This window comes from Mesocricetus auratus, unplaced genomic scaffold (assembly GCF_017639785.1).
Source record: "Mesocricetus auratus isolate SY011 unplaced genomic scaffold, BCM_Maur_2.0 Super-Scaffold_100014, whole genome shotgun sequence".
NCBI classification, from domain to species: Eukaryota; Metazoa; Chordata; class Mammalia; order Rodentia; family Cricetidae; genus Mesocricetus; species Mesocricetus auratus.
Window position 1 is genome coordinate 73010527 of NW_024429197.1, and position 144179 is coordinate 73154705.

Below are 144179 nucleotides of genomic sequence, written 5' to 3' on the forward strand. Positions count from 1 at the left end.
ATCTCTGCGTGCTGTTCCTTTCATGGAAGCAGAGAAACAAACGCATGCCTGTGTGCGTGTGGTTATGTGGGTCATATGTGCGGGTGTGTATCCACAGAGGCATATTGTACATGCAAGTGTGCATGTATGTGGTGACAGATGATGAAAACCTGAGCTGTGAAATCTTGGCACTATGAGCATTTTTTTCAAACTGGGAAAGGGAGGATGTCCTGGCCATTGTACGTGGACAAGGGCAAGTCCATCTCTGTGTTCCAATTGGTAGTGGCACCTCTATCCACTCCTACTTGTTACAGCCTAAAGCATGTCCATTTCTGAATTCTCCTTGTGAGTGAGACAAAATTGTAGGCAGTTATGAATCCCCAAAGTGGAGCAAATCAGAGCACCTTCCCACTGAAGATAAGGGGGAAAAATTCAGGACACTGTAGAACAAGGTAAGTCTCCAACTCCTTATACTATTTTAGATATGACTCAAAATCTGAGCAGGGGGCAAACAACGTAGTTTCTAGAATTTCATCACTGGAGAAATGGAGGCAATAAGATTGTACACATGTCACATGTTTGAGGACAACCAGCCTTACCTACCAAATTCCAGGCTAATCTGGGATATAGATAAACATGTCTGTTTCAAGAAACCTGAGTGACTTTCAATTGTGGGTCACATGGCAGTTGTTGAGGAAGAGAAAATCTAGGAGGAATTATGGCAGAGGTCTTCAGCAACTGTGTCCTAATTCCACAGCAGAAAGCACCACGTACTTACCTCCATTTCATACATGGAAACTGGGACTCAGCAAGTGGACATTTTTGTCCAGGACATACAGCTGATAAATCCCTGAACTTTGACTTAGATCCAGATTTTGGACCTGGGAAGAGGGCTTTTCAGGTAAGTGATTTTGTTGTGCAAGTATGAGGACCTGAATTCAAGTCCACAGGAACCCACATAAAGAATTGGGCATGGCTAGAACCACCTGTAACCCCAGTGCTGTGAATGGCAGGGATGGTCTTGTGACCACCATCATAGCTTCAGGTTCAATGAGAGAACCTGATTAAAGAGAATAAGGTCGAGAGATGATAGAGGAGGCCATCTACTATTCTCCTCCCGCCTCTGTGCATGTACACACACACACACACACACACACACACACACACACACACCACAAATAACCTGCATGATAAATAAAATCCAAATAAATATAAATCCTGATCTTCATGATTTAAATGGCAGAACTCTGAACCACTGGGTCCTCTTAATCTATTACTTTGGTGCCTGTAAACAGCACTATAAAAATATTGATGCCTCTGATTTCAGCTGAGTATGTATGTATCAAGAACATCTTCATCTAAGATCATCCTCAGTTGAAATGACTGGGTTTGAGTATACAAATCAGGCTTTCTAAGGACTCATGTAGACAGAATTAACCCATACTTATGAATCAACTTGTTATAGCACAAAATCAGTTCCTGGAGGTGTGACACATACTGGCTGGCTAGAAAGAACATGTTTTAATAAATGTGTCTCTGGTGAGTTAAGCTTCCCAAGCATGGGAGTTGAAGAAGAGCTGCCAGCCATTTGATTCACCACCAATGGCTTGTATTTTGGACAGCTCTGGGTTCTAATCTACAGTCTACTTTCTGTATAATCTACCACTTTTCCTGTTGTGTAAGTCTTCAAAGGCAATTTATAGCTAAAGTCTCAGTTAACTCCTCAGCAAATTGCAGATTAAAATTTCTGATTTTTAAAATGGTTTGGATTAACTAAAACTACATCTTGGGTATTAACATAGGCTATTCCATGATGTCTTGGCTTTTTTCTCTTAGATACTTTTCTCACTGCTGTTACCAAATGCCTGATAAGACTCACATGAAGAAAGGATTTATTGTGGTTCACAGTTCTAGGGGACACAGCCCATCATGGCAAGGAAAACATGGCAGCAGGAAGATGTGGATAATCACATAATATCTGCAGTCAGAAAGCAGAGCACAAGGAAAGTGGACCCAGTATCAAGACCTCAGCTCCATCCCCAGTGACCCAACTTCTCCAGCTAGAGCCCACTTCAAGCCCCCTACCCACTGGGGACCAGATAAGTGTTCAGACACATGAACCTGTGTGAGATATTCTACACTCAAACCACAACACTCTTCCAATTGAATCCATCATTCTGCAATCACATATGTATTTAAGTATACATGTGTTTCATAATTGTTTCCCTCGTGAGTCAAAGTTCTGTGAATGAGAGACCTTGTCTCCTTTATTGTTCTAATATCTCCTCTGCCTCTCAGCTCAGTTAAAATATGTTCAGTGGACATTTTAAAAAAGTGTTTTTATAATCTCTTTTTCTGTATTCCCACCTAATACAGTGAGATTCCAAATAATAAACCATTTAAAAAATGGAAAAATTAGATTCTTTCTGCCCCTATGATCCTCTCATAGACGCTTATGAACATCTTAGCTCTTATATCTATCACATTGTTTTGTAATTACTGTTTCTATGACAATAAAATCCTTCGGAGATTAATGGCTCACTTTCTAATCCCTATAATTTTATTCCATTACCTGTACTCAGGGTGTGATACATGTCTGAGTCCAATAAGTGTTTGTAGAATAAAAAACAGTGATGCCTTAGGGGATATCTGTCCACTAAGTTAGAACTCAGACAAAAGTACCTTTCTCATATCTCACAACTCATAAATTCTAACTACTGACAATATATATAATATTTCCAGGGTGGTTGTTTTTATTTATTTAAATTAGAAACAATCTTATTTTACATATCAATCCCAGTTCCCTGCCCATCGTCCCAAGTCCCCATTGAGCACCCCATCCCATACCCCATCTACTCCCCAGGGAGGGTACGACCTTCCATGAGGGCTCATCAAAGTCTGTCACATTATTTGGGGCAGGACCTAGGCCCTTTCCCATGTATCTAGGCTGTGAGAGTATCCCTCCATGGGGGAATGAGCTCTCCAAATCCATTCATGCACTAGGGATAAATACTGGCTCCACTACCAGAGGCCCCATAGATTGCCCAGGCCACCTAACTGACACCCATGTTCAGGGGGCCTGGTTTGGTCCTATGCTGGTTCCCCAGCTGTTTGACCGGGGTCCATGAGCTCCCACTTGCTCAAGTCAGCTGTTTCTGCGTGTCTCCCCAGAGTGGCCTTGAACCCTTTGCTCATCACTCCTCTTTCTCTACAACTGGATTCCAGCAGTTCAGCTCAGTGCTTAGCTGTAGATCTCTACAGGGTGATTTTTTAAGAGGCGCGAGATGCTTCACATTCTAGTTAAAGCTTCTTGGATCTTTGAAAACTTAAAGAATGAGGCTGGGGAGATGGCTCAGTGGTTAAGAGCGGTGGCTGCTCTTCCAGAGGACCCTGATTCAATTTCCAGCACCCACGCTGTAACTCACAACTATTTGTAACACTAGCCACATGTTATCCAATGCCCTTTTCAGGCTGATGCTCTCTTGTGGCCTCCCAGGGTGTGAGACATGCATGTGGTGCACACACATACATGCAGGCAAAGCATTCATACACATTAAATAAATTCTCAGAAAAGTATGTTTGAAAGGGGCTTATTAGAACAGTGCTCCTATTGGCCAAAAGTAAATCCCAGCTGCTTGTATTGGATTGCTTGGAGCAGATGGTGGTAAAGCCCTTAAGAGCCTTTGTGACAAATTCCTCTTCTGCTGATCTTGACATCATTTGGAAAGGGGAACTCTGGTACACAAAGGAAATGGTAGTAAATGAAGTCCAAAACAGAAAGCTTAGGGTCTGGAAAACTCAGTACACCTGTGGGTATGACATCCCTGACCAATGGGAACATCTCTGAAAACAGGAAAAGTGAATGCTTCATCTGTCACTGTTCTCCACAGGAGGGAAGAAGGAAACTAACCATTGTTGCAGCTGCTGTAGCCGTGTTCCACATGGAGCCCTGTCACGGGTTCATTCTGACACGAAGGGCAAGATGGATCTAGCATCTTTGCTTCTGTTCACCATGCCATTTTCTTCTGAGTTTTCTCCTAAGTGAAGCATAGTAAGTTTACTTTCACTTGTGTGATGAGTTTTCCCCTTTGCCCACTAGTTTATTCATGAATCTTAGGTGTTCCAGGACATTTGGGAACCATTTTCTGTCTTCTTCTGCCCTTGCCATATCAGGAATCCTCATTTCCTGGGCTGTAAGTCTAGAATTCAGCAGTTCTGTTCCCTCCATGCCCAGCTATGATGTTAGGATTCTGGCAAGACCCGGGAACTCCCCTTATACGCAATCTCAGGATGCATAACCCTACAGCTCAAAATTGTGGCAGCTAAAATACCCTGGAGTGTAAACGCACCTCTTGTTGAGAAATGCTCTTAAAGATAAATTCACAAGGAAAGAGATTGTGTCTGTCACGCCTGCAGCTATGTCCTCACCATCTACTAAGAACTGTGTGGTCCCTCTGTGTGTACAGACTGAAGACACAATTAAGTGAAAGAATTAATCAATAAAAGTAGTATTGTGTCCTCTCTCAGCTTCCCTCTCTGAGAGACAGAGTTGTAACTAATAAGATGAAGACATAGACAATATTTAGGAAACCATAAGAAAGGGACTCCTACACAAAATGAGCTTTAGGTCCTCATCACACAGTATGGTTATTCTTTTTGGTCAAGTAACCTCCCTTCCTCAGGTCTCCATTTTATATAATAAAGATATTTATCCATAAATTTGCTACAAAGATTAAATTATAATAATAAAACCAGCACATGATAAATAACTAAGAGCTTAGTGTTAGAAGTGGTAAAGAAAAACTGCTTTCCCCTTTTGAGGATACCTTTCTAAAGCCACTATCTTCACATTCTCCTTAGTTTTGGGTTTAAGGACGTTGCACCTTTCCCCGTGCTCCATGTTCATCTCTCTGGCTTCCTAGAGCCTATGCCTGTCCTTTAATACTCAATACGACCTTGTAGAACACCCTTGATTGGTGTACTATTAGAGTCTTTGCATCATTATAAAAAGATACAGCTGACACAAACTATTAATGAAGCAAAGAGAGATTTATCTTCGTTCATACTTCCAGAGGTTCACGTCCAAGACTAGATTATCTCTTTGGGTTGGACATACACCAAAGTGGAGAAGAAAAGGTGCAAGAAAAGAACCCATCATCTATGGCTATCAGAACAGTGTTAGGTGGGGTACCGCGCTGGCTTTTGAGAAGACTACCATGACAAGAATGGCAGTGGGCAAAGTCTCAAAATGTAGTTAAATTCCAAGTGTGGAATTTAACTTTATCACAGATTTGTTGAGATAGCTCAGAATGCACTAGGTGTAACTATGTCCTTATGGGTCACATATGGCTGTTCAAGGGTAATTTCATATGAGTTACTTATTAGACTGATTGTCAGTTAGGCCATAGCTTACAAAAGAACCAAGTGCTTCCAGTTGCTTCAAAAGCAGTCATTTACTACTGACTTCAGAATTTTATACCAGGCTCTTAGCGGGTCTTGCCTGGCAATGTTTTTCCACTTAACTGAGCCCCTGATGGAATTCACTTCAAAGCCATCCCCCTTCAGTTGTTCTTACCATGCAGCTGTCTCACTGATTCATCCTGGCCCCCATCCCTGCCTGTCCATAGGGATTATCAAGGCTTTGCTGTAATGTCCTTATAAAGTGTTTCCACGAAGTGAAGCTTCTATCATCAGCCTCAGTGAGTCATCTTTCTATACCCACTTCAGAGCACTCCCGTGTACCATTCATCCATCAAGTCAAGTCCAGTCCTGGCCTAGACACGTGTTCCTGGGGATCCAGAAAGTCTTCAGACTCCCTGAATGGAGGGTGCTCTACAAGATGCAAAGCTGATCCCCAGCTACCATAGCCACACACATCTGCTGAGTTTGCTGATCGCAGAGGAAATCGGAGAGAAACTGAAGAGAAAGAGCAGGCCTGTAGGCTCTTTTCAGAAGTACTAAGGGAACAGGAGCCTGACATGGTTCCACTGGCTTTGCTCAAACCCCTTCTGATGTTTTCCCTGTCTATGTAAGGGCAGCCAGATGTGTGAGAAGTTCTGAAGCAATTCAATAGTCCACTTTGTACACTTGCATGACTAGATCTAGACTAGGTCCTATCCCCAGGTGGGATGCTGAGTCAGGATAAGCAGACATGGATGCAGGCCACAGCTGTCCCAGTGTGTGGGACAGGCAGGCAAGTCTCTATGGCTCACTTTATCTCTGGCTTGCGCATAATCATCTCCTAGCTCTTCCGTTTGACAAGGCATGCTGTAGATGGACCCTTACAGTTATTGATGAGCATCCACCCTGATAAAGCCTGACACGTATTAGAGCCAGACTGTCCCTGACATGATAAGGATGATGTGTATGGTCCAGACTTCATCTTCTGTCCTGGTCTGAATCACTCAACACTGGAAACCTCCCACATCAACAGCAAAATTTGTCTGACTGAGGATGAAGTTTGCAGCTCCCAGGCAACATTTCTATTCTCTGTCCCCTGGACCACCCCATGAAAATAACTTAAGGAAGATTCAATAAGAGAGTATTTAGGAAGACACGGGTGTAGATTTATATCATGGAACCACATGCATGTAGAAATGTCATGTCAAATTTCAAAGGAGATTGATAACTATCATTCAATGATAATCTCGGACAATCAAAAAATGACCAAAGCCCTGCTGTGCAGAGGACAGAAATAACTCCTCAGAGATTCTGACCTTAGATTCATCTCTATTAGTGTTCTATCAAATTATCCCAGAAGTTAGTAAATTAAAGCTGAAGAAATGTATTCCCTCGCAGCTATGAATGGCAGAAACACAGAGAGAATTTAAGTAATGAACTTAAAATTACTAAAATCTTTCTGGAGATTCCACAGAGAATTTCTCATCTCTTTGAGCTTCTGGTGGCCACTGGCATGACCTGTCTTGTTGCCACGATGCTCTGTAATCTACGTACCCTTGCCATATTGCACTCTTATCCCACGCAGTCGATACCAACCCATTTGCCTTCACTTCCTCTAGGTGGTACACTCGCAGTAACATCCAGGGCAATTCTCCCATCTCAAGGTCATTCCCTTCTCTACAGCCACAAAATGCCCTTTGTCATACAAGGTAAGCACTTGGATAAAGTCTTTAACCCCATGGCCTGAATGCCTCTCTTTTGGTCCCATCTCCCAACACTGCCTTAGTGCAATCAAATTTCCATGTGAATTTGGTGGCAGGAGTGAAGAAACCATATCTAGACAGTAGATAGATAGGAGGTACAGGTAAGGATTGTTTAGTCAGAATAGAGGTCCAGCCTAGGATTTTTTCCATAAAGAAGAGCAATGAGTCACATAGCTTTCTTTCTTTCTTCTCTTCTTTCTTTCTTTTTTTCCTTTCTTTCTCTTTTTAGAGACAGGGTTCTTCTGTATAACAGTCCTAGCTTCCCTGGAACTCACTTTGTAGACCAGACTAGGCTCAATCTCACTGAGATCCCTGCCTCTGCCTCCCGAGTTCTGGGATTAAAGGCATGTGCACCATCGACCAGTGAGTCATATAGCTGTATGAGGCTAGTGCACCAACCCCCAAGTTCTGCTGAGGTATCTTCTATCTCTGAGTTGGCTGAAATTAGCTCACTCTGATGGGGGATTCATCCTATTTGAGAAACGGAATTGCTTTCTTAGAATGCAGTGAAGGAACACTAATATTCTTCAACATGTGATGTTGGAGGGCAGGCAAAGGGAGTTCTACTTTTTTGAAGGCAATTAATAATATTCATTCCAAACATTAATCTCGCAGAACAACATTGAACATCCCTGCAGGAAAGTATTCATTTTTGTAAGCTCTTGCCTCTGGTACATTGTATGAATGAGCACGAGCCCAGGACAGGAGGAGAGAAGATTATTAGATGCAATCAATTCATGTATGCAGACTAATTCCCTGATATCTAGCAGCCAACAGTACCAGAACGCAACAAGAAACGGCGTAAGTATTTGACAAAGTGTTGTTCCTTAAACGTTGAGATAATGTCAAGAAGTCATTTCTGTTCATTTGCATCCAAGGTATTCAGGAAAGATGATTAACTCACCCTAGGTCCTCTTCTTATTCAAACATAGTGATTGAATTAAGATTAGAATCAAGATCATGATAGATAGCAATTCAATGTCAGAATTATCACAGTCACTTCACTGCCTCATGTTGTTACAGAAGCCAAAGCAACTTATCCCTCAAGGCTGCCTCATGTCATTATATCCCCATTCTCAGATTCCATAATCACTCAGCATAATCCACTTGAGTCTAAGAATGTCATTTTTGCCAATGGGTAATTATCAATGAACATAACCAAAACCACACCACATCCCTTTCTGTATGGAACACAGAACTCAGGTCTTCTGGGTTGACTTTGGCCAACACTGGTCTGTTAAAATCTCACTCTGACTCTTGGCACTCAAAATAAAATATTTGTCTTAAAGTGTGATCAAGATAGTACCATGGGGCTTCAACTCCCTTCTCCCCACTGCTAATCCTTGAGAGCTCAGAAATTTTTCAGATAAAAGACTGTACTCACATTTTCATACCACACAGCTAAGCCAGATGGTGCCTCGCATGATTTTCACAGGAGGGCAAGAGGTTGAAACATCATTCGTCATCAACATCAAGAGCTCAGCATAGGGCAGCAGTCTGCAGAGAATTTTCTCTCTTGCTCCTTTATATGATCTTCATACCTACCCTGAGAGGTACTCAGGGTTTGAGTTTTTATCTGGGTCTCACTAAAACTGAAAGTGAACTTGAGAACGGAACAATTTTTTTCCTGAAATGATTTACCTTATAAATATTTGAGCTGAATGAAACCAAATACTGACTGTTCCAGCCTTATGTCTTTACCATATTTGCTATCATGAAGCCAGCCAATTGGTGTGCCAGTCTTTTTTGTGGAAGCATGAATGGACTTCCTGCGGTTTGGGCATGTGCAGTATGAAAAATGCTGCCTGCCTTCAAGGAGCTGTCACTGAATGGTTGAGAAAAGGGAGAAGGAAATCAGTGATAATATTCCAGGCTATAATCATCAAGGAATTAATTTAAAGAATGACTTTGTGAGCCAGGCATTGGTGGTGCACGCCTTCACTTCCAGCACTCAGGAGGCAGAGACAGACAGGTGATCAAGGCCGCCCTAGTCTACACAGTTCCAGGACAACCTCCAAAGCAATACACAAAGACCCTGTCTTGAAAAAAATCAGCAAAAAAAGAAGAATGAATAAATGATTTTGTTGTTTGCCTCCAAAATATGTGCTATTTTGAAAAAGAATGACATTCAAAATTATTAATCAATGTCAGGGTATAGGCATTGGCCATAAACAAATGCTAGCTATAAACAGTTCTGCCAGTAAACAGACATGAAGACACAGTGCCAGCCATCAGTTGGCCATGACCTAGTTAGAGCAAGGAGGCAAGGGAGACTCAGGGTGCAATGTACTAACAATGAAAAATGGCAGAATAAATGAGCACAGAGGAGAAGTCACTCTGTCTGGAGGTGAGGACTCTGGAAACATTCTCAGAAAAAAACATCATGAAATTAAACTTGAAAATATAATTTATCATGAGGGTAAACATGGCTTCCCTTAGCAAACTGGATGGGCAAATGTGTTCAGGCTTCTAAAATATTTCCTTAAATTTCAACTTTTATTTAAGCTCCTAATGTCCTTAGCAAGTCCCCATTTGATAGCAAGATGCAGAGAGCTAGCAATTGGAAAGGACATGTCCAAAGTCACACAGTCAACCAACCACCCCTGGAACTTGAACTCAACACCAAAGTTCTTTTTATGCAGTTTCAACCACATAACTGACTTGGTTAATTGTGTGCCTGACTTATCCCGTTGTGCCAGGCAAGCTCCCTTCTGTCTTGTTTTACATTCAGTAACATCTTTGAGGTTTGGGGGTTTTCTTTTTCACTGATTCGTAGTGGTTTTATTATATGTGAAAGTGAGAAGAGGTGAAAAAGAGTAGTCAACAAAGAGGGTTGGACATGATGGGAAAAGTTCACTCTCAGCAATGACTCTAACTGACTGACACTGTGTCGGATCTAAGTTATTTCTAATCGTTTGGGAAGACTTCTGGCCACTGTACTGTCACATGGGACTTTGAAATGAGTTCTGGCATGCTAAATGAACCCCAAGATGAAGAGGATGAAGACAGGGGCAGCAGAGGACAACTGAATCTGAATCATCAGATTCAGAAGCCAGAGATGCTGACAGGAAGTGATCACTTGATCTCCTCAAGAAAGCTAAAGATGTGGTACATTTACACAATGGAGTGTTACTCAACAGAAGAAAACAAGGAAATCTTGAAATTCTCAGGCAAATGGATGGAACTGGAAGAAAACATCCTGAGCGAGAAAACCCAGTCACAGAAAGGCAAGCAGAGACTATACTCACTCATATATGGATATTAGACATAGAGCAAAGGATTATCAGCTTACAATCCACACCACCAGAAAAACTAGGAAACAATGAGGACCCCAAGAGAAGAATGCATGATCCCATGTAGAAGGGGAGGGGGACAAGAACCCCTGAGCAAATTAGGAGGGGTAGGAAAGTGGGAAGGAGAAAGGGGTAGAAGGGGAAGGGGGAGAGAGAGAGAAGGGGAGGGGGGGAGAAGAACAGGAGGACTGAGACAGAGGAGGAATAAAGGAGGTCAGGAAAGGAGATGCCTTGATAGAGAGAGCCAACATAGGTTTGGAGAGAGGTCTGGCACAGGGGAAATGTTAGGGGATCCACAGGGATGACCCCAACTAAGAATCTAGGCAGTGGTGTAGAGGCTGCCTTTGATGCCCTTCCCGTATAATGAGATTGATGATTACCTTGATTCCCACTCCTTATGCCTTCATTCAGTAGCTGATGGAAGCAGAAAACAGGCACCCACAGCTAACACTGAGCCATACTGCTGGAATCCAGTTGTGGAGAAGGAGGAAGTATGAGCAAAGGAGCCAAGACACCTGCAGAAAGAGTTGACCTGACCTAGTGAGAGCATGGAGACCCTATTCATAAAGCTGGGGAACCAGCTTTGGACCAAATCAAGCCCTCTGAATGTGGGTGCCAGCTAGGAGGCTAGGGCAGTCTATGGGGCCTCTAACAGTGGAGTCAGTGTTCATCCCTAGAGAACAAATGGACTTTGGGAGCCCATTCCCTATGGAGGGATACTATTGCATCCCAGATACAGGAAGGAGGGCATGAACCTTCCTCCAAATGATGTGAAGGATTTGATTGTTCCCTGTGGAGGGCCTCACTATCCCTAGGGAGTGGGTGAGGGGGGGTTGGGGAGGGTTGGTGGGGAGCATGGGAGGATAGGAGGGCAAGGGAATGGGAGGATTGATATGTAAATAAGTGTTTCTCAAATTAAAAAAAAAGAAAACTAGTCCTGGCCAATATTCTACTCACTGTCTAGCTCATCTGGGAAAAAGTGTACTACATGTAATAGACCATTAAGAAAATGAGAATGATCTCACCTAGGGCAATTCTCTATACTCTGGCCTCCAACCACAGCCTCCACCAGCAACTCATGAATGAGAAGAGCAAACAAGCAAGAACAAGGTCAGTCCTTGGCAGGAACTGATGTGTGGAGGTGGTGTTTACAAGCCTTCATTTTGCTCTCTCACATTGGAAAAAAAAAGCTCACAGTACTGAGAAGGATATACCCATGCAAGATCAGATGCCAAAAGCCATGGTGCACTTGCCAAATGTGAAGATGAGTGGCTATTAATTTATATGAGCACCCTCTGCCTTAATGTCCAGTAGATTTCAGAGGCTAAGTTCTGATGGCAATGACTATCTGCATGGGCAGCAGCCATACTGGCCTATGGCTAGTCATTTCTCCTTGATGAGGCCTGACAGGGCATGTTCTTCTGTATGATGTGAATATATGTTTCTCTTATTGATTTATGAATAAATGCCTATTGACTCACTGAGCAGGAAGTACAGGCAGGGCTACCAGACTAGGATAATTCTGGAAAGAGGATAAGGAGAGGAGTGGCCAGAAAGACACAATGTAGCCACAGAAGGAGTAACATGCTATAGCATTACAGGTAAGCCACAACCTCATGGCAAAATATAGTTTAATAGAAATCTGTTAATAATTAAGTGAGAGCTATCCAATAAGACACTTGAGCCATCAACCAACAGTTTATAATTAATGTAAGTCTCTGTGTGTTTATTTCAGACTAAACAGCTGCAGGACTGGATGGAACAGAAATGCCATCATCAGAGGCCCCCTTCCTCATCAGGGCAATGAATGTGTTGGACGTTATAATCCAGTGCTCCCTTAAGTTCTGTTTCTATCCCTTAGGATAGAAAAAGAAAAAAAAAGACTAATTCTAGAACACAGAATGGCAAATATTCATATCCATTACATCATAAATTCAATATTGCATCATATATTCATCATATGTGCCTGAGCTCTTACAATGTTCAAACATGTTTACTAGGCACAGAGACAAACAGTCCTCATCGCAGGCCCATAGAAAGCCTGGGATCCAGGAGGAAAAATTAGACATACACATGTAAAACTACATCATGTGGAATTGATGAATACACTACCAGACCTGAGTGATGTTCATGGAAGCATTTCTGTTGTTGTTTGTTTTCTTTTGTCTGTTTGTCTTTAGAAAATTTACTAGTTGGTTTTGTCAACTTGACATAAACCTAGACATATCTGAAAATCTTGAGGCAAAGCTTCCCTGAGATTGGCCTATAGGTAAATATTTGATATGTTCTATTGATGATTCATGTGGGAGGACCCGTCCCACAGCAGGCGGTGCCCGTCCTGAGCTGTTGGTACAGTGTATTAGTGTGACCTAAGAATAGTAATAAAATGAACCCTTTTAGCCATGGTGTTTTATCAGAGTATCTAAGACAGGCATAATCTCACTAAATAGCCTAAACTTGCATGCCTGGAACTTGCTATGTAGACCAGGCTGGCCTTTAACTCACAGAGGTTTATGAGTTTCTGCCTCCTGATTGGGAAAATTCTTCTGTATATATGTTTCTCTTCTTGGTTAATGAATAAGACACTGATTGGCTGATTGGCCTGGCAAGAAGTGACATGGCTGGGCAGAATCAGAATATAAGCAGGGACAAACAGGAAATCATTCTCTTCTCTTTTCTGCTGAGATGCTGAGCTAGCCGCCATCATGAAGCAAGCAAAGGAGATGCAGGTCTGGTAAGCCAAGACCACATGGAAATACATGGATTAGTAGTCATGGGTTAATAATTAAGTCAGAGATAGCCAATAAGAAACCATAGATAACGGCCAGCAGTTTCACAATTAATATAGTGTCCGTGTGTTTATTTGGGATTGAGGAAACTGCAGGACCTAGCCAGGCCAAGAGAAAACCTCACATTACAGCCTTCTGAATGCTGGACCAAAGGGATGAGACAACACACCTGTCTTGGAAACATTTTTAATAAATAAGTCTGTATAGGAAACTTCAAAGTGAAATTGAGTCAGAACGAGATGACAAATGGTTGCAAAGATAGACATGAGCAGATTTAGTAAAGTTCAGCACAAGCAAAGCTCATGTCTTAGAGAGCACATGATCCATAGTCCCATGTCAAAGGCTGCAAAAGGAGTTAGATGCCCATTAATGGCCATGAAGAAGCCCTGAATAGCAAATGTAGCAGTTAGTTACCAAAGGGAGTAGACAGCCTATGTTGTGAGAGAAAATCCTCACTAACTAATCTTCTTATGGGAAATTAATATCCACAATATATGAAAATATTAAACACACACACACACACACACACACACACACACACACACACACAACAATTTCAATCAACAAATGAGCAAAAGAGCCAAACAGATAGTTTCCAAAAGAAGTAGCAGTAATTGGGACTGCTTAGTGTCCTTCACCACCAGGGAAACAAACAGCCAAACTGCTCTGAGAATCCCTCTGACCTCAGTCAGAATGACTGTCTCAAGAAAACAAACCCCAACAGACACTGGCAAGGGTGGGAAGGTGAATTCGATTGTCCAGTGTGGGGGGGGAGGTCCTCCAGAAACTGAAACTAGGACTGCACGTGAGCCATGTGACATGTAGTACAAAACATCAGATTCAGTTTACTGTGGAGACACTAAATACTAGAATAGCCACACTGATCATGGAACTATTTACAATCCATCAAGTGTCATCAACAGAGGAGAGGGTACAGAAGAGGTAGTAGGTATGCCCAGTGGTGTTTTATTCAGTTGTAAAGAATACAGCTATGTCATTTGTAGGAAAATGGATGGGACTGGAGATCACCATGCTAAGTGCAACATATAAATTAGGAGAGAAAAAAACAAGTAAACGGGGGATATCATAGATATTGGAGGTCAAGGATAGGAAAGGCATAGAGGACTGAATATCAACGCATATTATATGTAAGACAGAAACAGTACAACAAACACATTACTTGTATAATTACCATATGCAAATAAAAATGATTCAAGGGGACAGAAGAAGACCTAACTTGGGTGGTCTTCCTCCCTTCAATGCCAAGGTGTAGCTAGAATGAAGATGATTCATACTTTTTTGGAGAAAATTCATTTTGTTGGTGGTGAAAGGGCTTCTCATTTCTTTTTGATGTTAGGGTTTTTGTTAGGTGGGTTCTGTTTATTTGTTTTTGAGAAGAGGTCTCATTCCGTAGCCCGGGCTGGTCTCAGACTCATGGTGATCCTTCTGCTTGAACTTCTCAAATCCCCAAATTACTAAAGAGTGAGCTTCCACACACAGCTGAAAATGTGTTTTGCAAGTAGACCACACTAAATATGTGTGTGTGGTGTCAGGATGCACCTCTGTGACAGATGAAGGTTATGTTCTTATGTGTCAAAGTTGCTGGCTGTTTCCCTCCTCAGAATGAGCCTGGTCACATTTGGTTTTGCTTTCCTGTGATTGGTTAAATAATTTGTCGTAACTGTGAACCAATGATTGATTATAGAACACTAAGAGTAGTGGGGGGCATGGATCATTCTGAAAGGAACCCTATTAATCACCTAGTTTTGTTTTGGTTTTGGTTATTTTTTTGGCAGACTCTCTCAACTTGTATAAATACCTTGTTCAAATATATGTAATTAATTACAAATAAATTGAGTATATATTATGTGTAAACATAGCCCATAGGGCACATGGCATAATACACTTCCAATACTTTATTTGCTGAGGAGATGTAGTTTGGTCCACTTAGGAGAGTCCAGGGGCATGGAAGCATCACTGCTAGTGGAATACAGGCTCTTGCCACTGAAACATGTTTTGGCTAAACTACAGGATGAAAAACTCCCCAAACAACCAGCATTTGAATCAGTCAAAATGGCTTAAAAGTTCAAATGAGTTCAAAAGTTCAAATGTTTTATGACATGATGATTTATGGGCTTTCTTGCTGTCTGGGGTAGGGGATGAGGGGTCACTTAAGCAGAAAGTCCTAGAATCCTGGAGTCAGTGCTAAGTTTGCCTTTTTCTGCTGGGCAAATTGAGATCAACTGTTGTGATAAAGGCTGAAGGGTGGTATCAGCCAGTGTTAAAGGTAAGTGGATGGCTGAAACCTCCATTACCAGTCATTAATTAAAATATCAGAAGTCTCATATAAATTACAGAACGAAGAGATTCATTCACCATAGTTCCCCATGGCAGTGGTGTCTGTACTAACGTGTGACAGTCTCCTATTTAAGTATCATCATTCACTATTTCTGGTTAGTAGTGTGTCATGGAGCCAAGAGTTGATAATCCTCCTCAGGCAGAGACCACGGATGGTGTTAAACCACTTCTCTAAACTGTGTGAGCGCTGTCCCAAACAAACCCAGACATACCGCCCATGAGGTTGACTGCTCCTTCTCTCTCTCTCAAATGCCCCCATGTGCCCTGTGGATACTCTAGCTTTCTAAACATCAAACCGATTGGTGACTCAGTAACTATCTTTGACTTTAAATACGAAGTTGTTATCTTTTGAAAAGTATTACTGATTAATTTTTAAAGAAAGAAGTCTGGATTGAGCATCTATGGGCACTGGGAGCTCAGGAGCCACCCCAAGTAGAAGGCACTTAGTACTGGGCATGAACATTACCAAAAGTGGCTCCTTCAGGAAACTAGGATGGGGATAATGATGCCTCCAGGCAGCTGGGCATGGCTGGCTCACTTCAGAAAAAGGCCCCTCTTCTAAACTTCCAGCATGGTCCCCACCTGCTGAGAACTGGATCTTTGGTTATCTCCATGGGGCCAAGAGAAACCTGAACTGCCTACAGCCCTCTATCTCCTCTTTCCAGGAACTGGGTTCAGCCCAGGGGCTTTCTCTGGGGTGCCACCCCGCAGCTGCTGCCCAGAGCCCAAGGGAACCCAGGTCGGGTTTCCAGCTTGCCAGAGGCCAGGAGTGGAGCCAGGATCCGGTTCCCTCTCCCTCAGCTCCAGAGGCTTCTGTTTCACAATTAGAATACTTGTTTGTGGAGTAATACAGAAAATCACACTTCGCTAACAGCTAGTCTGCGGGGGTGGAGGGAACTGGAATTCCTCCTTTTTTTTGTTGTTGTTGCTCACATTAAATTGTATGCAAATGGTCCCTTAGCTGGCTGGGTGCCTGGAGTGAGTGCGTCTTTCATGAGCTAACCCTGTTCCGCTGGGAGGGCTGTTCCTTTAACTCGCAAACTGAAGGAAAAAAAAGTGGGAAAGGATGTCTGGAGGCGTCCCATTACAGAGGAAGGAGCTCCCTATATAAGCCAGCCAAAGCTGGCTGCTCTGGTCACAGCCTGCCTACTGTCACAAGTCTCTCCCGGACAGAAACACACTCCAGCCTCTGGTGGGCACAAAGACCGTGACGGGGGAGACGCTAGGGACTACGCCTGTGGGAACTCGCCAGAGGCTCAGCCTAGGTAATTCACCGAGCCTGAGCACCCAGCGACCTAGATTTCCTGGACCTGGAAAAGGTGAGTCTGTTGATTTCATCATCCAGAGTCTTTCTGGTGTACCCTTGGCGTTCCTGGTACCCAGTAAATTATGAGTTTGTAATTACAAAACTTATTTTATTTCTACTCTCGGTGAAAGAGTGTTTCGGGGTGTGTGATCTGATGCACCCCGATTAGTCCCAGTTTGCCCTCCTCTTGCCTTTAGTGTTGTTCTGTCAATCGTCACCACTCAGAGGAACTTTTGGCAAAGTTTTTGTCTCTGCCTTTCTTTGAAGGAAGAGTAAGACTTTTTTCTCTTAACCCTTTACCTGGTTGATTCACACCTGTGGATGTTTCCCCTGTTGAGCGCTAGAGAAGCAGTGTTTGGAAGCGGTGTTCATTCACAGCCTGGGTGGAAGGATAGAGGATTGTGATTAGGAGGAACCCAGTTGTATATCGCAAGGGTCCCAGCATTCGACAGTTTTCAGCCACCCCCGCCCCAATGTGGTCCTCAGGATGCACTCTGTGGAAAGGTAAACGTTGGGATGCCAGAGTTCTAGGCATGGATGAGCAGCCCACAGGCTGCAAGGCAAGACTGGTGGGTAAGCCTGGGGGTTCTTGGAACAGCGCCCCAATCTCTGGTGAAAAGCTTCTGATTCACCGACCTCAGGTGGGGCCTCTGCGTGTCTAGAAGTTTGGGGGCTATCCAAATCCCATATTGCTCCCAGATCAGGTTCTCTCTTCATATATCACAGCCGAACCGCCGCCCCCCCCTCCCCCGTTAACATCTTACCTAGGTAGGGGAAGCCACCTTCCCTGGCAAACTTTGAAAAGAACATAGAGATTCTTTCGATGCCATCTGTGCTACAGGGAAGTTAGGAGGTCCGATTTTGTCCCCAGAAGTGACTTGGGCATCCCCACTAGTGCCACCAACAATACTTAAGCTCCAGAAAGATATGTAACTTCTGTAGACCTTAGTTTCCACTTCGCTAAATTGGGGCAACAGTAGCCCTTATAATGTGGAGCAAATGAGGAACAAAAAGAGAAAATGAGTAACTGGGCAATCTCTGCCATCACCCTGGAACAGAACAACATTCCAGTTTCTGCTTGCCCCCACCCTCTAGTCTTTGTATTTCTATCTTGCACAATCTGAGGGTGCCTGCTGGCCTGGCAGGTATTTTAGAAGCTAGAGGTTTCCTTGGCACCACTAGGAGCAAAGGTGGCAGCCTGGGGCTGGATATGAAAGTGGAGTTTTGGCACCCTCAGGCTCAAGCGCTGGGTAATGGAGTGCTGTGTGCCTGGTGAGTCTTCGGGAATTCTTTGCATCGGAGGGCAAGATGGACAGGGCATTCTCTTTAAGGATGAATGCCTCCTTTTCATGTTTCTGTGGACCTTTTTTCTATGCGTTTTAGAGCTTTCCCATATGTACCTTAGAAATGAAAGCTGCTCTCCACGCCAGCACCTTGTCCTGAGACAGAACAAGCCACACTGGGACTGGGGAGCGGTTTTCTCAGTCTAAATAAACTGATGGAAAGTGTTCCTGTTATATGAGCCGAGCCCTTTGCGGGGCATGGGGGGCAGCATGCCTTGGCCTTGAGCATTCCAAGAAAGTGACCACATCTGGGGAAAGGAGGGCAGAGTGTGAACAGGAGAGAGAACTAAGAGGGGTGTTCCCGAGGTCTCTGGTCACACATCCCTTGTTTTGCTCAGAACACCCAGCTTTATGTTCCTGTCCCCTAAACTCCAGCAGTATGGGAGTAAGGGCAGTTCCCCAAATGAAACAATCGATAGGAATTTTAGAAGCATAAGGAAACCCGGTTATTTTAATCAGTGTCAGTGATAGCCATTGTCAGCACACTGTTAGCCCAGTGTTTAAACTATAGGCTCTGAATGCCTCCCTGGGCATCATGGCACCAAAAGACCACAGCATATCCCCGAAACATGGGTATATTTATGAGAGAAAGAGAATGAGAGTGCAGAGGGATTGGGTCTTAGAACTCAAGTGATGGGGCCAGAATCTAAGACCATGTGTGCCTCAGCTGTGTTCCTAGGTCAGCTTCTTACATAGCCCTCAGAAGGAAAGCACTTCCTTTCTGACTAAACGTGCTTCTCTAGTGAGACTGTGGCCACCCATAAATACAGCAATAGCCTGATCATATAACCAAAATAGGGTTTGGAAAGGGTATTCAAGCTGTCAGAATGAAAAGCACACACCTCCCCCCAACCCAAATCCTACCCTTTCTAATGCTCACAATGAACTAAAACCACCTCTTGGTCTCTCTGTGTTTCCATGAACTTACAAACTAGAATTTCTGATGGAAAAAAATATCCCTAACTTGGACAAAGCACAAAGGCTCCTCCGTACTGAGGCTATTTCAGTCTGAAAAGTAGAACTTGAGCTACAAATATTTAGTTGGCTCTCAATATACAGTTCCTCTTTGACAATCAAACACAGACACAAAATAACATCTAGCATGACACATGTGTGATGGGGAAGACTGTCTATGGAGTCACAACTAATTTTCTAATACTGCAAATTATGAATTTGCAGCTCCCTTTAACGGAAGGCTATATTAAGGCTCAAGGAAACGGAGTGACTCAGCTCAGGTCTTTCCATAGAAGAGTCAGGACTGGCTGCAAACCCGCACTGTCTAAGTGAAACCCCGCTGCTTTGTCTCTTGTGCCACACTGCCTTCTGACGTCAGGCTTGGCTAACCAAGTGCAGAACCCTACATGGTGTCCTTTGGGGGAAGGCCAAAAAAGTACAGAAGACTCCAGCTGGCATCGCTGCCTCTTGATTTCACAGAGGAGCCCGGCTGCTATCGCTTTTCATGGTGCACAGAAAGGTTAGCTGGTGGTGGTACAACTCACTGCCTAGAAACAGAAACACTCACATTTCAGCTAAGAGACAGAGAGAGGGGAGGGGAGGGGGGAGAGATAGCATTCATGTCATTTCCAGTGACTTGCAGGTCAGAAAAGTCAGCACACACTTTCCCAGGATGTCGAAGTAGGACCTTCGAATGGTAGAACAGAACAGAGCCAAATCTAAATCTTCTAAGGTGTAGCTCTGCTGAATACCTGTTTTGAAAGGGGATACAGGGGAGAAAAAAATGGGGCTATGTCTCTAAGTAATGAATCCCAGGGCACTGAGGGAGTAGTTAAAGGCTTCAAGCTACAGCTTCTGCCAAACTCTCAGAGAGGAAGGTTCAGATTCAAACACCTTTCACTCTGGGAAGATAGTTGGGAATCCCCTTGAATCCTATCCCAGACCAGTTTGAACACCTTCAACATGTGGGAAACATTAGCTAAAGGCCCCTTTCCAAGAAGGAAACCCCCTTAAAGTATAGTAAGACTAGCCTCCTGCAAACTCTTATTCTTTCCAACACAGAACGCATTGGTGGCTTTGCCTACTAAAAAAATCTGCACACCTCGTGGAGGATAGACCACTGCATAGTGACCTGATTCTAGCCCTGGTGGCCAGACTTTTGTTTAGTTATTCCGCTAAATCTAATATACTCTTTGTTCTATTTCCTTCCCCTCTGCCACATATATTTCCCAGACATTAAGAGCCACCTAGAGTTCGGTGCTCACATTGCCATCTTTAACCCTCCACTATGGAACAAAAGCAAAATGCCCACAGTGAAAATAGGTTGTGAATGGAAAATCCTTTCCATGTGTATTTTCACTCTATTTGTGAGTGGAATTTTTAAACATTGTTTCATTCCAAGTCATCTCAGATGTTTGAAATTTCCTCAAGTTCACAAGTCCTGAAATGTGGGCACTATAACTCAAATAGTTTTGGGTGGTCCTTTAACCTTTCTTGAACAGAATGCCCAGAGACAATGGTGTTTCATGAGACTAGCAAGTAGATAGTTTGCTCCCGAATCAGTCAAGGGTCACCTCTTATCCTAAAGGAGGGGAGGTGGCTTCTGCTAACGCTCTAAGAATATCACAAATGTCCTCAATGGGGGCAGATGAAGGATAATTGGGAAACCAGCTATATTAGTTACTTTGTTCATCATCACAGAAACAAATATCTGTCAGGAAGAAACTTGGGAGGGAAGGGTTTATTTGGCTTACAATTTGCAGAGACACAGTCCTTCGTGGCAGGGAAGACACGGTGGCGTAAGTTGGGGTTGACTGGTCACACTGAGTCCATGCTCAGGAAGTAGAAAGTGATCAAAGCTGATGCTCAACCAGCTTTCCCCTTTGTATGAAGTCCACAAACCCCAGTCCATGGATGCTGCCACTCTCACGTAGGGTAGGTCTCCCCACCTCATTTAACCTAATCTAGTTTGTTTCTAGACCAGTTTTCAAATTCTATCAAGTGGATGATCAAAATTAGCCAGTGTACTAAATGTTGCCATGTAGTCTACCAATACTGTGCCATTTTACCATTGCCCATTATTTTCAATTTCATTGTTATCCCTCTATTCAAATAGTAGAGACCTGGGCCAAATCATTTTAATTAGCTTACTCAATACCACGCAGATAGATGATAGGGAGATAACTGACCTTAACCCAAGCTCAGTTCAAAGTCTCTAGAAGATGATAATGACCATTAGGGTAAGCAAGCTATGCCAGGCACCATGCCTCTGCTCATCCTGTCTTAGGGAGTTCATTATCTCCCGAGTCTATGTGCCTTTCTCAGCCATCAGACCCTCAGAATGTAATGTCTATGCTGTCCCCTGCTATTACCAACAAAACAGGGTTTGGCTTCTAAAGATGTGGTGTGCAGCTCCTTCACAAGTCTGTTTCATGACTTACCAAGTTTCCCCGTGAGTAGGACAGACCCTCACAACATGACATACTCACAAATTGATATATTTATGAAATACTTCTATGCACATCGACTACATGAGTTCCCAGCATGTGAATAAAAATTTGCAGGAAGGTAAACTGAGGCCTTAGTTTCTTTCATAAGAAAGAAAGTAAAGGCATTCAGAGCTCCTTCCCAGTGTTTCCCTCCCTGTGCTACATGGATTCTAAGGAATGAATCCAAGTTTCCAGATAACAAAAACTGTTTAGAGACAACGGGCTATTTTCTAGACTAATATTTACATTTTAAGATTTATTTTATTTTTAATTATGTATGTGTGTGTCTCTGTCAGGGTAGATGCATGAGAGGACAGTTTCCCTTGGAGGTCAGAAGAGGGTGTCAGATCCCTAGAGCTGGAGTTACAGGCATTTGTTACCATTCTGGGCACTGAACTCAGCCCCTCTGAAGGAGCAGCATAAGCTTCTCTACAGCTTCATATTCACATTTTTACAAAAGTAGCTAGGTAAAACAGACAGTGCCTCGGTTGGTGAGTGAGTTATGGATGAGGGACCTTAGACAAATCTGTAGATAATGTGCAATGCAAGAGCCAAATATTATCACCCAGCACTTGATGGGTTAAAAAATGGAGGAGGCTCATGGCTGTGGGAAAGAGCATTAGTTTATTCAAAAATGTTAAGACTACAGATACAAGGTGGAGGAACACTGGATAAAAAGTACAGAGTTAGGGGAGCCTGGAAAGTCATGCAATATGACACCATTGCATGTCACCTACAGAAGCAACATATTGTTTGTAACCAGAAGGAGACATCTCAGAGCTCCACTAGACCATCTGCCAGCAGAGACCCTTGCAAACACTAAGTGTAAGCACCACTATGTGAAATGATAATATTTTAAAAATAGACACATGTACATTGGGTAATAAAGTCACCTATGGAAGTGGAAGTCTGGTGTGTTTAACTACAGAAGGTGCTTTGACACAGGAGAGGTAGTCTGTTTGCTGGAGAGGACAGGAAGTCAGAGCAGCCCCAGGAGTGGGCAGGGGCATCGTGAATAACCCCGTGTCACTGACAATCATACAGCAGTAGTGGGATGCAGAAATGCTAAAGAACAGTACTCTTGCAAACAGTTTGCTTTTGCTAGAATTTACAGGATGCCCAAGCTGAAGAGGCTAATTGATGGGCACTTTGAAACCCAGGAGTGTACGGTTCGTGTCAATAGATACCTGAGGTAATTCAGACTATGCCATGGAGAAATGGAGAGGTGAGTCAAAGGGTCACATTCAACCTTGTCTCAAGTAAAGCCCCTCCCCATTTATTTGTGTGTATATGAAACTTCCACATGAGACACTATTTGGTTAAGGTGCAAAAGAAATAAAAGAAGAAGAAGAAGAAGAAGAAGAAGAAGAAGAAGAAGAAGAAGAAGAAGAAGAAGAAGAAGAAGAAGAAGAAGAAGAAGAAGAAGAAGAAGAAGAAGAAGAAGAAGAGAGTGGGAGAGAGAGAGGAGGGGAATGTTTGTACAAATCGCTGGCCTACTTTAACATCTTATTGTAAAGATGGTGAAACTGATACATGGAAAAGAGAGAGATTTTCCTAAGATGCCATGCCAGGTGGCAGTGGGTCAGGGAAGAATCTTGGGTCTTCTCACTCTGCTTTTAGAATCCAGGAACAATATAAAACCCTGTGGTTTATCACAGTCTCTTACAAAAGAAAAATGAACTGTCTTATACTCTAAGCTCACATGTGTGGAGTGAGCAAATTTAAAACATACTCATTTAAAATATCAGTAATTACATTATGGTTTCTGTAGCTCTAGAATCAGAGCACAGATGAACTGAGCCGAGATATCTACATTCAGTCTTCATTGCTGGTGGCCTGGGTTTGGGTCATATCTTAAGGCTTTACTAGGGAACAGTCATCTTCCAAGCTGTATTTGTTGGCCGGACTCTATTTCTTGGGAGATTCTAGACTGAAGGCTGAAGTTCCAGGCTGTCTTAATTCCTTCCCATATGGAGCATTTCAACAAAGTCATTTATCTCAACCAAGCCAAAGAAAAGAAGGAGAAAAAGAAGGAGAAGAGGAAGAGGAATAGAGAACGTGATCTTTTTTAAATGTAGATGATTGTCTGCTTATACATTCAGTTTCATCTAAAAGAAAAATTGATAGTCTGGACCATAAAGGCAGTATCAGCGCAGTCACTTTTGACTGCTACAGCCTCTAACAATCCAGTGTCACCATTCCCTGCATCTTATCATAGATGACAAATTCACTCATCCCACCTGCATTTCTATTAATGGGTAATAAGTAATTGTGGCAAACACTAAGGTGAACTGTATATTAATTTTCCAGCCATTAATTATCATAGATCATTTAAGTATCACTAATTTCCTTCAAATGTCACCCAAGCTAGTATTTTACATGACAGTATTAGTCAAAGTTCTCTAAAAGGACAGAACTGATTAAAAATCAAAAAGATATTTGTTATATTGACTCACGGGATGTGGGCTGAGTGGCCCAACAATGACTATCTCATGCTAGAGAGGCTGAGAATCCAGTAGTTGTTGAGTTCATCAGACTGAATATCACAGCAGTCCCATCTGGGACTGAAGGCCTGGAGGATTCCTGGAGAACTTGTGGGTCTCAGTCTGTGTTGGAATCCCAGAGTAGCTGTTTCTACCACTGGTAAAGGAATGTGTAAGCAGCAGGGTCGATGGACGAGCCAGGAAGAGTCAGGACAAGCAGGCAAAAGCCAAGTCTTCTCCAATGACCTTTCACGTGAACTGACACCAAAAGGCGACACCCAGATTTAAGGTGGGTCTTCCTCAAATCATTACAAGTCTACCCCTAGTTAAACGGACACCCAACCAAGTCTCTTTATGATATGCTTAAATTCCAAATGAAGAATTGGAAAACATTCAATTGGAAAAGAGGTTATAATTCTGTCAAACATGATGTAACTACATGTAAATATGCTATCCCACCTCACCCCACCCACCACCCAGAATAGGTGGCAAAAGTCTCTTGAAGAATGCTTACTCTTTTACTGTCTCATAACTTAAAGACATTCTCTGTCATGATGTTCTGAAATAGTGAACCAAGATGAACTGTTCCCCCCTAAAGTTGTTTCTGTTGGGGAATTTTATCAAATCAATGAAAAAGTAATGTATATAAGCCAAGCACTTCACTGCCCTTCCCTGTACCCCCATCAGCAACCTCAATACTCAATTATCAGCATCTTATAAATGGGCCATTGCAACAGATTCTTACCTGGGTCCCATCACCCAAACTTTCTCAATCTGTATCACAATTTAGGATTATAGAGATCAGAATATCTATGGCCAAATATTCCCAAGTAGTTATTTTCTACAAAGAAAATTAACACCACCTAGTTGACATTCAAGGTTTTCCTATGATCCAGATCTTTGGCCTCCAAACAGGTTCTATGCCTCTGCCATCACCATGCTTTTCACACCCAGCTTTGATACTGATTTCTTTCTTGCAAGTTTATTCCCTCTGACACAGAATGGCATTCTCTATATTTTATACATAATCCATCTTTTCTCTTCAATTGTTTGTTGAAGTACCTCCTCCTCCGGGTACATAGATGCTCCTCTCCTGTCTCCTTTGCAAATCTGACAGCTTCCACCATTCCCTGCATAAAACTGTCATTGTTATCCAACAGACCAACCCTTCCCACAAGGCAGTTCCTAAGAGGGTATTTTTACCTGGCTCACCTGAAACTCAGCATCACTCAAATTTAACCTTAAATACCCAATAAAAGCCCTTTTCCCTAAGACTCAAACATCCCATTTCACTTGATACTTGTTTAGAAAAACTAGAGTTAGAAGTTATTTACACAGTTCATCCTCTGGGCTCACAACTACACAGAGTGATAACATACCTTATGCCTACAGGAAGTCATGCCAGTCCTGGCACAGAAAACCATGTCAGGACCCAGACTTCAAGAACTGTCTTTACTTTCAAAGCTGATCCCCAAAATAACTGCCATCATTACTTGGGATTTGGAAAAACCTGTACTAAGGACAGAGGACATCTGTCCAGGGATTTAGACTGAGTACGGATCAGTCAACAACTAGCTGGAGGAATGTATGTTCTTGAAAGAGGTGAAGACAAGGATTTCTTTATCTTTAGACATGGAAAAACATCAGAACCCATGGGAAGGAATGATTAGAGTGTGGTTTTAACATCTGAAGGCTCTGGGTTCAAGATACTTGTGATCAAAATACTTGTTGTACAACAACACCTATTTTAGAAGATCATGGAAGTTATTAAATGACATTGTTCATTATATTGCTTATCAAAGAAACTGGCATGTGACATAGATGGTAATAGTCATGGAGGTTGACACCTGTTTTTGAGACAGTTCTTGGTGCTAAGACCACTCCGGTAAGCAGTTCTCAAATTGTGTTCTGTGAAATGATCTTTATGATGGTCACTTCAAAAGTATTCTGTGGCCAGTAAGTTTGGTAAACACTTGACAACATCCTGGAAATTAAAGGCTAGTGTAGTCATTTTATCTGTAGTGATAAAGACTGATGATACTGTAGCAAAAACAATAAAGCAATATCCTATATTTCATTATAAAGTGTCCTATTCTATGTGGTCTTCTACGACAAAATTTTGTGTACTAGGTAGTGTGAAAACAACAGAAATCCACTTTTCTGGAGACTTGGAAATCTTAAGAACAAAGCGCCAGTAGATTCCGTGTCTTGGAAATGCCCACATCCTGGTTCATAGATTAAGATTTACCGCTGTGCCTACTCAGGGGGGAAGAGGCAAGGAAGCTCCCTGGAGCATCATTTTGAAGGACATTGTTCCTAACTGATGGGACACCCGACTTAAAATGTGTTGGACCACAGTCTGGAAAACTCTACACCTAGAGTATCAGGCTCCACATACTCTTAAGGGAACTGTAAATTTGCCCTCACACATCTAAATTGACAGTGAAAAGCCAAACAACCACTTGAGCCAAAACAGGCATGCCCGGGTCAGGAAACCTAGCTGGAGAGGCAGAGACATGCAGAGTGTCATCCCAATTAGCAACTCTTTCTGGCTAAGGTACCCAGTGAGCACAGCCAGACCTCAGCAGATTCTGCAACCCTGTCTAGGCCAAAGGGAACTTGCCAACACATACCCAGAAGCTAATAATCACTTGTAAACAGTGCACCTTAGCTTCGGTGTCCTCCAAAGAAGTGTACAAAATAGGAGTGCCAGCCAGAGCTCAAAGAGAAAATCAGAGGTCAAATGCTCCAGGACTTACACATGGACAACCAGCACTCAGCTGGTGGGGGTCTGGGAGGCAGAAGATAAAGTAACCCCTTTGCATCCCTAATCTCTTTCCTTACTGGGCAGCTCATAGTTTAAGTTTTCACAGTTTGAAGGACTGAAGGAAACTGTGTGAGGAGCTACCCAGTGTGGCACAATGTAGCTTAAATTTAAACATGAGAGCCATGGGGGCAGGGAGGGCTTCAAACACTGCTTCTGTTTCATGGGCTAGTTCTTGAGCTACCCCAAGACTCAGTTTGACATCTAAGCAGGCACAGTGATACTCACCTTGCTAGATTCTTAGGACAATGACAAGATCAATGAGAACTTAGGCATGATTTGTGGATCAAGACAGATGCAGGTGTGTACACATGAGCAGGCACCCATGTTTGTGGAAGCAAAGCACCAGGGAGCCCATTATCTCTTTCATGTGTATCCCAAGGATTGAACTCAGCTCATCAGGATTGAAGGCAGGCACCTTTATCCACTAAACTATTTAACCAGCTCATAAAACGGGTTTACAGTAGGTAAATAACAAAAAAATGTTGGCTTTCCTGCCTATCTATTTGCTTTTGTAACAACAGCAGTGATAAGCACGATATCCTGGCAGAAGTCAGCAAACTGAAGTAGAAACCTATTTTTGTAAAGAGTGTTGTATTAAAACACAGCCAGGTTCATTTGCCTATGTTCTATAACAACATTCCCTACAGTAGTAAAGTTGGATACTTTCAAAGTCTATTATTAATTTTTCTACCTATGCAACCAAAATACTTGACCGAGGCAACATATATGCAGGAAGGTTTTCTTGGGCTCCTAGTTTCAAAGTTGTAGTCTAGGATGGCAGGATAGGCATGGTGTTTGCAGCTCAGGGTGTCTGAGGTATGCAGCCCTGACTGGAAGTCAGGGAACATAGGGAATTAGACTGGAAAGTGAGTGGCTGTAAACCCACAATGGTCCCTCTCCCTATCTTCCTCCCTTCAGTCAGGCCTTGCATCTGAAAAGGCTACAACAGCCTTTCAAATTCGTCCCACAGCCGAGGACCAAGTGCTTAAATTAACCAAAGGAGATAGCTCATATTCAAACCCTAGTAGAAATAGGTGATCACACAGCACATTTACCCTCCATGTCACTTAGGGAAGTGTGACTGACCCTTCCAATCACTATACTGGGTTTCTATGCACAGTTCCAGTCACTGCAACCTTGGCAAACTGTGTATTATTACTCACACAATGAGAATGGCACAAAAATAAAAGTCTGATAAGTTTTCCTACTGAGGTAGGAACACAATGCCAAAATCTATACCAGAAGGAAGTTTAGAAGAGTGACAGACAGCCTGTCACCCATCCTCCCTTTATCCATTTTGTGCTCTCACACTCTCTCCTGTTCTCTTTCCTCCCTCCCTCCCTCCCTCCCTCTTCTACTCCCTCCTATCCCCTCTCCCTCACCCTATCCCTTTCTCTCTTCCTCTCCCCTTCCCTATCCCTCTCCCCTTCCTTTTCGTCCCCCTTTCCTTCTCCCTATGGTCTTTCCTAACCTCTCTTCCTTAGGCTAAATATTCTGACTTCCCCACCACATGCCAAAATAGATGACTCTTTCTAGAAGGAACTTAATTCCATTTCTTTACTTGTATGTTTGCTTCTTCAGACATGAAATTCTGCTTGCTTTTGTGTCCTGTTTCTCTGAAAAACCAACTTAAGGGAGAGAAGATCTACTTTGTTCATAATTCTGGATCTGTCATTTTGAGAGTCAAGGATTTGGGTCAAGGTCAAAAGAAGGGAACTGAATTAAGGTATGCAATGTCTGTGTTGAGATCACTTTCTCTGTCCTTCACCAATGAAGGATACCTAGCCTAGGGAATGGTACCACTCATGATGGGCAGATCTTTCTGCTTCAGTTAACATAATCAAATAAACAAACAAATCCACAACCTTATCTAGACAATTCACCACAGAACCTCGTCTAAATAATTCCTCACACAATCTGGTCTAAACAATCTCTAATTGAGACTTCCTTCTTAGGTAATTCTGGATTGTGTTAAGTCAACAAGCCTAATTTAAAATTTCTTACTTCCAGAAAAGAAATGTTATGTTTTTTATTCTTATTTGTTTGTTTGGTTTGGTTTGGTTTTGGTTTTATGAGACAGCATTATCCTGTGTAGCCATGGCTGTCTTGGAACTTACTCTGTAGACCAGACTGACCTCAGACCTCAGACTCACAGAGAACTTCCTAACTCTGTCTCCTGAGTGCTGGGATCTGGGATTAGATGCATGCACCACCATCACCCAGTCCAGAAAAGAAAGTCTTAAGTGTCAGAGTTTCTGAAATACCCTTATAACTTGACTGACTACTTGACCACACATAGTATGAGGTCCAGTTTTCCAGGACTCCTGGCTTTGAAGTCCTTCTGTCTGGTACTTCCCACTTTATCATCCTCTCATTTATTAACCTTCTCTCTGGGTCAGCTGAAGGAGGGTAGTATGTTCTCAGCAGCTCTAGAGATCTACCAGAGATTTCAACATTTTAATTCACTTGACTTCCTGCCCTCTCCTCCAGTCTAAAACAGTAAATGAAACCACCATCTGCACCCTAGTTTCCCAACTTCATTCTGCCTCTCTGTGACCCCAGCAGATGCATTCTCATTAATGAAACTTGGTGTTCCTCTGATACATATTACATACATATCAACTCCTTAAACCAAACAATGAATCTTGTTTCAAAAAAATCACCTGGTAGAACAAAAGGAACCTAAACTTTGGTATCATGAGACAGTACCCTTAATTCTGACTCAAGTTGCACTGACCTGGTAACACACTCAAAAATGTCAAGCATGAGCTTCTGATAGCAGGAAAATATGAACAGTGCTCTCGGATTGCCTAAGCTTGGATCATGATGAAAATGCGTTTGTGAAGGACCAAGAGGCAAATAAATAATGCTGATTTGTCCCACTTTAGTTTTAATTGCTGGGAATCTTTCCTCCTGGGTCTTCGCCTTTAATGATAGACAGGTCCTGGCCAGGGAGAGCATCATTTCTAACTAACATATGAGGGAATAAAGGAGAGATGGTCTAGGTGTGTCCTGTCCCAGTACTTGCCTCCCTCATGTGCCATCAAACCCAATCCTATGACGCACTTCAAACACAAAATAGTCAAGTATGTTTGGGAAACACACTATAAACCATCTTCTTGGAGGTTTCCACAAACACATAAAAGACCCTGGAAAATCCTCAAAAAAGATGTACAATTTGTTTGGCTTAAAATAAATTGGTTTTAAAAATAGCCTTTTCCAAACATGATTAACTAGGAAATGCTTTTTGCTCAACATTAATACCTCTTAACATGCCACAGATTACACATTAGGAAATCAGCTCCTGTGTTTAGTGAGCCTAAGTCTGAGCTTAGACTTATCTCTGTTTTTTCCAGCTCTCAGGCAGCTTCATAAAAGCTTTTTCCACTGTCAATAGTTATTTCGGGGTAGAGGCCCAAACCCTGGGTTCTTTTGAAGTTAGTCCTTTGAACTTAGTCATGCAAACAAACCTTTGGCATCACTAGATTGCTGCAGGGAAACTTAGGGTTAACAATGCTGCCCCTGAGGGGTGAGTCACTTCACTTGAACTAAACTCTGCTGTCCCCATTTCTAGCTGTGTGACCTTGGTTTTCTCATTCTTGAGGAGCAAAAAATAAAGAAAGCTATATCAGGGATCTTAGAGAGGAGCCAATGAAATAACCCATATAGGGCACAGGAAGTACAGATGCTTCCAGCCAGTGCTGTGGGTTATTATTGTAGCTTTTAGGTGATCCCATTTTGAGAGAGGAAAAGTAGACACTGCCTGTCTGTATGCCTTTTATGGACCACGCTAATTAATTACTGGAGTAGACTTAGTTTTCCATAGTGTCTGGTTTCTTGCTACCAATCTTAGAGACATATTTTTATTTCAGGAGTCGGCGCCTATCAAAGTGTATAAAGGCTGGTAGATCTTGATGCCTCCTGAGTTTGGTCATTGTCAGTGTTTCTCTCTGGTCCCATCTGACAGCAAACCTCAATCCAGCAGAATTCCATTTATTCAAATACCAGGACTATTATTTCAGAAAATGCTTCTGAACAGTCTAGTCCCTAAAATGCCAAATAGCTCGCCCATGTGTTCACACTGTCCTACTCCCGTGTCGCATCCTGTCTGTAACCCATGCCTCCTGAATAAATATCTTCCATTTTTCACCCTTGGCTCAAGTATTTGAGACCTGTGAAAAAGCCTTTTTCAAAATTCTGGTGGAAATAGAAAATAGAAGAGGCTATTGTTTCCAGAAAAAATGAATTCAAATTTGTTTTTGAAATGATTTTCCAGAATTTTATAGGAATCTATAGTATTGCCATTTGGTCAGACCCACTTATTTTCTTTCATGTCTAGGCAAGAAGCAGAAGAGAGAAAACTACTGCTCTGCAGAAATTTTCTTTCAAAAATTAAAACCAGACTGTAGCAAGGTTGCTTGTGGTCTGAATGTATCAATGGATCTAGTCATTTTTCATCGGAGCTGTTCTTAGGTATACTAAACCACAAATATGAGCCTCATTATTGTGTCTAGATGGAAATACTTTATAGATTAAAATTTGGGGGTTTAATTTGGTTGGTAGTGAAATTTCGTTTCAAGGAGTGGGAAAAAGGGAGTCACAAAATACTACCAGTGATTCATCCAAAACCTTATGAAAGGAAAAGTCAATATAATATCTGGGTTCCTTTGTATTTAATATTGGCTGTTTTGCTTGAGTCTAAAGTGGAATGCTAAATTTGGTTAGGCAGAACTATTGGCAAATTAGCAGCAGCTCAAGAGCACTCTAAAACTGAGGTTCACTTTTGTCTAGGTGTAGTCTTTGGTGTTGGGTATACAGAGTTGGATGCATCATAAAATGGCCATTGCCTTCATGGAACCAAAACCCCTACATAGTCTAACTATTTGGAAAAGCATACTAAATCAGCCTATTGCAAAAATAAAATAGACATGAACGTCTCTCAAAATCTTTTAAAGTTAGTACTACTTGGTTCAGAAGAGTGGATGGAAAATAACTAACTTCCAATATTGGCAGTTATTTTAGCTTCATTTGAAGGACAGATTAAGTCTGTCCACTCAAAAGTGGGGCAAGCAAACTTTCTAGAAGTCTTAATTACACCAGGAACCCTCTCCAAAACTAAGTTAGATTCATCAGCATCTCAAAGGTGTCCATCAGCTTGCTTCACTCCACAGTCACACCGCCAGGCTCTGATCACAGGGAACTGACAAACGCCCCCTCAGCCTGCTGTGAGAAAGCCAGATGGGCAAAGCATCTGCCACTCTCAAATTCTAAGTCCTTTCTTTGGCCCCCAGTTCAAAAGGCAATGAAACATGATGGACTCCAAGAGGCTTGGGTTCATACCCTCACTCCTTAGTGACATGTGACATGAAATTACACCTCAGTTTCTTCATCTCCAAAAAGAAGATACAATTTTTGCTTTGTGATTTGGAAAGAATTTGAAATTGTGTATTCAAAATGCATAGCTCAAGCTCTGGAAAAATAGAGTCAATAGCTGAAATTACCATCTTGTGTACTTCTATTTTCATTGTTGGTGTACTTCTTGATCTTCCAAGGCCTCTTCAATGAGTGTTTGGTTCATCTAGGCCTTTCCTTCTCCAGGAAGCACTCCATGAGCTCCTTAACAAAGAGTACCACTTGCTTCCTTAACGCTTCCATCGAGGCCACCACTCTTATCCATGCGCATTCTCCTAGTTTCCATGACGACCTCTGAGAACTAGACATGGTTCTTTACTCAGCCTCTCTTCTCCAGTGTCATCCACACTGAGAAGTCCACGATGAGTAAGAAGCAATTATAACTGGAAAGAATCTCATCATACCTGCAGGACCATACAACATGTTCCCAGTTAGTAGTAGCACTTGAGAATAGCATGACCCTTTAAACAAGAAGTGCATGGGTTGAAAGGCAGCTACAGTTATGACTGTTCAGGAGAACAGTCTTCTTAGTATAGAGAATGCTTTTGTCTTGGCTGCTGTCATATCATTCATGCTTCACTAGGGGCATAGCACATAGTGGGTATTTGATGAGGAAGGATGGGAGGATGGGCTAAAGACATGCAGAATCAGTAATTCTAGAAATTCCTTAACACAGTAGTCCACCCAGTTCCTTCCCTTGATATTTCTCTCTGGAGACCATTACAATAGACTCTGGATAGGCTTTAATGGAAATTTTTCATCTGCTTCTTTGTTTTCATGATTTTTGTTTTATTTTTGAGATATAGTGTAATTATATTATTTCTCCCTCTCCTCTTCAATTTTCAGTTCTTCCCATAAAGCCCTCCCTATTCTCCTTCAAATTCATGGCCATTTTTCACTATATGTATATATGTATATGTACATGCATATATATTCATAAATACATATAGCTCAGTTCACATAATATTACTTATATTATGTTTTCAGGGATGGCTTTTTAGTACTGAACAATCAGTTGGTGCATTCTTCCCTGGGGAGGACCACCTCTTTCATTCCCAGCATTCTTCAGTTCCTTAAAGTTTCTTCTATAGGGTTGAGGCCTCATGGGCTTTCCCATCCTCTTTCCCATGTTCCTTGGTGTCATCTTCATTCAGCTCTCATTTGGTTAGTCATGCTGGTGAGACTTTATGGGGTATAGCTTCTGATACTACTAGGGGACACAACCTCAAATCAAAGTCCCCTATCCTCTGCTTTTCACAATTTTTCTACTACCAACCCCTTCTGCAATGTTCCCTGAACCTTATGTGTGAGAATGTTTTGTAAATATATCCATTATGATTGGAATCCACAACTATGCATTTTGATTGGTTGTGGTTCCCTGTAGTGGTCTCCGTCTGTTGCAAAGAGGAATTTCCTTGGCCCTGTTTTTTCCCAGTTTTACCAAGGTCTATTTGAAAAGCATTGATGTATACTATGATTATTAGATAGACACACAGATAGAAATGGTTACTAGTTTAAATGTAACAAACAACAGATCTACCACTTCACATAGCTGCTTTGTTCATGTACGGCAATAACACCAAAGATCTACTACCTTAGCAAATTCCAAATGTAATATTACCAATCCATTTCAACATAATGATTCTCATACTAAGTATATGCTATGGTAACTGTGTATGGCTACTTAGGGTAATATTTGCAGTATATCCTACAGTGGGGCATCCCACAAGTATGTCATTATTTGTTAGCAACATCTGCGTGTGCACCATGTGCATGCATACCACTGATTTCCCACCTCTGGTCTCAGTGATCCTCTACTGTTGCTTGTAATCCCTGCTCAAGTGTGATTTTCATTCTATAATCTGATTTCTGTCTGCATATGGAAAGCACTATGAGTCAGGGCCAAGTGTTTCCCATTAAGAGAAGAGTTTTGAAAGACTAAACCACAGACAGTCTGTTCTGAAGAAATCACTGGCCCAGTATCATGGACAATCATCCCAGCAGCAGCTTTCGACCTCAGAGAAGCCTTGGCCAAAGTTCTGACCTCCCAGAAAAGAGCCCCACCCAACTCATTCACTCCCTTGTTCCTGCTACCGAATTAGACTAAGGGAACCCTGGGCATGTAGCCAGTCTCGCTATTCTCCTAAGGGTTTCAGAATGTCCCTGATACTAGGCTAACCGAAACCCTGGGGATTGTGCACTTCCATAGAGGAAGACACAGTGAAAGCTAGAAAGGTGATTCAGTAAGTAAAGGTGTTTATACAATAATCTTAGTGACCTGAGTTCACGTCCCTAGAAACCGTGTAAATGAGAAACAGCAGGAGTATGTAACCCCAACACTCTTTCATCAGGATGAGAAATGGAGACAGAACCACTGACAAGCTCATGTAACAGCTAGTACAGTGTGCTCAGTGCAGCAGAGAAGCAAGAAAAACCTTGCCTCCAACAAGATGGAAGATGACAGTTGGCTTCCACCGGTTGGCCTTTGCCTACATCATGTGCACACGCACACAGGCACACATGCACAATTAAATATTTTTAATGAGGAAGAGAAGGAAGATAAAGAAACAGTGGGCTTAAGGGGGAAATGAATAGACTTTTGGAGAGGAAGGACTACTCAACAGTACCTTAAGAATTTGAGAGTAGCCTTTTGCTAACCTCCTTCTCCAAACGAGACACAAGCAATCGTGCTTACTAGGTATGAAACCTATTTTATTTTACATGATAACTAAGAAGGTGTTTCATATAAATTGTCTTCTCACTTGCAGTTGGTACTGATGTTGTCATTTTACAGATGTTAATATAGAGGCCTAGACAAGCAGTTTTTTACATCCCCTGCGATAGCTACTAGTTGGAATTATGTAGGATTGCTACCACCCAGTCATTTTTTATCTAAAGACAATTTCCAGTACCCATGACTGCCTCAAAAGCAGATGTTCTCAAACATCATATAGTCTTTTCTAGGACATTTGTCCATTTTAGCATTTGTAATTCCTTCCAGTAAAGATCAGCTTTTATGTCTGTTTCCTTGACTGGCCTGCAACTTCATTAATGGCAACAGAGTTATCCATCACTGGTCTTTGAAACTCTACTATCCCAAGGCCTCTTATCACACCATTCAACTCATTTCTATTGAAAGAAAGATAAAAAAGAACAAATCACTTTTAAATAAATTAAGTGACAAGTCTCTGGGATGATTGGCAGTCCCACTGACAAGTTCCTGGGCACCAATTAAGGCACTGGGGCCCTATCTCAAATAGATAACGACTAGCCAGTGCTGAAACTGAGACTCCTAGGGTTCAGAAGTGTCTTAAGCTTGTCGGTTCAAGTTTTCTCTGTATGTTTTTTCACCCAGAGTGTGCTGGACTCACTCAAGTGAGCAGGTCAGATGTCCTTGGAAAACAAATCCACACTTACGACTGTTTCCTGGCTGCTGGTTCTTCCTGACACATTCCAGGAAGGAATTTATGGATGCTGGGAGGGGCAAGGGGTGAGGAATTTGTAGACTATTTTAGAAGCCTGTGTTAGCAGCTCCATGCTTGACCGACTGGGTACAATAAAATTCTCTTCCCCGTAAGCCAGAAGAAAATTTTGCTGTAATACCTTAGAGTTGCCAAAATGATGTGGAAACAAATTTCAACTGCATTTAAAAAATGGAGCAATCATTTGTCTATCCAAGTCAAGGATATTCCATGTATGTACCTAAGTCAAAAAAATAAACACATTCCATGAGTTACTAATCATGATGTCATCAGTATTAATTCAGAAGTGTGTCTCCAACCACATAAGGCTATCCAGATAAGGAGGACACATGTCTGAGACAGAAATCATGCATTATTTATTCTCCAGCTGTGACCAGGGAAAATATTAAGATTAACTCCTTTATCTCACAACAGTCTCTGGCCTGTGGCGAGATGTCTAAAAATAACCCTTGTATTATCTCATGCTGCTTATTTAAGGTTAAGATCTCCATGTGCTGATGTTTGCAAAATTGTCATCAATTTTGTCATCCACAAATTACAACAGCACTTGGTCTTTTGGAGACATGCAGACAACCCTACATCTGCTTCCTTGGGATTGATACGTGGTATTGCTGCCCCACTCAACACTGGCTTTCTCCGCTATGAGCAAAGAAGCATGAGTCATCAGCATCCTACAAAGCAGTTTCCAGGCCCTTTATTACTAGTTGCTTCCCATAAATATAAGAGTCTAGTGGGCCCAAGAAATGACTCTGCCATCATGAGCACTTGCTGCACTCTGAGGAGCCAGGTGTGATTCCCAGCACCCGCTGGGCAGCTCAGAACCATTATAACTTGAGCTGAAAGGGGTGTGAAACCCTCTTCTGTCCCCCACAGTCAACAGGCACTCATGTAAACTGATACCCATGTAGATAAACATTCACACGTCATGAAGTTTTTAATGGTAATCAGCCGTCTGTGTTTTTAGCGTCTTTATAGATTAAATTGTCTGTCCTGAAATTATAAAAACACAGTTGTCTGAACCTGACGCCCCATGTCAAACCTAAATCCCCCAAACTGTAATATCAAGTAATTTCTGCAAAGCCCACCCTCAAAGGAGACATAAACCAGCCAGTTGTACGGATGCAGGAGAATATTTTGCATTGCTAACGTCATTACTTCTCTACATCGCAACCCTCTATTTCTATTTCTAGCAAATTGGTCTTCACAGGGCTTACGTTCTCATACAGTGATTTCTACAGACTCTCTGACCTGGATCCAACTTGCCACTGAATTTGGAACTAGATTCCACTGGGAGGTCAAGTTCTTGCGTAAGCCAAAGGAAGTATTGGCATACATTCTTGCTAAGTTGTTATCCCAATAGCGCAAAAGAATGACATGTCCTGTTGATTGAGCATCTGTAATGGCCCAGCCAACCCACTCAAGCATCTCTACTCCTCAACTCCCCCTGGTATGTGTGTGACTCTGTGTGTGTGTGTGTGTGTGTGTGTGTGTGTGTGTGTGTGTGTGTGTGTGTATGTGTGTGTGTAGTTTTGGGTTTGGTTTTGGTTTTTGTCTGCTTGTTTATTTGTTTGTCTGTTTTTGAGACTTGGCCTATTACTTGGTGTGGAACTTGCAGTTTAGATAGGATACTCGGGGATCTACAGGACATGCTCCTATGCCCAGCCTTTTACATGATTTCTGGGGATCAAACTCAAGTCTCTGCACTTTCATGGCAAGCACTGTACTGAGCCATCTTTGAAATTGTTTTGACCCCTATTTTATAAATGAGTTATGGATTAGAGGATAAAACCTTGCCCAAGTTACTGAGCCAGAAAGTGATTACATATAACTTATCAAATACTGAAGATGTGGTTGATCTTTCCCAAATCACACAAGAGTCCCCAGTCCTCAGAGCACCAAGAACTGATGTGAATGGTAACCCTCATGATATTGTTCCTCCCCTGTGTATATCTTAACTGCACAATGAATTAGCCTCCTTCTTCCTACATTATCCTTCATTCTCACTTTGGGGTCTCAACCAACAGCTCAGGCATATGTCTTAATGAAAGAAAACCATAGGGAACTTTTTATCAAGAATCTATTTCTCCCATATGTATGTAAGTCATTATTTTGTAAGTTTAGCTAGGCACTCATATTTTCAAACAGTAATTTCTTAGCCACCTTTGACAGTTCCTCTCTCTCATCTCCTGTCTATGCATGTAAATGGTTTTGTGACAGGAAAATGAGATAGCTTAGCAATGAGAACTACTTGAAAGTACATCTTCCTCATATAAACCTATTTAAGTCTCATCCTAAATTGCAATAACTCAGACTGCCATTCTTTGGATACTCCCTTTGTTTTTTAAAGTCATAAGCAGCTGAATCCTATACCTAGGAAACAAATCATCTGCATTCTTTGTTCCCTAAATACTTAAGGAATTATTTCATTTTCTCCTTAGTTCTATTGCTAAGTCCCAAAAGAGTAGACACTGGTCTTGTATTCATTTCTACCACCCACAGACTTTGGTTGCTATAGAAAATTCAGTATAAAGTCTCAGTACTGATCAATCTGAAGGTCATGGAATCTCTTAATTTGAACACCTGGTTCAGAAGGACTGTGTCAAGTTCTTCTAAACCTGAGACTGGAATGTTCTAGATAGATAAGTCAAGGTGAAGGGGATCTGGGGTGCAAAGAATGAATACTATGTAAGAGCCACATGACTTGGAAGAAGCAGTTGGAATTAACATTTCATTTTCCTCTGTGTTCTTCCCCTTCCCCTATGTCTCCCATCTTAGAGAAAAACATCAGTGCTTACCTCAGCTTGGAGACTCAGTCATCACTGTCAGGAGAACATCTCCTGGGGTGATGAGCCTTCACAGCACCATAAACATTCCCTCAGAAGGCATGATGAATAAATACTGAAAGACAATGAATGGTGTCTACATGTTGTTCTCAGCCTTTTAAACCACCATAGACCATGATTTTCACTGTAAAAAGTGAAATGAGGAAAATTAAATAACTTACCCAAGTGCCTTGATCTAAAGGGAAGATACAAACTCATGCCCACCTCATTCTAACATTTTGTCATGTTTTTCTATTCTCTAATGTCTCCTTACATTTCCAAATGTTTAATAATGGGTAACATTATTCCTTCACAATTGCAAGATTCTTCTAGAGGATCTAAACAGCTTCAAATGAGACATCAGACCAAACTCAGAATTAGAGCCACTCCACGGTGAGCATTAGTGGTAGACACAAACAACTATTGTTTTCCTTTATTTATAGGTTGTTCTTCCATGAAGATTGGGGACATCCAACTGCGTTACATTAAGCACATCTAAATATCAAATTCTACTGGAAGTTAAGACTCCATACAGATTTAAAGACACTTAGCCAACCCAACCTCCACCATGGGGGCCATGACCTGGCTATTGCCAGGAATCTTTCTAGCTTTGCTTGCCCTCAATTCTGAAGGTGCAGTCCTCAAGAAAGTCATCCGGCACAAGCGACAGAGTGGACTGAACATGACCCTGTCGGAGGAGAATCAGCCTGTGGTGTTCAACCATGTCTACAACATCAAGTTGCCCATGGGCTCTCAGTGCTCAGTGGATCTGGAGTCAGTGAATGGGGAGAAAGACCTGACCCCCACACCAGAGTCCAATGGAAGCTTCCAGGAACACACAGTAGATGGGGAAAACCAGATTGTGTTCACACACCGCATCAACATCCCCCGCCGGGCCTGTGGCTGTGCTGCAGCTCCGGATGTGAAGGAGCTCCTGAGCAGGCTGGAGGAGCTGGAGATGCTGGTATCATCTCTAAGGGAGCAGTGCACCATGGGTACAGGCTGTTGTCTCCAACCTGCCGAAGGTAAGAGCCAGGGTTGGTTGCCTCTGTTTCCGTCCAAATAAAAAAAGTATGAACAGAAAATAATCCGTGAATAGTTTATAAGGCTGGTTTCCTGAGAAACTAGACAGTCAAGGTTATCATTTAAAAAGAAAATTGGGGTCAAGCCTATGTGGAGAGCTTAGCCATCTCTTCTGTTCTTGAAAGAGTCATGGTAATAATAGTTCTCACAGCAATTTTCCAGCTTTTGAAAACCAATGCTTCTTAAAGCCCCATTTCACTTTAATTGAATCTTTTAGATTTATTGGTCTGGAGAGTTGACTCAGCAGTTAAGAGTATTTGCTCTCCCAGGGGATCCAGGTTCCATTCCCATTATCTTCATAGATACTCACATATGTGACTCCATTTCCAGGTGATCAACACCTTCTTCTAAGCTCAGCATGCACCGGGCACAAGTGGAATGTGCACATACTTGCAGGCAATGCACTCATATATACAATGTAGTAAAGTAAATCTCAATATTCTAAGATTTATTTTATTATTTTCGCGTGTCTATGTCTACATGTGAGTGTGTGCACACGTCTGTGTTTACAGGCATGCACTCTTGTATACATGTTCTTAGGCCAGAGAGGGCATTGGGAGTCCCGGTCCATTGTTCCTTGACTATCCTTGGATCTATGGCTCTCACTTTCTTAGCCAAGCTAGAAACCAGAAAGCCCCAGTGATGCCCCTGTCTCTACTCACCCAGGAGATGAGATTATAAGCGTAAGTGAGACACATAGCTCTTAGACACTGAGTATTGCACCTCATGATTACACAGCAAGCAATCTTAAATGTAGAGCCATTATCTCTCCAGTACCTACTTTAATTATATCTTAGTCAAACTTGTTTGACCCTGAAATCTAATTCTTAGTTACCCTAAAATGGCTGAGAATAACACAACATTCCTTCTCCCAAGGGCACTCTCTCAAAGAGACTGCTGTAGCCATGCCAATTCATTATACGATTAAGAAAGCAAAGGCCCCAAAAGGGTGAGATTCTCAGTGCCCTGCTGAGTTGGGTCTTAACAGCACCTTCCATGGTCTGTGTTCTGAAAAATTCAAGTTTCTGCCTGCGTGGAGCTGAGTCTGTGGGAATGAGGAAGAAAGTACTGGAATGTGATAGAGCACATTGTGATTATGTGAAGTCGGTCTGGTCAAGGACGACACATACAGCCACCTCTATGCCCCAGATACTGAGATTGTCTTGTATGACCCTCCAAACAACCATTCAGGATACAGGTTAACATCCCTCTGTAAATCTAAGAACTGGCATTTTAAAGGTTGGCCAACTGTCACAGGAATACTCGATGGTAAAGGAGGGCATGGACTTTGGGTGTGCGTGGGCATCTTCACCCTCCCTGAGGGATATCCCGGGCCCCTGTGCATCAATTCCAGGAGCTCTGCAGTGTTGGAGCTACATTGTCTCCATTCCTCCAGGTCCATAGCACTGCAAAAGCTTTAACTTCACTTCAGAAATGAGTGTCTGTTTCTACCACTTGGAAAACACTAACAGGAATGACCTTGATAATGACTTGAGGAGTGGACCCGACTGCCATACACAAGGATAGCCATGGGACTTTAGGCTTCCAAGGCAATTTTTAAAAGTTTATCTTTATTAACAAGCCAATTCGTTTCCTAGCTGTCAACTCTTTTGGGGGGAAATGTAAGCAAGAAGACATAGTCACAGTAGGTTTAACGATAGTGTGGGTTGAATGTAAATTCCAGCTTGTTTCCTCCAAGCCAGGTGATGACTAAGGATGCAGCTGAATTTGCATCCGTGTTCTTCATGTGAGTTCCAAGAAACTGATCTGATAGAATTCAGCTAAGTTCCTGTTATCTTCATTGCAGGCCGTCTGGACACTAGGCCTTTCTGCAGTGGCCGAGGCAACTTCAGTGCTGAAGGATGTGGCTGTGTTTGTGAGCCAGGCTGGAAAGGCCCCAACTGCTCTGAGCCCGAATGTCCTGGAAACTGCCACCTCCAGGGCCAGTGCCTTGATGGACAGTGTGTCTGTGATGAGGGTTTCACTGGTGAGGACTGCAGTCAACTGGCCTGTCCCAACGACTGCAATGACCAGGGCAAGTGTGTGAATGGAGTCTGTGTGTGCTTTGAAGGCTATGCCGGGGCTGACTGTGGCCTGGAAGTCTGCCCAGTGCCCTGCAGTGAGGAGCATGGGACGTGTGTGGATGGCAGGTGTGTGTGCAAAGATGGCTTTGCTGGTGACGACTGCAACGAGCCCCTGTGCCTCAACAACTGCTACAACCGTGGGCGGTGCGTAGAGAACGAGTGCGTGTGTGACGAGGGCTTCACGGGTGAGGACTGCAGTGAGCTCATCTGCCCCAATGACTGCTTCGACCGAGGCCGCTGCGTCAACGGCACCTGCTACTGTGAGGAAGGCTTTACAGGCGAAGACTGTGGAGAGCTCACCTGCCCTAATAACTGCCAGGGCCGTGGCCGATGCGAGGAGGGACAGTGTGTTTGTGATGAGGGCTTTGCCGGTGCAGACTGCAGCGAAAAGCGGTGTCCTGAGGACTGTCACCGCCGTGGCCGCTGCCTCGATGGGCAATGTGAGTGTGATGATGGGTTCACAGGGCCTGACTGTGGCGACCTACAGTGTCCCAATGGGTGCAGCGGGCACGGCCGCTGTGTCAACGGACAATGTGTGTGTGATGAGGGCTACACTGGCGAAGACTGCGGTCAGCAGCGATGCCCCAGTGACTGCCACAGCCGGGGCCTTTGTGTACAGGGCAAGTGCATGTGTGAGCAAGGCTTCAAGGGCTTTGACTGCGGCGAGATGAGCTGTCCCAATGACTGCCATGGGCGTGGCCGCTGTGTGAATGGCATGTGCGTCTGCGATGATGACTACACTGGGGAAGACTGCAGAGACCGCCGCTGTCCCCGGGACTGCAGCCAGCGGGGACGCTGTGTGGACGGACAATGTGTATGTGAGGATGGCTTCACTGGCCCTGACTGTGCTGAGCTCTCTTGCCCCAGTGACTGCCATGGCCGTGGGCGCTGTGTGAACGGACAGTGCGTCTGCCACGAGGGCTTCACTGGCAAAGACTGCAAAGAGCAAAGGTGCCCCGGTGACTGCCATGGTCAAGGCCGCTGTGAGGACGGCCAGTGCATCTGTCATGAAGGCTTCACGGGCCTGGACTGTGGGCAGCGCTCCTGCCCCAATGACTGCAACAACCAGGGACAATGTGTTTCAGGCCGCTGCATCTGCAGTGAAGGCTACACAGGGGAAGACTGCTCTGAGGGTGAGTATCAGCAAGCAGGCATCAATTGGTGCTGATGGTGCATATACCTGATGTCTGTCAAAGAAGGATGCCAGGTTTATGAACACACCAGTTCTTTCTATGCATCCTTTTAGTGTATTCCTGACAAACACACACTCTTTCTCTGTCCCTTTGAGGGGGTTGTGGTTAGTCTCTTGGAACAGGGCCATCTGGACTCAAAGACTCAGAGAAATGATGCAGTTGTCCAAACGCCTCAGAGCTGGTACTTAAGCCTGACTGCCTCATCCATATTGAGTCTACCACCCAGTGCCCATTGCTAAGTATCAGCTTCTTTTCCTTCCCTGCTCTGCCTTCAAAACAACAAATTTCTTCCATCTGAAGGGAAATCAGCTAGACTGCATAGGCATTGCTGTTAAAAAAAAAAAAGGTGAACTTTTCAATGCAGTCTATTCTAGAATAGCTGCTGGTTACCTGGGAATTGGAGCTGTCCATTAAGTTTTCTTTTCATGCTGTCTTTATCCAGGGTCCGTGAACATCTCCCAAAGGAACACTGTTCCCAGCAGCTGGCTTAACCAGAGAATATAGCATGTGTTCAGGAAACACTAGCTAAATGAAAAGACGGCAAAGAACAAAACCAGTCTTCACTGTGTTTCTCTCATTCTCATATCGTGGCAGAGAAGACCTGACAAGGGAACAAATACATAGTCCCAGTATTTAGTGTGGCTGAATTATGCAAGCTTAGCCAAAAGATGCGAGATCCAGACCTGATATAGGCAACTGCAGTAAAACCTTTTGGCCTCACTCAAATCTAAGGAACAAGAGTCTGGTTAGATTACCCTTCTAAGACTACCCACAGGCTGAGATAATGCTTTCCTGTACCCATGGTCAAAGTCTCAGCCAGGACACAAAGTGGAAAAGTGGGAGGGACCATGTCACATGCAGTGCTGAAAGCAACACTATTGGCCAGGGACTTCAGCATGAAGGCAATGGACTAATGGGCTACAAAGCTACTTCTGGTGGTAAAGGTATACAAACTCAGCTACTACAGAGGCAGAGACAGGATCCCAAGTTCAAGAAATAGAGGAGGAGGATTTGGTTATAGGGGAAGTGACAGAGCTTTAAATTATTATTTAAGGTTTCTTTATTTCATTTTATATGTGTTAGTATTTATTTTGCATGTGTGTATGTGTACCACATGTGAGCCTATACCTGCACTTGTTAAAAGGGGGCATCAGATTCCCTGGAACTGGAGTTATGGGCAGTTGTAATCCACAATGTGGGTACTGCAAATGGAATCCTGGTCCTCTACAAGAGCAAAAGTGTGTAATCTGTCTAGCCCCTTGACTGACAGAATTCTTACCTAGCATGCACAACACCCTCTGGCTTGAAAAACCACTAAAAAGAAAAAAATTAATCACAGAGGGATCTGACTGAGTCCATAGTGTTAGAAACAACATGTTACAAGAAGAGACAACTTCAGCTCTCTATTGCAAATAGTAGAAGAGACTTATCAAGGGAATTAAACCTATAGGGCACTTTAGATTACTCTTGACCCCCAGTATTCTTTCTTGTTCCTCCCAGTGTCCCCTCCCAAAGACCTTATTGTAACAGAGGTAACAGAAGAGACCGTAAACCTGGCCTGGGACAACGAGATGCGGGTCACCGAGTACCTCGTTATGTACACACCTACCCATGCTGACGGCCTGGAGATGCAGTTCCGTGTGCCTGGGGACCAGACATCCACCACCATCCGGGAGCTGGAGCCAGGAGTGGAATACTTCATCCGTGTGTTCGCCATCTTGGAGAACAAGAAGAGCATCCCTGTCAGTGCCAGGGTTGCCACCTGTGAGTAGGCAAAGGATTCTGCGTAGACTCACCTGGCCTTGGCCTGGCTATGCAGCACTACGCACACTCTATTTTTAGTGTTCAATACATACTAACAAATGTCGCCCGATGAGACAGAAGCATTTTTATGAGGAAACTGAGACTAAATAGTTTATCATCTCAAACCCCACAGCTAAAAAAAATGGAGCTAGGCTTTGACCAGGGCAGTGTTGGAAGAGTAGATGTTACCACCGTTGCATGGAGTTCTGTTCTATTTCAAGTTGTTCCTTTAAGAGTCTAGCAACAGCATAATTATTTTCATGCCTGAAAACCAAACTGTGGCTAAAAACTGGTCCTTACTTGCTAAGTAATAATAGCATAAGCCTCTCCTTACTGACTGAATACTGCATGCCAAGAGCCAGGCCAGCCAACTTCATGGAACGTATCACTCAGTCCTTGGTGCATTCCCAAGGGCAGACACAGTTAGTTACCATCTTCTCATAGGAAAAGAAATGATCTCAGTGTTCTGTGTAAGCCTTGTCCAAAGTCACAATGTTATCAGTGGTGGAGTGAGATGCCGGTCTATATCTGTCTGATTCAAAATCCTACGCGTGCTTTGTTAGTTTAACCATATAACACTGAAAAATAGCCATATGATTGGTCATAATAGAGACTTTCATATTTTTCTCACAGTACACAGCATACCCTAAGAGCCTTTAAGTAGACCTAGATCTGGTTTTCAGCTTCAATGTGACAGCTGCCCACCATAGGCTTAGTGGAACCTTAGCTTCATGGCCTCTGCCAAGGATCTGGACCTTCCTTACATCCTATTCATGCTGCTCCTTACAGACTTGCCTGCACCTGAGGGACTAAAATTCAAGTCTATCAAGGAGACATCTGTGGAAGTAGAGTGGGATCCTCTAGACATCGCTTTCGAAACGTGGGAGATCATCTTCCGGAATATGGTGAGGGGCTCCATGAAGGAGGAGTATTTGACACAAAGGATCTGCAGGGTGGTTAAAAGTTCCTGCGGACACTCATGTACTCAGCTTCCTTAGCTCTGTATGGAAGACTGGGCGCTATCACTTAGTGTGTTCATGTGTGTATCTTAAGTTGATTTTCCCCCTTTGTCAATAACTGAAAAAGTATAGCACTAAGGGATAACAGCTCAGATAAATGTAAATTAAGTCATCTACATGTGTCATATTGCAAATCTCCATTTGTAGACAACAGAAACAGAACCAGTCTGTCACATGCAGTATCTCCTGGCATGTCTCAAATTTGAGTAGATTGCCCTAAGCCCCAAAGAGTTGCTAAAACAGGTTGCTGGTTATAACTTGGGCCTTGTTCCCAATTATCTGAGACCACAAGACCATCTGCCAACTTCTCTGATGTCAACTACTGGCTTATCTAAGGAAGGGTTGAGTGGTGGCTCTCGCTCTATGCCATCTGACAGAGTAAGTGCAGGTGTGTGCAGAAGGAAGGAAGGAAGAACTCAAGAAGCAGTCTTAACATATCTGTAGTCTCAGCATCAAACTTCCCAGTCAGCTGCGAGACAGAAGGGTCACCCAGGGAATAAACGAAACAGAACACAGAAATGAATAACGCATGGACGTGAAGTGCAGTCATTGCCTTGGGATCTTAGAACTGTGCTTCCATCTTGCAGAATAAAGAAGATGAGGGAGAAATCACCAAAAGCTTGAGGCGGCCAGAGACCTCTTACCGACAAACTGGCCTTGCTCCTGGACAAGAATATGAAATATCTCTGCACATTGTGAAAAACAACACCAGAGGCCCTGGCTTGAAGAAAGTGACCACAACCCGTGAGTATCACCCAAGATTTGTGATAGAGCTGTGTCTCATTGTACCTTCTGGCTTACAACACGCCGTCTGACAGCATCTTGTATCAGTGAGAATTAGCTTACTAATACAAAGTCCATAGGGAGTACTTTAAAATGCTAATACTGCAGGTGTGTGATTTGGCCTTGAGTTCAGCTGTGTGGTGTTTGTCCTTGACTAGGAAACTAGTTCATCTTTGTGAACTGGGACTGTTTGAGTAGGATGGCCCCAGTCAAGACAGTCACCTGTAATCCTAGAACTCTGGAGGCTGAGACAGGAGTGTTGACATAAGTTCGAGGCCATCCTGGGCTCCATAAGGAGGGCCAGGATAGTGTAAGCTACAGAGTGAGATGCTGTTTCAAAAAACAAAAGCAAAGCAAAGCATAACAAGATGGTTATTTTCAATTCTGGGGGTGTTGGCGAGGCTGTGGCGTAGGCTCCAAACTAACATTTCTATCACTCCTGTCAGAGCAAATTCTCAGGCTAGTCCAAGTGTAAGAGACAGAGAAACATGCATCTCCTCTCTGAAGGTCCCCAAAGTCACATTATCAGAGACTGTAGGTGCAGAGACAGAAATCACTTAATACTAATACCAAGTCTCCCGTGAAAGAGGCCAAACATGCATTCATGGCATTGTGTATGAAGAGCAGTGACTAAGCCTTGGAGAAGTTGAGTCACTTTAATGTCATATAGTCCAGACAGTCACGGCCATGACTCCAAGCACTGCTGCCTTTAGAACATTAATTCCACCAGCCTTGACTACACTCTGGGTTTTACAAAATGTTGACTTTGTGTCTCAGTAGAAACCTAAATAAAATTGTACTTGAAAGGCTGGAGATATTTCAGTCACAAAAACACTGGCTGCACAGGCATGCGGGCCTGAGTTCAATCCACAGCAGTGACACGGAAGCTAGGCATGTAGATAAACAACGCAATCCAGAGCTGAGAGGTGAAGAAAGGAAGATCTCTGGGATTGCTGACCAGGCCAAGGCTAGCCAGAGCCCTGTCTCTAAGAGCAAGATGGATGGTTTCTGAGGAATGATGCCTAAGGTGGACTATACACACACACACACACACACACACACACACACACACACACACACACTCACACACTCATATACATTCACACACATATACACATACATTCAAACACACACTCACATACATATACACAAACACATATCCTCACATACACACACTTTCACAAAGTCACACACTCACACTCATACAGACTCACAAACATATTTTCAAACATATACACACAACTTTCACTTAGTAGTAATACCCTTAGAAATTCTGGGGTGGAATAGGATTCAGTACAACCAGAGACTTCTGTGGGATGTAACTGAATTTGGAATCATTCTAGCAGAGAACATTTTTTTAAAAGGATAGAGGAAAAACAGCAAGAACAATCCTGCCTTGCAGTTTAGTAAGAAAGCTTCTTATTCTCAAGAGAACAGATGTACCAGCTCTTTGAGAAATTAACTCTTGTTGGCAGGGGTGACTGGAAAAGCTAAATTTGCTGACAAATGGCAAGAAGGAACACCTTGCACTTAGACGCTTGCACAGTTTGCACAGTTCAGGGCCAATTCATGGGATCTTCTCCTTTCCTTTTAAGCAAGTGTTTTCCATCAACCTGACAAGAGTTCTGTGTGGTAGATGCAAGGCAGGTACTGACAGGAAGAAAACCATTAGCTCACCAGCAAGGCAGCGAAAAGATCAAGGAAATGCTTATCCACTGCAGGGAGAGCACACTGAAGACACACATGGCATTTCCTTTACCTGTCTTTGTGGCCGACAACTGTATGAGCACAAGGCAGAGTCACCACCCACGCATAACATCATTTTCATGATTTTGTAGATTCATTAACGACCGACTGACACATAACCACTTAAACTTCAAAAACGGAGTGTGAAGCATCCTCATTGTCTATGAGAAACCATCCCTTTCCCCATACACCCTACATGAACACCAGCTGCCTCTGTCCAGAGGCACCTCTTAGAAGGATTCTGACAGCAAGACTAAACTGTCTTTAAAAATAAGAAACACACATTAAATACCCAGGACGACATGAGGATAGCCAAGGTCAAAGGTCATTTTCTGAGTGAATAAAAGAATGACCCAATCCAAATGCGGCTACTGTAAAAACACCTGTAACGAGACAGTGAAACAAGCGTCCTGTCACAAAACTGCAGGGCAGTGGCTGATACAAGAAGGGAGGACGTGTGTGCGTGGTGACAAGAGGCAATGAGGCTCCTGGCTAGGCTGTGACTTAGAGGAGACATTTGAAAGGGAGATGGGAAAGATTTAGAGGAAAGGGGAAATCTCAGGAAATGAAGCAAAGGAACAGCCTTGGAGATACTCAGAGGTGAGGAAGCATTGAGTCAAAGTGGATGGAGCAGGAAATGACTCTAACAGGGTCACACAGGACACCCAGGATGAGGAGACAAAAACAGGCAAGGCTTGAAAGAGCAGCCAGGGGAAGGGGATTTGTCAGTGAGCCTGGTAACCCGAATAAACCTTCAAGTCCCACGTGGTAGAAGGGAAGAACCAACCCCTAGAAGTGTCATCTGAACTCTACCTGTGGGTTTTGCATGGGCATGCAACACACACACACACACACACACACACACACACACACACACAAGGCAAATAAATAAATGCAGTAAAAGTTTAAAAACCCACCAGGACAGCCCATTGCCTCATGTCTCTGCTCCATAAACCTAACAGAAAAGTTGTCTACCATCTGAGAAAGCTTTGTCTGATAGAATCAGACATGGCTGAGGAGGGAGCTTAGTTGGTAAAGCCCTTGCTGTGAGTCCAGGAGGACTTGACTTCTCATTCAAAAGCTGGGTTTGATGGTGTGCTCTTGTAATGCCAATTGTATGGTGCTGGCAAACTGGAGATAAGTGGATCCCTGGAGCTCGCTGCCTTACTTGGTGAGTTCTGGGCCCGTGAAAAAGCTAGGACTCAAGACAATAGGTGGGCATTCCTGAAGAATGACACGAGCTTGTCCTCTGACCTCTGTGTGCATTCACACATTCTCTCTCTCTCTCTCTCTCTCTCTCTCTCTCTCTCTCACACACACACACACACACACACACACACACACACACACACACACCTCCTCTGTTCATGAGAACGGTAACTGCTAACAGTAATGATGATGGTGACACCAGCAAAGAAAGAACTTCCATCATGGAACTGCTGTGCACCAGGCTCCATCCCAGATACTTCACAGGCTTTATCTGTTTTACCGTTTATAAGATGAACACAAAAGCAATTGAGGTAGATATCGTGGTCCCTCCTTGTAGCTTGCCAGACAGAGACTGAGATTCTTAAGGAAAAGAGAAAGTAAGGGATCATTATGAACCAAACGTCTGCCATGATCTGCTGTAAAGCACTCCCCACCCCCATGCTCAGCCCCTGCTCCTGCCCTTGACCTCTGAAACTGCTGTTCCCCTTGCTTGTCACAGGCCTGGACGCCCCCAGCCAGATCGAGGTGAGAGATGTCACTGACACCACAGCACTGATCACCTGGTTCAAGCCCCTGGCTGAGATCGATGGCATCGAGCTCTCCTATGGCATCAAGGATGTGCCTGGGGACCGCACCACCATCGACCTCACACACGAAGATAACCAGTACTCCATTGGGAACCTGAGGCCTGACACCGAGTATGAGGTGTCCCTTGTCTCCCGCCGGGTGGACATGGCCAGCAACCCTGCCAAGGAGACCTTCACCACCGGTGAGGCCTGCCCCACTCACAGACAGGTGTCAAAAAGACAGAGTCCCTTCCCAGAGAGTCTTGCCCCACTCTATCTGAGAGTCCTCCAGGATCATGTGATAATGAAGGCAGTCAAGAGGGCCTTTTCAACTCTGTAATTGGCAACCTTTTTAAAAAAAACCTTCTAAAACATACCCAAGCACGCATGTACTCATGTGCATGTGTACATATATAAGAAAGAGAGAGAGCTGGGAGGGAGAGAAGAGAAAAAGGCAGGGGACTGGTCTTACCCTCCAGACACTTTAGCAAATGGCATCACTCCAAAGGTGTCCAAATGGCAAGCATTCATCCCGCACATACTTTACAGGAGCTTAGTAAAGAACCAGGCAGACAACACTAAGTCACTAAGAATACACTGATCAACAGAGCAGTTTTCACAATCACAGTCTTATTTGGGGAGCTTTGTATTGTTCTTCAGACACACAAAAAAATGAAAAAAATGTGGCTGATGAAAATGCCACTTATCAATCATTAAGAAAGAAGCCAGGTCTATACACTTTGTTTAAATTCGTGTATCAGCTACCAAGACAGGGTCCGTGGGGGAAAGCTGACATTCCCATCCATTGGCAGGGGCCCCTTGAATCTCCTACCCTCCTGGTGCTTCACACGATGCCAAGTTTCCTGTCTTCCTAAACAGGTCTGGACGCGCCTAGGAATCTTCGCCGTGTCTCCCAGACAGACAACAGCATCACCCTGGAGTGGAGGAATGTCAAAGCTGACGTTGACAGCTACAGAATTAAGTATGCCCCTATCTCAGGAGGTGACCACGCCGAGGTTGATGTTCCAAAGAGCCAACAAGCCACAACCAAAACCACACTCACAGGTGAGCTGTGACCAGAAGGACAGGGGCCTGCTGCCAGGTGTCCCTATTTCTCAAACTGCCAGAGAGAAGGAAACAAGGCCAGCTCCCACCCATTCGTTCCCACCCACTCCTCTCTGTAAATGCTTCATTAGTTTGTGACAGGTGATGGGTGTACACAGATCACACAGGCCGGCGTCCAGTCCGAGGCCACTCTTACAGCCCTCCGAGACCCTGTCCTCTTCTGATCCCCACCTGCACACTCTCTTTCAGGTCTGAGGCCAGGAACTGAATATGGGGTTGGTGTTTCTGCTGTGAAGGGAGACAAGGAGAGTGACCCAGCAACCATCAACGCAGCCACAGGTGAAGTTCACGAGAGTCCCACCTTTGCTGAAGTAGGCTGAGCAGGCAAGATGGTTCTGATGAGATAAGTTTATTTACAAATTAAACGTATGAAGCCAGGGGAGAAAGGGGTCTCTAGTACCATGGAGCCCACGGCAACTACCCTAATACAACTCTCTATAGAGGAAATCGAGTAAAGGAATTTGAAAGAAAACTTGGAATAGGACCTTATAAAATGCCTATATTTTTATTTTGTCAACATAGTCTTTTAAAGTCACCCAGTTTAACTGGTATGCATATGAAGGTTTTCCCTTAGCAACTGAGAAAATACCTCCATCAGGCAAATATTCAAATAGCCACATAGACAGTGCAGCCCCAGGGTTCCTGTCATATCCTGTAGTGCCAGACTTGGATGAGGACCAGCAAGGGCTAAAGGATTAGGGACCATTGTTTCTTTCCTAAAATGTATTTCTGAAGAATCTGTATTTCTCAAAGAAAGCTACCCCCCTGCCTCCCACCAGCTTCCATCGGATCTCTTCTGGAACCTTGAGGATAGGAGAGGCTCCTGGGGGAAGTGTAGATCAGACATGGTTGGGTTTCCTTGGGCTGCAAAATCTAGTGCTGTACAAACACATGCTTTGTCTTTATTTATGTGCATTTATAACATATTCATATTCATATGTATGCACTGTGACTTTGAGACAATTGTAGACTTGTATGAAGTTAGTAAGATATCATTAAGAGACACTCCTGCTTCCTTCCAAGTAATAGATTGCATAGGCTTGTAAAGACATAGACAACAGACTCAGAATCATTGTATTGCATCCTGAGTACCCATATTGGACTATCCTGCAATGTCCACTTCCCTCTTGCCATTTCTGTATAACCCTCAAATTCTAATAGCATCCTTCATCATAGCTGCAATTTCACCATTTCAGTTACTAAATAAGTAGAATGAGGCTGAAGAGATGACTCAGTCATTAAAGGATAGGCTAATAAACAAAAATATAAATGGGATGTATCCATCCACTTGGACTAAAGCAACAAAATGACTTAGAAGAAAAAGATCTCTTTCTCACAGTCTTGACTGAGAAATAAGGTTAAAAGGGTCTGTTTTTGCTGTGTCTTTAGGTGACAGAGGGATTGGGGTCTTTCTGGGGTCTCTGTGGTTAGGCCACTGAACATAACCATGGTGCCTGACAATAATCCTCCCATCTTATTAGCATCCTTTTGGACATTAGGTTTCACTATATTAGTTTTAAGAGGACACACTCTACAGTCCAAAGCAAAATAGATGTCATATTTTGAAACTAGCTTTTGTCCTTTAGCATTCTTGGGACCAATAGTCTGTCTCTTCGAAGTGCTTTGTTAAGTAGCATTTCATAGTTTGGATAAATCACTACATTTTAATTTCCTCCCAAATTCCAAAAGGTAGTACGTCAAGATACCTGTCTATCAAAGGTCAGTCAGGCCACTGTCCTGCAGGTACACAACCCCTTTTGTCTTGCAGTCTAAAGCAGATAACTCTTGATTCTCTCTCCAGAAATTGATGCACCCAGGGACTTTCAGGTATCCGAAACCACACAGGACAGTCTGACTCTATTCTGGAAGACACCACTGGCCAAGTTTGATCGATACCGCCTCAACTACAGCCTCCCCACAGGCCAGTCAATAGAGGTCCAGTTGCCAAAGGATGCTACCTCCCATGTCCTGACAGATCTGGAGCCAGGGAAAGAATATGCTGTCCTCCTCACTGCTGAGAAGGGCAGGCACAAGAGCAAGCCTGCGCGTGTGAAGACATCCACGGGTAGGTCACCCTGGGCTCCCCCAAACCCTCTGCTGACTCTGGGTGGCAGAGCTTTGCATCAGTCAGCTAGTCTGGAATGTGATGCCCTGGGGAGGAACATGTTCCTTTGCCTCCCCATGAAGTACTCTCTGCCACAAAGAAATGGCAGCTTCCTTGTCTTTCTCAAAGATTGACTTTTCTTCCTGTCAGTCAACTAAACTGAGTTTCTTCACCCAGACAAGCTTCCTGTTAAGCCTTTCTAACTGGGAGAATGTGAAGCATCAGGAGCTGTGTTTGCCTTGCTCTTAGTCTTCTTAGGTCTTCTTAGGATGGTGTGCTCCATGGAGCCCTTTAAGCGCCTTAGTTCTCTTCTTTAATATAATGACAGCTTAACTTTTCATTACGTTAAAGATGCCTGGATGTCGGGAGTCATTGTTTGGACATCTTCCTTGGAGTGCTTTTATTACAGGTTTCTTGTTTTCCTCAGGGTGGCCCAGGAGAGTAACACTTGTTCCCCAAGCCTGCCTCAGCACCTTCTCATTCCCCCTTTATTTTCAGTCATGAAGAGGCTTCTGGATCTCCTGGGCTGATCTGAAGTTCCCTCCAGCCATGTTAACCTGCTCACCAACCTTCCTTCCTGTTACATTTCTTCAGGAACTGAGCTGAAGAGAGAATTTTGGGGGAAAGTTTTCTTCCTATATGAAAATTGACACATTCAATTTTAGTCATTAAGTTTTCAGGTTTGTTTAAAGTTTGGCAAGGGATAGTCTTAGCTTCAATTTCCATTAGCAAGCATGTATTAAGCAACCACTGCATGCATTACACTGTGCAGGCATTAGAGGGAAAATGTGTCACATGATCAGCATGGCCTGGTTGACCCCCACACTGCTTCTCAGAGTCTTTGAACAAAACTAGAAGCTGAGACTATCAGAGAACACAATGGAAGAAAGAGATCAGGAGGGCTCGGGAGACATTGGTGCTGGTCACATAGTGCAGATGTCGCCAGCTGGGCCTCAGTAATCTGAAGAGAGGAACCACAATGGGGCGATTTAGAAACGTCTTGCAGGACCTGTGCTACTTATTAATATCTTCAACAAAATACAGCAGAATTCTCAAATGTCAGTCCCTCCATTAAGTGAATCTGCTGCCAGAAAGTACAAGAGAGGCCGTAATAATTTCAGATTGTTGAGGATCCCGGCTGCTTCTGTCTTACTGCTCCACCATTTTTAGGCCTTGGCTCCCATTCTCAAAGTGATGTAAATGGCTATCTCAATACCTCCATCCCATCCATGTTCTAAGCAGTAGAATGGAGGCAGAGGCAAAGAATGGCAGATAACCATGGATGTCTGGAGAGATTTCATCAGGCCTTTCTCTCTACAAGCCGTTGGCTATTCTTAACTCTAAGGAACAATGAGAATACAGTCTCCTATCAGAATATCTACTGAAAATCAGTTATTTTTAAGGAAAACAGAGAAATTTGTGAGACCAAGGAGCAGTCTCTGGCCCTGTGAAGTGAGTGCAGTGGTCTGAACCAGAAATATTAAAAAGAAGTAAATTCTCTCCTCCTTCCTCCCTCCCCCTCTTTTCTATTCTATCCTCTTTCCCAGAGTCATTATTTCAACCCCAGAAGGAGGGAACTCCAGCCCTGCATCTCTAGAGTCAAGGGCAGATGCTGAAAGACACCATTTCTCATCTGTGGATGTTGCGGGAAAGTAGAGAATCAGTGGCCCTCGTGTGTTTCCTCCAAGGAATCCCCATGCTCCAGACACAGAAATGCCCCAAATACAGCCTTTTTCCATGATATGGTACCATATCGAAAATATGGTTAATATTTCTACACATCCTACATCCTGCAAGGCTAGAGAAACAAAAATCACACATAACCTTTACATGGGCTGGGTGGCCCTTCAGAGTCTGGCCTCTCTGGTCTAACTTCCACTATTTGCATCCTTGGCCATCATGTGACAATCACCCTGCAAGGTCACTGAGCCTGCCTCCACCACCAAGCCTTTGAACCTTCAGTTATACTCCTCTCCCGGTTTTCCACATGCCATTTCCTCTAATCTCATGGATCTCACATGTTATTCGAAACAAAGTCGTCCTCTGCACGATCTGGGAAAGCACCCTGACCCACCTCTGCTGCTGCCCCAAGGTTCCTTGGACACCTTGAGAGCAAGCAGTAACCACCTCATTGTCCCTGTCCTCCCACCCAAAACCACAATGCAGGGACAGTCTCCTCTGTCTACTGCTGCCTGCAGTACCTGGAACACATTCAAAGCCAGGGTAAGAGTCACAAACATCTGCGGAGATTCCGCTGCCCTGGGGCCAGCCTCACCACATTTTGTTTTTTCCTTGTGTCCTTCTCTGCTTTAGTAGATGTTTAACCCCTTCAGGACAAAGGGGCAGGGTGGTTATTTCCCTGGAATTCTTTAAGTCACTCAACTATGGACGTCACAAAGACAGAGGATGAGAGAGGGAAGAGACACAAAGAGATAAAAGGGAGGTGGAGTAAGGAGAAAGACATGCTCCCTTTCAGCACAGAAGAAAACTGGTGTGTGCTAGCCATATTCTCTTCTCCCAACTCTCTATCTTCTCTCCTTTAAATTTCCTCTTCCTTTTCTTCTTTTGCATTCTCATTAACTAAACTCCACCTAAAGCCAAGGCTATGAATTCATTGTGAGATGTAAGAGACATTAAAAAAAAGGATGATAGACAGAGCTGAGGACCATGAAGCATATTTCCAGAACAACCTAGGACTAAGTAGTGACACCTCAGTGACTCACATGAATTTGGGAGACAGAAACCTGAAATCTTGTTCCTAGCCACAGCTTCAGGTATTAGAGAACATTTTGCTTTGATATTCCATTATCTATGGAACAAAATGAAGTGTATTCAAATATTTACCCTATCAGTGCATGCTGATTGCATGCACACGAGACAGGATAGGGGTGCATTCAGGATAGGACACTAAAGAAAGTGCGATGCGGTGAGAAAGATATACCAAAACCACAGGATGCGGTTCTACTGCTGCAGAGAGAGGGAGGAGGGTGGAAACAGGTCCCCATCACCCACCTGTCAAAGGGGACAAAGAGCTCAGAGTAGTCTCAGAAGAGGTGCTACTGAGCTGAGTCCTCACGGAGCAAAAGGAGACGACAATGAGGATGGTACAGTCTCACTTCCAGGAGGTTAAACAGCATCTGTGAGACTCGGAGTCACGAGACTCTCTGTAGTCACAAAACAAGCTTAGCCCTACTGTGTGCCCATGTGGAAGAACAGTGGGGCCTACCGCTTAGGGCCACATGGGAACAGCTGCAGAGTGTGGGTGTTCGGGGGTTTAGCTTCATTCTTTGGTTACTGAGAATCACCAGGAAGTTCAAATCAGTTAAGACTTTGTATTTCTACTATGGTAACCCTAGAAAGTGAGTTTGGAACCTAGTTGTGGTCTTCAGACTTGCATTTAGCTTTCCCTTTGCTGTGGGAGAATCGCTCTCTCTAACACACACACACAAAGAGCTACCAGGCCGCCAGCCAGTGGTGACCACCATCATATACAGTAGTGGGAATCTGAAGGGTTGAAGACATGGCCAGAAATTCCTCACTGCAGCTGCTCAGTCCACCATGAGCACAGATGACACAAGATTGGAAATTCTGATTTTTCTAGCCCCACTGACATTGCTCAGAGGGTAGATTCCAAAGCACAGCTGTGAGAGAATGACAATAGCCTTTTCATCATGGGATGCCAGGAAAGCTGGGGTACAAGAAGGCAATGGGAACCCTTGGCTGATGCTGCAGTAAGCCCACAAGCACATCATTCATACTGAAAATGAAGAGTCAGCATTTACATACAGCTTTCCGGTCCCAACAGTCACTGTTGCATCTTTATTCAGAGCACACACACACACACACAACCCTGTCACACCCACACACAACTGTCATTCCTCTGTCATTCATCTATGTTCATTAGTGGAAGCTTCAGTTTTTACTGGTTTGAGCAAGTGTTTGGGGGCCAGGTCGGGGGTGGTCTGCCGGCAGCATCCATTGTAGATGTGACCACACACCCCTCACATGTAACAAATCACAGGCCTCTACTGATACACCTATGAAAAGGGGGAAAGTGGCAGCATGGACAAACCATGTGGAAGCCGAGGACAGCAACTATTGCTGTTACAGATGTAATGTACAGTGTCAGAGTCATGAAGCTGGAGCATCTGTGACACAGACAAAAGCTGAAGTCCAGAGACGAAATGAGTCAGAAAAGCTGAATGAAATATATTGTAGAAAAGCAGTAGGCATTTCCTGCTGACTGAATGGCCTATGTCAGGTCCTAGGCTAGTTTTCTCAATGAAAAAGGCTATTTTCCTGGTCATGTGGGAATCATTTGATATCAGCAGCCATGTAAACAGGAAAAATGATTTGTTTTTTCAAAAGAGCAGAGGGAGTCCTACCCTCCGTATCCAGGATCCATCTCCAGAGAGATCTTTGTCTGTAGGTCATTCAAACTCAGTGCAAGCAAATGACCCCCTTAAGGCAGATTCAGACAAGGGAGACTGCTGCATTTCTGTGTCCTGGAGACAAAGGTGATGCATCCAGTTACAACAGAGTCTAATAAATTGCTTCTCCCAGGTCCCAGCCAACAAGAAACGACATTTCAAAAGCATGTCAGCTGTCTCCGTTCAGCCTTAGCAGTAGTATTCACTTATTTCTGCTCTTGACTGGAGTGGTTTGTAAAATCTTATCTGAATCCCGGAAACTGAAAAGTCCAAACTAATCTGCAGCAGTCCTTTCACGAGAGGTCAAGGCAGCACAAAGAGAAACTGAGGCACATCTAAGGGGATGCAAATACAGAGCACTGGACAACGACCCAAGACCAGCTGAGACTAACTCATTGAAATGAAAACACTTTGCCAACTGGAAACTACGGTGGGGAGTCTAACTAACACCCATCTAGAGTTTTCTAGGACATTTGTCGATAGGAAATGTATTTCCAAAGTAAAACTCAACTGTGTACAGAGGGAAAAGCAGCACTGCGCTAACCTATTTATTGCATTTTGTGGGTACAGCGTCACTGGAAATACAGTGACACCAGCTCGGCACAGACTCTGTCGCCTTTGGCCAGCGAATGTGTTGGATTCTTCAAAGGCAAGCATTTGAGGGATAGTATAATTGACCTTGTCTCTGTCATTGTTCAGAACAAGCGCCTTCCCTGGAAAATCTCACCGTGACTGAGGCAGGCTGGGACGGCCTCAGACTCAACTGGACCGCAGATGACCTGGCCTATGAGTACTTTGTCATTCAGGTGCAGGAAGCCAACAAGGTGGAGGCTGCCCACAACTTCACAGTTCTCGGCAACCTCCGGGCTGCAGACATCCCGGGTCTCAAGGCTGCCACTCCCTACAGAGTCTCCATCTATGGGGTAGCCCAGGGCTCTAGAACACCAGTGCTCTCTGCTGAAGCCTACACAGGTACTTTCTAAGTTCATACCTAAAGCTTGTTTTTCCCAACAGGAAACTGACCAAGGATAATCACACACCATGAACTTTGGAATGCCTTGTCAGTCACAAGTTAATCTGCCGTGGGATGTGATATTGGGTAGCCAGGTCAGCCAGTGACACAGTTCCAAGGCCACCTTACTATTTCATAGAATATTTCATAGAAGTAGAACTTTGCTGCTGTGTGAAGACCTTCATCTGGGACAGTCCACATAGAACAAGCATGGTGACCCTGCATTAGGGATTATTAAGTGCTATAGACAAATGGAGATTGCCCACAGAATTGACTCCTGAATTCCCTGAAATTTAGGACAATTCCTACATAAGCTAAGACAACAAATACTTCCCTCCATTCCTCTTCTGCCCTTCCCAAAGCATAGAAAGTTGCATGGTGCATGTTTGTCTAAAGAAAGTCATGTTTTCAGGGGATACAAAGCCGGTTTGTGTTCAGGATTTCCTGGATCTTACAATGCAGCTTAAACTCATTCTTTGTCCTTCTCTAGGGAAAACTCCTGATTTGGGAGAGGTCTCTGTCACTGAGGTGGGCTGGGATGCCCTCAAACTCAACTGGACTGCTCCAGAAGGGGCCTATGAGAACTTTTTCATTCAGGTGCTAGAGGCTGACACGACCCAGATTGTCCAGAACCTCACAGTCCCTGGAGGACTGAGGTCAGTGGACCTGCCTGGGCTCAGAGCAGGCACTCGTTATCACGTCACCATCCGAGGGGTCACTCGGGACTTCAGCACAGTCCCTCTCTCTGTTGAAGTCTTGACAGGTATTCCAGACTCATTTGCTCCTTTTCTCCAACCTTTGTCTCTGCTCGAGAGGAGTCAAGTCTGTAAACAGGGCCTGTCCCCTTCCACGTTGGGGAAGTACCAGTGAATCACCCCTGCCTCTTTCCAAGGGCCTTATCCATTATTTGGCCTGGTCCTGCACTAACCCTAGTAGCCAATTTCCTGGAAAAGTCCACCTACTCCTCTTTGTCAAAATTGATAGGTGACTTTTCTTGCAAAGTTTCATTATAATGGCTTCTTAGGAAGCTGGAAAGCACAATTTGTAAGTGAAAACTGAAATATATCTGAGCTCATTTAAAGAATACTCCAGATCTCCCATAGACCTTATTTGTGTGTCAGGAATGGAAGCTTTGAGCAATTCTAGAAACTGCCTTTCAGTCCCAAAGGCTGGAAGAAAAATGTGGCTTTAATGCCAACAATTGGAGTATGCTCAATACTGCAGTAAACCACACATCTGTAGTCAACACCTACCAAACCACTCAGCCCTATTTCAAACTCCATTTCACCTGAACCCCAGGGTGGAGGTCCCTTTTTAGTAACGTCATCCCTCTGTGTCCTCACACAGAGGAGGTTCCATCCGGGAACCTTCACAATGGCAGCTTAGCTCAGATTCTCTCAGACTGGACTGAGGCACAACAGACAGGAGTTATGAACAGTTAGTTTATCACTTGGATCCAGGAAGCTGGCCCAGCAAAATGAGCTCATCACCTCACCATTCCTAGTAGCCTATACTCCACAGAAATCCTAGGCCTCGGGGCTAATGGTCCCTTCACAGTCACCCTGCATGGCAAAATCAGGGACCTCCACACTAAACTTGTTGTAGAGGTCATCACAGGGCCATGGCCCTTCTGGACCAGAGATGTGATATATGCCAGTCTGTCCTTAGATTAGAAAAATTTCCTCATAGGTTGGAAATCTTATCTGAATATGATTGGCAGGTGACACGATCTATGGCTTAGAAGGTCTGGGCTAAAATTCCATATTACAGTTGGAATATTATTTCTGGATGCATTGCTTTGAATCCCTTCTTTGCTCATCTTCAAATGAAAATTAATTCCCCTACTTTTGAACCCGGCAGTGAGAAATAGGTAAACTAAGACCTGAAAGCACTTGAAAAAGTGTCCATCTTGCAGCCAGTGTTGAACAGTGAACAACTAAGCTTATAGTTATGTTGTTCAGAATCCCCTAGAGGAATTGAACTTATAGAAGGAGTGTATGTGTGTGTGTGTGTTTTATTAGAACAGCGTACAGACTGTAATTCAGCAGTGACTGTCTATCAACAGAAGGTCCAAGAATATAGTCATGGTTCACATAAGGCTGAAAGTCTCAGCTGGCCTTTAGTATACACTGGAATCCTGAAGAAGCAAGCTATAATGCCAGTGACTTGCCAGTGAGCGTGAGAGCAAGCAGGCAGAGGTAGCCTCCTTCCTCCATGTGTTTTATACAGGCTGCCAGCAGAAGGGGTGACCCACATGAAAGCTGGTTCCTTCGAGGCCAAAAGATCAGGGTTAAAATTGGCTCTTCCAAATTCAAATGATTTAATTACGAAAAAAATTCCCTCACAGGTGTACCTAGCTGCTTGGGTTTTAGTTAAACACAGATGTGTACAACTAAACCAATACCCAATTCATAGTTGGACCTCTTCAGAGCTGGGAAATGATCAGCCATCTTGTGCAGAAATTATCCAAGACTCTTTCTATGAAAGACCTTTGGGGCAAGAAATTTTCCAAGGAAAGGCATTGCATTTAAGTTCAATGCTTTTCATTTAAGCTGAAGCAAAGCAATTCATAGCAATTTGTCCCTTGAAAATATGTTATTCCATCTCTCACAGAAAGCTATGTGGTATTATTCATAAAGGGTCCAGAAATAGATTCCTAGGGGGCTGTAATGAATGGTCAAATGTGTGGTGATAAAAGTTTTGGTGCTGGCCCCTCTCCATGTGCCTAGTATTTTGATAATGCCACCAAATCACCCAATTCAAACCATCAGTTATCCTGCCCCACACACACAGTAAATTTGGCCATTGCTATGATATACACACATGACAGATATAAGGAGGATGATAACAATCATTTACCTAAGCCGGCCAGATTATCATTGTCTCTTATTTCCTGTGTTGAGCTAAAGTACAGGGCCTCTGGGATGTACAATCTGGGTGGGGATGCTGATGATCTGCATTTGTAGTCTGCAAGCCTTGGTCTGAAGCTGCACAGACCCTTCCCAGTGAAGTCTTCCATGCCCCAGATAAACATGATACAAAGATATTTGATGAATATCAAGTCACTATCACAGAAGTGAGATGATACTGTCATTTCTATTTAAAACTGAAAGCTCAGAGAGAAAGCAAGATGCCCGAGATGACACAGCTTGCTAATATCTGTGTTATAATTCTATCCCAGGTCTCTGGACCACCAGACCCTCTGCTTTTAACTATCCCTACTTTCTTACCCTCCCCAGGCCCACCTTTTCCCTATTGCCTTTAGCCACTGGCTGTGTATTCCTGGGGACTTCCATGTGTCTGTCTTTCTCCGGGACATGATGCAAATTTTCCCTTCCTGTTTTCAACTCTTCCACATAACTGTAACCAGAATAGCAAAATCTGAGTACAAAAATACCCAGAAAGTTATCAAAGCCAAGAGAAAACCTTTTTTCTCTTCCCTTTTGCTTTCCTGGAGTTGGGTTGTTGTGGGGCATTGGCTTTCTTGCTCGGTTTGCAACACTGACAGAAACCTCTCTGCCTTCTTCAGACGAGTTCCCTCATCTGGGAGGCTTATCGGTGACTGAGGTCAGCTGGGATGGCCTCACACTCAACTGGACCGCAGACGATCTGGCCTACGAGCACTTTGTCATTCAGGTGCAGGAGGCCAACAATGTGGAGGCTGCTCAGAATCTCACAGTGCTCGGTAGCATCAGGGCAATGGAAATCCCAGGCCTCAAGGCTGCCACTCCTTATAGAGTCTCCATCTATGGGGTGATCCAGGGCTATAGAACACCGATGCTCTCTGCTGACACCTACACAGGTATCTTTTCCTATGCCCATGCTCAGGATTCTTGGTTCCCTGTGCTCTTCTTCTCTCTCTCTCTCTCTCTCTCTCTCTCTCTCTCTCTCTCTCTCTCTCTCTCTCTCTCTCTCTCTCTCTCTCTCTCTCTCTCTCTTTCTCCTGAGATATGGCAAGAAAATTAGCATTTCTCCATGGCTGAGTCCTTTCCACGCATGCTGCATGCTCAGAGCTCTCTCTCTCTCTCTGTGAGTTGTACCTTCATCCCAATGCCTTGGCCACAGCAATGATGAGCTGAGTAAGATACTGTCCCTTCTAGCCTCCAACACCCACACTCATGATTTACCTGGTCAGTCCTACAATGACCTTTATACATCTCTGCATAAAGGTCTTTGGGAAAATGTCCCGTTGATCTTTACTCCGATCGTTAAGCCTGACAAAGAAAAGGTCCAAACTCTCACATGTGAATTTTGACAGAGTACAGACAATTTATTTTAGACTTTTTCTATTTCAAAATTCCTCTGGAGTCTGGTCCTACAGTGCCTATACTTAACCAATGATTCTTTTAAACTATGTGAGCAGAACAAAAGAACTGAATTACCCTCCTGTAGACAAATCCCTCAGATGCAGTCGTTGTTTGAACACCAGGTTACTAAATAGCTGACCAAAGGAAGGAAGCATCATAGAGTTATGATTGGAGAATATACCACAAGAGAGCGTCTTTCAACAGAAGGACACGCAGTAGCCCTCAGAGAAGGAGTCTCCAATGCTATAAATGTAGCAGTGCTGATTTCCCCCTTGCACTCTGTAAATCAAGAGTTGTTCCTTGAAGCACTGGTCCTCAAGTGACAAGTTCCCAGTCCCAACACCAGTGGTGCATTCTGGCTTACTCATCACACCATTCCAGTTATAAAGCAAATTCAATGGTCCCTGGGAGTTGGTCCAAGTGGCCAGCCCTCCCTAATCCTGTTTTCTGTGGCTTGTCTTATGGTGTGCCCTGATGAGTTGTTTTCCAGGAGACTGCCTCCCCTTTTTATATAGTCACTGTGACTAAATTCTGACAGCAAACCTTCAGGTCTTTGTTGATTCAAAAGTACAGCTCTGTGATTTTGCCTCAGTCACTATGAGCCCTGTCACTGATACATATCCTAAACACAGGGAACCTCTGTGTGGACAGTGACCTCAGAATGCCCAGAGGTGGCAGTTGAGGCTTTCCTGGATGTTCCTCTGGACGCTTGTCTGGCATCCACAAACCACTCCTTCCCAGAAGGCAGAGCAATCACCCACCACTTCTGATCTTTCCTGCAGATCTTGTGGTTTGGATGCCATCTGTATTCAGTTTCATGGTAGCAACATTCTTCTCTCTGATGAGTTAGTCCATGGAGGGGAAGGGCTGTAACTCATCCGTGTCTCTGAGATTAGGAGTCTTACTCCTTACTGCACAGATTGTACTAGCTTCACCAACACCTCCCATGCACACCCTGTGCGTGCTATATTGCTGCCTCTCAGAAAAGCAAAAACACTGGTGGGAAACCTCTTAGGCAAGGTATTATTTCTTGGCTAAAATGGCTGTCTAAACTGCTTGGCTCAGCTGTCTTGGCTGACAAAGAAGGACTAGCCTTCTTGGCCCACAGAGACACAAGAAAGAGAGAACATGTTATTTTAACAGATGATGAGAACAGCTGGCTGTCCCTTATCTAAAGTATGAAAAATTATCAAGAGTTATCCTGAGAGATGGGTGTATCCTTTCAAGTGACAAAACCAGAAGCCTTAAGGTCCCACCCAGAAGGACCATGGTATCAGAATTACTTAGCACCCATTTAGATAGATGGGCACTCTATCAAAGCAAAGGATGGCTAAATCAGGAATCCAAGGAATCTCAGTCCCTGAGCATAGCTCAAGAGCCTAGAAGCTGTCAGCCCTCATATCTTTTGACTGATGGCCAATGAACCCAAGGCAGGACTCTTGGAGACGGATCCAGCCAAGATGAAGTCATTTCCACTGAGCCCTGTCAGTCCATTTCCTGTCCTGAAGTGTCTTGCCAGGCCTGATCATGAGTGGCAAATGCAAAGCAGAAAAATCTAACAGCCTCACCTTTCTTTGTTCATTTTTCTCTTAATGAGACCCTTTTCTCTTTCATTGGCACTGACTTACTGGTAGCATTGCTTTGTCTCGCTGTAACCCTGAATTGTCAGAGCTTTCTCCCCAGGCATGGTTCTATTAACCACCTACACCACAAAACCCAGTCAAACAACTAATCAAACTGTTTCTTCTCTCCTACCCTCTCGTTTTTCAGCCAAAGAACCTGAAATTGGAAACTTAAATGTTTCTGACATAACTCCTGAGAGCTTCAATCTCTCCTGGACAGCAACCGATGGGATCTTCGACATGTTTACTATTGAAATTATTGATTCCAATAGGTTGCTGCAGGCATCAGAGCATAACGTGTCTGGTGCTGAACGAACTGCCCACATCTCAGGGCTTCCCCCTAGTACTGATTTCATTGTCTACCTCTCTGGAATTGCTCCCAGCATCCGGACCAAAACCATCAGTGCCACAGCCACCACAGGTACTTGAGCATTCTCTGCTTTCTGACGTTCTCTCCACAGTCTTTGTCAACAGGATGGAGCCACTGAATTTCATTGGCCACTGGGGTACAAGCCATGGAACACTGGCTGCTTTCCTAAGTTACTGGGATGTGCCGTTGCCTAACAAGCCTTTCTTCCAACAGCCACCTAGATGGTACATTTGCCTGAATCCATGTGTCTGTTTTATCATGAGCAGATCATTAAAAGTATCACATGACACTTTATCCAAGTCCCTATACAGCGTTTGGAGGAAGGAACTCTCCCCTTTGGTAACTTCAAAACCGTGATGAGGATTGTCCTGGGCTTGCATAGATTCTCTTCCAGTCAAATTTATAACTTTTGTTATCCTAACTTCTTTGTCTCCCTAGACTCTTAAACAGCCTCATACCCAATTATCCTAGTGATTTAAGGAAATTGTCAATAGTGCCCTGTTTCATTGTTTATTGTTTGTTTTCTCCAGCTAGGAAAATGAAAAGAAAAGGTAGTTAATTCATCCGATAAGCAGGAGGTAACCACACCGTACTCATCCCCTCAACCACAATGCCAGCTGTAGAGGAAAGGATACCCTGTCCAGAGACACATAGTAAAAAGGATATAATAGTCATGTGCAAATAAGGCGAGTTCCCAAAGGGAGCAAACTGTCCTTGCTCTGGATATCCAGTACCATGGCATGGGTTCTGTGTCAGATGATTCTCTTGAGCAGTAAGAAGGAATCATCTGTGAATTTAGGGAGAAAAGGTTTGTCCACTCTAGCAGTATTCTTAGCACATTTGAGGCAAGACATTCTCTTTACAGTTAAAGTAGCACACCCCACCCTAGAAATATATATATTAGGTGTGCATATTTACATATATGTGTACTATATATGTGTGAAATATATATATGTTTACATATAATATATATTTACATCTGTGTAAATATATGTACATGTTTGTATGATACATATATAAGAAATACAGCTTTTTCCTTATAGTTCACAAAAGAGGGTGCATGTTCTAGGGAACCCAAGCAAAGGATTGGCATCAAAATTACCTTCTACTTAGGCTACCAATGGTTGACAAAGACCTCATTTGCATGCTATTTTAGACTGCAAATTGTTATCAGAGCTTCCCCTAGAAAAAGGGAGCCAGAGGTACTTGGTCCCCAGCCCATTCATGTTAAAGTATAATAAAACAAAAGGGACAGATATCAGTTGACCACGTACACTTGGTTTGAATTGGTTTTCAACAAAGAACAATTCCTTGTCTGAAAGGTGAAGTTTAAAACCTCATGGATTTAGTCTTTCTTTTTTAAAGATAAGTTTGTATTTATGTACAGAAAACTTAGTGGTGAGTGCACATTTAACCCAGTTTAGTAGCGAGTTCTTTGGCATTTGCCTTTTCCAGCTTGGCAATTCGAGCCACAGATTTAGGACCCAGGACATTGCCTCCCCAGTGGCGGCGGATCTCATCATATCTGTCGTTGTAATTGGTCCTAATAGCTTCCACCAGCTTAGCCAGAGCACCCTTGTCTTCCCAGTTAACCTGTGTGAAGGCAACAGTGATACATGTCTTCCTGTGGACCAGCAGTCCCAGCCTGGCTTTTCCCTTAATGATACAGTAGGGGACCCCATCTTCCTACACAAGGCAGGCAGGAAGACCACCACCTAAGTGGGGTCTACATCGTGGGCAATTACCTTCAACTGAGCCTTCTTGTTCTCCACCAAGGTGGTGACTGTATTGACTCCTGCTCGAAGGACAGGTGGCCTCTTAGTTGGGACATCCCCTTTGCCAGCAGCCTTCTTCTCAGCACGGGGCAACAGCCTCTGCTTCTTCTCCTGCTTTGTCTCTGGCCTGTACTTGTGAAGGATTTAGTCTTTCAATTTTGACTATAATGGTGATTTAGGTTAACATATTTCCACATATAATTGCTTTCATACACAGCTCTCTTCTTAGCCACATCTCTTCCTCACATATGACCTAAGGAGTTTGCCCTTAGTAGCTTTCTTACAGAAATCAGTTGTTTTGATCATACTCTGTCTTGGGTCATCCTGAAACTCTGCTGTCCCTAGAAGCAAGCCTTCTTCTAATTACACCATTTGTCTGCACAGACTGATAGGCAGGATAGCGTGCTCAGAGCCTGGTGGCCCATACTACCACAAGCACTTCCCATTGGTGTATTTCAGTCTCCATGGAGCCCCTTCTGAGCAACATTTTAAAAGTCAGCTACTGCCCATTTTTCATCCTCTTACTTCTATCAGGTCCTTCTTATTTTGATAAAGCCATCTAATCAGAGATTTAGAGCTTTAAAATAAACTTCACCCCAAATTAAGGAACTTCAGAGTCTAAATGTTCTTCCCTGAATAGCTCCTCCCATCTGGACTTGGTCTGTTTGTATTTAGCTGGCATGACTGGTTTTGTTTCAATTCCTAACCCATCTTTTCCTCCACTCTTAAGTGGTCTTTCCTCATGGCACCCATTCTTATCTGCTGTGGTCTCTCTAATCAAAGTCTCCTGTGTCTCACTCGAAGGAATGTCTACATGCTGTTTGGAGTCACAGCAATCTTCAGTTTCTTTCCATCTGCCAGGAATTTACATATAGGGGCCCTTAGAATATTAAGAAGAGACCCTAAACTGCAACCAAAAAGCATCCTGGGAAGACCCAGTCTTGGCCATCTTGTTCTTGAGATTTTCGTTTGTCTGGATTCCTGACAAACAGGGTGCTCTCTTTTGATATCTACTCTGTCAAGCATGCACTATCACCCACTGTTGTCTGTTCTGAAGCACGAGAACTTCCTTTCCACCCATCATCTTGTCAAAATCGCAGTGCATGTGACGAATATTCAGAGCCTTAAATCCTTAAGCATGCCTGTCTCTCTTGGAAGCAGACAGCATGTCGAGGAAGTGTTTGTGAGGGTTAGAAGAGGTGGGAAAAAAGTCCCCTGTTTGCATGGAGCACTGCACATGCTCTAACTAGCATTCTCTTCCTGGGCTTTGTCTCAGCCTCACATTTCAGTGTGGTTTCACCCTTTGGGCGTTGGATGAAGGTAACACTAACTTCAGGAACCAAGGCGCCTATCTGCATGATGAGTGTGCTGGCACTGCCAGCCTTCTTACAGTCACAAGAGAAGAGTTACAGACTGCGTCTTTAATTCAGGAGAACACTTCTACAGCAAAAGATGGTGCAGAACTGAGTTACACCTGGGGGCTTTATCCTCTCTGTGGTTGGGGAGAAAAGTCAATGTGGTAATGAAAACTACAGCATCATCAGCACCTCAAACTGACAGGGAAGAAAAGCCGTGCCAGTGCCGTGGCTGTAAATTGTTTCTGAGTCAGATTCGTTTGATATTTAGAGACCTTAGAGCATTTATGTTTTTCAGTTTTGCAGTTAAAATTTACTCAAGTGACCCCATTCTTATCTCCATATATTGGCACTGAAGCGAAACAACTGCCGGGTTGGAAAAACAGTCTGGCTCTTTCCAACCCTAAGTCATACTGATAGCTCCATCTTCTAAGACTACTGTCTGTCTTTAAAATGCAGCCTGGGTTGACTTACTCCACATTAGTATTACTTAATAAATGGCTAGACGTCCATCCCATACACATCCCACTTGATACTAGCTGTGCAGGGCTGTTATGTTAAATGAGTTTCTTGTCACTGACTGTTTAAAGGACAAGAGAAGTTTTGCCTAAACAGAATTCCCTTTTTACAAAGGTCCCATTAAGTAAATTCCCTAATCAAGGAATTCAGTGTCTAACTTTAAGTTTCCTACAGCTTTTGCACCTACCAGATGTTTATTAATGGAAATCATCTTCATTTTCATAGCATTTGAGGTGAGGTATGGATTTTTCTATTATGCATGCATTTAAGTTTCCAATGTCCTTGAAGAAATTCCACATAAGTGTGGATATCAGCCTTTAATTTGTACATCCATATAGGTCAAATGAACATTAAGAAAACCCCAAGAAGCACTTTCTAAAATATGCTCAGTGGGACAGCAACTTGTTGAGGCACTTGGAGCCATCCATAAAATAGGGGATCCACTGGTCACTAAGAGCATAGATTTATTTAGAGAACAAGCTTATCAAATCCTTTGAAAGGAAGTGTGCTCTGGGAATCTTTGTAGTAAAAGAAATGGTCTCTGACTATGGTGGATGCTTCATCATGAAGCTGTCTGTCTCTGGGATATCGTGGAAGGCAGTGGACCTCAGAGGTTTGGGTAAATGTAGCCATATTACCTTTTATGAGTCCTATCTGTACTTCTGACGGCTGGTTGACTCTCCTTCACAAATGACTGCTCTTATACTTTAAATGAACATCTGCATAAAGAACACTAACTTCGTAGTGATACAGTCAGTGCAAGCAAAGATATTGCCCAATGTTCTTCTTTCTCTCTCTCTCTCTCTCTCTCTCTCTCTCTCTCTCTCTCTCTCTCTCTCTCTCTCTCTCTTTTCTGCAAGTGTTTGAATATATACATACATTTAAATTCAATGACAAAATTCTGAAGAAATCTACTGCTTCCTCTAACTACTCTCTCTTTGTTTCCGCCCATGTTCCTTCCCTTCAGAGCCAGAACCACAGTTGGGCATGCTAATCCTTAGCAATATTACTCCTGACAGCTTCAACATGTCATGGACCACGAAAGCTGGGCTTTTTGCAAAGATTGTTATCAATGTGAGGGATCCTCATTCATTGCATGAGTCTCAACAGCTCACAGTCCCAGGAGATACACAGCAAGCTCACATCACGGGCTTGGTGGAGAACACTGCCTATAATGTCAGTGTGACAGGGACCACCTGGGCTGGTGACTCCACCAGACCCATCACTGCCATTGTTGTCACAGGTATTCAAAGGTTCTCATTGTCTGTTTAAGATTCTGGGAAAAGGATATAGGCATTATAAAGGAGAAATCCAATCTCAAACATAGTCTTGACTCCAAATGTAAAAGTCTTTATTTTTAACCTACAGGTTGTGTGTGTGTGTGTGTGTGTGTGTGTGTGTGTGTGTGTATTACAAGTTTATATATATGGTGCAAAGTGATGTTTTAACATGTATATATTATAAATCACTAAAAAATCAATTAATACATCTGCCTTTTGTGATGAGGATATTTAAAATCTAATCTTCCAGCAATTTTGGAACATCCAAGTAATTTTTATTAACTGAGGACACTACTCTATGCAATAACTCATCCAAGCTTATTCCTTTTGTCCAACTGAACTTTGTACCTCTTGACCAATGGCAATCAGACAACCACAGCCTCCTCTCTACTTTCATCAGTTCAATTCATTTAGATTCTCCATAACAGGGAGATCATGAAGTGATTTTTTTCCTGTGCCTGGATTTCACTTACTGTCCTCCAGGTTTACCTGTGGAGTCAATAATGACAAAATTACTATAGGCAAGATATGTCAGTAGGTACAGCTAAGTGTTTATAGTAGCTGGGAGCAAGCCTGGCTGATTTCTAAACCTCTCTCACATCATCTTACGAACGTAGTCTCGGCAAGTTGCAAATTTATTTAAACCCCAATTTCTTTATTAGGGAAGAGAGTATCCATTTGTGTTCCTGGGTACCTATACTCGGAATCTAGCAGACAGGGGTGAAATGTCACTGCCTGGGATCCTCTCGATATTCTTTCCATGCTATGTCCCTCTGTTGTTTCTCATCAGTAAAGTGGTCTTGTTAAAAGAAACCCAGGCTGGGATGTAGCTCAGAGGTAAAGTCATGGCCAGCGTGAGTAGGCCTTAGTTTTCCTTCACATACCTGCACATAAAGAGCTAAAAAAACCAACAAGCCAACAAGCCCAGATGAAATAATAGAAATATGCATTACAACTTCCTCTTAGTAGAACATCAGGTGTGTAGCTTAAGGTTTTAAATAGTTATTTTTTTTTTCCTTTTCAATCATCGAATGTGAATTTAAGCCATTTCTTCAATACAGCAGAAAGAACAGGTGTGAGAGGAGAGTCTTACTACTCCAAGCACACAGATGCCATCAGGCCCTTACTTGCTGCCTTCTGCAGGACCTCCCACAGGACACAGAGAAGAGAGCCAGGCTGAGACAGCCGCACTCAGGGAGGAAGCACAGATCCGGTTACATTATTGTTTCTGCTAATCCATAATGTAAAGAGACTCCACATTTTGAAAGAGGCGTACCAAACAAGAAAAGAAAATGAATAGGAAAGGCTAGGGGTGGGAGACAAGCATTTGACTGACTAAGTAACCTGAAAGTAACCTGTTTTCGCTGGAATTCACTGCTTTGATGGCACAGAGCTACAGAGACCAGCTATAAAAGAAAGTCAGCACTTATGTAAACAAAAGCAACATTTGAGACCCTTGTTTTAAAAACCAAGACTGTTTGAACAGCAACTATGATTTCATCTTTGCTTTGATAAAATTACAATTCTTGGGAAATCTTCTCATTAAAAAAAAGAAAATAAACATTAACTGTTTCCAAATCAGCACAGGAAGTCCAAGCCACAGCAAAACATAAGTCTCTGTTTCTGGATGAAGGCATTCATTCACTCATTCAGATGCCAACGACTTCTTTTTAAATATTTTCTTTATATCCTAGGGATTTTAGCTGGAAAAAGAAAGACAGGAAGGAAGGAAGGAAGGAAGGAAGGAAGGAAGGAAGGAAGGAAGGAAGGAAGGAAGGAAGGGAGTTCTAAACTAAATTCTGCCAAAGCAGACTTGGACATGGATCCCCCCCCTTTGATATAGAGCAGATGCATTCAGCATGGCTATGCGCCATTGTACTTGAGAGAATACACTGGGGATTCTCCTCAGGCTTCTCTATGCTCAGGATGTGTCTGCACTGATGGGCTGGGGATGGAGAGAGAACACTGAACTCAGAGCAAGCCCACGTTGCATTCCAGCTTACCCATGTACTAGATCTGGGAACTTGGAGAAGTCTTTCTTTTCCCATCAATGTAATGAAGGTTAGCAGGCTATACCTCCTTACAGTATTATTCATCATGTTACACTGGATCAAGAAAGTAACTCAACTAGGAGTTATTTTCAGGAACTTGGCTACCATAAGGTCACTCTTTGGGAAGCCCAAGCAGTGTGTGAAAAGACTCATTGGCAACTAGGAAATAAGTGTGTCTGGGACACAGATGTTTGATGAATGGATGAACAAAGCATGATAACAGGATACCCAGAAAAGTAAACAGCACAAAGTTTGTCAAGTCTTAGACTGTCTTCCTGGACTGTAAACATAAGCTTAAAATATGAACCAGAGTAAAATATAAAATACACTAAAAAGGCAGTATGCTTGCAACAACAATAAAAAATCTAATTTGCTTCAGAACTAGGAACAGAAAAAAAAGATAAAGGTCCCAAGCTGACACAGGGTGTCATATTTCTGTAGTGAGAAGTGCATGGCCTGGGTTAGGATCAGCTTAAACTTTGCTCTGTCACATGCTAGGGTGAGATTTGGGCCAAATCATTCTACCACCTTTTAAAAATCTATGATTGGAAGTGACACTTGCTACACCGTCTTATTGAGAAAAATCACTCTACACAACACTATCAGGTACCCAATACATTATTATTAAATGTTCCTTTTCTGAGTATTCACTCATAGGATGATTGACTGGGAATCTGCCAGTGATTTTGAAGTCATGGTATTCATTCACGGGATGATTGACTGGGAATCTGTCAGTGTTTTTGGAGCCATGGTATTCACTCATGGGATGATTTACTGGAAATCTATCAGTGTTCTTGGAGTCAGGGGTATCCACTCACGGGATGATTGACTGGGAATCTGTCAGTGTTCTTAGAGTCATGGGCTGCTCTAGCCAAATCAGTGCTGCTAACCTGAGTCATTTTCACTCCTCCCTTCTTTCAGAGGCCTTGTCCCTTCTGGAAAATTTAACCATTTCCGACACTAATCCCTACGGGTTCACAGTTTCCTGGACGGCATCGGAGAATGCCTTTGACAGCTTTGTAGTTACGGTGGTGGATTCTGGGAAGCTGCTGGACCCCCAGGAATTCACACTTTCAGGAACCCAGAGGAAGCTGGAGCTTAGAGGCCTCATAACTGGTATTGGCTATGAGGTCCTGGTCTCTGGCTTCACCCAAGGGCACCAAACCAAGCCCTTGAGGGCTGAGGCTATTACAGGTATTTCATTCAAGAGAGCCATACTCTCCTCTTCCTGGTCCCTTCCCATGTAGTCTGTCTACGGGATCACTGTGATTTTAACATTTTGTCTGTATTCTCCATTTAATCCACAAATGTGGCTTGTTCTTCCATGCTTTCCCTTGTTTCAAACATCTAATGAGCACTCACGCCTCCCATCCTAGAAAGGAGAAGGTCGAAATGGTTCCCTTCAATGTTCCAAGTCCTTTAGTTCATGTCTTGCCCATAGCTCTCATATGCTTGCTCCACTGACCTTCCTCTGTGTCCATCCTGGCTGGTCCCCAGCTACATTTCAGCCTTCTCAAAAGAAATATACCAATGAGTATATTTTGAAAAAGTATTTTAAAGTCTTTGCTACCTCAGAGTCTCAACCTGTGATCTTAACCAACTTACCTAGTTATCTTACCATTGGAAACTAAAAGAAATTTATTAAACTAGTCTTTTATAAAAAAACTAATATCAGAGAGGTTGTCCAACACAGACTAAATCCATAATGTTCTCAAAACTAATACCTCCTATGGAAATCCCACATTAACCATCTTAACAGTCAAAAACCTGTGTTTCCCAAAGTATTTCTAGAGAAGGCAATCTCTAGAGAGTGTTCACAGACCTCATTTGATGACATTTCATTTTGAGATAAGTTTGGAAACAGGATCTTTGACAACATAGGCTGTTTGGAATATCTTATTGTGTGTTAGCAGGGAGCAGTATTCTCCAAACTTGTTTTACAAGGAATTCTTTGTAAAGGAAGGGGATAAAAATAGGAATAGTTTGTTTTAAACACACTTTGGGAAACCCAGCTTCAGATTTATTTTGACCTCGAGTTTTGTCTAGTTATGAAAATAACCCCTGGGTACAAAAGATATTTAAATATATTTCAAGAGGTTCCAAGCCTCATTCTACCATATTACACTTACCTAATGGCTAAAATAGCAAAGAAGTATAATTGACAGAAAAAGAGGTAAAGAATGGCAGCTTTCTTCTGTATAGAAGCTCCTGTGAACAAAGGCAGAATATTTTAGGTTATTTTGCTCTGTAGGGAAATATAATCATCAGAATCATTGGGGATAGTTTCACAAATCGTTAAAGTTGGTTTATTTGTCTTTTTAAAATGAAAAGAAAAGCACTCACAGACGGCGGGCACTCAGCCACTGGAAGACAGAAGAGCAAATGTAAACAAGTTATAGCTTTGAACTTGTTTAATAATGAGTGGGAGGGGCCAACGCTAAGTCCAGATGTGGATTTATGCAGTTACTTTTAGACAAAACTCACAGATGCAAGAGTACACTTGCCTTGTATTGAATGTGTCAACTCCATGTTTTCCCTGTCCTCGCCCTACTAGACTTATTAACATGGAATGGTTTTCTTTCCCAGTATCTCAGGACACTCTGTCTCTGAAAATCAAGGCATGTCTGCACTCTGATAGTCCACCAGGAAGAAGGTTGTATGGACTGCTGATTAATGCTCTGTTTCCTCCTTCTTCCACCATCTTCTCTCCCTCTAGAAGCTGAACCAGAAGTTGACAACCTTCTAGTTTCAGATGCCACTCCAGGTGGTTTCCGTCTGTCCTGGACTGCTGATGAAGGGATATTCGACAGTTTTGTTCTCAGAATTAGAGATACCAAAAAGCAGTCTGAACCACAAGAAATAACCCTCCCTTCCCCCGAACGTACCAGGGACATAACTGGCCTCAGAGAGGCCACTGAGTACGAAATCGAACTCTATGGAATAAGCGGTGGAAGGCGATCCCAGCCAGTCAGTGCCATAGCAACAACAGGTACTGTAAACAAACATGTGCCATAGCAACAACAGTTACTGTGAACGAACAGGAGAGGAGAGAGGAAAGCAAGACTCACTCCTCTTCCTGTAGAGATGGGTAATTACAAGAGCTCTTAGTGCAGGCAGTCTGGCGTTCGAATTCTGGGTCCTTCAAGTGTAGACTGTTCTCCTAGACTGTGTGGACAAGTCTTTACACCAGAAAAAGAATGTGATGGCGATTACCCAGCAGGATGGTGAGGGTTCAGTAAATTAGCTCATGTAAAACCCGTGACGTGGGACCTGACGTGTAGTAAAAGGCCTGTGAAGGAGAGCTAGTCACAGTATCTCTTTCCCGGATCATCATCTTGGCAAGTAGTGGACATTAAAGTCCAAAAAGTCTTCCTTCTCTCTCATGGTATATATCCAGGAACATAACCTTTTGTCATTTGGTCAGATGTTCCAGTTGCACTAGATGAGGGACAACAGATTAATATTTATAAGATGCTTCACACGATCAATCGATACCATGGTTAGCAAGCTAAAAGATGAAGCTGGTAAGACCAGCAGGACAGTCTTCCTGAGGCTCACAAACATGGTTGGACACTTTTAACACATGTACATGCCCTCTATTTGCTATCAGATGTGACAAGAAGAAAGGAAAAGATGGCTGATGCATAGCTGTTATGGTCATAAAACCACATTTGACTCTTTAGAGGGAGAGAAAGTGACCTGAGAGTGTAGTGATAATTTTAGAAAACTGAGGGAAGAGGCAAGATGTCATTCCACAGAGACAGCTGCCTCAAAGGAATTAGAGGAAGAAATTAGAAAATCCCAGAGAAAGGATAAAACCCTGGAAATGATGAGCTTCATACAGAGGAGCTCGGCCTCCTCTATTGACATCTCAAGGATCTGAGACCCAGAAAACTGAAATGCCCTGCCTAAGGTCATTCTGGTATGATGGGCTTATATGAATGTTTTGTAGTTATTATTTTAATAAGTAAACCAGATGACTGATAACCAATGTTAGTCCCTCCCTACTCTGTGCATTAAGACAAGTTTAGTTGTTTGGGAGTATAGACGTGGGTTTGTGGTGTGTGTGTGCGTGTATGAGTTTGGTGTGTGTTTGTGTGTGTGCACATGTATGTGCTCATGTGTGTGCATTCACTAGCATGTGAAAGCCAGAGGTCAACCTCAAATATCATTCTTAGAAGCCAACTACTCTCTCATGTTTGTGTGAGTGTGTGAGTGTGTGTGTGTGTGTGTGTGTGTGTGTCAAGGGCAGAGAGACAGAGAGACAACACAGACAGAGTACAATGTGTGTCCATTTTGTATGTGTGGTGTGGAATGTGCACACCACAACAATTAGATTACAAGTGTGACACCATGCCAGTTCTCCGCATGACTGCTGGGGTTGATCTCAGGTCACTATGCTTACACAGTATGCACACTACAGACTGAATTATCTGTTACTGTGTCAAGAAGCTGCAAGAATCTACCCACAGAAACTATAACCAGTACTTGCACACATGGAGAGTGTGCATTAATTTAGTGATAGGAAAAGCACTGATCCTCTTACACAGAGTGCCCCCACTTCATGTATTGGTGGCACAGTGGTTAGCATAGCTGCCTTCCAGAGTACCCCAACTTTGATCTCCTTCCTCCTGTGGCCACCACAGAATGGCCCTAGATCAGAGGCCCAGACTGATCTTGGTTTATAAACATTGCTCTTCAAAGTTTATTTCTGATCACTGATTTTGTTTTGCATATCTTTTTCTCTAAAAGTCCTGTAGTTCTAAGGGTGGGGAGAAAGTAAACATGAGCTGATTTGCTTTCTTAAGAACAAAAGAAAAGGCAGAGCTTGCTTCTTTTGGGAGGACCCACTCTTAGGCTCCTCTCTATGGGGTCTTAGTTCACAGACAAATAGAAGAGAACATGAGTGTGTGTGTGCATCATGTGTGTGTCCGTGTACACCTGCACACCATGCTCTGGGAGCAGGAGAGGCCAGGATAGGTGACCTAAGCACAGCGAGCACATGCCTAACTTCACCGTCAGTCCTCAGCTGCAAGTTCCCCTTGTATTTGTTCATCCCCTCTGCTATGTTCTCTCCTCCCTGAAACCACTGTGAACCTTCCTCGATGGTGGACTGTCCCCTTACCTCCTGATAATGGTCAGCTGTGACTACTCTTTGTAGGAGAGCTCTGTCTGGCTACCAACTGTCTCCACTTGAGTACCCAGAGCATCATGGAAGGAAGGTAGTACAACCTAGTGATTAGTCAGTGGCCTCTGAGCAAACTCTCAGAGTCGAGTCATGTTTCTCCCACTTAGCACCTGTGTGACCTTGGGGAAGTCTCAAGACCACCATCTGGAGAACAGAACTTAACTCAAAGCTTTGTCAGCCTAAGATTTAAACAGGACACCAGGAGTGACTGTTTACTTTTTCCTTGCCTATTTTAACAATGCAAATTGTAAATTTTATTTTTAATAGATGACAAAAACCAAGAGTTGAAAAGTGGAGTCCTGACTGGGTAGCTGCACATTGGTCCTACCTGGAAGCAATAAATAGTACCACTTTTCTTCTCTCCAGAAATATACAAACACACAAAATTCTACCTACACTGAGTTCTTGAGCAGTGTGTTTGAACAAATCACATATGTTCATATCCGGGTGCTTTATGCTGAGAGCCATGTCTTATCAATAGACCTGAGATGATCCTATGGTCATCATTTAGTCACCCCGTTCATGGGCACTTATTTTGTCATTTGCCTTGTTCCTCTGTACCTGCACTTGCAGTAGCTTCTTCTCCCCACTAAGGTCAGACCTCCATAGAGAGATGCTTCCTCCTCTAGGAAGATAAGAGCTGCCAGGTCCTTGCACAATCCTGAAAGTCCCTCCAAACTAAGCAAGAAACACATCAACAGGAAATCGTGACTGACCTCCTCTTCTATAGACTCCCAAAGCCCACCAAAGGTGCTCACAGTAAGAACCTGAAATACTTCCTTGGTCTGCCACAGTCTGTCAGTACACGTGTTTCTGGAGCTCTCTTCCAGTCATAAGGCCTAAAGTTTAATTGACACCTCTTTCTCACCCTCCAGAACAAAGTCCACACTGTGACCTGCCCACATTTCCCTGTCAGGCAACCTCTGAACTCCTCAGCCCCATGTCAATCACGATGGACTAGAAGCCACACCACAGAGTTACAATTGCATCATTTTGGAAGCCCAATTGGTATACTTCAGAACTATCTGCTTAGCAAATCTCCCTTTGGTAGAACACAGGCTTTTCATGTCCGATACCTCTGATTCAGTCATGCCTTTCCCCGGGAAGTATAAAGACAGAAACCATCGACTGAAAAGCACAAACTTTGTGCCACACACAGCCAGGCATGTTGCTAAATGCCCAGGATACAGGCAGACCAAGGGAGAACCATCTTCGTCCCCATTTCATAGATGTAAATACTGAGCCCCAGTGTCCTAAGGTGTTTGTGGAAGATAAAGTCAAGGTGGAACTCTTTCCAGACTTATTTAAACTCCACAGTTCTTGTCCATAAACCCAGCATCTATCCTCTTAACTGAGTGTAAACTGAATGCATATTAAGTGACAAACACACATTTGCAGAAAGGGAATGAGTTCCTAAATGTTTGGCAATTGCTGCTGATGAAAGGCACCCATTATAAATTTTACATGGAGACCAAGCAGAAGCCCTTTGAGAGCTTTTTAAAAATCAGTTCCATGTATTTAGCTAATGGCAATTCTTTCTTTTAACTGAGTCTAATTGTAAAGAGTAGGTCTCTCCTGCTCTTGTGTGTGTGTGTGTGTGTGGGGGGAGAGAGAGAGAGAGAGAGAGAGAGAGAGAGAGAGAGATGATTGTGTATTCACATGTGTCACCATAGATCTTTGAGAATCGCAGGTGTATGTGTGTGCTCACACTTATAGAGTCGGTGATTGGATGTCTTCCTCTATAACACTCAACTTTATATTCTGAGGCAAGATCTCTCACTAAAGCCAGAGCTTGCCAATTCAGAGGCTCTAGCTACCTGCAGAATATAGAAAGGAATTGGATATCTTACCTCTGCTTTCTGAGAACCAGGTTATAGATGGGTCACTGTGTCTACCCAGCTTGCATGTGGACACTGGGCATCTAAACTCAAGAGTCTCACATTTGGGCTGTTGAGTTTTACCTGTTGTTAATCCACGTGTCCAGCCCCTCTCAGCTTTTTAATAGATGCTATTTCATTGTTCTGTGCTTAGCTCTCTGTTGTAGGGCTTAAGACTCAAGGGCCCTATTCACAGCAGAAAGCTACACACTGAAAAAACAAACTCCTAGGAAGTTCTTTAGTGCAAAAACACCATGTCCTCTGCTCCTCAAATTCCACCACTACTGAGAAGTTGCTACAGATGATGCCTGGCTGCCCTCATACCATGTCTTTTACCAAACATGTTCCCCTGAGCGTGTAATGGATGAGGCCGCTGATTCTCACAATGTTTAAGACTGTAGGCATTGGCGTCATTTTCTGGATGAGAACCTGGAATCTAGAGAAGAAAGCTTTGTCTATGTGACACAGCTTCTAAACTGTGGCATAGCCTATATCAACCAGCAAGGTTTCTAGTTAGAACAAGTCAGTGAATTAAGTAGACAGAGGGAAATCTTCCAAGGCAGAGTTCATGTATTTTAGTAGAGTCTGCTCTCAGCTAGACTCATCCAATCTTTGCTGAGGGTGCCTCAAAGTTCAAGGTAGCCTGTGTGGGAAAGGGTCACCTGAGGAATAGAAGAGAAAAGGCAATCACATCTAGTGAATTCTCTGCATGCCAGAGGCTACACTAAGGGCTTTCCATCCATTATCTCCACTAATCCTCAGAACATTCCTGTGGGTACCACTTTCCCCATTGGAGGGATGTAGCAACCAAAACTCACAGAACGGAAGGGACTTGCCCCAGGTTGCCCAGCCTCTCAGTAGCATTCGAACAACTAAGATCTTGTATGTTCCTGGGACCCTGAGATTTCGAAAAGAAAAGACTTGCCATGGACAGGATGAATTTCTTTAAAAAAAAAAAAAAAGAGGCAGCCACAGAGACATGAGGTAGTTTCCAGGTCACAGAAGAAAGTTGCAGGAAGAAATGAGAAGACTCCAATAAGATAAAAGAAAAAACTAACAGAAATGAATAGGAAAAAATTCTCTCCTCAAATCTCTATGTGTTTCCAAACTTAACAATCAACATGTGTTGAGCGGGGAAGTGAAGAGGAAGCAGGCTGTCTCGAGTCCGGAAATTATTTCCTGAGTTAGCATGTCAGCTGAAGCAGGCAGAATCCTAAGCCAAAAATTACACAGAGAGAAGCCAAAAGAAACCGAATTTGGGGGAAGAAAGTAAGGGAACAGAAATGCCCCTGGGGCATGGACTTCCCACAGGTGGACCCAGTGTCCACTGGTGTAAGCTTTAGTGATGGCTTGACCTTGCTTCTTGGCTTTGGATCTCCTGGAAAATTCTGGAGTGGGCTGTCAGGGTTAGTTTCCAAGTGAGCTTAATTTCCGGATGCCAGGCTGTTCTTGGCTCAGTTGCCCAATCCAGTGATCCAGAAATGTCCCATTGGAAGAATGTTTGTTAGAGAAGGGAGGCTTAATTTGGTCCTCTGTATAATGGCTACAACTAACTACATTTTCATCTCGGGTGTTTCCATATGAGTAAGCCTTGTAATTTGGAAAGAACTATATGTTTTTAAAACTTAAGGCATTAAAAAGAAACAGAAAACAAAAACCTGAAAAATGCTAAATATGAAATCAAAGAAAGTTGTTTGGATCTGTAGTGGCACTCTCCTCACCTCCCATGCTAACATTCACCTTTGGGGAAGCCAAGACCGTGAAGCCCACAGTCACTCCTGGTCTGTAGAGTCACTGTATCTACAGTGGATTTTCCTTCATGTCACAACGTGATCATGTATCACCCATTCTCTATTCCTAAGGTTTGGCTCAGACATTAACTCCAGATACTAAATGCTCCTGGGTAAGAAATCCAGGAAAGGTTGCTGATGGACATGACAAGTGATGTTTCAGGGTTTTTGTCTTGTTTTCTCCTTGACAGCGATGGGTTCTCCAAAGGAAATCATGTTCTCAGACATCACTGACAATGCAGCCACGGTCAGCTGGAAGGCACCCACTGCCCAAGTAGAGAGCTTCCGGATTACCTATGTGCCTATGACAGGAGGTAGGGGACCTGCCGATGCAAAAGGGTGGGAAGGGAATGCAAGATGAGGGTTAAATAGTGGATGAGACCCTGGTTGCTCTTATCGCCACCCCAAAACTTTCCCTCTTTCTGAGATCATCTAGAAAGACTTTCTTTGTGAAGTTCTGTAAGATATTTTGAAAGACACTAACTTAGGAAATGTCACTTTATTAACACCTTTTTTGGTCTTGAAATTGTAAAACTTCTTCAAGGAAATGTGTCCCAGTATTGTTTGAACACAAGAACAAAGGAATTTATATCCTGCTTTCCTCTTTGATGACAGTCATCTGGAAAGCTTGTCTGAGATATTTATAAGGTTTTTCCCTGGGGGCCACATCTGCCAGGCTCACTACAGACTTCTGAAAGTTAGATCTCAGAACACACAGACTTGAGTGAAGACCTTGGAGAATTATTGTCCAAACACAACTTATCATGATTACTCTGAACCTCCCTAGTGCTGTGACCCTTTAATACAGTTCTTCATGTTGTGCTGACTCCCAACCATAAAATTCTTTTGGTTGCTGCTTCATTATTGTAATTTTTCTAACTTTATGAATCACAATGTAAATATCTGTGTTTTCTGGTGGTCTTAGGCAACCCCTGTCAAAGGATCTAGGTTGAGAACCACTGACCTTGTAGGTACTAAGCTGCCTCTTTTTAGAGATTTGTAAAGACAAGATGGGGAGTTTGACCAGCTGCTTTGCACACTCTTTACCAGTCCTGAAATTTTGAGAAATATAAATTCCAGACGTCCTAATAAATTTAAGAGCACAAACTTAACTAGGACCATCTTTATATCATGAATAGAATTTCTTGAAGTAAGGAAGAGATTAGCATCCTAAGTAAAGTCAATAAATTAAGTAATTTGGGTATATGCTACATTGTGAGCTTCCCATAGAATTCATGAAGGGAAAAAATAAAGAAAATAAAATTTGTGCATCATGCCAACACCTTTCTGAAAGGAAACTTGCCATTTTTAGTATGCTGTGACTTCATGATTATTTTCCTTTCTTGACTGGGTTTTTGGAATATGCACAAATGGAAAAAGCATTATACAAAAAGTAAGATCCTTTACTTCATGCCAGAGGGTGGGAGAAAAGGAGAGGAAGTCAAGAAAATGAAATTGCATGCAGATATCATTTCATTTCTAAGCTGGTTACACTTACTTTGGAGGCCTTGATGAATATGTGTAAAAGAGTCTCCCCATGCCTGATCTTTCTTTGCTGGCCTCCAGGTGCCCCCTCCATGGTGACAGTCGATGGAACTGACACTGAGACCCGTCTGGTGAAGCTCATCCCTGGGGTGGAGTACCACGTCAGTGTTATTGCCATGAAGGGTTTTGAAGAAAGTGATCCTGTCTCAGGGTCACTAACCACAGGTGTGTGCAGTGATCAGCACTTCATCCTTGCCCTCCAAGCGAGGACTCATGACTGAGAACCTCAGAAAGTTTGCTCTGGTGGAAAGTGGGCTGGAATTAGAATGTCCAGTGCCTGCCCTCTGTCTAGTCCTTAACCTCTACTAAGTGGGGATGCTCCAGAGACATCCTGAATGTCCTCTGGCCTCCATCTGACTACTGTGGAGAAAGAGTGAAGTGTGGGAGTCATAACGAGCTGAGTTGAGAATCTAAATGTTCCATGTAAGCTGCCCTGTCAGTTGACGTCTCTGAGGCCCGATTAACTTCTCTGTAAAATGGGTGCAATTCCTTTTCCTCAACTATGTTGCAAGGATCAGAAAGCGTAAGCGTGACTTCATCTATCACCATATCCCTTTCCCCTGTTGCCTGGTTGCATTGAGAACACCCCAGAACATGTGCTTCCCCAGAGATGGGACACTGAGAACTGCAATGTAGTTGTCCAAGACACCGCTGTCAAACCCTTTGCATTGTGTCCTTGCTGCTGCTTTCAATTCCCACCTCGTAGGAGAAGAACCTGGGGCATGAAGAGAAATATGAACCAGATTCAAGCATAGGTCACTCGGATCAACCCTATCAACCATTTAAAGCAGAGGTTGTTTTTCTATTGAAATCTAATTTAAGAATAATGGGTTTTATTGTGGAAAAATGAAGTGGAAATTTTTCTCTGCAGAAGTCTCTGTCTCTAAACAATTTATCCTTTGAGATATGACAAATTGTCCAACCCAGTCAGCCCATTCAGTGATCCAAAGAATTGGCCCCCCAGGAAATTTCCAATATACCAGTTCCAAACAAGGATTGGTAATGTTCAACTAAAACATCCCATCTGTACTCAACGTCCTGTCTACTCTCCAAAGAAATCTTGCATTCATGATTCTCCACAGCAACAGACACAAAAGCTGGGTGTGTCTCCTCCCAAGTCCTCTTTGTCACCACCAGTTAAAGAAGGGTCTGTACACACTTGATAAAGCATGAAGACACTTGGGGGCATTATGTTGACTTCTCGACACTGGTTTGTCACTCTGACCCTTAAGCCAATTCTCTGAGGCTCAGGTGCGAATCTGTGACCTGAGCGGCTGCTTCTAGGCTGTTGAGGGAGTAGTGTGGTGATTTAGTATAAAAGGTAAGAGAGAGATTCCACATTCAGGTCAACTTTCAAGAAAGAAACACTGAGCAAGCAATGAGCTCCCTTAAAAGACAACAGAGATGAAGACCCCTGAAATATCGTTTGTCAGGTCAGGTCATTTGAAAACAACCCCTGAGAGCCAGAGAGGTGGGCTCATCTTTTACAAGCATCAACTTTTCTTGCAGAGAATTCAAAGCTGATGCCTATAACCCACATCCAAAATGTTGAACACCTGTACTCACGTGTACATACCTCATATATGTACACACATAATCTAAAACAAATGTTGAACACCTGTACTCACGTGCACACACCTCATATATGTACACACATAACCTAAAACATAAGCTTTGAGAAGGTCACCCCTAACTTTCAAATAGCTTCCTTTTGTTAGTGATGGGGATGCTTTTAGAGGCAGTCTTACTGTATTGGACTGGATAGCCATCAATTCATAATCTTCCTGCTTCATCCTCCCAAGTGCTGGAATTACACGATGAAAACTTTAATAAGCATATCACTGACAACTGAAATCCTGAGAACTTCTCTTACCCCTTCATTCCTTATAGTAGCCATCACTAATAACTGAAACCCGTGAAGTGGCCTTTCCAAGGACACAAAGACATGGACAAATAAATCACAATATAATCTGAGCTCTAAGGCCTCCAGATTACTACATATAAGACCCCCTAATTATAGATATCATCCAGAAGAGCCTCAAGCAGTACTGACTGTGCAAGTCTCCTCTATAGATGCTCCTTTCTTGAAAAAATGGACATGAATCATGATGATAATCCTTGTCACACATTTAACACTATTCAGGATCTGACTACCCATAATGTCAAAATTGCATCAAGGAAAAAGCCAGCCAGTATTATCATGCAAATTGTACAGGTGAGAAAATACAGATCAGAACTAACACAGCAACAGAGGAAAGAGTCTCGGTATAAGTTAGGTGAGCCTATTCCATGTGTACCTGATTCTGTTAACCCACACAAACAGGTGTCCTCTGATATTATCCTCCAACATGATGACCCCTCTCCCACGTTTCCTTCCAGCTCTGGATGGTCCATCCGGCCTGCTGACAGCGAACATCACAGACTCAGAAGCCTTGGCCATGTGGCAGCCAGCCATTGCCACTGTAGACAGCTATGTCATCTCCTACACAGGGGAGAGAGGTAAGGTCCTGTCATGTGACAGCCAGCCATTGCCACTGGATGTTTATGTCATCTCCTACACAGGGGAGAGAGGAAAGGCCCTGTCCTCTTTCTCTACACTTGGATGAGGTTTAGTCTTGCTGCAAACTCCTCCTGTTCTCCCTTTCATGTGCCACAGGATGACAAAACTCAGTGGTATGCTGGAAAAAGCCAGTCATACCCTTGTGTCTCTCTGTGAGTTGGTGAGCCACTCGAGGGGAGAAAGGCAGGTGCACTCTGTGCATGCATCCGTGTGTTCTTCTGCCCCCTCCCTCCTGCCCTGCTAGACTCTCCAGTGTCACTCTTTCCATTGCTGTGATGGGACACTTGACAGCCAGATGAGTGGAAAAAGGATTTGTTCTGGCTTCACATTTAAGAAGATAATTCCCATATAGCAGGAAAGTCCTGGCAACAGGAACAGGAAGCTACTGGTCATGTTGTATTCATAGTCAGGAAGCAGAAAGTAAACAGGAAATGGGGCAGGCAATAACCCTTAAGGATCACTTCCTTCAGCAGGCTCCACCTCCTCAAGGTACCACATCCTTCTCAAGCGTGAAAATAGGATCCTCTCCTACTGAACATGAAGGATCCACTAGTCCTGAAAGCCATTGTCAGGGCTTAGTCACCTCCAAATGGGACTGGAAGGTCCGTGAGTGCCCAGTCTCCTCAGAGGCCACTGGAGGACATAATCAAAACGAATTTGGTTGAAAAATCTGATTTTTTTCCTTCCCTGTACCAGCTTAGGCAGTGGGCAAGTTAAACTCTTGCTGAGACCATCAGCCAAACACTGCCACCAGGAAGCAAATCAAATGCAAATCCGAGAGAGGAAAAAGGAGCCTCTTTCAATAAACCCATTCACACTTTTATGATGAGCTATTCTAGAAAGCACTCTGTTATTTTCGTTTCCCACATTTCCTATCATATGGCTCATGATTGTTTGGCTTCCCCTGACAATATTACATGACACCATAATCTAGGCCTGGGGACTCTGAAAATATTAATTTATCCCTGGCAACACCCTAAAGAAATTCTTTGGAAGAGCAGAAGCAGGGAAGGAGGGGGGGATTCAGTTTATTCATTCTACTCTTTGTTATTCCATGTGTGGAAATTCTTCTGAGACAGCAGTGATGGTGCTGTGTCCCTGAAAACATCAGCGAAGGGCTGGAGGGAATCGCGGAAGTTTTCAGTCAGTAGGAATCAAGAGCCTAGCCAAGGAGAGTGAAGCCTGTTGGTAACAGGCAAAGTGGACAACTTGCGCAATTTGCCAGGGACTCCCCCAGTTTTAACACTTAAAGGTCCATGCCTGGGAAACCCCAATCTTAGCAAAGCAGAAAGGGCATCCCCTACGATTGTAAGATGAATAATTTTGAAGGAAATATCATACTCCCCTATTAGACATGAAAGAACCGATAGCTCAAAGTCATTGTCAGGCTCTGGGTGTCTATTTTGTCACCCCTCAGCCTTGAGGATTCAGTGGTCTTAGATTTGGTAGCACTTGGTAATAAGAAGCATACACAAAGACAAAGGAGGGGATCTATAAGTGGGACAGGATAAATTTGAGTTTGAGTAGCCCAGGGCACAGGGATGCTACATGTGACTCTTCTATAGCTTATTCCCATATCTCAAGCACAATACTTTTCCAGTCAATATACATACAGCATGGGCAAACATCTCCCCGTCTTTCTGTCTGTTGCCTGAAACAAATGTATGATCCATCTGCTGCCATGTGAGTGCTCAAGAGACAGAAAGGAGTGCAAGTCATCTCAGAACCCAACTATTTTGCTGTGAGGTCACTGAAAGGTTCTGTCTTCAAAGGAAGCATAGACACTGTTTGCCAAGAGGTAAAATGACCACATATATGTGTTTCACACTTAGTGCCAGAAGTTACACGCACAGTGTCTGGGAATACAGTGGAGTATGAACTACATGACCTGGAGCCTGCCACGGAGTACACACTGAGGATTTTTGCAGAGAAAGGACACCAGAAGAGCTCTGCCATTACTACCAAGTTCACCACAGGTACCAAGACAACCAGAATGGAAGGCCTCCTTTCTGAATTACCCACCCACAGCCTGCAGCTTAAACCACATTCCTTCCCCTCCTCTTCCTCCTTACATCAGGCCCTTGCAATGTAATGACATCAGTATGAGTGAAATTCACCAGTGCCCACTAATCAAGACCCAAAGAAGCATACTATTTCCTCTTGAACTAAAATGACCCAACAGATGAGGAAGGATATTAAAGAAGGTTTTTTTTAAGTGAAAAAACATTCTCTACTGGCCTTAAACCCAGCATTTAATCATGCATGCTCCAGGCAGGGAAATGCTTTTAAGAAGTTTTCAGGCTAGATTTCATTGGGGTTTTATACATTGAGTTCTTTATATAAGGTTTGGGAAAGTAAAGGATTGTCCCTTCTGTTGGCATGAGGGCCACTATTAGTATTCCTCAGTCTTCTCAGCTAGAAACAACGGGTCAGTAATGACCTTCACAGCTGTGACTTTCCCCAATGTGTTGGGCTTATGGACACTTGGGGTCATGGACTCATATAAACTTTAACTTTGGAGATCATTAGTTCAACTTCCTCATCTACAGTCAAGGAGATTCTTGCCCATGGTCATGTTCAATGTTGGGGAAGGGACTTGAGCCCAGTTATCTTCCTGCTTTCTGCTCTATATTTGCTGACTTGCTTGTTATACACTGCCTTCTCCAGATCTTGATTCCCCAAGAGACTTGACTGCTACTGAGGTTCAGTCGGAAACTGCCCTTCTTACCTGGAGACCTCCCCGGGCATCGGTCACCGGTTACCTCTTGGTCTATGAATCTCTGGATGGTACAGTCAAGGTATCTGTAGATCACATGTTGCTGTGAAAAACATCTGCATAATTGCCAAAGTAGGAAAGAATTGTCTGGTGCTGTTTCTCCACTCCAATGCAACTGGGAACCCAGAAAAAAACTGGCAGAGACATGCTCTCTCACCTCACTCATTCTAAGCAGCCCCAAGTCATCTGAGAGGCAGCCAAGATCCACAGCAGTGCTTTGTAAGACTTGACGTTTTAGGAGTTGGCCTCAAGGTCATTTGATGTTTCACTGAGAAAATACCAACAGCATTTTTGCCATAGACAGTGTCACCACCTGACCTACTATGATGTATCCCACCACATCCTTGCAATGTTACTTGTCAATAGAAGCTATGTCTATTGTTATTAGCTATGTTTTGTCTCCCATGAACTTTTCTGCATCTCTAAGCTATCTTACTTATTCTATTCATACTTGGCTTTTTCCAGCATCGTATTTATGTTCTGTGTATCAACTTCGCTTTACTTGAGAAATATATATCACTTCTACTGTAGGCTTCAGCTCATATTATGTTTTATTTCTAATTTTATTACTTTAGTTGCTGCAGTTTGACTTGGTATGGTTTGGTCTGGTGTGGTTTGGTCTGGTGTAGTTTTGTCTGGTCTCTCTTCTTCAAGCTGAAAATTCCTTCCCAGTGTCTCTTAGTCCTGGTTTATCCTTTCATGCTTGAGTCAAGAATGAAGAAGCTGATTGGAAGTTGAGCTACACATAAGGGTCTGTCGATGATGGGGTTCAAGGTAGAGATCAGATGTGTACCTGGCAATTTGTAGGATCACCCATAGAGCTTGAGTTTTTATTATGTACAAGTTTCACTCAATCTTGCACCTCCAGTGTGGTACCTTGACTTCCTCGTCAGATGATCCCGGCAGATGTGAATCCAGAGCCTCCTTTCTAGCTCATGTACTCTACAGAGTGAGCATCTGTCCTGGGAGGGGACAGGGATGATGGGGAATCTAACTGTTTCTCATGCAAAGTTTCTATTCTTATTGAACCTTTGTTGAGTCCCATCCATCACTGACTGCAAAGGCAGCCATGCTGTTGTACATGCGCATCAGGAACTTGCTGGAGGCTTCAGTGTATGTCAGCCAGCCTCTGGTGTCTCTGCCTACTCCAGTTAGCCCCAAGATCTCTCTGCTCTGGCCCTGTGGGAATATTTGCTCTACTATCTACCTTCTGCCCAGCAAGGTTCCTTGGATCTGCCTGTTTCCCTTTCCCAATCCCCTTCACTTTCATAGTTTCATTCCTTATACTTGACTCACATTTTAGCAGGTCTGAAAACAAGTAGAGTCATATTGATATTTCCGATCTACCATGTTTAGCCAGAAGAAGACAAATTCCTGGCTACCTCACAGCCTTACTGGAATTGGTATACAATGAATGACATCACAATATTAATTGAAGCCGGCCCTTTATCTTCATGTTTTCCCTGTTCACATTTTTTAAGATACATTCAATGCACTCTCAGACACCTGAGGTCTTCTCCAGATCTGGGGTTCTAGGATCATGCCTCCCTAGATCATGAGTCTATCATTTCAGGCTATCCTGTTTGCTTAGAAGACTGAACACAGAAGCATAGAGCAGAATGAAGTTCTATGCCCAGGCAGTTCAGTGAGGCTGACTTTGTACCTGAAAGTTGATCCGTCCCCAAGGACCATATTGGAAATCCACACAAAGGTCACTGGGCTACTAGCATTAGTGAACACCTATGAATCATGGATAAAGTGTTGAGAGACCAGAAGGGTGCGACACCATCCACTACCACCAACAAATTACGGATTGGGAGCAAGAGACTCAGCTTCTGTGAAATTCAGTTGCCCCATTTTGTAAAACATGAATAACATACTTCTCCAGGTCTAGGACTTGAGAGATCCTTCCAGGGGATTCCACACTGACATCTTACTGACTAAATGCAACCACCTATGCTGATGGGTTGTAGAGAGGAGATTTGTGTTTGGGCTGCCAGGATGGAGGTTGGATTCTAGTCTCAGTCATCAAGTTCATCTGCTAATAAGAATTGGAACCTAGTGAAGATCAGACAAGGTGGATCTTCTACAAACTGAGCTCAGTCTAGACAGCAACCCAGAGAACCTCCACAGGCATAGTGTGGGTCACACATCTGTCCTTCCTGGGTCAGTTCAAACCTACATCCTGCCCATCTACTGGGCTATCACCATCATATTCTGATTCAAGAGCTCCTAGGTGTGACCCCTACCTTCTTATATATACACCTGCCTCTCCACTCTGATAATTTTGTTAGTCTGTGCCAAGGCCCTGGTGTCAGCCTGTTTTGAAGTTGTGATAAGGAGTGAGCTCTCTTTAGGAACTGCTGACCTAAATGATCTCAATGACTCTAGCCCCTTGTGCAACTCGCCTTACTACCAGCTTAAGCTTCTTAAGCCTTAGTAGCTTAAGCCTATTCAAAACCCTTTCAGACCTCACCCATTCCTTGTAAGGATAAGCTCCAAGCTGCATAGCATCCCGTTAAAGGTCTTTTGTCATTCTTCTTTGTCCATTTCCATTAACCCCCATCTGAAACTAAGTGTAGTTGAAGCAAAGCATAGTTTCTATGCTAACTGTCTCTATCTTTCTGATGCCAGAAACTCCTCCTATCTCTGTAATTCCAGACATGCACGTGGGTTTCTGTTGAGTGAATTTATGATTGCATGGGTCAGTGAAAGAGGGCATCTCTACCATGAGACTATCTGGGACCACACTGATTCTTTCTCCTGCCCACAGGAAGTCATCGTGGGACCGGATACTACCTCCTACAGCCTGGCAGACCTGAGTCCATCCACCCACTACACAGTGAGGCTCCAAGCATTGAGTGGGTCCCTAAGGAGCAAGCTGATCCAAACCATCTTTACTACAAGTAAGGGGTCCATGGAGGAACATGGTCTTAAGGGCTGACCTGTGGCAGTGAATCAATCTTCCACTTCCTCTTCAACTTCTATTTTATATTTTTCAAACAAAAATCTCTAAAAAGTATCAATTCCCCTACTTAGAAGCCTGGGGAATGTGGATGTATGCAAGAGGTTGCCCATATCCTAGTGAAAGGCAAGTAGGGTTAATTGGAGCTCATCTAAATTCAGTCCTTATTTCCATTACTTAATGAATATGACTCAGAAGTCATTTACACTCCAAGAGCCTTAGATTTTTCATCTTTACGATGTGACCAAAAACCATCCTTTCTTCACAAGTATGCCTCATGAGACAATGAGGTATTGTATTTGAATTCCTAAGGAGCACAGACTTACAGAAGCAGGAAGTGTTTGCATTTAGGAACCTAGCCACTGCACAGCTGAGCCTCAGAATATTCTGGAAGCACCCACCCCATCCCTCTGCTCCCAGAGTCAGTCTTTCTCTTCATCCTGCAGTTGGACTCCTGTACCCATTCCCCAGGGATTGTTCTCAAGCAATGTTGAATGGAGACACCACCTCTGGCCTCTACACCATCTATATAAATGGTGACAAGACTCAAGCTCTTGAAGTCTACTGTGATATGGCTTCTGATGGAGGTGGATGGATTGTAAGTACCGCAGCAGTTTCCAGAGCTCCTAGACAGAGACTTGGGTGAGGGGAAATGGAGAATGTCCTCCTCACTGTGCACTCTAACACACATGTGCATAAGATACTAGAAGATAGCTCCTGTCGCATGGAAGCCCTTCATAATTATCTATTAAATAGAAATCAAGGGCTAGAGATGTAGTTTAGTTAGTAGAGTACTTGCCTGGAATGTATACTGTTGTGAATTCAATCCCCAGCACTGCATAAAACCAAGCACGGTTGTTAAATGTCTACTTGTACTCAGGAGGTAGAGGCAGAAGGATCAGGAGCTTAAGATCATCCTGAAATATCAGTTTGAAGCCATTCTGGGCTATTTGAGACCCTGACAGAATGAAAAGGAGACAAGTGTGGTAGAAAAACAGAAGAATGAAGAGTGGGGCAAGAGCTCAGTGTTAAAGAAAGTAGCATAGGAAAGAACTGTTTTATAATTTATCTATTCTGTCCCTTCTCAAACAACTCTGACACGAATGACAGTAACAATCAATACTAGTTATATTAACCAGCAATGGCTGAGTAGTTACTCTCTAGCAGGCATGTGTTATGAATTTCAGGATTTATTTCAATCCCATGACCATATTAGCTGGATAGGACGTGCTCTTGTATTAATAAATGTTGTTTTTAGATCATTCCCCCCTAACCTTTCTTCCACTGTCAGCATCAGTGTGATGTACCATGAAGAGGCAATGATGCATTTCTGTCACCAGAGCTGACTAGTATTTTCAGTCCCTAGTTTTCAGAACACCTATACTGGGGGCAGGTAGAGGATGGCGTGGTGTGTCCAAAGTCACACGGCAGATAAGCAATGAACAGAGCTGGGGATGGGCACTCGTCCTACAGTCTGGTGTTTCCCCTTCCAGAAAGACATCTTCTCCTCCCTTCCATCATCTAAATGTATGCACACATATTATGTTGTAGGTTTTTCTGAGACGCAAAAATGGACGTGAGGACTTCTACCGAAACTGGAAGGCCTATGCTGCTGGGTTTGGGGACCGCAGAGAAGAGTTCTGGCTTGGTAATGCAGCCCTGAAAGTTTGTGTTAGATATGCCTGTTTCTGTCTTCCTGGTCACTTGTAGTGATAAATGAGGAAAGAAAAGGATTAGAATGAAAAAAGTTTTGTAGGAGACATAGATTGTTGGGATAATTAAATGTTCCAGGTTGTAGAAACAAAAGAGTTATCAAGCCAGACCTTATAGATTAACCTAGCATTAAGTCATACACTAAACTAGTTATACAACCAACATCATTGTTGCCATGGACTACTTCCCTCTTGAACTCCAGACACTCAGATGGGTCTCATGGTCATAATCTCTCACCCAGAACATCCCTGCTAAGAGAAGAATTCCCATCTTGCTTGTGAGGTAACAGGCCTTCAAAGAGGTTGTACGGTTTATCTATGGTAATCTAGACAATGTCAAAAATGCACTGTAATTAAAATTTTTCAAGTCTGTATCATAATACCACTATCCATCATGGACAATTTCCAGCAAACTGCATGCACAGAACATTGTTCTTTGCACCATTGTCTGACTGAGCATGAGACTTCCCATACCAGAGTTATCCATTTCTTCACACCAGTTAGGAATTTTAAAGAGTATAAGTTATGTCCCTGGGCTTATCTCCTTTGATCTTCACAGTACAATAAGAAGTTGATACGCAAAGGCACTGAACTTTCTTTTTCTGAGGCTCAGGAATATGACACTTGTTTTGCCTGGCGTATTACCAGCAGAGAAGGTTTCAAGACCAAGTCTGTGTGGCATGTCCCACTGTTGAGTGTTCCCCTGCTGCCTTGATCACCTGTGTTTCCTTACCAGCCCTTGTCTGTCATCCACAGGACTGGATAACCTGAGCAAAATCACAGCCCAAGGGCAGTACGAGCTCCGGGTGGACCTACAAGACCATGGGGAGTCAGCCTTTGCTGTGTATGACAGGTTCAGTGTGGGAGACGCCAAGAGTCGCTACAAGCTGAGGGTAGAAGGATACAGTGGAACGGCAGGTATGGAGCAGCTGCACTGCCCTGAAGCCATGGGAGGCTTCCCGTGGATTCCTTCATTCACCATTCCTTCATGTCGTCCCTTCCCGACCCATGCTCTGGGCCAACATCTGCAACATCTGCAACATCTGGTCTCTGAGATGCAGAGTAGATCAGGAAGCATGTCAGCTAAGACTGAATTATAATGATTTATTTTTTTAAATGGGTTTCTTTTTCTTTTGTAGTTAGTAGGTGTAGAGTGGTAGGGAAATGGACTTTCAAAGGCCTCCATCTTCACCAGAGCCTCCTCGGTGCTTCTCTGAGACAGGCGTGTGATGTCTCTGAGGATCTGCTAATGTGCAAATTCTGACATAACCTGATGGCAGGGGAGATAATGCTTCTTGTCAGTTCCCTGGTGATACCCACAGTCCTGGATAGACCCTTGACTGTCAAGTGACCTTCACCAAAGTCACAACCCTAGTTTTGAAAATGTCTTTGACTTGAGGTAGCCTTTGTGGAGCTTTCTGGTTCCATGTTAGAGCAGCAACAAATAAGGAAACCATTCTTAACAAAGCTATGAGGTGGCAGCCTCCTTTGCAGGCACTTTCAACTCAGCTGTCACCACCCCCCCTCCATTGTACCTAACATCTTCTAGGAAAATGATGTAAAGACGAGGAAAATGACTTGGAAAAATTCAGGGATTTGCCCAAGATCCAATAGTTCACAGAAGGTGTGTGTGTGTGTGTGTGTGTGTGTGTGTGTGTGTGTGTGTGTGTAGAGCAGTGGTAACAAGAAAAGGCTAGGTTAAGGATGCAGACCACCTCGTGTAAGCCGCAGCCTCTTTGGGTGGTCTTGTTTTATGCTTATGAAAACACGAGTCAGATTTACTTCCCCTCTGAGAGTCTTCTGAAAGGGAAAAGTCTTCACCTTTGACTAATGGTTCCATAGTCAGGCCGGAGTGGAAAAGGACACAAAGCTCCTGTGAGAAGCAGTTTGGTAGGAAGGAAGAGAAATAGCCAGGCGTGGAAATTATTTCAGTGCTTACATGCTTCAAAAATATATGACTCATTATCATCTAACAGTAAATACCTCTTTGGTTGAGATCACTTCAGGAAGGAAGGATCTGGCCCCATGGCAAGAAAATCTACCAACCAACAAAAGTGTGGCCTATGTCCACTCGTTATATCTCTGTGTTTCCCTTCACCCAGGGTATCATCTTCAGGTTGTAGCTTCCTGCATGCTTGGATGGTAGGGGCAAAAAGGAATATTCACCAGTATCTGCCTGCACTCTATATGCTCTGGGTAGCATCCCATCATTAGTTATAAAGACTCCTGAGGTCTTTGACAGCTTGAGCCAAGATCTCAGCATCAAATACCTGGGTGTTTTAGAATGTCTGCTCATGATTCTATGACTTGGGAGTAAGGAGGACACAGACAATATTCCCAAGTAGCACTATATGTAAATGAGGTTTTTGTATAAGAATCAGATAAAAAACCAGCCCGGTAAACACTTTTATAAAATGATTATGTGATACCCAGACTATCTGACAATATTTAGAGACTAAATGTCTTAACTATGACTATAGCCAGATATCTTTGTACATGAGAGACAAGCCCACTGTTGCTATTTCTGTTTTGTTTATTGGCACAGGGTCTCACTATGTAGCCCATGCCGGCTTAAATATGTGGGCCTCTTGCCTTAGCCCACCCCCCTCTCACGCTGGGGTTACCGGTATTCACCACCATGCCTGACTCACACATTTTTATCAAAGGCAAATATATCACCTCATCCCCATCCATTTTTATGCAAAGAAAATATAAACAAATGATAAACAACAACCCTGGCTGCTTGCATGCTTGTCTCCCTGTCCAGAAAAATTTTCATATCCAGTGTTAGAACAGCGCTGTGAGGCAGACAGAATCCATGGGATGGCTACATTTTACAGATGAGAAAACTGAAGCTTAGAAGGACACTTGACTTATGTGATGCACCAATTAGAAAACCAAAGATATGGGACTTGAGTGGAACCCTCCAGAGCCACCTGCAGCCTTCTTCCTTACCATATAACAGCTCTCTTTGTCAGAGATAAGTGATGAGGTGACACCCATGTCCCTTGCTTCAATCCTCATCCTGGGTCTGAGGTTCAGTGCCAGCATATCCTTGAAATTTTCAGTTGTCACCTTTGGTTCTGGCCTTGACAACCTTAGGGACATTTCAGTTGTGATTTTGGGAACATCTTTATTCTTCTCTTTCTCTCTTTCACGCTCAACAGGTGACTCCATGAACTACCACAACGGCAGATCCTTCTCCACCTATGACAAGGACACAGACTCAGCCATCACCAACTGTGCTCTGTCCTACAAAGGAGCTTTCTGGTATAAGAACTGCCATCGTGTCAACCTGATGGGCAGATATGGGGACAACAACCACAGTCAGGTGAGTAGTCTGTGATGGCCCACAGATGACAAGGCTGGGGGAGCAAGGTGCATGTGGGTGAGGGAAGGACACTTCAATTAGAAAATGTGCTATCTTTCAACACAGTGAGAAATCTCAGTGACATGGCAGATCAGCTAAGGTGAAAGACAGCATATATTCACTCTTGGACAGTCCACAGGAAAGCAACAACTCTCTGAATAGGTCAAAAAAATTATGAAATTTCTCCTCAGATAAAATTGCTGTCAGCTGATAAAGTGAGCACTAGTACAGGGAAGCAGAGGTGGTGTAGACCCCAGCAGAGGTCAGGCCCACAAGCATCTTCATAGTTCCAAGAAAGACCTAGGATGAAGGCATGAGCTTCAAATACCCTTTGTTTTACAAAGGTACCCACACACTGCGACAGATGACTCTCCTAAACTTGGAAGCATGCCTAAACCTCTACATGCCTAAGCCCCTGATTTTTCCCTGAACCCCATACAACTCTAGTACAACTCTCACCATCACAAACTTTTGAACTCTTTAGAAGCAAGTGAAGGAATTAAACTCAGAAGCCCCCCGTGCTGAGTCCTGTCTGCACCAGCAGGAGCTGGAAAATGAGCGATGTGGAGCCAGCTAATCTTGCTCCTTCTGAAGCATTTATCTCCTCCCCAGGGAGAAGGGACAAGTATGGGCTCCAGGTCCCATCATGCTTAACCCTGACCAAGTCTGCTCATCAAGATCCCAGTGGCTTTATAAAAATATGATGGCCCAGGTTGTATGTTACAATCCCCAGCTTTTAGATTCTATGCTGCTAAGCAGGATGCAGCCTCCTTAGTGTTTGTGATTTCGTTGCTATTGATTTGGTAGTGAAGCATTTTGGGGTCTTCTCCACAAATATTGCTTGACATGCAGCAGGTACTAAGGGCTGCTAGCTTTTATCATTAGTTTTATAAATGTGGTTATGACTTAGGCAGTTGGATACTAGGAAATGATCCCCGGAGTTAAGTGTAGATCTCACCTTGATGTAACAGCAAACACTTTCCAAGCTCCTTCCCCTGCTATATGTGTAGCACTTATAATCTTCACCCTATAGGAGAATCAGGGAGTGGCTTCTGTGTCCGTTACAGAGGAAGCAAGAATGGAAGAACACCTCTTTACATCAATCCCTGCTCTACCCATCTCATTGCCTAGTCCCCTAATACCAGTGTGACACAGAATGTTAGGTAACAATACAAGAAGCTTCAAGTCACAAAAAAAACCACATCATTTATTCTCCTTCCATCCAATTTTCAAATCAAAGATGGCATCAGAGGTGACAAAGAACTCATAAGAGCTCAGACCTACCTGTGGCCTCTGTGAGGTCTCTTTCCCTTCAGATTCCACGTCTATACAAGGATTCTTGGCTTCTAACCAGACTTGAACTTCTATGAGAGGGAAGAGAAGGCCAGCAGATGGAACAAGCTGTCAGGCTACAGGTCCTTACTGTAACTGAGTGGTTGCAAGGACATTTATTCATGAAATGAACCAGTCCTTCTTAGATCCCATGCCTCCCCCTTCAGCCCTTCAGGCTCAGAGATGGGTGGACTTCTACCACCAAATGCCAAAAATTTGAATCAAACTAAAAAAAAAACTTGTAATTTCCTTCATCTCACTAGCCATAGCTTTGTCTACGGACGTGTTCCTTGTAGCTCTATTCAGTTTGCAGGGGGAAAAGGTGGGTGGCAATGGGTGGTAGCCTCCAGAAATACAGCCAGAAGCTGTGGTGACCTAACCTGATCGTGATCCCAAGAGCAGACTCAACCTCCTCTAGACCCAGTGAAAGAGCCACGGGCAGGCCAGGAAGCCTGCGTACACATACTGTCTTACAGAAAAATCTTTGGCAACATCTGAAAGATACATGCATTTCCTTGAGGTGAGGTCCATGAAGCCTATTCTACAAAGTCCTCAGCACTGGAACAGCACATCTATGAACTCATTTAACCTGCAAGGATCTCTCAAGGTTGACAGTGCCATATCTCAAGGAAGATAAATTACATGTGGTAATGCTGAGGCCCACAGGCCTTGATCACCTGTTCAAGACCCTTAGCATATATAAATATATACACAAGTATATATTTATATGTCTGAATGTCAACCCCAAGTGACTCTAACTATTGGTAAAGAGTTAAGATTTAGTTTGCCCTTTTGAAAGTTTCCACAACACAGATCAGCAATGATAGAGTCAAGAGGCAGCAGCCTGTGAAATGCAAAGTAGTTACAAGTTCAGACAGAGCCCTTTTTGTTTGGATAACTAAATGGTGATGATCCACAGACAGGTTTCCAAATGGAAACTAACCCAGAGGGCTCTGATTTTTTGCAGGGTGTTAACTGGTTCCATTGGAAGGGCCACGAGTACTCAATCCAGTTTGCTGAGATGAAGCTGAGGCCCAGCAACTTCCGAAATCTCGAAGGCAGGCGGAAGCGAGCATAAATTCCAGGGACAACTGGGTGAGAGGAATCAGGCCCAGGGAACGGAAAGGATTTTTACCAAAGCATCAACACAACCAGTCCAACAGTCAAGCTATACCTGGGCATTCGGTGGGTGTCTTGTCGGACCGTGGATCGCTCAGGCACTGGCATAGACCCCTCTGCAGTTGCTTCCTTGGCACCAAAGACAACAGTCTGCAACCAGTTTCCGCTTTCTTGTTTGACTGAGCAAAGTCTTCCAGTGACAGCAACACAGTGATGTGTTTTTACTTCTCTTGGGTGGTTCTGGGAATGGGAGAGGGGTAGGCTGGCTATACAGTGGATGTAGTCATTTTTAGAACCAGCCGTGTTTTACACAAAGCTGTATAATTAATTATCATTGATTGGGGTAGCAAAGATAAAAACATGTGTCATTCATCATTACCCCTTGCTCCCTGTTGTTTCGTACATTTCATACAACTGAAGCCAGAAAAGTTATACTGTTAAATGTCAAGGATATTAATATTATTAATATAATAATGGGGATGGCAATGATGAAAATTGAGAACTTTTTAAGAGATGTTCCCTTCCCAAATGTATCTGGACAGTCCCTGATTGTATTTTTTTTTAATAAAAGCACAAGTACTTTCTAGTTTTGTCTGTTGTTTTGTTTTTCGTTGTTAAGTCTGAATTTCAGCAGTGTGTCAGAACAAACGGAGGAATGTTGGAAAGGGAAGGGAGGAAGGCCAGTGCTCAGCTGCCAGGCGAGAGGAGACAAAAGGAAGAGGCGGAGGGAAACAACAATTTCACAGGATCGAAAGAACTTACACGCAAAGATATAGCTTGGAATTTGAATGATTTATACTTTTTCTTTCATTATGATTTGTGTTATAAAGACACTGTGATATATATTTAATGCATCCTACAAATTCTGTGGTAAGGAAAAAATTGATAATATAGGCATACTTCCCAAACTCTACCATTCCCAAGTCCCCTAACTTCTAGGAGCCTCAACTTGCTATTCTGTAAATGATGCATCCTCTTCATAATTTGTAGTATTTCTATGAAGAATAAACTATGCAGCCATGCAGGGAGTCTAGCGTGGTGCTTGACAATAAGTATGGGCTATCTTTACTGTGAGTTTCTATGGAATGACTCGTAGACTTGGCTGTAGCTGCTTACGCAATTAATAAGTAAAACTCTGCTTAAATCCATGCCTTTGACCCCAGTGTGTCTGCTTCCTCCCTGGTCCTGACAAAAATCTCTCCTCCTTGGTCCTTGGTTTGCCACAATGACAGAGTTCTAGTTGCAAATTTAAAAACATAAGTGACATTCAATGTCTGGTGTTTCAGGTACTCTCGAATTCTTAAATCCAAGGAAGATGCCTAAATTATCTCCTTCTCCCCCTACACCAAAGGACCTAATAAGAAGAAAGCTCCAAAACTCAGCCCAGACTCTGACTAGTGCCATGCACTCCCCACCGGGTGCTCCCCACCCAGCCCAGCAGGCCTGTGCCTGCTCAGCAGTGCAGTGAGCCAGGATCGTGGGCAGTGGCAGCACTTCCCTTCAAACCAGTCACAGGGCAACTCCCAGTCCATCGTCTCACAGATGCTCGGCAAACTGACTTATACAATGGAAGTGTTTGGGCTTCTGGGCCTCTTTCACGTGGAATGTGGTGGTTCAGAAGCCAGGACGAAAGGAATTCACGGCTCTAGCCAGATCCACTGCTGCTGAGTTTATCTGGCTTGAATAAGTGCAGCCATGCTATATGCACAATTTGCTGTTCCAGATCATAAGACCTGTGACCCAGCCATAACAAAGTTCTCCTGACTGCCCAAACCCAAATAAATGGCTACCTGTAACAACCAGGCCGTAAGTGGGAGGCTTTAACTCCTCCCCCACCCCTAGCCACTGACTTGGAAGAGTCTAAGCTCAAATCCCATCACTCTCCAGGACTGTGGGTAGACCTAGCTGCTCAGATGCCTCCTAGAACCTGCACAAGAATCAAATACTCATTAATCAAGGGGTCAGGGCAGACAAGAGTCCTTAGCCTCAGCCTTGTGGAGAGACTGGCTAACAGAGGGTTCTGGGACCACACTGTTCAAAGCCCAGTGCCCCCTCAGTCTCTGATCCTGTGGCTTTTTCAGACAGCTTCCCCCATCTGAAAAAGCCTCTTAGAACTACACTCCACATTCAAGGTCATGTCTCACTGACATGAAGCAATGTCACTGCTGAAATTAACAGCCAGGGTGTTCAGTCGGCCTTAAGATTTTCACTTCATCTGCTATCCTGCTTCTCCCTGTTACATGCCACACTGAAAACTCCAAAGTTGTTAGCATAAGTTATGCCAAAGCACCCCCAGCTTCTGGTAGAGCATGATAAATGGGGTGGGGGATGGAGGATTATGTTGAAGGGAGGTAGAGGGTCTGGGCAAGACAGAGGACTTGTCTTTCCTCTCCGTCTCTGTGTCGTCACTGTAGGCTGACACAGTCTATCCTAAGGTTCAGCAATGGTCACTCGACTGTCTGCACAACTCCCCTGCCCTCTGAAGTTCAGATAGCTGACCTCCCACATTCGCCCCTCCTGACCTAGAATATTCTTGCTGCACAGGATACACTTGGGAAGCTGTGCTGGCCCTGTGGCTCTGCTCCACTGGCAAGCACTTTTGGAAGACTCCCTTGTTCTGATTTCTCAGGGACCCTGACGGGTGACTCACTCTTGGGACTGCAATGTGTGCTTGCTGCCATGGCTAATCCCATGCTTCTCCTATGTATTCTCATTTGTCTCTCTTCTCTTTTTCTGTAATGACCGTTGGTCATTTAATGGATTCCCAGCACCCAAATGCCTGTCTATATCTACAAAAATTTCCTCTGGGTAAGGACCCAAGTGTCTACAACAAAAGGCCATGAGGAAAACACTTCTTTGTCCTCCGAACTGTCAATTAGATACTCACAGAGGAACTCCTATTATTGATCAAGAATATACTAATAAAATGAAAGGCACCTGGTATTGGCTTCCCCATACTCTTTAGCAGCAAAGTCACATAAGTGGCATCTGGGACCACCATCCATGGCAGGGTATTCCACTGCAAGGGCCACAAATGCCCAGCCCAATTTTCTGAGTTGAAGTTGAGGCCCACCAGTGTCTCTCTCACATGTGGAAGGCAGACACCATCACCATTAGAGGGAGACAATCCTTTGTGCTTTGTGCCTTCTAGAGCAGTGCTTTGGAAGACCTGATGAGGAAGACTCCCCTGATGGTGTGACTTGGTTGGCAAAACATAGGAGATTGGTGAGGCGTAAGGCAGTGTGCCTTTGAGGATGCTTGACTGATGACTAGATAATAAGGATCTTAACTCACTAATAGTTTACTGCACTGATGGAGTCAGACTTTGAGCAGATATTGAGAGACAGTAGAACAGTGTAGTGAGACGTGGATGGGTATGCCTTTGGAGGATGTATCTTAGCCCTGAACCCTTCTTATTCCACTCCTCTTCTGGGCTTCCAACATGGTACCCTTCCTTCCCACAGCCCGGAAGCAATGGGTCCAACACACTGTGGATGGTGCTCACATATGAACACTCTCCATGGGCTCATACGTTTACACAGTTGCTGGTGCTGTTAAGGAAGGTTGGGAAACCCTAGGAAATGAAATCTCCGTGGAGGACATAGTTCACCAGAGGGCAGGATTAATGTTTCCATAGTCCATCCCTCTTCTGGATAGCTCTCTGATTAGTGATTACAGTTTTTCTGTGCCCAATGGCCTTCTCTTGCTGCCAAGCCTTCCTTGTCATGGTGGAATGTGTCCCCTGAAACTTATACGCAAGAATATAAGCCTTTCTTTTCTGAAATTGCATCCTGCCAGGCTTGTTGATGCAGCAATGAAAATTAAGAAGCTACAGATAGAAACCTCTCAAGCGGTGAGACTCCCGCAGCGTCTCTCCGCCTTTGATGTGTTTCTTTTGGGTATTGCTACAGCGATAAACACGCCTAATCGAGGAACCCATGACCTGAGTCCTAGATTCACAGGAGTTCACCAAGTGAAAGACGCAGGGGAAATGGAGAGCAGTGCCTGTCTGCAGATCCAAGGCTGCCCTGCTGACCAGAGAGCGCCCCCAGGCGCCGGGACAGCAAGAGGTACAGTATTAGCTACTTTTGCATTGTTGTGACAAGATACCCAACACAAGCAACTTCAGGAAAGGAAGGATTATTTTGGCTCACAGAGTAGGACTGTGGTCCTCCATGGCGGCTGCGGTACCCAGAGCAACGGCAGCTGTAAGGCAGCAGGTCACAGCACATCCCCAACAAGCGACCTGACATCAGATCACGCTGATGCCCCGCTGGTTTTTTCCTGGTTTCTACATGGTCCAGCCCAGGATCTCTGGCCACGGGGTGGCGCTGTTCACTTTCAGCTGGTCCTCTCTGGGAACACTGTCACAGACACACACGAACGTGTGCCTCATCAACCCCCTGTAGACTTCTTAACCTAATCAAGTCAACAACAGAAATCAGTCATCATAGACTCGGACCAGATGAGGCTACAGTGGGCAGGAGGGCCCACCACACCAGCCTCCCTAGTTCAGAATAAGTTTTTTTTTAAATCTGCTTTTGCTGAATTCAGTGAAAAACGGCTGGAGGAGGACCATTACGTTCGAAGCTTGCTTTCGCTAACACCATCTTGTGGTGCAGCTTGGAGGCCAGCTGCGGGTGTGGGAACACGCAGGACGAGTCAGGAGCTCGGGTGAAGGGTGGAGAACTCTGGCTGAGTGGGCTGTGCAGATGGAACGTGGGGTTCTGGGAGGTGTCCCCCGCAGCACGCACAGGTTTGGGACTGCAGAGAGCCTCTCCGTGCCCCACCCCTCTTCTGGGCTTCTTGCAGCGATTACTGAGGATTTGGTTTCCAGGACTCAGGCCTTTGCTTCTGTTGGAGCAGTGAGAAGCAGAGTGGAGAACAGGGAGGCAGCAGCGGGGTCCGGAGGTGCTACAGCCTTGTTTCCAGGAACTAGGCTAGGTGAGAACTCTCTTGTGGTGATGGTGCTTAGCATGGAGCCTAGGAGTGAGGTCAAGGTGAGGTCTGTGATGGATGGCGGGGGTGAATCTGGTAAGGGACAGAGGTGAAGGTGTCGGGAGGACCTTGACTCAAAGTCTTGGCATCCACAGACTGCCGCTGACAGTTTCTGAAGACACTGAGCCCAGGCCTGCACGGTTGGCCTCACTCTCCGAGGAGAGTGGGTTTTCACTAGTGAGGAATGCCGCAAATGCTTGCTGCCCGGGTTGTGTTGGTGCCCTAACCAGCAGTGTCCAGCAGAGGGCTCACTCTCCTGATCTTCCTGCCGCCCCAAGATGCCCACAGATGAGTTCAATCTCCGGAAAGGAAGCCAAGAGAAGTTCATGTGGGAATTGCCTTTTAGGTGAAGTTTAATAATTTACACTAAACACATATGGCATAGGGGGACTCCAAAATAAGTGGCCCGCGTATGCACACACCACATTTACAACTATAGGTTGGAAAGATGAGTATCTGAACAGTGAAATGACCTCCCTCAAGTTCACTCAGCCTCTGTGTGCCAGGGTTTATGAGCGCATAAAGCTCCCTTTGGCCGAGGCACCCCGAGGAATGCCCGTATTCATCGTTATCCCTTTATTCACTGTACAGTTCTGAACACTCAGAACACCTGCCATGAGCCTATTCCCTGGCCTCACTTCACAGTCTGCAAAACCAGCACGAGCTCGAACGATGCCTCCTCTGTAAAGTGATGATCACAATACAGAGATCCTGGCTTGCACCCCAAGCTTTCCCTATACCAACTCATCCTGAAATGCTTACATACGTTTTCCAAATATTTTATAAGAGGAGAATTAAGAATGTCTATCTTGATGAGATGGGGAGGGGTGAGCTGAGGTTCATAGTATGAACAGTGATGGAATAGAAATACTCTCCATGAAGGTTTTTCTGCCCAAAAATTGAAAGACAAGCTGAGAGCTTTGGGTAAGTACTTAAATTAACCAGCAGGTGGCAGGCTCCTCCCATTTTAGGAGGGCACTGCCCCTGGGTATTCTTATAGAGATGTTTGATGCCCATTGGGGCTCCAGGCAAGGGGACTGGGCTGGCAATTTGGAGACATCTCCCGACAAATATTTTTCCCCTTCATAATAACCTTCTCCACAGAAGTCTCCAATACTTCCCAGAAATATATAAAAAGCACGGCTGACCACCAATTCTTTCCCGATTCCTCAAATTCTTCTGGGGTACAGGAACACTGGCCAGGAGGAGGTGTCTGTGGCCCAGTGACTAGTTTCCATTCTGATGCGACAAGGTCCCCAGCGGGGCAAGAAGCACCATCCTCTACGAAGCACCATCCTCTAGGACCTGTTGTGCGACTGACATTTCGGCGTTCCTTTCGTTGGTTATAAAGGCAGCCTGTGGAAATTCCCGTCATCCTAGCCTGTCTCTGACCTCTTACCAACGAGGTTTCTAGCCCATTTCCGACCTGTGGGAAACTATGGTCCTGACTTGGCCCTCTGCTCTTGCCCTGCCCGTTGCTGCTGGTTTCTCTCCATCTGTAAAGCCATGTTCAGACCCTTGAGCCTCATCCTGAGTTGCCCGAGCAGCAATCTTGACCTCATAGTCAAGAGCCCTGGGCCCTCAGTACCTGCCTCCTAGAACTGGCCTCCATCCCAAAAAGAACTGGACGCTGTTCTCTTCAGACAGCCACGTTTTGCTGCCCTGGGGCTCAAATCCTCCAGTGCTTGCCTCCTGGTTCAAAAAGAAGCCCACAAGGTGACACTGGTTTGGAAGACACCTACGTCCCTATCATGGTGGTCTGGCTGTAGCAGTGTCCCAGCCAACTCAGCAGGCACAAGCCCTTGGCAGAGGATGCTCTTCCCTTGACACAAAGCTCGTCTCAGCTTTGAGGCATATTCTAACGATACTTTCCTCCCCCTCCGCCCCCTCACCCCCCACACTCTCTACAGCACTCCTTTTTTCCGCCGTGTCTATTTCCACCTGTTTGTTTATTTGTGTATCCTCTCTGAACATCAGTCTCTGTCCATGCTTCCTCTTCCTTGTCTCCAGCGCCAAGAACAGGGCTGCACTGTCATCTCCCAGCATCACTTGCTCGCTGACTGGACACATGAACTGTCCAGGAGGAGGGCCCAGCGGCTCTATTAGGTCCACTTACTGCCTATGCCAGTCGAGTGGTGACTGCATCCCATATCTCCAGCTCATATTATAGAGCTGAGGCCAACAAAAGTGATTTGAATTCAGATCAGGCTCACCCATGCCATGAACTTAACAAAAGGGAATGGAAGGGTGTGAGGTAAAGAGATAGTCACGAAATTGCTCTGTGAGAACTTCTAGAGACAGTCTTTCCCACCAAGAACTAGATTGTCCTCCAGTGGACAGATCTAGCAGAAAATCGAAAACGGGGGTGGGGTGGGTTTACTACGGAGCTCAGTGATTTCTAAGACAGAGAACTTTATGCAAGCAACCAATGTAAAGCCCGGGCCTCTCCATCCGAGTGTTCCCTCAGGAGCATCCTCCCAATTTCAGAACAGGAAAGCAGCATTTCTCAAGGAACAGATAAAAGAAGGAGCATTCACTGGGCTCTCAAACCTTTACTTGATGCTAAAGGTCGATAAGAGGATGAGGGGAGGGAGAGGGGAATTTCCGAGGCATGGTGGGAGCAGCACCAACCTGGTTTCTCTTTGTTGTATGCTCAAGAGCTGCTCAAGAGATCCTTTGGTCAAAGGAGGCCTTGACCGTCCCCGGAGGCATTTCCTCTGGGCTCTGAATAGACTCTCTTGCCTCCAGGCTTTCTAAGTAGCTGTCAGAGGAGAGTAAGAAGAAGCCTTGGGTGTATGAAAAGAGCTGCAGAGTCAGAAAGAGAGCAGGGAGCCAATTTCACAGAGGCTGACGACCATGCTCCACTGGGTGCCCCTCAGATGAGCAGGAGGTCCAGGTGTGGACAGATGTGTCACCCAAAAGCTCAAGTCAAAAGTATGAGGACCCTTCGACTCAGTGAGCTGATGAGGCCTCAGAGAAGACTGAAGACACATGTGCATGGCGTTTGCTGTGCTCTGACAACACTAAGACCTGCAGGACGGCCACCCCTGCATTGATGGTCGCAACTACCCAGCATGGGGTCCCCAGTGCAGCACTGCACTAAGGTACCAGATCTTCAATGCTGCATCTCCAGGTGGATATAGTCTTCACTGGAAAAAAATCAGTTCATAATAACTTCCTAGAAGGTACTTGACAGAATTCAGAGATTAAAACAGGCTTGGAAAGGGAAGAGGTTTGCACTTAATGGACAGATATGGCAACTGACAGAAGAGGTATTATGTTTGTCATCCTTAGAATGAAGTATACTTAGATCTCCAGTGGAGAAGACTAGAAACAAACTCTTTTGACAGAGGTTGATAGATGAGTGAAGAGAGAAGTGGTGTTTGTTAGACTCATCTGTTGAGAGACAGGAACAGAATCTAATTGTGAACGCCACAGGAGAACAAGCTTCACTGAGTGAGGAAGACTTGGAGGGACCAAAGTCATCCCAATTCTCATAGCATCACCGTGTCCTGCATCTGGCTCCACAAGGCTCTTAGCTGCTGGTGATGTCTTGGAGCAGGGCTGGTGAGTAGGCAAAGCCCTCATCCCCAGCCCTACAGTCAACTCCTTGCAAGCTTCTCATTGCACACAAGATGCTGAAGATGTTTCTGCTGCACATTTTCAGCATCCAGACTGTTTTCCAAATGCAATGGACTGACAGGCAGACAGGCAGGCAGGCAGGCAGGCAGGCAGGCAGGCAGACAGACAGACAGACAGACAGACAGACAAACAGACAGACTGGAGACACCTGGAAATTCAGGTGTTCTTCTTTGGAGAACAGAGGATGTCAGCAGAGCCCATCCCCCAGGGACCATGTCAGCAGGAACCACACTTACAAAGTGATAAACCCTATCAGTTCAAGATTTAATCTATTTTTCCACAAGCACGCTTCTGGCTGGGGTAAAAATCATGGACAGACCCAGCCATGAAGGGTCCTAGGAGCATGTCTTTGACTCCTGGGTAGGAATCGCTTCTAGAAAAGATTATTCTTGGCCAGGTTTCTCTTTAGGTGAGCCTTTCCAAAACCCATGTAGGAAGCTGCAGTGATCTTAGGGTGCTGTCAAAGGTTTATGTCTATAAAGGAGGTCTTTACTATAAAAAGACATAAACACTCACCCCCAGTCTCAGTCAGCAAATAATCCTTTTTATTCTCCAACTAATCCACTGGGGATTCTATCAATGTTTAACTCACTTGATGCTTATCTTTGTAGAGACGTTTTCAGTGCTAAGACTTAAGTTTAGACAAAATAAGACCACTGGCCATGGAGTCGGGAAACTCACTTTCCTGCCTGACAGTGTGTTGGAAGCAGGAATTATTTTTTAGAGATCTGTGTGATGAGAAAAGTAGCATTACGTTTAGAGATCTGTGTAATGAGAAAAGTAGCATTACGTTTAGAGATCTGTGTAATGAGAAAAGTAGCATTACGTTTATCGGTTAATGGATCCATTTGCTTGTTTCAAATTCCAGTTCTACTACAGAACTAGCCATATTCATTTAGTCAATCTTCAGAACTTCTATGGGTCTCAAACGTTTCCTTCTATAAACCAGAAATAATAATAATGACGTCATGTGACTGCAATAAGTACAACATTACACATACAATATCCCAGACACTGTCTTCCTTAGAGTTGTACTGTAGCAAATGGCAAATGGTGTCTCGCCTTTACTCCAAGCACCCATTCTCCACACAGAGTAAATGAGGGAGAAGCATTTGCCCATAAATTGTAAACACACCTCTGCTAAGAGTGAGAAGATATGAACTGTGAACACACCTCTGCTAAGAGTGAGAAGACATGAACTGTGAACACACCTCTGCTAAGAGTGAGAAGACATGAACTGTGAACACACCTCTGCTAAGAGTGAGAAGACATGAACTGTGAACACACCTCTGCTAAGAGTGAGAAGACATGAACTATAAACACACCTCTGCTAAGAGTGAGAAGACATGAACTGTGAACACACCTCTGCTAAGTGTGAGAAGACATGAACTGTGAACACACCTCTGCTAAGAGTGAGAAGATATGAACTGTGAACACACCTCTGCTAAGAGTGAGAAGATATGAACTGTGAACACACCTCTGCTAAGAGTGAGAAGACATGAACTGTGAACACACCTCTGCTAAGTGTGAGAAGACATGAACTGTGAACACACCTCTGCTAAGTGTGAGAAGACATGAACTGTGAACACACCTCTGCTAAGTGTGAGAAGACATGAACTGTGAACACACCTCTGCTAAGTGTGAGAAGACATGAACTGTAAACACACCTCTTCTAAGTGTGAGAAGACATGAACTGTGAACACACCTCTGCTAAGTGTGAGAAGACATGAACTGTGAACACACCTCTGCTAAGAGTGAGAAGACATGAACTGTAAACACACCTCTGCTAAGAGTGAGAAGCAGCCAAAGTTATGTTTCATTCCCACCGTGACTTCTGGTTGGGTATTCTAGTATCATGAGGCAAAGGCCCAGATCCCCCAGAGGGCCATGTGAGATGCTCACTCCTAGCAGCTGCATTTGGTAAACTATACTCAAAGTCGTATGTTCCTAAGGAAGGCACAAGACAGGTCTCTGCTGCATCTGGTCCCCGGCCCCTTTGTCCCTTTGTGAATACATTCCCGCAGATGAAAAGCCACACTCAGAGCTGCCAGAAGTCAAATGTTTGACAGCCAATGTGTCCTGTGCTACAAGGAGAGCAAGGATGGAGTCGTGGCTGTGCGTTTCAGTCATTGTGTCTCAGGTCTGCAGTGTGTTCTACTCCTTCTAGTTCCTTCTACCAGTCTCTGTTCTCCTTTCCATCCCAGTGATGCAATTTTGCTCTCTGTTCTCTACATAAGCCACTAAAAGCTAAAACTCCTTCCACAAAAACAGAAGAATGCTTAAAATGTAAAATTGTGCAGATTCTCATTTTGAAAATACTCCTAAATGTTTATTGTCTAGATTTGCCATCCTGACAGGAAAGATGGTGTTAAAAATAAAGCAATGCTTGACTGACAGTACTCACTGTTACAGCTGCTTTCCGTGCCAAAACCCGTTTAAACTTCATCACCACCCAATAGTCTCCACTATACAGAGCAGGAAACGGAGGAAGGTTAGGCCAGTGCCCCTGAGGTAGCAGTCTGCTTCCTGCAATCAGGATTAAAACGAAACACAGTGACTTACAGCCTCAGTACGTACGAAGTGCCCGTGGCTGTGAACATCATTGCTACCCGGCTAGTGCTCTAGGAATCAGCCTGCACAGCACTGATGCTGACGGCAATAACAAGGGGCCCTCTTTCCTTTGGCTACTAGCATCTCCTCTGCCATGAGGAGGCACAGAATCTAAATGCATCCGTGATGGAAACCAAGAGATTATTTGTTGTTGTTATAAGTCTATTTTGGAGAAGAAAAAAATCCACAAGGCAAAGGGACAGACGCCTTAATAACTTCTCTGCCTGCAATGTGGGCATGTCAGTCTGTAGCCTCCCCTGCAGAGAGAGGATGGTCCCCTGCCGAGGGGAGAATTGAGACAAGGATCCTGAGGTCATCGTAAAGTGGGTTCTGAAGGCTCAGCTCCTGGAACATGTCCGACTGTTTTTATACGCCGTCGCTGCTGATGGACGCCTAGCTGTCTCCTGCCGCCTAGAGAGTCAGTGCTGGCAGAGGATTTTTCAAGTCAATCTCCATTCCATACTGTCCAGAACACCAGAGCAATTTCAGACTGCATAAATATGTCTACAGAGGCTGCTTATCTCACTTTGAGCCAAGACTCAAAAGAGCCCTGCTGTTTCCGGTCCTGGATTCCCATTATGTTGAGGTTTGGAGGGCAAACTGCAAAGCACACAGACAGGACTCTGCAGTGAGGCTGTAAGGAAGTAATCACTCTCCCTAGACGCCAATGACATCGTTCACGGGACTACCCTAAGGAGCAGGGCCCAGAAACAGAGAAATACTATCAAGCTGCTCTGAAAACCTCCATGCCAGCCTACCTCTGCCTGTACAAACCTGGCTCTGTCTACTCTCTGACAGATCTCCCATATCTGATTCCCCCTGCCTCTTTGCTAGTTGGCTCTGTGGTGTCCACAGTTGGCTCTGGAGAATTCCTTCCCCTCACCTCCTGAAGCCTGCTACCCCATACACAATAATCATTTGAACCATAGCATGTCATACCACGCCTGCTTCTTAACCTGGAATCTGAACTCTCTCTTCACATAATTACCCAAGACAAGTCTGCCATCAGTCTTATCTGAACCTATGCCATGACCTGGGCACACTGCGGGCTGGTAGGTTTTAAGCTAGTCTGACCCAGATTCCAGATAAGAGTCATATGAAAAGAACTGGCACGGGATAGAGGAATCATGGCAGCCACCTTCAGATAAGATGTCAAGACAGCTGTCTTTAAAACTGGGACATCTAGTCTAAACTTGTGAGACTGAAGGCGCAGTTCTGGAGTGGGAACCATCTCACTAAGGCCAGCATCTGCAGACGTGTAACACTGCCGGTGTTACACATCTCATGTGACATTCTCTCCCCTCAAGCATGTGTCTCTGCCTCTCCATTTCCCTGCCCTGGGGCTTTCTCGGGAGCCTGAACACCCACTGAACTCTGAGCCAGAGTCATTTTAAGTGAAGTGGAAAATTAATGGGGAGCCTTATCCAGTTGGGGAGAGGCGCAGTGGACACGCGACACAGGCTTCTGTCCTTGCAGCAAGACAATTTGGAGACATTGTCGGCCTGCCCTGGTGGGACAGAGCCAAGGCTACCCAAAACAGCAATCAAATGATTGCGTAGCCCATGCCAGCCCTTTCCCCCTCTCACCCTGCCCACTCCCTCGCCCTGATCCTGGGACCACCTCCCATGCCCTGGTCTCAGGTTCTGCTTTAACACCTAACGAGCTCAGGAGGAAGCTCACTGTGGTTGGAACATATGAGACTCAAGATCAAATCAGTGAGGCCACTAAGGGCTAAACAGTAAGCAGCCCCTGGAAAAGCTTTAGACTCCAGACCGCAGTGCCCAGGTGGTCACCACGGAAGAGTCTTCCCGGGAACTGAGCAGACGGGACTTCAGACGGAGTGGTCACAGGGGAAGAGGAGAAAGAAACATCGAGTCTCTCAGCACCAGGGCTAGATGGAGTTCAGTCCCCAGGTAAGCTGACCAAGGTTCAAATCAAGAATTGGGGGCAGCAGGGATAGGACACTAAGCTCACAGCTACTCACAGAAACAGGGCCAACAGGGAAGCCACAGGATGAAAGTCTGACTCAGTTGTTATGCAAGCCCAGCCCTCATCTCTAGCACGTTGGATATGCGATGAGAATAACCGCAGCTTTCCTGAGTGCTACCTGCTTACAGGCAGCATACTAAGCAGTTTTCACAATGAGCTCATGTAGACCTCAAAACAGCCGTGTACATTATTCTCCCCATTTTATAGATGGAAAGGGTGAGGCTGGGAAGTGTTAGAACCAAGAGTTACTGGATTGCAAGTGCCATCCTCTCATCATCAACTACCCACCAGGGTCTAAAGGTTGTGGCCCCTATTTAATATCAAGGACAACTGAACCTGTAAGAATAAAGGCAGCAGAGAAGGCCTGGGGGAGGTAGGAGCTGACTCTCGGTGCTGCCATACAAATACATCATGGATCTGAGCAGCCTCACAGTAGGGGAGATTCTCACATCGGGTGTTTGCTGATCAGTCGCTTTGCAGTTGTCCTTCTGTTCATAAGGAATGTTCCTGAGATGTCTTTTTAATCTGTCACCCACTTTAACAAGAGAGTGTTGGATGCTCGGTTTCCAGTCTTACAGAATAGAAATTAGATTATCCTTCTGTTCGTGGGTACATAGCCGTTTACAAAGCACATTCTTGTACCTGAACTCACGATCCTGAGTGGGAACAGAGCCAGCTGAGAGATTCCTGCTTCCTAGTGTTGCAAAACTGAGGAGCAGGGTGGTTGAGAGCCTAGGCCATGCGGTAGAAACCGTGGCCACTGGAAAGAGAACCAAATGCCCATCTCAGTTGCTGTTCTGATGCAGGGTCACCGGGGTCTGTCTGTCTTGGCTCACCTCGGGCTCCCTGTCCTGAAACACTGAATTTGGAGAGTGTGTGTTATGGAGGGAGGAAAGGAAACCTGAACAGCTCATCAAAGCACAGATCAAATCCACAAGCAGTGCTGGACTATGGTGTGTACGAGCAGTATTTGTAGTGTTATAGTACCCCACCGCTGGGCTCACAGAGTTCCTGGTTACAACAGCTAGCCTTCTCTAGCCAGTATAGTCCTTGTCCATTCCATATGCTTTCTCCTCTGACCTGCTTACTCTCCTGGTCCAGAAAATTCAGTATCCTTTGGTGCTTTCATCTGGCTCTTTCCAAGCTAGACTTACTCATCAGCATGCCCTTTGCTTTCTGGATGCTTCCAACTCCTAGTCTTTGCCTAATGTGTTCCGTCATGACTCCTAAGATCGAAGGATAGCAAAGATATACACAACCCAGTTCTCTTCCTAACTGGAGAAGCTGACTCTTTCAGAAACCCCAGAATCTTACAGGAGACCTGGTACTGACCTGAGCTCGGTTTCTCTTCCATGATATCATTCTGAGAACGTTCCCTCATCTTTGTCTATAAAATTAAGAGTTTGGCCTCCATAGCATCAAAGCCTCCCTGCCAGCATTTTAGAACTCTGACAGCTAGACACCGACAGAAGGATGTGCGTCAAGTCACCGAGGCTGTGGGATCATCAACGAAGGTGATTTCCCCAGACTCAGATGGGGAAATGGCTCACCCAACGGGGTGAGAGTGCTGGAGCTGATGTCATGTCCATATAAGTCAAAGGTCAGCCCTTGTCCATAGATCAGAGAGTTCTGAGCAGAAGAAAAGAACGAGCCTACCGGCTCTGGATTTGGGGACGCCTGTTTTCCAGTCACACCTGGCTGAGTGATGGAAGGACTCATTGCGAACACCTGTGAAGAAGGGCATCCTCCAGAGCAGCAGTAAGCGTTAGAGCAGCCATGAGTGGCAGGCACGGCAGAGACAGGCAAGGTATACCCTTGATTCTTATCGTGTTAGAGAAAGAGACGAAGCAAGTAGGGAAAATCAGAGTGAGAGACAGAGATGTCTCCTCTCTTCACTTATCTCAGCATCATGTGCCAGACACTGACATTAGAGATGAATAAAACGTAGCCTTTGCCCTCCAGAAACTCGGCATCTGGGTTTAGAGATCAGCATACACACAGCTTCCTGATCCGCTGGTGTGATAACCTCCTCAGGCAGATGAGAAGGGCAGCACATCTCTTCTATTCCGGAAGTATGGCGTGAAGAGATGCACATAAGGATGCCCCTGAACTTCTGAATGAATTTTTAAACAAATAGAAAAAGATCAATAAGAGAATCAATAGAATACAACATCTGACTATTTAAATTATTGATCACTAGTCTCAAAAGCCAAGAATAAGGGGGATATTCAACAGTTGGATGAATGTACAATTAGGTATCACAACTTTATTTGTGTTTTTCATGAATGTACACATTTGCAAGCACAAAATAACTTTAGTGGATTAGGAAACTCTCAGTAATGTTCATGAACCTGCAGCATCTGAGAGAAGGAAAGTTGATCCAGAGACAAAGAGAAGAGGACTATTATTTACGAGGTTCAACTAAGACTTACAGAGTCTAATGGGAAACAGGACAATCCCTGCATGCATTGGTGTCAACGGTGGTGAGATGCATGTCGCCATTTCTTTTGCACTTTCCTGGGCTTTTTAGCACTCTCACAGAGGGATGGAAGTGTGGCGATGGGTTGTCCAAACCACTGATGAAAATGCCCTCAACTCATTAGCCTAAGTTGGTCAGGGAAAGACTTCCTAAGCTGTGTCAAGGGGTGCGTAGGACAAGGCTTGGAGAAGTCACCAGAATAATGGGAGACAATAGGGAGCCCATGTTGACAAGGTCTGGGAGGCAACACCAATGTTTGTTGTGAAGCTATGGAGACTTGGATTCTAAACTCCTGTCCTCACTGCTTACTTCTGGGGAAAATTCACAAATGCAATAACACTTTACCTCCAGTGACACTATTGTTTATCTTATCAAGCCAGCACTTACCTGAGCCAAAAAAAAAACCCTTGGAATTCTATAAAACTGAAGAAGAGGAAAAGGAGGGAGGGGAGCAACAAGAAGATGGTGGCAGCCAAACTAAAATGCTGACTCTTTGCCTGCACCTAACTCCTCCCCAAGGCAGCATCTGGTACTCTGGACTCGTCAGGATGCTGGCACGCCAAGCCTGCTGGACACTGATAACCTTGACCTGCCTCACTGTAGACTTCCCTGCTGGAGTTCGGAACTGAGGCTGGTGGCAGGTGAAGCTTGACATCCCCTGCCTTTCTCTTTTTCCCTCTCTTCCTCCAACAAAGCTCAGAAGCTCCCACCTAGCTCTGCCCCACTGTTCTAGACCTTTCTGAGGAATTGCTGAGGATCCTCTTCCTCTCCCCCGAGAGCCGGCAGTCTTTGCAGGCTTCTCTACAGAACCATTCAGACCCCGAGACTGCCCCCACGCCCAAATCCTGCTCGTCTGAGCCACAGAGCACAGGTTTGAGAAGGTAGTCTGAGACCATTGAACCTCCTGGCCATTGCTGTGGAAATACAGCTGACATTAGGAAAGCATCTTGTGCTGTGACAAAGGAGAACCACCTTCTATGCTGGGGCCTCCTTTGTTTACCTAAAGCTTCCTTTCCTGGACAAATGCCCAGGCAAAGAGGAACTAAAAGGAGGGATGATTCAATGCCCTATCCTTCTCCTCCAGCATCCCCGTCTCCCCACCCCACCTAAAAAAAATAACCCACTAAGCTAATATGGTGGTTCATGGTATGTTGTATGGATAATGGGACCCAAACATGTTTAGGTTAGCACATCTTGGTGTTGTTTTGAAAGTACAGACATTTACCATGGGTTAACATGTAAGCCAGTTGACTTTGACTCAAGCAGACTAGGCGTCACAGAGTGTGTGGCCTTGTGAAAGTTGAAGGCATTAAGAAAAAGACTAACCCTTTCTACAGAAGTAGGAATTCTGCCAGCAGATGGATTTCTTACCCAAAGTGCTCCATTGACTCTTCCAAAGCCCTCCACCTGTCAGGCTGTTCTGCAGATTTGGAGCTTGCCAGCTTCCCTAGTCTCTCCAATATCTGCCTATTCATCCATCCATCCATCCATCCATCCGTCTGTCTGTCTATGTCCCCTCCCTCCTCACAACCTCAGACAGTCGATAATCTATTAGTTCATTTTTTCTGTACTTTTTATTCAGTATGTGTCCAGTGTTTGTAGTGTGTGTGGAGTCTAGATGACAACATCAAGCATCTTCCTCTGTCACTCTCCGCATTATTTGTTTGAGACAGGGTGTCTCACTAAACCAGGGGCTCACAAACTGCCATGACTGGACAGCAAACTCTAGGCATTCCTTTGTGCCTGCCCCATCGTCAGTGAGTTAAAAATGAATGTTACTGTGCTCAGCTTTTCACGGGTGAGGGGTCCTTGTGTCGTGAGGCGGACACCTCATGAACTTAGCCATCTCCCAGCCTATATTTCAACTGATTCTATCTAACATCTGATGGCTCTGTGTCTCTCCAGTGAACTCCCATTAATACAATTTAAGACAACTTTGTCTTTTAATGATGTACAAAAGTGTGTGTCAGCTTGCAACATGACAAATGGAAGATAAAGGTGTTTAGCACATCTTAGCACTCCTTCTCCATACAGTCCAGTTTTTAAGGCCATCATCTTACTGAGGAGATTTTCATCGTTAGTGGTGACTGTTAAGTTGATAAATCTAGAATTGCCTTTAAGTGATGTGGGAAAACCCATCTTGATTGTGGGCAGCAGGTCTGGGACAATATAAAATGGAGAAAGTGAGAGCTAAACACTGACATGCATTTGTCCCTCTCTGTTTTCTGACTGTGGACATAGCTTAAAGCTCCTGTTGCCTTGATGTCCCCAACATGACAAACATTGAACTGTGGGCCAAAACAAGGAACAAACAAAAATCCATTTCTCCCCTTGTTGCTTTCATCTGGGCCTTTCATCGTGGAAGCTAAGACAGAGCTCTACACCCAACTGAAGGGAAGAGCTGCACATTTGCTCTAAGTTGGTATTGTGATTTTATTTTTCATCTGGTACAAGTCTTGTCAAATCTCTGAGCTATTCATTTTACAAGATCAGGAGAATTCAGTGAAACTATGCATGCAAAGGACTGCCTAATGCAGGCTGAGGACTTGGCTAATAGGAGGGAGAATTATTAGTGTTTGGAGAGTTTACCACACACCAACCAGAATGTCAATTATAATCACAGGTGTCGGCGGGGTGTTGCTTTCAGTAGGGGTGATGCAGTCCAAGTCCTGTAGCCACTGTTAGAGTCACATGGAGTCTGTACACACAAGGTAAGCTTCAGATGCATCAATCTTGGCTGAATTCCAAGAACCAAATTGGGGTGAGTTTGGAGCTAACAAGTAGTTATCTACTGAGGGGCAGATGTTTCAATTAATTGGTGTCAGAACGCGACACAAAGTAACGGCTGACACACCTTCCTCCACCTAGCATCATAAATGTGATGGCTCTGTCTAAGTTTGTCTTTGATCCAGAAAGTGTCGGGAGCCAGCCTCGCTGTCTGCTGTTCTGGGTAAGGACTGAGCAAACTGTAAAGCAACATCACCCTTGGACTCTGGGGAGGATGGGAAATTCCCCTGGAAGCCCAGAGTGAACAGAGGCCAAACAGTGGGCTGTTTCTGAGCAAATATTTTGAGAGAAACCGAGGTGATGATGGTGTGCAAGGGTGAGTGGGACTGTCCCCTCACACAGAGTCGAGTCGGTGAAGACAGGGATTCGCACAGATGAATCATTGTCAGCCCTCTCCCCGACGGTGTTTGCTGGTGGCAACCCAATAAATACCAGGCTCTCCAAAATGCTGACAGCTGTTCTAGAAATTGCTTCCGAAATTGAGCAAGGAGAAATCAGGGCGGAAACCCGGGATGTGTGCCCCTGCCTTTGGCGAGAAATGCCCCACTCTTCAGAAATGTGGGTGGTTCTCAAGCTTGGATGACCTGTACCTGCAATCCCATCCCTTCCTCTGTCACTTTGTGGGTGGGACATTCTTGCTCCTCCACGATTTATGCCTTTTGACAACAAGGAAGAGGATACTCAGGGAGGAGGGGCAGGCCTGCCTTGTGTCTGATCAGAAGAGAGAAAATGTATCCAGTGTTCTGTGTTACAGAAAATCAAGGGGTTACAGAGCTTTAAAACGCACAGTGTGCTCTTCAGCATTTTGTGCAAGAAAAGGTACACATATGTAAATCATGGAAAGAGAGAGAGAATAAATCATGCAAATATAAGCAGTGTGTGGCATCCCTTTCAGCATCCTGGCCTCAACTGAACTACTGGTAAAGCAGCACCATTGTTGCAAACTCGGATAAGGGCACATGAGTTCACTCGGTTAACTCTGTTTTGTAGAACAGGTTTATTGACAAGTTATTCACATACCATATAACCCACCCTTCTGATGGCCATTAGCATATTCGCTGAGTTATGCGTCCACCACCATCATCCATATAAGAACAGAAGCACTAAGAGAACCCATAGCCCTTGCCCATCACAACTCAGTCTTCTCAGCCCTTCAGCTCTAGACAACTACTAATCAAACTTTCTGTTTCTATAAATTTGTCCATGTTGCAGATTTCGTTCAAGTGGAATCACAAAAAATGCACAGTCCTCTATGATTAGATTATTTTACCTAACATTCATTATAGAATGCATCAAATGCTTCATTTCTTTATATTATTGTGTAATAGTCCATTGTACAAACATACCATATTTTGTTCATTCATTCATCATTTGGTTAGCATTCAAGTTTTTCTCTTTGGGGCCTATGCTATATGATGCCACTATGAATATTCACAAACAGTTTGTATTTATATCTTTCTGTGTATGTGTGTATATGAGAGAGAGAAATGGAGAGAGAGAGAGAGAGAGAGAGAGAGAGAGAGAGGGAGAGGGAGAGAAATTCCAATTGTCTTAGGAGTAGAACTTCTGAGTTTTTTTTTAAGATTTTCATTTTTTTTAATTAATTGTTTGGGATAGTGTACACAGTAATGAGTTTCATCATGGCACCTTCTTCATGCCTATGTGACATAGTACTTTGTTCTCCAGTCTTCTTCCAATGCCTTCTACTGGGACCATTCTCCACCCACATTGGATTCTTTCTCCTCCCACTTTGTCCTGGCTTCTCCTTCCTCTTACGTATATTATGTTAACCTCCCTGATTTCCATCACCTTTAAGATCAGTTCCTCCCTTCATGATCCTGTTTTTAGTCTTGTAGCCTATATTTACATAAGAATATACATACAGACAACTGTATATGATTTTTAATTTAGGTTTGCATGTGCAATATTGGAAGAATACTTAAACTCAGAGGTTTTGACAGGGAATCCCATGTGAATCGGCTGCTGTGATTCAAGCTGCGGTAATAATGCTATTCTTCTGTATTTATTTAGTCCCACGTTTACCTGACAAACACGAATTTAATATTATATTAGATGCTGTAGCAACTTTGAGAAGATATCTTTATGATCTTCTGAGGCATAAAGCTATGTTCTTGATTAACCCTCCACAAGGCAGATTGATAACATGTCCTATTAGAGAATTTGCATGCTATGCAAATTCCAATAAGGTCACTTATAGCACTAGTCACCAAAGATATTTAAACGAAGGTGGTGCAGGCTGAGCTATGCCTCAGAGGACTGCCCTGTGGAAAGTCTCACTATCCTTGGGGTGTGGGTGGGAGGGTGAGTTGGGGGGGCTCCACAGGGGGCATGGGAGGATGGGAGGGCCAGGGAATGGGGGGATTGATATGTAAAATAAGATTCCTTCTAAAATAAAAGAAAAATAAAGGATAAAATGAAAAATAAAGAAAAGAAGTTGAATGGGAAACATCCTTATAAACACTGGATGTTATAGTAACACTTGTGTGGTCTAATTATCATCCCAAACCCACATGATTGAGCACTTCACAGAAGCTAGGGAAATGGTGAGGATCATAGAGTTCACAGAGTTGAAGGCTTGTGGAGGGACATGGAAATAGAAAAATCGATGCATCTTTCTTCCACACTTGAGTATGTTGACTGGGTTTCACTCCTGTTTTTTTTTCTAACTTAGTATCTTAGGATTCTTCTAGTCAGAACTTATGAGCTCTTAATCATAACTCTGTCTAACCCTTGACAAAATGTCGTAATGTTTAGCAAGCATCTTCACCACCTTGCTCTCCTCCAGTGGTAAGACTTTTGATTTCTTCACAACTTCACCAGTGATTTCTTTTATCTAGCTTTTATTGTAACCATTTAAGTGAGTGGTTTAATGTTTATAACCGTTTGAGTGAGTGGCTTAATGGTTTAGATGTGCAGTTCTCTCATGACTAATGACGTTGGGCATTTTCTCATATGCTTATGGGCCATTATTGTATTCTGTGGGAGAAATACCCAAATAAGGCCTTGTCTACTTTTTAATTGTATTATTCATCTTTTGGCTAATGATATCTATTATTTCTCATAATTATATGTGAGCCTAGAATTATCTCAATGAAGAATTCAATTTGAATTTTAAAGTTATTTTAAAATACTTAAAATGGAAGGGAAGCCAGGAAAAAGCTAAATCATTTTTCATTGAAGAAGATGTACCAGTGACTTTAAGCCCATGAAAATATGTCTAACATCATTAGCCACAGGAATCTCAAGTTTATCAGCAGTAAGATATAATTACACATCAGTCAAAACAGCTGAAGTAAAAGTGAGTATGGAGAACAAAGAATGGGGGGATACAGAAAAGAAGGGTCATCTATCTACACATTGCCGGGGAGGGTGGGAAATAGTGTGGCTACCCTGGAACCGCTTATCAGGCTGTTTGAAAACAGCTTAACTGTGTAACTGCCATCCGTCCAGCAGTTGTGGTCTTGCATCCTGGTCGTTGAGGATTTCATGCTGCTACTCATAGAAGCCCTTTTGTCGTTGTTCAGAGAAGCTTTATTCCCAATAGGCAATGTGTCACTCATTTTTCTCATCACTGTGACCATGCACCTGACAGAAGCAACTCAACGGAAAGGAAACTTGGGCTCACAGTTCAGCCCACTGTGTTTGGGAAAGGGTGGCAGAGTTCACAATAGCTGGAGCAAGCAGTGGAGACCGTATGCACCGGCAGACGGGAGAGGAGATGTTGCCTTTAGTTCCATCTCCACCAAAGCGCTTCTGCTAGTGTAGTAGTCATAGCACCAAATACCCATAACTTTCCAAACAAAACCTCCAGTTGGGGACCACCAATTTAAAGTCATTTGCCTATGGAAGACACTGTGCATGTGACCCACACCAGAAACTGTTCCCATGTTCGTCAACACTGAGTGGCTGAATGCACGACATGACACACCCATACCATACAGCACTACTAAGTCAACTGAAGAGGTTAGTGCTACAAGCATACCTGAGAAATGAAGCTGAGTTAGTCACAAAAGGATACATGCTGTGTGTCCTCGCTTACATAACGTCTTAAGCAATGAAGTTACAGAAGTGATAGAGTGCTTGCCGGACTCACAGACTGTGTGAGAGAGGAGTGAGTGTGACTATAATGGACAGCTTAGGGAACAGGACTGCACAAGATATCAAAACACAGTGCATTTAGAAATGCACCAGGTCTCTCATATTCTTTCTGAAAAGCACACAAATCTACAATTATGCCAAAATAAAATGTTAGTTTTGGGGCTTGTGAAATGGGTCAGAAAGTCAAGGCCATTGTACCCTGGAATGATGACCTGAGCTCCATTCCCCAGAATCCACATGGTAGAAGAAAAGAACCCACTCCTAAAAGCTGTCATCTAATTCATAGTACACTCATACCTTCCCGCCAAAGATAGATAGACAGACAGACAGATAGATGATAGACAGATAGATGATTGTTAGATAGATAGATGTAGATAGACAGATGATTGTTAGATAGATAGATGATAGATAGATAATAGACAGATGATTGTTACATAGATAGATGATAGACAGACAGATAGATAGATAGATAGATAGATAGATAGATAGATAGATAGATAGATAGAATGTTAGTTTTGACAGAAAGACAAGCAGCATATTTTGATTCTGTAGACCCCCACCAACCTTTGATTATCAGTTTTCAATTTTTTGGCTGTGTTAACATGGTCAGTTTTCAACTGTAAAATGGGAATAACCCCCCATTGTCATAATTATAATAAAAAATAAAAAGGATACAGTCTTAGCTACCACGGAACTGCAAATATTCTTATAACCATCCCCCATATCTCAAACATCCACTCATCTTTTGACTTCTCTGGCCACTCACAGAGCTGCTGTGGGAAAGGCAACAGAGCTTCGGATGGGGAGGCACAGAACCCCTGAAAAGAGCCCAGGGTTAGAAGGAAATAGACAGTGTAAGCAGCACTTGTAACGGCTCCCTGGAGAACAGAGACTTAGGGCAGCCCACACCAGCAGCCATTCACAAGCCAGGCGGGCTTCTGAAGACGGAAAATGGGAACTCTGCCCTGGCTGGCTGAGCTCCTCCTAGTCTATAACCATGCTCACATGGCAAACAGGAAGAGTAGGTCTGCCTTCCCAGGCTGGTGTAAGGACCACACATGCCACCATTCTGTTTCTTCCTCCTGGTTGTGCTGCTGCCAATTCCATCAGTTCTGATAATTTCACTTAAAGCTGAATTGTCACTCTTACTCTTCCCTCCAATAAATCAAGTTCTCTTCTTCATGTTTATTGAACGAAACAGCCCAAGATAAACATGTCTTCATATCCTAACATCTTTAAGAGCAGCATGCTTCTTACAATCAATGGTGTGTGATGGCTTAATTAGTATAATTATTTATCTTTCTTAATGGAATATATAATCAGGATGTTTTTGTAATCAGTGACATTTTAGATTTTATTAAATATGGAACGTCACTTATTTAAAAAGGAAAACCAGCTTTGCTTATTAATAATAGAAAGCACCATTCAAATAAGTACCTTTTGTTAAATTATATTTAATTAAATTTTCAACATAATTAAATTTCAGCTAGAATGTGCTGCCTGCAAATAATTTAGCCCAGAGCTTCAGTTTTATCTAATAGAAAAACATTTAGCAAGTGAAGACAGGTAATGATGGCTTATGAATACCAAACTGAGAGCTTGCAGTGCAGGCACTAAATAACTCCAGGTAACTACCAGTGATGCTTGTGAAGCACCTCTAACATTCTAGGTCCATGGCAAGTGGCTTGTTGTAGAGCCATGGGAAAGGGTCGATGAAGGACAGTCTCTGGGAAGTCACTTAACACGGCTTCTAGTGACTGAGAATGGGAGGCAGTACCCAGAGACAGTACCCAGAAGCAGTACCCAGAGCAACCCTAGGAGAAAGCAAACGTGGGGTAATATGGCTACAGCTAGAAACAGGTTAGGCGCAGTTAGAAATGGGGGCTAGAAGTCCACCCAAGGATGTGAATGGAATCTTAGAAAAGTGAGTGATAGAATAGAAAAATAAATGTAGTATATATCAACCCATTATTTAGTAATCTGGTAAATATATCCTTATCTAGGGATCATGTACATTGTTTAAAATATATATTCTTATGATAGAAGAGACTGAAGATTTAGGGAAGAAAATTAATATTTAAAAAATAAAAATAAAACAAAACTGGCTATTTGGACCAATAATTACACTATCTGTTATAAGTAACACAACTATCTATCCATACAAAGTATAAACACTAGTGTAAACTTCCCAGGAGAGCGTCAAGGGTCTATCATTTGTGTCTTCAAATTCCCAAGCACTGAGCTCTCAAAGGCCTCCCCGGGGGAATACCACTCTAGTATCAATCATAGCATTAGCTTCTCCCCTCTGTAAGCATCTCAGATGCCCAGCACATGACTCACTCATCCTCAACCCCAGGAGCCACTGGAAGCCCAGAAGACTTTCCTGAACCTGACTCATAGACCCTGGGGCAGACACAGCTGAGAATTGCTTAGTGACTGAGACACAACGGCCCGTTGTACAGATGGGAACGACAGTCAAAGTGGGGACAGAGACCCAGTGGGATCACTCAGCTCCACAGTGAGAGCCAGGCTGCTTTTCTTCCGTGTATGCATATGTTCTCCCCAACCCAGCATGGATGGCAATGACCCTCGTCGACTTGCCAATTAAAACAATATCAAGTAGCACTGGGAGTTTCTATCCTTGGGGGGCCAGCTGTCTGCATCTATGGTGCTGCCCAGCAGCTGTGGAGAGGACTGAGTTGTTGACGCCTGGAGAATTACTATGAAAACAATGAGTTTCCAAGCCGACAAAGTGAAAGCAGAAACATCCCATCATGTCATTCCCAATATTTCTATTGCTGAACATGATCTGTTCCCTGGAAGCTAGGTAGCAGAAGTTGCCTGTGGCTGTCTAGAATCATTTCCTCATACAGCATGGGAGAGGAGTGGGGAGATGTAACAGAAGTGGTACCAGGTCGAGGCAGGGACTAGCACCACTGCATGAAAGTCATCCCATACTTGCAAATCACATGCCAGTTTCACCCTTACAGCTGACACAGTACTCAGCAGGCACTGCAGTGCAGGGGACGCTGTGCACAGAACCCGAGCAGGCCCTCATGCTCCACATGCGACAGGACTGGGTCACCAGCATGACTTTGAGGTCAAACTGATTTGAGTTTGATCCTTAATCCTGGCAGGAATTAACTACAGTGTCGAGCATGAGGTTGATCCACTTAGATGAAGCTTGGAATAGCCCAGAATGTAGTTCATGCTCTGTTGTGTGTAAGCTAATGATGGCAGTGAGGAGGAGGAAGAAGAAAATGATGATGACACAATGGTTATGATGACAACAAGGAAAGAAAGAGGGGGAAAGGAGGAGTAAGAAGGTAAAGGAAGAAAGAAGCCATGGTATTGACCAAGGGGAAGAAACTTTGAAAAGGAAATGGGAAGGGAGTTGAAGAGCTTTGGTTATGGTACAAGGAGGAAGCTGACTCTGGGAATTAGGATTTACTGAAAACTAAGTTCACCACATCTACTCAGAGCATTTAGATAAAAGTTCCGAAGACACGGTCAGAAAGCTCTCCAAGGCAAGACTCTTGTCTTCTTTCTCATCTGGTCTGTGCTTTGCAAAGCCAACTAAAACCAACAACAGTAAGCAGCTATTGAGGTACCCATTGCTACCACCATACTAGGTGCTGTCAGAAACCTGAAAATGAATCAGTGCCATGTCTTCCCTCTATTGGGCAGGGACAGGCTTATGGAAAGTTACCCAAAAGAAAATAGACAACTGACCTCTATTCTAGACAAGTTTTGAGCGACTTCTGCCAAAGACACCCTGGAGGAAGGGGCAGATAATTTGTCTCTAGGGATATGAAAGAAAGCTCAAAACCCAAGACAAAAAAGAACTGAATCTAGGCACATGTAGGAGGGAATAGCATCATTTAGACCAAGTTTGGAATGATTACCACTACTGTCATGCCTACTCTGTTTTCTGCTCAGAATGCTCCTTCTGAAACCCTGTTCTTTAATCTTGGAAATACCAGAGATCAAGAAGTTCCACTGGAAGCAAACTTCCTTCTAAAGGGAAAATTCAGTCAGGTAACCAAAAGAGAAGGAAAAACAGTAATGAAATGGAAAGGAAAATGAATTCAAAGGAAATGAGCCTTCAGCTATAGTTAGCAACCGAGCCTTCTAATGCCTATAGCCTTACCCCAAGCTGAGATCCTTGCAACTAGGAACAGTCCTGGGAGCAGTTCTGGACAACGTTGAGATGTAGGCAAAGACCTGTGAGTCCTAGGGTCCCCTGCAGAAAGTAGCAAAAGTTTTCGTGGCTCCAAATCTGGGCCACTGTGCATCAAGTGCTCACCAAGCCACATCAAAGGCTGAGGGTGGGTTGCTAGGTCTGCACTGAAAGTCCTCCGCAGCCACAGCTCAGGAGGGGAGGAAGAGGCTCCCAGTGCAGCCTTCTGTTTCCCGGGGACCAGGTACTTTCCTAAAGAGAATGCATCACTTGGTTCTTCCTGTGCTTTTACTGTAAACTCTCGGTTTATTGTGCACCTCAGAGGAAGCAGGGACAGGGAAGGAAAGATGGCTTGGGCTAAAAGAAAACCACAGTAAGTAGCCAGAGATGTTTATGCACTTAGAGCTATGAATGACAGATCTGCACTTGTGAGATGGAGGAGGGCTCAATTAGAGAAAGTGACTTGCCCACCTGTGGTCCAGGAAGCTGACAGAACACAGATGGAAGCCTCAGCCACTGATGTTCGCTCTGCCCCCTTTCCAGAAAACATGTGTGGACACTTTTCTTGAATCCCCATAGAATACAAAGTCTCCGTGTAGGGCTGCTCAGAAAGAAGGGATGAGGGCTCTAGGTACTGAGGCGCATGCATGCTTATGGAACATTCTGGCGCACTGATGCCAGTCATGCACCAAAACAGAATGAAAAGAACTGGAGTTTTTCCTTGTAATTCTCCTACCTAGATGGTTGAGACACTCGCTCAGCTCCACCCATTTCCAGGCAGAGTAGGAGATGGATTAGAAATCAGTGATCAGGACGGAGGAGGTACTGTGGGAATCAGTGATGACACTCTGGTCTCCAGGTGTTCACGGGAGGAAGAAATGTCACCATGCGCTAAGGTGTCCAAGGCCTGGGTTGAGAAGTAAATTGTGTGATCCTGGAAAACCAGCCCTTCGACAGGCTTGGCATATTAGGGACATAAATGATCTCACGTTTTACTTATTCATTCCTATGCCCTAATGTTTTCCTAGAGCACAAAAGCAATGTGTGATAAATACAGAAAACTTGGAACTGATAAAATGGGAAATTGTTTTGAAAGGCTAGTTATTACTTAGAGAAATTACTTAGAAGACAGTGGCAGCTCTGAGTGAGACTCTGAAATCTAGGAACCTGGTCCTGCAAACAGTGGGCCCAGAAGAGCTACATACTAAGTAAAAAGCAAGAGGTCCTAAATGCAGGTTGAAATCTTTGTGTCCTAATGACTTGTGAAAACCTTATTGACTCATTTCCTATTTGTGAGTTTGTGGAAAGCCACACCCAAACCCCTGAGCAAAAACAATGCCTATCCAATATTCATTTTCTGTGGGTATAAGAGCCCCAGACAGGCCCAGGGATGAATGGACCAGCATAGTCCATCAGCCAGCCTCCAGCTTTACAAGAAGCCTTCCACATTGCTCCTCCAGAGAACAAACAGGCAAAAGCACAAACGCTCTCTAGAGACAGACCTCTCACGTGATACTCTATTCTCCCCTCCCTCACACCTTTGTTGGGTAGTGCAATTTCCTCAAGTCAGTCCTTAAGGAAAACCTTCAAGAAAGTACACTAGAACTTTGTCTGGTCCCATAGAGCTTGGCGGTCTGAACCTGAGCAAGTGAGAGGACACTGATATCTATAGGACCCTCTAAGTCTCAACTTTCCACTGGGTGTGGTGGTAATTCCAGCACTTGGGATCCTGAGGCAAGAGGATCTGGAATTTAAGGTCATCCTGAGTTCTGTAGCAAAAGCTCATTTCAGCAAATAAATCTCAATGAATTTTCCTCTTTCTAGACCCGGGAGTGAGCATAAGCAGGGGCATCAGTATGTATCTGCAGCGTGCAATCTATCTTCACTGCCTCTTGGACGGATAGATGCACTTCATTCTTATTCACCACCATAAAGAATATTGTCACTCTTTACTTATTCATTCCTGCACTCTGATGCTTTTCTAGAGTAGAAATGCAAGACGAATACGGAAAACTCGGAACTGATTTTTAAAGGGGGGGGGATTTGTTCTGAAAGGCTAGTTACGGCTCAGACAAGTCACTTGGAGTTGGGTAGGTGGAACAGAAAGAAGACAAGGAGAGAGTCTGAGTGGAGATTTAAAAAAAAAAAGGCCCAACACGTGAATGGTGGCTGGAAACTGAGCTTTAAAGCCCAAGTTGCTCTGATCGCAAGCACCAAGCTTTTGGTCATGATGTCATGTGCTATGTCATGTACTATGTTGCTGTTAAGGTGCTTGTCAAGACAGCAGGTAAGTCTCTGTTGAGGGGGTGGACTTAAAGTACACGCCAGCCAGTATTCTGTTTCGGTTTGCAAAATGATATCACCTGTATCATACATTCCAGTAAGCGCCTCACTTTGTATAAACACATATGATAACTTCTAAAGGGCTGGGTGAACCTGAAGTAGAGTCTTACATTATTGCCTCCAGACCATCATTCCAGAGACTGATGGCATACAAGGCAGTTCCCCAAGAGAAGCGTTGCTTTCAATAAGGGATTAAAGGCATGTTTGTTTATTTTAGTAAATTTTCCTGCGTCAAGCATGCGTCATTCAGTTATCACTGGATGATGACACCCTGAGACACCAACATACAGATAGGTACAGAGAAAAAAATATTTATATGGAAACTGCCTGACACACAAGTCACTCACTTCCATGTACTTCCGCATACTTAAGCTTCCTGTGTAGTCGAGCATAAATGGACTCCCCCATGAGAAACAAAACAATCTGTTAAAGCACCAATCCCTTCTCTTCTTTTCTCACAGCAGCTATATTATGATCTTATTTTTCCAGAAAATACTGTGTCATTCTTGTCTCTTTCATGGTTGCCTTCTTTTTTCTTTCTTGTCCTCCAGCCTTTTGCCATTTGCAGTTGATTGAGTAAATGAAAACCAATGGGAGATCTCTCAACAGCGCTGGTCTGCCCCACGGTGATGAATCTGCAAATCTGCATAGCACACGATGAGGCAGAAGGGACCTGGGTAGGGAGTGTAGATTCTTACTCTGCTACCAGGATCCGGGCCATGGATCAAATGACCCGAGCCCATGTGGCCTGTGAATGGACACTGGCTGATTCACACAAGTGCTGCTCTGAGCAGTGTGTGAGCTTAGTAGAAATGGTGCTCATAAGATAAACAAGCAACTGCTGATGCAAAGGCCAAAGAAATGTGTATCTGTTTACACTTCCTCATTCCTTTCATTGTCCCTACACCACCCTGAAAAAAATGCAATTTAAGGATTACATGCTAGGGCTAGTGGGCAGCTGTGGCAATCAATCCTAAACGTTTCTCCTAGGTGTGTGCGCATGAGGCATATCTTACCACCCACAGGCCTGGGGAACACCGTAAGCCAAGTTGAGAGCCTCCAGATAGGGGCCTGGTATTGGGCCAGGACAGCACAAGATGGAGATCCCCAAATACCAATGCCTCCACCTCAAGCAATTCAATCTCAAAGATTGTAGCAGCCCATCCTGGATGTGGGTTAGTCCTAATCAATGTTAATACTCTTCTGTTCCCATGATGCATTCCAGCTATTTCTGAAGCGTTGCTTATAGCTTATTAACCCTTTTGCTCTTAGAAACAGTACATGAGGGTTACTGGTCAAGGACAACTACTTCACCTTCATAGGTAAAGAAAGATCAATTAAGAGGCGGAGCATTTTGTTCATGACCATGAAAGTGGTACATAGAGTACAAACAAAGGCCAGAGGGATTATCATGTAGGTGGCCAACTGAATCAGGACGTAATAGCTCAGATTCTCTTCCATGTCCCAGAGTGTCCAACTGCAGAACTTAGTTTAGTACCTAGGTGTTGCTTCCTGTCCAGTATGCTGAGCCGCAGCGCCATGGCTTACCCCTCCTATCTCATTCCAGGGTTATGTTACTAATGATGAGACTATTGAAGAAAATATGCCTTTAAGGAAAAGATAAATCTAATCTGCATTGCTCACACTTCAACACTCAGTACAGAGAACATGTACCCAATACTGGAAGACTTTCCCTGAGACTTGCTTGCACTGTGCAGAACACAGAAGACTCCTGGGACTGTTTTTCACTTCTCTGGAAATTCTTTTAAGGCAAAATTCTAGATCTCCTGCCATATCCTAGTATAGAATTATACCAACATATGATCACACCTAAGTTACAACAGCAATGATGTTAATAAACAGAAATAGATTTTTTTCATTGAGAGAAAAAAATGTAACTGTGCCAATTACACATGTACATATAAATACATGTATGTGTGCACCCTTAGACATTTGTATTTATGTAGGAGTGTATAATTCAGTGATTTCCTCTTGTTAAACTTGTGAGACTGACATTACACCTACTGTCAGTCAGCTTACACTCGCGTTCCCTAGCCAGCTTGATGATAAACCCTTTCTCCTTAGGTAGTACAGCAGGAGAATATCAGAGCCAGGAATTCTATTTGACCTAAGGCACAGAAAACCTGTCGCTTCACATTTTCTTCCTGTTCTTTTTGTGAGCCTCAACAGGTACATGGCTCCCTGAGAGTGACCTCTTTTTAAAAGTATGCAGGGCCTGTGGGGTACCAACAGCCCAAACTTAAATCTGCTTGTAGAGAAAATCCCAGTATTAACAGACAGATGAAACAACGCATGTGTAAGTAAGGTGTTTATAAGGTTGATTACTTAGATTTAAGTGTTCTTGGCAAATCTTTGTGGTCTAACATTTTAGGATTGCTAAAGGCTAGGAAACTAGAGTCTGAGGAATTGTTCACTTACTGTATATTTGATAAGCAAGAAGGTTTCCCTGATGACCAATCCACTACCTAGGGAAGGATGAAACATATTGGGCTGAGTATCCAATCTCCCAAAGCAAAATAAATAGGTTTCTATGAAACACTCCAGATTAATCATTGTTTTTCACCAATATATATGTAGACTTACCTTCCTGAGAAAGGCAAATGCCAAAGTCATGGTGGGCCTCATGTCCTAATCCTAATCCTGAACTTGAGAACTACTGTCACTTTTTTTTTGCATCTAGAACAAGTACCCAAAGAAAGATAATCTCTCTGCTTACCAAAGAGTCATTGCCACGGAGAACAGAGAAGTAAATGACCACTGTGCATGTAGATGAAGATGCCTTAGAGATTTACCATTTTCACTAATATGACAGTGTGAGGGTCTTTGTGAGAGAGACACAGAAAAGTGGGGACAGACAAATGGGAACAGGAAGACAGGTGGTATTCTCACATTCTGCTTCTCAACAACACCAAACCTGGACACAAACTCTTGATGATCAGACTGGAGGAGGGGCCTTGACAGCTCCCAAGGTGACATTTGTCAATACTTACTGGAAGTTTGGGTGATCTCAACTGGAAGATGGTGCAGGTAGAACGAGCGTGCTGCTCACAGTCTGACAAGATTCAGGGCAGTCCCCATTCTCCTGGCAGCAAAGGACTATCAATAGTACCAGGTGTATAAACCCTGATCTGTAAGAAAATGGAAATTCATACCTTGAGATACACTTGACAAGGGAGAGGAGAGATAGGAAGAGAGAGTATATCTAACCAATTTGATAAAGAGGTCATACTATGCATGTTATTAATAATATCAATAGTTTGGCAATGAGTTGAAGCATTTGTCTGCAGCATTAAGTAAGTCAAATAGACATGGATGTTGATTACTGTTTGATAATATCCCTCTATGATTTTTGTTGTTGTTTTACTAAGGCTTATTTTTTATAGCCAGAACATTTTTAATTTTCTGATATCATCAGCAATTTAAAAATTAAGCACCTCTAAAAGTAGAACTGTATGAACACCAGATTGTTCCCTTAAATTCTCAGACACAAAAGTGAACTGTGACAGACAGGATGTATGTACTATAAGTTGTGTAGGATATGTTGCCAAGTTGGCTTCCAGAAAATTTCCTCAGTATACACTTCTACTAGCAGAGATGAAGAGACCAAGCCTGATGCTAGAGTCAGTTAAACAGCTCAAGAAATTGTCTCCCTCATCCCTCTCACCCCTCTTCCAGAGATAGTGTCTACCCAGAAACATTATGCCACTGTGATGCCCCAGACTCCCAGATTTCAAACCACCTCATGATGAAATTGTTGGAAAGAGCTGGGAGATGAGAAAACACTCATTTACCCAGCACAGCCTTTAAAATATGACTTCTTAGGTTTACTTTTCTCTCAGGAGATTTTCTTAAGAAAGAATTAGCACATGTGCTATACCATCCCCACGCATTAAAATGGGGAAAGTAAAAGCCAAAGAGGAACCCATACAGTTTTCCTCAAGGAGTCTGGGGCAAGTTCAAACTAGGGTTCACAGTCTTTATCCTACACCGTGTTAGCTGCAAAAATCAAGATTGGGGGGGAAACCAGAGCATGTGGCCTTTCTACAAAAAAAGGAATTTGGACTCGGGGTTAAGATGCAGAACTGGTGCCAACCGGTCTATGTGGCTTGGCTAGCAGTTAGTAGCATTTGGTTAATCTTTGATGAGCCAGAAAAATTAGTAGTCTAAGATTGCTTATTCATAGGAAGCCCCGGAGGAAAAATAACATTATCTTTTATATTAGTTCAATCTACGTCGGAGGCCCTTTTGTTTTTTTCCTTTGGTTTTTCAAGACAGGGTTTCTCTGTATTGTTTTGGAGGCTGTCCTGGAACTAGTTCTGTAGACCAGGCTGGTCTTGAACTCACAGAGATCCACCTGCCTCTGCCTCCCAAGTGCTGAGATTAAAGGCGTGCGCCACCAATGCCCGGCCCAGTCGGAGACCCTTTAAAATCATGATATATACAAGAAAGTTGGTACGCTAGCATGCCCAGCACTAATGTCCCATGGGATAGCCACAAGCCACCCGTGACTGTTAAACACTGGGAGCACAGCAGATTGAAACTGAGATGTGGCGTGAGTGTCAGCTACCAGGTAGATTTCAAACACTTGGTTGTAAGATAACTCATTAGTAATTTTTACACAAGCAATATGATTAAATTCAGTAAAATGAATTAGTGGGCTAAGATTAATTTCACCTGCTTGCTTTTTGCAGTCTTTACTATGGCAACTAAACAGTTTTACATTTCTCTTCAAGTCAAACCAAGTTAGATCATGTGGGTTTGAGCTACTTCCTAACACTGAGGCATACAGGCACTCTCTCAATGGACAGGGGATGGGGGTGGAGGCTAATTTCCTGGCTGTTCCTCCATTCGGCTGACCCTGCCTAGATCTATGATTGCTAGTCTGCAGGAAGACCCATGCTGTAGGTTTCTCATTCATCTAAATGCCTCTACTTCAGTGTCAGCCTAGCAACTTAGCAGTTAAGAAAAATGGCCCTGTTTTTCAGTAGCTGCTTAGGTGAGGCCATGTGACAGTCTGGCTGATGGGGTGTGAATGGAGTTCTATGGAGGCTGCATATTTAAACACTAGGCATGGTATGCTTTTCTTGGCTCTTTATGCCTTCCTACTTTTTGAAAAAAAAATCGTGATAGGCTCCTGAACTTTTCAGAGTTTCTTAAGGTAAAGACACACTCCTTGCCTTCCTGGAGTTCTACACAAGAAAAGACACTTAAGTCACTGTTTCATGGAACTAAATTAGCCTTAATCACTATAGATGCTGGGAGTCATCTATGTTTAATGCACACACCCATTTATGCGGCTCTTGGGATCAAACTCACACATACTAGGAAAAAGTTCTGTGATTGAGCTATGCCCCAATCCCTGCTTCTCAGGCTTATGTTAAGCAACAATATAAAAAATGACTAGGAAGCAACCAGATTCAGATAGCAATATATCATGGGAGGTAGGTCTTAAACCCAGAGCACATATTTCCCCTCCCATACCATGCATGACACTATCTTATCCAATTTACAGTCTATAAAAATACATTCCAGATGATAAGGGCATAAATAAACTACTCCCCTTTGGATTCCAGAGATAAGAATCGCGGTTTGCTCATGTAATTGGTGTCTTCAAGTGCTCTCTTAAAGCAATGTCTTGTGTAAATGTTCCCTGATGCAAAATCAACTTCCTTAGCCATAAAATATGTTTATCAGTGGCATCTTGTTGGAGGCACACCAACAATGAAATGTCATCCTGGTGTCACTTGCTTCTTCCCTGAACTTTCAATCATATCTGGAATAGCTCAAGTCATCCACTCCATGCAGCATTGAAGACCAAATTCTCTAAGACCCAAAGCTTTCCAAGGAGTCACAAGCTTGAAGATTTCACAAACTGATCCCAGGCTGATCTAACTGGACTAGGAGAGCTAGCCCACTCTCAGCTTCTGCACGCACATTCAGGCATCTCACATGGATGGCTGAGCAGAACAGTGCACTGCTTCTGAGGAGCTAGGGAAGGAGGGATTACAAATACCTCAAACTGAATATTAGGTGCACCCTTTATGAAGCCTTCCATCTGTCACTATGTAGTCAGTCTGAACCATTACAACTGAGCATCTTAAACAACATCCACTTCCTCACAGTTCTGGAGACAAGGAATCCAAATCCAAGACCCTGGAACATCTGGTATCTGCAGACAGTAGCTCTTCTTGGTGTTCAAGCATGCCTTAGTCTTTTGTCTTCACACAGCAGAAAGAAAAAATAGCTGGTTACTCCTCTAGCTATCTCCAAAGGTTCTGGACCAAATGTCATCACATGGGAATTGTCAATTCAGTACACAAACTATGGGAGAGATGGGAGATGACAGGAAATCAATAGCTATCTGAGTCATCACTTACCACAGCAGCACTTCTCCAAGGACTGGTAGACTCAGAAAATATAACTACAGGAGTGGAACATTGGTTTTATTGCAGTCTCTACCAGTCCCATCGGTCACCCATCTTGAGCAAAGGCCACCTCAAAAACCCTATACACATGTCTTCAGCTTTGCCCCTCAGGAATCCTCAGTCATCTACCTGGTGCTCCTTCCTGTAAAGCCCCTTGGTCTCTCCCAGTTTCACTGATAGGAAGACAGAGCCATGGCTTGGAGTTCCTTATGCTCTCAGACTAGATGACTCCACTTCAGTTTTGCTCTTGCTGGAGTTCCTGTCACATCTCCTTGGAGTCTCACCTACCACTAGAGTCTTGATGGATGATTCCAAATTAATAGGATACTTTGGGCTCTAGATTCAGTGTGCTGTTAGTTTCTCTTTCCCCTCAAATTCACATGCTAAAGCCACATCCCTCAATTTAGTGTCATTTAAAGGAGCTGCCCTTTGGGAATGATTTGGTCATACAAGGAGAAAGGTATTGAGTGAAATTAGTGCTCTTATAAAAATAATTCCAGAGAATTTCATTGTCCCTCCAACCATGTGTTACAGCTCAGGAAAGAAATTAGAAGCATGGGTAGGAAGATACAAGAGCAGGAAGACAAGGAGGTAAAGTGCCATTCTCTAGACTGGAAACAACCGTTACAACCGTTAACTCACAATGACTGTAGATTCATACATTAGGATCGAGCAAGACTGGCCCTTTCAACAATTGGTAGAGGCAGAAGAGTGATCACAGGGCCCAAACATTTACTTCAGATCTATTGGTTATTCATAGCATCTTGGAGAGAGGAATTATTAACTGTAGTTAAGTACCAAAGAGGTGCAAGTCAATCCAAGCTCGTAACCTCACAGATGGTCCTGGTTAATATCAGTGGATCACAAGACAATAGACATGAATTCGAGCAAGATGCATGAGGAAGAGGGTGCACAAGGGTGGCAGAAAGGTTGGGGTGAGAGTGGTTAACATGTATTTGCTACATTGCAAAATGATCTAAGAACAGACTTTGTTAATCTAATGGGGTTATAACCTAGAAAGCAAAACAATATAGTAACTCCACACTTTTTCTTTCATGGAAAGAAGCACTCACTTGCATACTCCTCCCTGTAGGATGCAGACTGAGACTATGACTTGAGGTTGGGACTAACCAAAAGGTCTTGTTACATGCTCTACAAAGTAGTTGTGTCTTTTGGGTCTGTCCCAAACAAACGGCAATCCAGTATCTATGTGATGGACACATTCTTTCTCCCAAGGCAGTTCTGATCTTCTCTGTGTATTGTCTGCAGTCCTAATTCCATAGCAGAATAGAGAAAGGGCCTATATCAGCCATGGCTTCCATGGCATGGCCACAAACACTTTAAATGTTTTAATACAGAACTTAACACCTTGGAAGCCACCTAAATCTCCAGCCTTTTACCTTCCTCTCTGCCCCTCAAAACCTGTTTTTCATGACCTTGACTCCTGTGTGTCACTTTTCTACTGAAAATTCTTTAGTCATCTTCATAAGCCCAGATAGGTTTTGTTAAGTCTTAAAATTCATTAATCCCTCCCCAGACAATGTGGATCACTCAACCCTTCATTACCCTGGAGATTTTTCTGTATTGCTTTATTGCTCCACATCTCTATATTGTAGTGTGAAGTCAGACTACATCAAATGCTTTTGTAAACCCTCTGTCTTGACCTACACACAGAAGATCAGGATCACTGGTTCTCCCACTCTCAGCACCAGACCTAGGCTGTAGCCCATAATGTACACCGAGCTGAAGTAGCTCACGCTCATCTGCTCTTCTCCATGGCAACTCTAAACACAAGGAAACAGTGGCCTTGCTCATATTTGATCACCTCTTTCTCTTAAAAAGATTTAGGTTCAAGTTGCCTCTATACCCACTATGATCTCTGTGATCCTCAGCAATTCGAATACTCAAGTCCTGTAAGTAACCAGGGAGATAATGTTTGTGCTGCCTGAGCATACACCTCATATGACAAGTGAAGAAAATGATTGACTGATGTGACTTAATGCCAAGATGAATCTCTTTCCACCCAGGACCTTCTAAGAACAGGTGAGCATCTGCGAACGGGCATCTCCTAGAATTCCCTTACTAGCCAGTTTACCATTTCTCTATTCGCCAGCAAGGGGAATATAAAACAGCTCCAATTTCCCAATGACACATAATGATACCAAAAGTTTCAAATGAAACACACACACACACACACACACACACACATGCCATAGAAAGGCAATTCTGGACTTATTAACTGAGGGGTAATTTCAAACTTTCTCAAAAAGGAAAAAAATGGCTAGAGATGATAGTAGTGATATTGTATATGCGCATGCATGTGTGTGTGGTGTGTATGCATATATGTACATGGGTACACTCACCTAAGCATCTATGTTTGAAGACCGGAGGCCAACTTTGGGTACCTTCCTTTATTGCGTAACACTGCTTGCTTGTTTTTTTGAGATAGGATCTCTCACTGACTATGAAGTTTCTGTTTGGAGAGACTGGCTGACAATCAAGGCCCGAGGATCCTCCCGTCTCTAACTCCTCCCTAGTACTGAGATTACAGCCATGCACATGAAGTCTAGCTTTTTGTGGGGGTGATGCTAATCTAAACCCAAGTCCTCATGCCTATTCAGCAAGCACTTCACTACCTGAGCCATCTCTCCAGTCTTCCCACCTCTTCTCTACACGTTATACCCACCAAAGTACTGGACCACAACCACAGAGTAGAGCCTTATCCACAGGTAGCACGCCTACTAAGACATTCCACTGGTGATCCAGAGAAGAAATGGCAGTTAAAAACCCTAGCCTCACCTCCTATAAGCAATCCAAATTACAAAATATAAGCAATTGCATTTCCCAATCTGAAACCATACTAAACAGACTATGGATGTGGCTGTTGTAACAGAGGATGAAATTAACAATGGCTGAACATACCTTGTCATTTCTCTTTCCAAGTCTAGTAAAGTGCCCTCATCGTCATTGCAAACTCATATACTTCCCATCATGTTTACTACAGTCTCCATCTTATAGATAACACATAATGCACTGCCTGGCTCTCACAAACCAGAGATGTGAGGACTCCACAGAACTGAGAGAAACAGCATCATGTCTCCCCCACTTTCGGTGTACTAACATACAGAGTTTTATTAGATCAAATTAGAGTGACTTATGGAAGTTAAAAAATGAATCCTCACAGTGGGTAAGTAGCTTTAAAAGTTCCAATATTTCTGCTTTTGAAAACTAGGTTGATACACCAGTATTCCAAACACAAGCAATATTTTCCTACTTTAAGCACTGTTTTGTTTTCCTTTGTTTGACAATCATAAGACTAAAATACTACTAGAAAAGAAGTCAGCCAAGAAATTAAGATGTGAGGGGACTATTTAAAATAAGACTTCCTCAGCAAGGAACCTAAGCCAAAATATGTTTTGTTCCATATTATTTTTACTAATGAAATTATCTCATATGAATGAGTCATTAAAATAGTCTTCTACAATAACACAAATGCAAGAAATTTTTATATGATTCCAGGACATTCTCTCTTACTCTCAGCATTTTTGATATTTGTGGTAGTTTGAATAGGAATGTATTTGAACTCTTGGCCCAAAGGGAGTGGCACTATTAGGAGGTATGGCCTTGTGGAGTAGTTGTGGCCTTGGAGGAAGTTTGTGACTGTGGAGGTGGGCGCTGATGTCTCATATATGCTCAAACCAAGACCAGTATTACAGTGATGCTTGCAGATAAAGATGTAGACCTCTCACCTCCTTCTCCAACTTTATGCCTACACAATCAATGCTATGCTGCTGCACCATGATGATACTGGACTAAACTTCTAAAACTTTAAACCAGCCCTAATTAAATGTATTAATTTATAAGATTTTTCATACTTGTTGGTCTCTTCACAGCAATAGAAACCCTAGCTAAGGCAGGGGGTGTCTCTGACTCTTTTCCCTCATCTTGGTACCCTTTTCCTCCTTCGGGGTTGCCTCATCCAACCTTTATGTGAGGGTTGGTGTCTGATCTTATGGCATCTTTTTATTTACATCACCTTATTGCATCTCATGTTTTGTTGATATCACTGGAAGGCCTGCTCTTTTATGAAGGGCAACAGAGGAGCAGTGAATCTGAGGGAAGGAGGAGGAGTTATAGAACGAGTGGAGGGAGGGGAATTTGGAGTAGGGATTAGGAGGACTGGAGGGATGTATTTTATGAGAGAATAATGAAAAAAACAAACAAAAGAATCATTCACACATTCAAAAATAAGAAGCCAAAATATGTATGTTGAAGACCTGGTGGAGATCCATGAAGGCCCTGGGCATGCTGCCTCAGTCTGTTAGTTCAGTTAATGTCGAGGCTCTTGTTTCCTTGATGTCCTTCATCCAGTCTGGCTCTAATATTCTTTCTACTTCCTCTTCCATAAGTTTCTCTGATCCCTAAGGGGAAAGATCTGAGCCCTTTTATAACTGAGTATCCCAAGGTCAGTCACTCTTCATAATTTCTGGCTGTGAGTCTCTGTATACATTCTTATCTGATGCAAAAAGAAGTTTCCCTGATGATGGATAAGCAAGGCATTGGTCAGTTTCCCTGGCTGAAGTCTCACAACATCTCCTTTTTCTAAACAATTATTTTATTTTTAAATTACATGCCTGTGACTGTGTGGGTATGTGCACATGCATGCTGGTATGTACAGAAGCCAGAAGAGGGCATCAGATGTCCTGAAGCAAGAGTCAAGGTGGTTTGTGAGACACTAAATGTGAACTCTGAAAGATCAGTCAATGTTCTTAACTACTGAGCTTTTCATTATACTTCTTCAATCTACAAATAAATTTCTTTCACCAGTTTTGGAAAATTCTTGCCCATTATCTCTTTAAATGCTGCTTTTTACCCATTCTTTCTCACTTCCCTTTCAAAGACTCCAACCTGTCAAATGTCAGAACTTCTCGTCATGTCTACATGCCTTCTGATTCCTTGTATGTTCCAACATTTTAACTGTTCACATTAGTGCACTGATAATCTTTTACTCTACCCTAACCTCAATCATCAATCCTCTTTCTTGCCATGTCCAATCTTCAGCTTCATTTATGTTCTAATTGTGTTACTTCATTCTTTTCTATATGCTTACATTTATTTCTTACAGGGTATTTTCTTAAAAGTATTCGTCATACTATTTTATAGTGTGTAACTGACAGTGCATAGAATATAATCACCTGAATATCTTTCATTCATTATTTAATCCTTGGGTTTTTACTCTTTTTTCTTTCTGTTTGTTGTTTTGTTTTCTGTTGAAAATAGAGGACTTCTTTGTAGCACAAGTCAACCTTGAGTTTGTTATCCTCCTACATGTATTCCAGACATGCTTGATATATTCAGCAAACAGGTATTGAAAATTATTGTCTATGAAACTGCCAAGCCTCTAGATGATGTAATCTTCCAGAGAGAGTTTACACCAGCATAAGCACCTGAGTTGACTCACAACAAATTGGTGCAGCTAGACTTAGAAGTCATTGATGGAGATCTGCTTCATCTTCCAAAGGATCTTAGGAAAGAGAAACTAACATGAATGGCAAGTGCTAGGAAGGGATAATGGGATGAGCATTTCTAGAAGGGAGAGACTCAATTCCAAGGAGGAAGAGAGCTTTGACTACCTCGCATACTCAGCCATGCCCAATGGGAGCTCTAAACCTGGGTGCTGCTTCAAAGATACTGATACATATTGCACCAGGTACCAGGCTTTCAGGTTCCCATTTTGCCACTGCCACTTTAACACTAAAAGGGAGTGCGGTGATGACCTTGGCTAGGCTATTCTCTCCTTCACAGAGCACGCACTGGAAGCATGGACTGATGAGTGACAGTATTCTGAAATTCTGAGGAGGTATTTCTCTTCATCCTGAAAAGACATTGGACAGCACTTAAGTATAAAGTATCTGGGCATCAGAATGGGAGAACAGCCCCTACCATACTTCAGGTTCTCCTGGAGCCTTAGGTTTTACCCCTTATATCTAGCTCTGTGTATTCCAGATTCTTCTCACCATAAGCTAGAATTTCTGTTTGTCTTGGTGGTTAACTAGACAGCATGAACCAGGTTCTTGTTCCTATAGTCTAAGACTATGGTGAGTGGGTGTCTTAAACTGTGACTATTGAACTTGTGTGTATACTATCAAATTGAAATAATGGAACACTAAGCAGATACCAGCTTCATCAACTGGATACCAAACATTGTACATGCTGAGAACACAGTGACAATATTAAACAGCACTGGCCTAGAGTGTACATTCTAGAATAAAGCATGTCATGCTTACTTACCACCAGTGCCTATGAAGTGTCCCCAACACCTTCTACTCACCAAGATTAGGCAAGCGGTATCTACTGGTCAGTGTTGAACCTACGGGTAGGGAAAGATGCTGGGCCTCTAATAAAGTGCCACCTCTCCATGACAACTGTCCTGCATTTGATGGCTACATAATACTCCTCTCACCTTGAAGGGGCGGAAGTTCATTTTCACCAGAATGACTTGTGGGGTTGCTTTTACTGTCTATAAGGACTCATGTGGTATCACTACCTGGAAGCTGACGCACTAGAACAGGATGCCTAATAGTATTGTCAGATCAGTGATCCATAATACAGCAGAAGAGGCATAGACAATTCTCTCGTGCTATTATCACCCTACATATATACCATATGGAGAAGGTTGGGGGCACTGCTGTTTCTTTCCTGAGCCCACTGTGCCAGCACTGAAGTGGCTGGTGACAAGCCATTGCCGTCAAGTTGCTGAGTCATTTCATCTACTTCATTTTACTTGTGATGCAAAGATCTTCTCATTTTTCTGCCCATCTTCTGAGTCTCAGTCTCGTGCTTCAACTCCATGCTTCTCATCTTCCAATATTTCTTCTTTCAGACCTGTCACCAGATATCCAAGCCATCCTACCTCCCTCCATATGTTTGCATATATTCTAACTTTGAGTCACCACTTTTTCTGTGTAATATGGACAGATGACAGTTGCTCAAACCTTTGAGCATGTGAACTTCCCCATTTTTGCAGGTGTTTTCCATTCCAGCTCAGATTCAGGTACCAACACAATATATCAAATGGTTTTTCTATGAGCCAATCATAAGGATTTCCTTCTAACCTCCCACACATTTTTATGCATTTGTTGATGTAAATTGAACCAGGGGATGCTAGTCAGTGCAAGGAATGGCTTGTGGATCTGAGCCTCCTAATTGTGAAGTTCATTACAGCTTATCACAAGTATATACATTCATTACAAAATGTCACTTCTGGATCACACTGAATATTTTCAGCAGTTATCTACCTTATGGGTAAAGTCTAACAGAAATCAAACTTCCAGGTCATGATAGCAGTGCTGGCCATGGTCATGGTGACTTAACTCATGGTAAAGTATCCCCTTTCTGCCCAGTATATCAGGCAGAAAACCAGAACTAGAATTCTCCACTGCTAACCTGAATTGCTATACTCAGTGGACAGCAGCTATACACTAAACTTAACCCAACCCCATGCACTTTCTGCTATCTACATCCAATATTGTAAGCCTTGTGGGTTTGCAGTTTTAGCAGTGAAGCTACTTACACCAAAATCTGGCTTGTCTGTGTGTGTGTGTGTGTGTGTGTGTGTGTGTGTGTGTGTGTGTGTGTGTGTTTGTGGGGGCATTCTGATGAATTGATGCAGATGTCATAGGGACCACCAACACAGTGTCCTTTGGGAATTCACACATGGCCCCGTTCTCTGTCCACCTTGTATTGCCTTGGTCATGAAAATGAATTAGAAGGTGTTTTATTTTTATATTTTTAGGGAGAAAGGGTTTATTTTAGCTTTCATTCCATATCACAGTCCACACTGAGGGACGTCAGGCCAGAGACTCAAACAGGGCAGGTACCTGGAGTTAGGAGCTTATGTAGAAGCCATGGAGGAGAAAGCTCACTGGCTTGCTCCCCATGGCTTCCCCAGCCTGCTTTCTTATACCATCCAGGACTACCTGCCTGGAAGTTGCACTGCCCATAGTAAGCTGGACCAATCCCACATCAACCATTACTCAAGAAAATGCCCGCACAGTCTTGCACACAGGCCAGTCTGTTGGAGGCATTCTCTCAATTGAGGTTGCCTCTATTCAGATGACTCTAGCTTGTGCCAACTAGACAAAAACTAGCCAGAGCAAGGAGTGATCAGAATGACTGATGTTTAGTAAAAGTCCTGATGGAAATTATCACATACTATATAGAACCATGACAAAAATTTCCAATTTAGTAGTTACAAGTTATGGGCTTATTTATTTAAGCTGGGCGGTGATGGCGCATGCCTTCGATCCCAGCGCTTGGGAGGCAGAGGCAGGCAGATCTCTGTGAGTTCTGAGACAAGCCTGGTCTACAAGAGCTAGTTCCAAAGCCACAGAGAAACTCTGCCTCGAAAACCCTAAATAAATAAATAAATAAATAAATAAATAAATAAATAAATAAAGTGTTTTTATGGGCCCAGAAAGCTTCTGCTGAGCAACTCTGCTACCCCAGATACTGAAAGGAGGGCCTGGTCCCTCCCCCAAACGATATGATGGACTTTGATGATCCCCCCTGAAGAGTGTCACTGTCCCTTGGGAGTGGGTGGGGGTTGGGTTGGGGAGTTGATTGGTAGCATGGGAGGATGGGAGGGAGAGGGAATGGGGTGGGATGGATACGTAAATAAGAATGTCTCTAAAATAAAATGAAATAAAACATGAGAAAAAAGAAAGTGTTTTTAATGAAATAAATGTCAATACTAATTCCATTATGTCCCTTTGGCCAGAATTTAATGAAATCATCATGTCTAACTTCAAAGAAGACTGGGAAATTAGGGTTTTCCTGAATTACAATACAGTATACAGGTAATTTCAGATGTTGCATTATTGAAGGCAAAGACACTGATAAAGAAAAGATACAGGGGAAATAAATAGCCTTTTTGCATGTTTTATTATTTCTGTCAGTAGAACTGCTGGTCCATGTATAGATCATCTGAGAGGTAAGTTGAAACATAAGATGAAATGACTCTCATAAACCAGTACATAAATAAAAGTTGAATAATTAACATCATGATTCCTCTGTTCTTTATTTCAAATCAGTAGTGTGTTTATGGTATGGACTTATTTGATTTCTACAAATGGCAGTGCCATTGCTCAATGTTTGCCTAGACCTCAACATCACAATAGGGACTCAGCATTCTCCTTGAGTAGTGGAATGAAAAGAAATTTTAGAGATGACTTTGTTTCTTGTCATTGTTAAGGAAACCGGTGTCCAGTCCAAGGAGAAAGGGACTTACCCAAGGTCCTTGCTTTTATCTCCCTGTTGTCAAAGATTCATATCTCTGTCTGTGATCAACATGGAGTCTAGCAAGATTCAAAAATTTAAGAAGTAAAAGTTAAGCATCCCTCAGGATTCCCCTGCTATATGAGTCACAGGGAAAAACCCCTAGGGAAAGCCACCAGCTAACACTACACGTACCTTCCTAGGCTCTTTGACTTCTCATCTTTGAATGGGCACAGAGCCCACTTAGACTGATGAAGAGACTTTCAAACCATCCCTTGTGCCTTTGCTTAGAAAGAAATTAGTCAGTTATTCATACTTGATTTCCCCTTTCAATGCTCACCACCCATCTTTGAGAACATTGCTTACACTGGCTGAGTTTTCAGTATCTCTAACTTGGAGATGATTATGCATATGCTGTAGTATGAAAAGGAGCGAGTTAAACACCATAATGATATTGTTAGCCCAAAGCCTTCCTTGATAAAGATTATTTCTGTTCTGTATGAGAGTGCTAAGGATTAGGTCAATGATCTGGTGTTTGACAAGTACTAAGCAATGGGTTCCATTCCCAGCCTGTGAAGGAGAAACTAAAGCTACTCAGCACTGATTCCTTCCATCGTTTTGAGACTTTCCCTGAAATCAAATTGGAAAATTTAACCCAATTAGTAATTCAGTGGATCCCAACAATAGGCGAGATTTTGATGTCCTCTTTCTCACCACTCTTTTCTCATCTGCCTCCCTCACACTCTCTCTCTCCTTGCCCTCTCCCCTGATGGGGGAAGTCTTCTCTACATATGTTTCTCTTATTGGTTGATGAATAAAACACTGTTGGCCAATAGGGAAGCAAGATAGGTGGTACTAGGAGACAAGGAGGATTCTGGGAGGTGTTAGGCACAGTGAGTCATGATGTAGGACATGAGAGGAGTTACATATCTCTGGACAT

The 144179-nt window shown here is 43.6% G+C and overlaps 1 protein-coding gene, 1 long non-coding RNA gene and 1 pseudogene across 5 annotated transcripts; 1 reads left to right on the plus strand and 2 right to left on the minus strand.

The window, feature by feature from the left end:
• The first annotated feature begins 16643 nt into the window (after window positions 1-16643).
• Window positions 16644-98956, plus strand: Tnc (tenascin C). Of its 4 annotated transcripts, XM_013117110.3 has the most exons (28): window positions 16644-16901; window positions 39144-39725; window positions 41591-43000; window positions 44561-44824; window positions 45653-45768; window positions 46470-46626; window positions 50120-50389; window positions 51066-51251; window positions 51501-51590; window positions 53113-53376; window positions 58545-58817; window positions 59348-59620; window positions 62387-62659; window positions 64935-65207; window positions 69773-70048; window positions 73058-73330; window positions 74853-75125; window positions 81183-81305; window positions 82558-82701; window positions 84916-85035; window positions 86929-87072; window positions 87764-87894; window positions 90646-90778; window positions 91284-91435; window positions 92389-92485; window positions 93306-93467; window positions 95717-95880; window positions 98219-98956. In XM_013117110.3, the coding sequence occupies exons 2-28, from the start codon at window positions 39269-39271 to the stop codon at window positions 98327-98329; spliced, it is 6609 nt and encodes a 2202-aa protein (XP_012972564.1). In that variant the 5' UTR covers window positions 16644-16901; window positions 39144-39268; the 3' UTR covers window positions 98330-98956. The 4 variants fall into 4 exon arrangements, with proteins under 4 accessions (XP_012972564.1, XP_021085782.1, XP_021085783.1 ...); XM_021230123.2 differs by lacking the exon at window positions 69773-70048 and having other exon boundaries at window positions 16647-16901; XM_021230124.2 differs by lacking the exons at window positions 69773-70048; window positions 73058-73330 and having other exon boundaries at window positions 16649-16901.
• LOC106021541 lies at window positions 66558-68036 on the minus strand (annotated as a pseudogene).
• LOC121144046 lies at window positions 74417-75107 on the minus strand. Its single transcript, XR_005881390.1, has 2 exons — window positions 75022-75107; window positions 74417-74924 (listed from the first exon to the last, which is right to left on the minus strand). It is a non-coding gene; the product is annotated as an uncharacterized LOC121144046 (long non-coding RNA).
• Window positions 98957-144179: the final 45223 nt, after the last annotated feature.

Coding starts and splice junctions, on each gene's coding strand:
- Tnc (XM_013117110.3), top strand. CDS start 39,269: ATGGGGGCCATGACCTGGCTATTGCCAGGAATCTTTCTAGCTTTGCTT. Junction 51,591..53,112: donor AACCATCAACGCAGCCACAG/GTGAAGTTCACG, acceptor TTCTCTCTCCAG/AAATTGATGCACCCAGGGAC. Junction 95,881..98,218: donor GGGACAACAACCACAGTCAG/GTGAGTAGTCTG, acceptor GATTTTTTGCAG/GGTGTTAACTGGTTCCATTG.